Source organism: Myxocyprinus asiaticus, chromosome 26 (assembly GCF_019703515.2).
Source record: "Myxocyprinus asiaticus isolate MX2 ecotype Aquarium Trade chromosome 26, UBuf_Myxa_2, whole genome shotgun sequence".
Taxonomy (NCBI): Eukaryota; Metazoa; Chordata; class Actinopteri; order Cypriniformes; family Catostomidae; genus Myxocyprinus; species Myxocyprinus asiaticus.
In genome coordinates, this window is record NC_059369.1 from 23,546,297 (window position 1) to 23,668,192 (window position 121,896).

General features: G+C 38.9%; 6 protein-coding genes across 15 annotated transcripts; 3 read left to right on the plus strand and 3 right to left on the minus strand.

The window, feature by feature from the left end:
* Positions 1-48,464: 48,464 nt before the first annotated feature.
* Positions 48,465-73,512, minus strand: kif23 (kinesin family member 23). Of its 5 annotated transcripts, none has more exons than XM_051656181.1 (24): positions 73,425-73,512; positions 72,848-72,914; positions 72,603-72,731; positions 71,064-71,169; positions 70,841-70,977; positions 70,648-70,760; positions 70,352-70,522; positions 69,478-69,522; positions 69,089-69,201; positions 68,875-68,996; positions 68,226-68,328; positions 62,045-62,124; positions 61,832-61,951; positions 61,569-61,728; positions 60,910-61,071; positions 60,614-60,780; positions 59,408-59,581; positions 59,069-59,251; positions 58,526-58,831; positions 57,769-58,002; positions 57,562-57,650; positions 57,380-57,461; positions 49,577-49,647; positions 48,465-49,482 (listed from the first exon to the last, which is right to left on the minus strand). In XM_051656181.1, exons 1-24 carry the CDS (start codon positions 73,430-73,432, stop codon positions 49,467-49,469), a joined length of 2,958 nt encoding a protein of 985 aa, XP_051512141.1. In that variant the 5' UTR covers positions 73,433-73,512; the 3' UTR covers positions 48,465-49,466. The 5 variants fall into 5 exon arrangements, with proteins under 5 accessions (XP_051512141.1, XP_051512140.1, XP_051512142.1 ...); XM_051656180.1 differs by having other exon boundaries at positions 73,419-73,512; XM_051656182.1 differs by lacking the exon at positions 69,478-69,522 and having other exon boundaries at positions 48,467-49,482; positions 73,419-73,512.
* Positions 73,513-74,181: 669 nt separating this feature from the next.
* Positions 74,182-80,751, minus strand: paqr5a (progestin and adipoQ receptor family member Va). Of its 2 annotated transcripts, XM_051656199.1 has the most exons (9): positions 80,663-80,751; positions 77,530-77,757; positions 77,110-77,237; positions 76,071-76,276; positions 75,766-75,892; positions 75,550-75,594; positions 75,361-75,457; positions 75,058-75,202; positions 74,182-74,922 (listed from the first exon to the last, which is right to left on the minus strand). In XM_051656199.1, the coding sequence occupies exons 2-9, from the start codon at positions 77,581-77,583 to the stop codon at positions 74,699-74,701; spliced, it is 1,026 nt and encodes a 341-aa protein (XP_051512159.1). In that variant the 5' UTR covers positions 77,584-77,757; positions 80,663-80,751; the 3' UTR covers positions 74,182-74,698. The 2 variants fall into 2 exon arrangements, with proteins under 2 accessions (XP_051512159.1, XP_051512160.1); XM_051656200.1 differs by lacking the exon at positions 80,663-80,751 and having other exon boundaries at positions 77,530-78,615.
* A 492-nt stretch (positions 80,752-81,243) lies between these two features.
* Positions 81,244-98,119, plus strand: LOC127416687 (DNA damage-binding protein 2-like). Of its 3 annotated transcripts, none has more exons than XM_051656193.1 (11): positions 81,244-81,390; positions 81,494-81,638; positions 81,842-81,966; positions 84,095-84,286; positions 84,580-84,725; positions 91,617-91,716; positions 91,816-91,993; positions 96,383-96,528; positions 96,659-96,814; positions 97,724-97,769; positions 97,878-98,119. In XM_051656193.1, the coding sequence occupies exons 2-11, from the start codon at positions 81,521-81,523 to the stop codon at positions 98,117-98,119; spliced, it is 1,449 nt and encodes a 482-aa protein (XP_051512153.1). In that variant the 5' UTR covers positions 81,244-81,390; positions 81,494-81,520. The 3 variants fall into 3 exon arrangements, with proteins under 3 accessions (XP_051512153.1, XP_051512155.1, XP_051512154.1); XM_051656195.1 differs by having other exon boundaries at positions 81,267-81,390; positions 81,507-81,638; XM_051656194.1 differs by having other exon boundaries at positions 81,271-81,390; positions 81,481-81,638.
* Positions 98,120-98,405: 286 nt separating this feature from the next.
* Positions 98,406-101,236, minus strand: LOC127416691 (protein FAM180B). Of its 2 annotated transcripts, XM_051656202.1 has the most exons (4): positions 101,146-101,236; positions 100,885-101,070; positions 99,151-99,230; positions 98,406-98,732 (listed from the first exon to the last, which is right to left on the minus strand). In XM_051656202.1, exons 2-4 carry the CDS (start codon positions 100,958-100,960, stop codon positions 98,406-98,408), a joined length of 483 nt encoding a protein of 160 aa, XP_051512162.1. In that variant the 5' UTR covers positions 100,961-101,070; positions 101,146-101,236. The 2 variants fall into 2 exon arrangements, with proteins under 2 accessions (XP_051512162.1, XP_051512161.1); XM_051656201.1 differs by having other exon boundaries at positions 100,885-101,235.
* Positions 101,237-101,308: 72 nt separating this feature from the next.
* On the plus strand, positions 101,309-105,946 carry kbtbd4 (kelch repeat and BTB (POZ) domain containing 4). Of its 2 annotated transcripts, none has more exons than XM_051656186.1 (5): positions 101,309-101,370; positions 101,921-102,403; positions 102,507-102,648; positions 102,748-102,854; positions 103,986-105,946. In XM_051656186.1, the coding sequence occupies exons 2-5, from the start codon at positions 101,942-101,944 to the stop codon at positions 104,844-104,846; spliced, it is 1,572 nt and encodes a 523-aa protein (XP_051512146.1). In that variant the 5' UTR covers positions 101,309-101,370; positions 101,921-101,941; the 3' UTR covers positions 104,847-105,946. The 2 variants fall into 2 exon arrangements, with proteins under 2 accessions (XP_051512146.1, XP_051512145.1); XM_051656185.1 differs by having other exon boundaries at positions 101,319-101,370; positions 101,892-102,403.
* A 1,773-nt stretch (positions 105,947-107,719) lies between these two features.
* Positions 107,720-118,928, plus strand: rapsn (receptor-associated protein of the synapse, 43kD). Its single transcript, XM_051656196.1, has 8 exons — positions 107,720-108,950; positions 111,545-111,883; positions 113,469-113,627; positions 115,322-115,420; positions 115,658-115,780; positions 115,909-115,962; positions 116,176-116,375; positions 116,891-118,928. Exons 1-8 carry the CDS (start codon positions 108,726-108,728, stop codon positions 116,961-116,963), a joined length of 1,272 nt encoding a protein of 423 aa, XP_051512156.1. The 5' UTR covers positions 107,720-108,725; the 3' UTR covers positions 116,964-118,928.
* The last annotated feature ends 2,968 nt before the right edge of the window (positions 118,929-121,896 follow it).

The following is a 121,896-nucleotide window of genomic DNA, read 5'->3' on the forward strand; positions in this document are numbered from 1 at the left end:
ACGGTTGCCAGCAGTTGTCTAACTGTGAGCCCAAAGGAGAATAACATGGCCATCATGCTCGCTGTCAGCTCTGGCAGCTGACCAATAAACCATAGCAATGGCTCTGCGTGTGTGTGTGTGGGTGTCTGTGTGCGTAAGAGAGCAAGCGAGAGAGAAAGAGGGCACATGAAAAATAGAGTGAGTGATTGCGACAACACTAAATAGATTACCAAATATAGCTTGACCATGTGATTAGACCCCAGGGTCGCTGGCTAAGTCACTTCAAGTTCTGTGTCTGGCCTTTTAATTATTCATCAAGGTATTGCTTGGGATGTAACCTCATTTAGAGTAGGCTCCAGGGCCAGGCCATGTGTTGTTAACACTGCGCTGTGATCAGATTAACCACAGAGATGACTGCCAAGGGGAAGCGATACTTTGCAGCCTGGCTCAGGTCAGGAGACTTCAATTGGTTCACATTTAGCAGGCTTCAAGTGTACTTTAGATGTCTATTTGATGTTTAGGGGACTGCAGTTAAGGCTTCAAGGGCTTAGGGGCATATTAACTGTTCTTCACATTTCACTCCTGTCATCAGACTGAGCTAAGCACATGTATTTCAAAGAGGAAAAGTGGGCTAAAAAAGAGAAAGTGTGTATGAAATCAAAATTGATGTTTTGTGTCTTTTAGTCCATGTCTGTTTTCTTTTTTTAAGCCATCTATATGCCACTGTACTTTTAAAATTGAACAAACTACATTTTCAATTTACAATTTTTCTTCTGGAAAATGGACCAAAAATATTGATCACTTATGTTGCACTACACAGACTTTTGTCCAATTAAATGCTCTCTAGAATAAGAATGTCCCTCCCCCTAATATCACCTGCAACCGACTAGCAAGTAGCAAATCATGAATCATGGCTGTGACGGAACTAAAGCCATTTAAAAAAATAAATAGTACAAAAGGATGAACCGTTTGATATGTCCAACTCATACTTCCTGTTTCAAAAGGAATCATGTCAAAACCGGACAGAAAACTGTGCTCATCAATCAATTTCAGTGTGCAATTTCTGTGCCTCTAGTCAACCTGGTCTCATTACAAGTCATAGTAATAGCACAAGATGGCAAAAATGTTTTCCCCTTCAGAAAATAAATGACCAACAAGCAATGTTATCATGATTTTTCCTAAGTTTAACCCCAACCATAAACCTAACCATAAAGTCCAACCCTTACTCAAACACTTAACCTAACCATAATTTTAAAATTAGCGTTATTGTCGTACATCAGTCATTTGAATTGCATAAATAATATAAAATAAGTAACCATATTTGTTCACAGAGGTTTCCTTTCTTAAAATAAAGTGTTGGATAGGAGTCTAGCAAAAATGTTACGCCGGTATTTTATCAATCTGAAATTCTGTTTGTTGATCAGTTGGACTCTAATAATGTACGACTTGAACCCTGAGCTGATTTCGTCATCTTGTACAAATTATTACGAGTTTTCATCTTCTGTTTTGCTCTAGCAGCACCGAAAAATATAGTAAAAATGATTAATATTTTCAAACTGGTTGAAACAGATGCCTAAAAAAACAGATGCCTAAAGCAAATGTTTTAACAGAGCCACACTGTATACACATTTGGGGAAATCAAGATAAAAGCAGGCAAGTCTCACAAGGTCGTAATGCTTCTCTGCTTTTGTGCCAAAGTCACCTGCTGGGAGTACGCTCACCGATGGGCTAACATGTACGCAGACTAATTAAAGCTGAGTGACACTAACATGACACCAACAGACGGTGCTCTTGTCCAACATGGACTGTTGAGCTGGTACCCCTGTGAGTGGACTCCTGCGAGGTACTAGATGTTGCTATTTTATGTTAATCTAGCATCGCTCTCTTCTGCCCCATCTGCCACCTTAATCATTGCAACTGACACCAGTAAGACTGGTCTAATGTTGTGTTCAAATCATGTCTGAATTCCGGTAGCTACGAGTTTCCGACTTGTATAAACAGTTCAGAATTATTTGTTGGAAACTCAGAATTTAATGAAAGCTCCAAATTGATAGCCGTGACGTCATACAAAAACAACCACAATGGCAGTGGCCTCACCAGTTAAATGTAGTTTACACATTTCAGTTTGATAGGCCATTTTATTATAGCCATTTTAGGTTGTCTGGTGTGTTTTATTGTCTTGTGAATTACTGAATTAATGTAGTGATTTAATTACTTTTGGTGTGATCAACATAAAAGCCACAGTATGAGGATGTGAATAGAATCGCTGTGATGACATCTCATAATTACTGTAATTCTGACAAAGGATCAACCTTAAAGGACTGAGTATTCTGTCAACAAGGGTAGGTTGCTGGAGCGATTCTGTTAACACACTGTTGTGGGACATTTTGTCCTGTGATCAGTGTGAGAAGAAAACTCATTCTAACCCCAAGCACACAGACAGGACGTTTACCTTTCACTTCTTTGTCCAGCTTATTTTAACACGTTTTTATCCTTATCTCAGTGTGTGTGTGCTTTGTGTTAGTGCATTCCTGCTATACTCTGACAAAATTCTTGTTTTTACAGTCTTACAGATGGAAATTTTTCACATATGGACTACACTGTAAACCCTCATGTGCTATGTACATACAATTATGTACATTTATACAAAGTTAGGACAAGCTAGGAACTGAAAATCCCTTGCCCAATCTCAGTAATGCTACAAGAATTAGCTTTAGTTATTTTTGACTAACACAAATAAAATTACTTAGCGAAATCTACACAATTCTAATCACATATCTGTTTGTTAGCCACTAGTTAACTTTAAGTTCGCAACTCTTTTTTAGATTGCAAATGCTGAAAACGCTGTCATTATTTACTCACCCGAATCCAAATCCGTTTAAAGGAATAGTTCACCCAAAAATTTTAATTCTGTCATTATTTACTTACCCCGATGCCATCCCAGATTTTCAGAAGAAGATAGAGCTCTGTTAGGTCCTTATAATGCAAGTAAACAGGTGCCAGCACTTCGACGGTCCAAAAGTCACATTTAGGCAGCATAAAAGTAATCATGTGACTCCAGTCGATCAATGAATGTCTTCTGAAGCAAATCGATATGTTTGTGTAAAAAATAAATCGAAAATTAAAATGTTATTAACTTTTAAAAAGCACTTCCTGCCAGCAGTTGATGCATCACGTAGCTGTCGATTGACGTAAGCGTGTCGGCGAGAATTCGGAAGCGGCACTTATTTACAACAGAAGAACGAACTTTACGCTAAATAAGAGCACTGGATGGAAGCGCCGATTTAAAGTTAAAAATGCTTTAATTATTGACTTGTTTCTTACATAAACCTATCGATTAGCTTCAGAAGACATTCATTGATCGACTAGAGTGTGGATTTATGCTGACTTTTGGACCGTCAAAGTGCTGGCATCCATTTACTTGCATTATAAGGACCTGACAGAGCTAAAAATCTTCATTTGAGTTCTGCTGAAGAAAGACAGTCATACACATCTGGGATGGCATCAGGGTAAGTGAATAATGAGAGAATTTTCATTTTTGGGTGAACTATTCCTTTAACTTTCTTTCTTCTAGTGAGCATAAATGGAATTGTTGGGGAATATGTTAGTCTCTGTCACCATTTACTTTCAGTGCATTTTATTTTTTATACTGAAAAATAAATGGTCACTGAAGCTGTGATTCTGCCTAACATCTCCCCATGTGTTCCACGGAAGAAAACCGTTTGAAACTACATGAGGGAGAGTAAATGGTGACATTAAATTTTTTGGTGAACCATCCCTTTAAGACCACATTAGGACTTCCTGTTTCCCTTCCTTTAATAAGGCCTGTACAATATAAAATATGTTATTTATGTCACAGTGCTGACACAGTGCCCTCCCCTCTGTCTTTGACTGGTATGTGCTGATGATGCATGATTGTGCCCTGTTGCCTGCTCACACATCAACCCCTATCATGCATATCCAGGTAATGCTAATGAGCGATGCTGCCATGGAAATGTGTGACGAATGGCGCTTTCACGCTGCCTTAGATCTGGCCCTTTGCCGTGCCATTTCCTGTTTCCTGAGCCACTCGCAACTCAAAGCCTGACACTGATATCCACCATCTGCTCCACAACGACGGGACAAATCGCACACAGAGCCCTTCAATTTCCCTCTGCTGCCATTAAAAACTGATTCAATAGAGAATGAGAATGCAGGCATGTGGGACTAATCTGTGAGACAGGAAAGGAAAAACAACCCCTGCCCTGTAATTGACAAATGTCAGCCCCCAGCACTCCTGCACATTCATTAAAATAGTGGTTCTCAACTGGTTTTGCTTCAGGGCCCAGATTTTGTATTGGACATCTAGTGTCAACACATTGCCAAAATGTCTTAAAATTAAACATTTTATTAATATTTAATGTAATTATTAATATTTAAATAATGTATTATTAATATTCTTTAAATATTGTAATTTTAATAATATAATATTTTTTGTATTAATATATAATTTGATTATTAAGAATATTAATATTTAATTAATTATAAATAAATATTTAAATAAATATTTTTTTTTTTTACTTTGCCAAGTCTTATTTATAGTTTTTGAGAATTGGGGCTAACTTCTACCAGGTGACCAAATATTGCTGAGTTTGATTGGATGCATGGCCTCTGACAACAACAATATAGGAAGCATTTTCAGCTCCCTTTTAAAAGCAGATAAACATAATCATTTTACTACCCTAACTATGCATGGTTATATGTTTAGTTGTTTTTTATTATTTGCATTTAGCATTGTTGTCACCCTATTAGATCAAACCTGCCTGTTGAGAAGCAATGCATTAAAAAAGGTTAATGTTCTGAATCTGATCAATATTTCCTTCTCCATTATGATCTATTTCAAAGCCCACAAGAATTTTACCCTATTTCTCATTAATTAGAGCAAAACAGAACTAGAACGTCATTTTGACTATATAAATCTTTATTTACAAACCTCTTTAAGGAAAACAAATGACTGCAGCCAAGTGTTAACCTAAACACAGACAATTACAGCCACACTAACTGTGTGTTATTGAAAGCTCTCACGCAGCATATGGGGGGTGGTTAAATGACTGTCAACAGAGTCTCCACCATGTACATCTAATGAGAAAAGCAGAAGCCCCTTTGAGCTCAGGGAGAGGTTCCATATTACACCCAGAATTCCCTTACAGATGTCCCAGAGATGTGTAAGCAGATCCAGGGAGCACATCCTGAAAGAGTCTGTAGACAGGAAATATGGCCAGATGCAGCATCCTGTGTCATAAATAGTGAGTGAACTGTGAGCACAATAAAGCTGCTCATAAACCACATCAGATGATTTACAAACAAGCTGGTGGGGATTTTTGATTCATGAAAACAATGATTAGGGTGTGGGCTTCGAAAATAGCTACATCCTCCTCATGGGGTTTGGCGACGAGTTGTGTAGACAGAAATTCCTTCCTGTGAAATTTATTTTTATAAAATAGATAGTTACGACTCTAAATTCTGATGAATGAGCCGCTTTCGAAGCCATTGTAAAACAACTATAAATGCACCCCTGTGATCGCACATTCTGTTTTAATGTGCCAAGCTGTTACATTGCTTAGCAACTGCCAACAGCATACAGTTAGGATAATGAACTATTTCTTAATGGAAGATTTGTTTTTGCTGAATATTTATGGAACATTGGTGTCTTTTATTATAGTGCTGTTGCTGCCTTTTATAAAATCAATAAGTCACACATATCTGTGCATTACAGTGATTTTACCACAGGTAAAATCACTGATAGGTCAACAAATATGGTGGCTCTATACATTTTAAATGGTAATGATTTTGACCCAATTAATGTGAGAAGGCAAGGAAGCAAAGTGAATATGCAATGTAAGTATGTGCCTCCACTTTGTATATGATTTAAATTTGTGTGTGGATATCAGAATATGCTTGCGTGGAGTGTTTGCTTACTGAGTGCATTTGGTGTTCTGCTGCAGTGAAGTTTGGCTAAGCTGTGCAGTGTTCAGTGGTTGGTTCAAACATTGGCCTTTTTTCCAAAGGAAACTAATTTAGTGCAGGCAGGCTTCACAGCCAGCAGTGCTTCACTTCTAACAAGAGCAAGGTGCCTGCAGTGCTCAGATACAACCCCATTGCTGTTTTAGCAATGTGCTTTGCTAAAACAGAAATCACCATGAAAGTCTTTTAAACTGCTGCACCATTGAAAATGCATTCAGAGAATGATGTCATTATAAGAGTGAAAACAACTTTGTATGTTGTACTCAGCTTTGAGTTTTCATAAGAAGCACATACTGTAAGTGTAATTTCAGTGTTGTGGGGGTACATGCTATGCAGTGACTTTCCTGACACATGTATTTTACCTTCATAAGTATTACCAAAGCCCTTTAATGGAACTGTTCACCCAAAAATGAAAATTCTCTCATTGTTTACTCACCCACATGCCATCCCAGATGTGTATGACTTTCTTTCTTCTGCAGAACACAAACAAAGGTTTTTAGAAGAATATCACTGTACAACTTGCTGTTGCTTTCTAGAGGCACAATTATGATTCAAGCTCAATAACACTTCCTAGTGCCTGACGCATGCACATAGTTAGGTCAGGTTAAAGTCAGGTCTTTCAGTGCCAGTAGCCATGTAGGTAATGCTTCCGGGCAGTTTATTTCTGTCTCTCTATTGGATACAAGTGGGATACAAGTGCAGCTCCTATCTACTTGAATGGGGAAAGAGCAAAATCCATAAACAGTTGCTTAATACTATGATCAAATAACAATTCAAATCAGCAGTTCAAACTGACAACAGTGGTATCATAAATTGGGTTCTTTAGCTCAGATCATGCAAAGGCTGCTCTGACTAATGCGCATGCATGTTCTCAATGTAAAGTGACTTTTAACTGTAAGGTGGGACTTCCATTCCTACAACCACCATATTCAGTGTTACTCCCTTTCATAAGCATAACTGTGACCCGTCTTATCCTATACAGTCTTTGGTATTATGCACTAATGTCATTGGAATGTAAGTGGGTAATTGGCCAGAAAAGTTTGTCCTGCAGTGTGACATGGTCCATCTAAAACTATTTTAAACATTTAGCTAATTGTTTTTATAATTATTATCCATGCAGTTTTTATGACCTCAAATTACTGTAATTGAAAGCCTCTATAAAATGCACTATATATATATACACACACACACATACTGTATATGTACTGTATGTATATACATCCCCGCACAGTGGCTGTCTGTTTTTTTTTTTTATGGCCATATATTATCTCCTCCACCGCATTGCTTTTTAGGTAGACTGTAATATTCTCTTATTGAGTGCATATCACCTTTGTTCAGAAATATGAAGGAAAGCCTTGCCTTTGTCTGAGAAAGGCTATGATGAATAACTCCCAGAGCCCATTTGGGGCCTGGCTTGTTTTAACACTTAGATTTTCAGGGCAGCACCACCCTTTTCAATTGACACTCAATGCAATAAAGGAGCGAACATTATAATAACCCAGCTGAAAGAGACGTCGGGTTAGCAGTGCGACAGCACTGGCAGCTATGCGCGGGCAGAGTGCTGTGATCTGGCAGGATTATCTGTGGCAGTGCTGTGGCAGGCGCTGGGGGAGAGAGGCTTTTATTATGGAGTGTTTTATTGCTGACGGGGGTAAGACTGGCAGGGGAGGAGATGCAATAAAAGGGAGCTGTAAAATATTGCGTCCTGAGCTTCCAGTTGTACTGTTGCTTGGTAGAAGAATTACAGTGCAGTTGTGGGTGACATAGAGGGGAGGGTGTACGTGTGTCTTATCAACGAGTTTAATGTGCTTATACAAACAAGTGGGGCTATGTGTGTGTGTGTGTGTTTGTCAGGCAGAAAGGTGAGGTAGGTATTAATATTGGAGTTTATGCCTCTGGAATGAAATAACAATCCCAAAATATCTTTACCTCTGGCGTTTTGAGATATGTTGCACTGACCTAAACCTAATTTCAGTTTTACCTTAGACACAAACACATATAGGCTACACGCACACTATGCTTCACTGTATGTGTGGAAAGAAACTCGCAGGCTGGAATTTTAAAATGCCGTCACCTCTGTTTTTAGGACATTGAAAAAAGGTTTGGCTATAATTAAGTGACCCAAATATCTCACATCAATCCGCAGTGTTGGGATATTAGAGGACACATCTGTGAAATGAAAGTGCAATAAATCAGTCTTATGCTTGATATTGAGTTTATGTATTGTTGCGCTGTGACTGAGTAAATCAAAAATAATAGAGACACAATTGCTTGCTGGTTAGTTCAGGCTTGTCACAGCAAGTCACACGCTTGTGTGTGTGTGTGGGGGGGGGGTGTGTTTAAGTGGTTTACGAGGACTTTTTTTTTAGGTTATAAACTGGTAATTACAAGGGTATTATGCTACAAATGTTTCATTTGTAGCATAATAATATTTAGCACTAGACATTTCTAGTGTACCCATAATTTAAATCGCTTAAAATTATTTGAAATGTAAAAATGCAGAATGTTTTTTGTGAGGGTTAGGTTTAGGGGTAGGGGTAGGGGTAGGTTTAGGGGATAGAATCTATAGTTTGTACAGTATAAAAATCATTATGTCTATGGAGAGTCCTCATAATGATAGCTGCACCAACATGTGTGTGTGTGTGTGTGTGTGTGTGTGTGTGTGTGTGTGTGTGTGTGTGTGTGTGTGTGTGTGTGTGTGTGTGTCTACATACATAGCTATAGCTTAGGAACACATTTGTCCCAAGAAGTTTGGTAAATCTGACAAAAACTTCCTTAAGAGACATTTGAGGATGTGCTTATTTGGAAGAACGATTTATAATGTATTTATTTATTTATGTAGAAAAACAAATGCAGAAAGTGGGTTTTTACAATTGGGTTTAGCCTTTAAACCAGAGGTGCCCAAACTTTTTCCAATGGAGAGCCAAAAATCAATCTTGATTGAGGGCCCTGGGGCAAAAGAGAACATTTTCACCCCCTTACGTATGGGGGGCATTGCATAATGTGCATTGTTACTAAAAACATTTTTCTTTTTCTCATTCACATATTTCCAAATATTTTGGCTATTAAATTAATAGCCAACAAAACAAATGCACAGACACAGTAGATGTAGATGACAGCATTTCTTCGGATTTGGAATGAGGAGCTTATAAAAAAAACTTAGCAACTCCTTCAAGCCAATTTAATAAAGCAATTAACATTTCAGAGTTCAGAGTTATGAAGTGGTTAATGTTCTGTAAAATTATTATTGTATCATTAATAACATTTTATTTAACATCAAGGCTATTTAACACATCCAGATATTATTTTGGTTAATATTATTATTAACTACATTGTAGCTTTTGATAATTTTAGCACCTGAGCATGACACCGAACTGATGCAAAGCGTGAGAAGCAGGCAGAGTGCCCGTCTGTGCGCATTTATGTGACTCGGCACCATTTGCACAACGGACAGCATGAAACAAATAATAAATATATCAGATTGCAGAGGGATTTTTTAGCCCAGAGCCTCCGTTAATTTCCAACCCTGGATGGAACTAGAGATGGAGATGAGAGATGTAACAGGCATTTAAGTGACTTTCTTCATCATGCAGCTGGTACATAACACAAAGCATTTTTGCTATGTCTGTCTTTCGTGCAAATGTGCTGCATTATGAAAAATGAGGGAACGCCAAGATAGGAAAGGTGTTAGCGTCACACGCTTGCAATGTTAACAGCTTTGCTGATTATGAACAGGAACGATGTAGTTTTATCGCGTCGCTCACTAATGGAGATGTGGTATAACACCATTTGCATGTCGAATTAACAGGTTTAGAAAGGTTTATACATCTGTAACATCTTAAGCTCAGTAGCTATGTGACAAAGCGCCTCGTGCACGCTCACACTTCTGACACTGCTGACAGCTGCATGAGAGCGAGAGAGAGAGAGAGAGAGTGGATTTACTCACGCAGCTTCTGGATTTACAGTTTGATACAAAAACAAGTTTATTGATTTGATTTGTTCATCTGTATATATTGGTTTACTAATATAGTTACTAATTTGCAGCTGCACTGTAAAGTGAATAAAAGTGTGTGGGAATTTCCTACATTATGAACGTGGAAATTGCGAGAATTATTAAAATTGTGTGCAATAGCCGCAATCCCTCGCCGAATTTCAGGCTCTGCAAACTGTTTTATATTAAAATATTAAAGTTGCCCTGGTTCCCCTCCTTTATGATTTAATTATAACAAAAATACAAAATAAATAAACATTACTCTGCAATCTGCTAAATTAATGCAATTAAAAGTTGCGTCAATAGCATTTTTTTTCCCACTCTTGTCATATACTTCAAGGCGGGCCAAATCAAAGGTCATCACAGGCCAACTTTGGGCATCTTTGAGTAAGTTACTCAAAAATAGTAATCCACTACAAATTATTCTTTCAAATTGTAATCAGATTACTCTACTTATTACTTCATGTAAAAGTAATCACATTACAAATTACTTTACTTTAAGTAACTTTTTTGTTTTTCTGCTCCACGAATTCAAAATAATGTCTATATTTCCTTGTTGATTACTGCTGTCCCTTCTTCTGTCACAAAAACACAAACAGATATGAACATAATTCATGTTTAAATGTATTCTACATAAATAATAAAACACAAAATAAATAAATAAATGAAAATTATATTAAAAAAAGATACATTTTTTGGAATTTGTGTAACCAAGGTAAAGGTAATTAACATTATTTAATTTCAGTAACTGTAATCCAATTACAAGAATTTAAACTGTAATGTGTTATTCTACTTTTTGACTAAAAGTAATTAGATTACAGTGACTAATTACTTTGAAATCAGATTACACCCAACACTGTTTATTAATAGTTTAATATAAAAACAATTGAAATCTATGCTGTGCCCTCATGTTGATGTGCATGAGTGTGGATAAAAGTTCAGGGTGACTCACACACACACACAGTCCAGCACTCCTCACATCACTCTATGGCCATACACCTCTTCATTTTTTTTTTTTTTTTTCAGGACAACATTAACCTTACACTCACCACGGCTTTATATTACACTATTTCTTTTGTGATAAGAGCATAGAAATGAAAAGGTTGCTCATGGCTTGGAGTCTGTGTTTGTGTGTGGCATTATGTGTGATAGAGAGTTTGCAAGAGAGGGCATGCTTGCTGCTTCTTGCTCTCTCTCTGCGTCTCTTATTACTGCTGTTTTGGCAGCTGACTGTGGGTAATTGACGCAGAGCTGTCAGGGAAATTTGTAGCTGTCTGCTATACAGGGGCTCTCCATTCCAATCAGCAGCTGTCAGCCTAGGCCCGGGTGGATATTAATGACGGCCACTAACTGCCTTGCAAATTCTCCACACTATTTGGGAGCTGGCATGAAATAGAGTTGTGCTTTCTCAGTGCACTGTGGTAGACTAATAGAGAGGGCTCAGATATCTCACTGCACGAGAGACACAAGCCGCAAAAACTCCAGCCATCCGCAGTCTCGCTCTTTCTGAAGGATTAGCACCACCACTACTGACTAATGTGCCTCTTTAGTGGGTATTTACAGGTGAGTCCTGTTGCCCCCATAATTCTGCCCACATTAATTGTCATGTAAGACGCCATGTGTAATGGCTATGATTGGGCAATGGTCATAAATAAAGCTCAGCTGGCTGGGACGTAGGAGGTTGAGCTAATAGAAATGTTCAGACAGAGCAATAAATGTGCGCCTGCAGGAGAAAGCATGTGCAGGTTGAGTGGAGAACACAGTGCACATTTGGTTTTAAAGGCACTTTTGGTAGCAGGTGACCAATAAATCTTTCAAGCCAGAAGGGCAAGGGTGGTCAGAGACAGCAGCTCACATGATAGGCCCCATCGTGTGGGAAAAATTGCAGCTTGGTGGTGGATCGAGCATGTGATTAGACACCTGTGAATCTACTGATGGCGAGCAGGTATCTCTTGTCTGTCAGGCCTGATCACTTCCTGGTTTGGAACAAGCATGTTGCAATTGCAAAGAAATGTTGTGTTTAGCCTTGTCATTTCAGTCGTCGGTAAAGTCATGGCGAAACACGATATTATCTCTTGGAAATACAAAGGAAAATTTCATGAAACATTAACCTGTTTTATCATGTCAAAGCACCTATGTTTTGATTTTATTCAACCACTTTGCAATTGTATTTTCATAAGGGATTTATCTTTTTTCCTGACTGATCTGCTTCTTGTGTTGTTCAGTTTTATCTTTCATCTCTAGTCTATCAGTCGTCACTCATCCGAGGCCTTACAGTATAATTAAGACTAATGCCAGTGGCCATTTCACATTCCTGACCTGTGACAGGCACTTATTATACACTTACGAGGTGTAACAAGCCATTGTCTTGAGATTTATTTTCCAGTCTCGCTCTTGGGGGAATGCAAGGAGGGAAGAAATTCACTTTTCTCAGACTGAAGGCCAAATTTGTCACATTTAAAGGTGTAGTGTGTTATTTCTTCCATGTTAAAATACTTTCTCATATCCCAGCTTATAAGTAAGCCATTTGTAGGTTGATTTCACTGAAAAGTGTGGCTGTGCAGATATCGTCATGGTTACTGGTGTAACCTCCGTTCCCTGATGGAGGGAACGAGACGTTGGTGTGGATGTAGTGACACTAGGGGTCACTCTTGGGAGCCCGAGACACCTCTGGTCTTTGATAAAAGGCCATTGAAAATTGACGAGTGGTATTTGCATGCCACTCCCCCGGACATATGGGTATAAAAGGAGCTGGTATGCAACCACTTATTCAGTTTTTACGCTGAGGAGCCGATATAAGGTCCAGCCATTTCAGCGGGTAGTTCAGCGTTGTGGCAGGAGGGACCAACGTCTCGTTCCCTCCATCAGGGAACGGAGGTTACACCAGTAACCATGACGTTCCCTATCTGTCACTCACTCGACGTTGGTGTCGATGTAGTGACACTAGGGGTCCCTATACAAAATGCCACAAGGCTGAACTGTGTTACGTGAACTGGCTGTGTGTGGTGGGCATACTTGCTGTGTGCCTCATAGCCAGCACACCAGGTCGACACGTAACCTCCCCTGACACAGTTATGAGTGTTGAACGGCCCTTTTTGGGGACAAGTCGACTACCCAAAGATAGAGACAGGCTTAACCCAGTCGTGGCCTCTTTTCCCTTTCTCTTTTTCCACTCCCTAAAAAAGAAGGGGGATTATCCAACTGGGCCGCCAGGTCTAGTCAGGGGGTGTCCCTCCCAAGGGGAGGACACCGCAGAGACCACACCTCGTCCCAAGTGAGGGGGGGATATTTAAGTGGAAGAATACATCACATGGTCTTTCCAACCATGTGGAGAGCCTTCAAGGTAGATCCTGCCCAATGGGGGAGGAGTTACTACAAACATGGAGACTGGGGCAGAGGGGCTCTGCCCAAGGAAGACGCAGTTTGCCAGCAGGGAAACGAATTAGCGGAAGATATAGATCGCATGGGGTTAGCCTTACAGGGAACCGCCACATGCGGAGCACCTACCCCAGAACTGGGCTCTTAGTTAGCGCATGTACTGGGCCGGCAGCAAGTCTCTCCGAAAACTCGACTGCCACAGGGCTCGGAGGAAGTCAACCAGGGAACAAATTTTGTGAACACTACTGGGAATTAACGGCGTACATCTTCAGCTCAGGTGGAAGGCGCTATGTGCAAGCGATACACCCGGCCGGCTATCCCGGGCTTATCCGCTTGTGTTGCATGCCACTACCTTGGACAAAACCGGTTCCACCCGGAGGTTGTAGAACCTTGCAAAGGTGTTGGGTGTTGCCCAGCCCGCTGCTCTGCAAATGTCTGTTAGAGAGGCACCTCTGGCCAAGGCCCAAGAAGCCGCTACACCACGGGTAGAATGGGCTCGTAGCCCTACTGGGGGCGGCATGTTTTGGGCAAGATATGCCATAGTTATGGTGTCAACGAGCCAGTGGGTGATCCTCTGCTTGGAGACAGTGCTTCCTTTCCACTGTGCGCCAAAGCAGACAAAGAGCTGCTCAGAGACTCTAAAGCTCTGCGTGCGATCCAAATAAATGCGTAAAGCGCACACCGGACACAGCAACGACAGGGCTGGGTCTGCCTCCTCCTGGGGCAGCGCTTGCAGGTTCACCACCTGGTCCCTAAAAGGGGTGGTGGGAACCTTGGGCACATAGCCCGGTCAGGGTCTCAGGGTCACGTGAGAATAACCCAGACCGAACTCCAGGCACGTTTCGCTGACAGAGAACACTTGCAGGTCACCTACCCTCTTGATGGAAGTGAGCGCAGTCAGGAGGGCAGTCTTCAAGGAGAGTGCCTTAAGCTCGGCTGACTGCAAAGGCTCAAAGGGGGCTCTCTGTAGACCCTGAAGAAGTACGGAGAGATCCCATGAGGGAACGAGGCGTGGTCTGGAGGGATTCAGGAGGGATTCACCCACTTAAAGGCATACAGGCGCCTCGTAGAGGGGGCCCTAGCCTGAGTGATCGTGTCTACCACCGCGGGTGGTAGACCACTTAGGTCTTCCGCGTCCCATCCAGGGACCAGACATGGAGATTCCAGAGGTCTGGGCGCGGGTGCCAGAGGGTGCCCCGTCCCTGAGAAAGAAGGGTAGTAGGGTGCTACCAGGACGACCTGCTCCTCGTCCTCCCTGACCTTGCACAGTGTCTGTGCAAGCAGGCTCATGGGGGGCCAGCTGTGTGCCAGCGTGTCTATGCCGAGGGGAGCCTCGGTGAGGGCGTACCAGAGCGGGCAGTGGGAGGATTCTTGGGAGGCAAACAGGTCCACCTGTGCCCATCCGAATCGACTCCAAATCAGCTGGACCACCTGAGGGTGGAGTCTCTACTCTCCCCTGAGGGAAACCTGCCGTGAAACCTGAGTTGCTCGCAGCGACTTGAGGTGCTGCCGACTCCAGAGGAGGAGACGGCGGGCGAGTTGTGACATTCAGCGAGAGCGCAGACCGCCTTGGCGGTTGACATATGCTACCGCTGCTGTGCTGTCCGTCCGAACTAACACGTGCTTGCCCTGGATCAACGTCCGGAACCTCTGCAGGGCGAGCAGAATTGCCAGTATCTCGAGGCAGTTGATATGCCAATGCAGTCGCGGACCCGCCCAGAGGCCGGCGGCTGCGTGCCCATTGCAAACAGTGCCCCAGCCCGTTTTGGAGGTGTCTGTCGTGACCACGACGCGCCTGGAGACCAGTTCTAGGGGAACACCTGCTCGTAGAAAAGATAGGTTGGTCCAAGGGCTGAAAAGATGGTGACAGACCGACGTAATGGCCACGCGGTGTGTCCCGTGGTGCCATGCCCGTCTCGGGACTCGAGTCTGGAGCCAGTGCTGAAGCGGCCTCATACGCATCAACCCAAGCGGGGTGGCCACCGCCGAGGATGCCATATGCCCCAGGAGCCTCTGAAAAAGTTTCAGTGGAACCACTGTTCCCTGCTTGAACGCCTTCAACAGGCCAGCACCGACTGGGCACGCTCGTTCGTAAGGCGCGCTCTTTCGAGTCCAACTCCAAACCGAGAAAAGAGATGCTCTGAACCGGGATGAGCTTGCTCTTTTCCCAGTTGACCCGAAGCCCTAGTCGGCTGAGGAGTGAGAGCACCAGGTCCCTGTGTGCGCATAACACGTCTCGAGAGTGACCTAAGTTTAGCCAGTCGTCGAGATAGTTGAGAATGCGAATGCCCACCTCCCTTAACAGGGCAAGGGCAGCCTCTGTGATCTTCGTAAAGACGCGAGGAGACAGGGACAGGCCGAAAGGGAGGACTTTGTACTGATATACCTGACCCTCGAACGCAAACCACAGGAAGGGTCTGTGTCGAGGAAGGATCGAGATGTGAATGTACGCTTCCTTCAGGTCTACCGCCACGAACCAATCTTGATGCCGGTTGCTCGCTAGAATGCGTCTTTGCGTCAGCATCTTGAACAGGAGTCTGTGTAAAGCCCGGTTCAGTACTTGCAGGTCCAAGATTGGCCGCAACCCACCGCCTTTTTTCGGTACGATGAAGTAGGGGCTGTAAAACCCTTTCTTCATCTCGGCTGGAGGGATAGGTTCTATCGCCTCCTTCCGTAGGAGGGTAGCGATCTCCGCTCGCAGGGTGACAGCGTCTCTGCAACTCTCAAATGCAGAGTTTGGGTGTGGAATTATCTGTTTGCCAACCAATGGGAGATGGGAGGAGTGTTCAGGAAAGCACTTTTAAAAACAGTCATTATTTTTGCAATGGCACTAGTGGTGCAGTAACTACACATTTTAAAGTCTAAAGTCCTGAAGAAGTGACTTTTCAGTTTTCTTTCCTGTGTTGCTGAAACAGCATTATGGTTTTTTGTTTTTTTAAATAGCCTTTAATTACATCACAACCATGAAAGTGATACTGTGGAGTGCATTTTTTTGGACAACATGAGAAAGTACAGTATAAGTCATTAATATTTTTGGTCTGTACTATTGGAATTGAGAGACTACATTTTAAATGCATCAGATATCATGTCGTACACTGAGAATTAAATCAGGTTAAACCTTAAACAGTAAAGAATGTAGTTAATAAGGCTAGTAATAAGACATAAAAACAGCCCTAAGCAAATGAGTGAGATATCTGTAGATCTGTTTCCCCATACATCTAACCCAAGTAATGGAAGATGATCATGCATGTTAGTATTTGCATGACTGGAGTCAGTAATAGGAGATTGAAGGTAATGGAACAAATATAATGATGGGGAGAGATATAAACAGGTGTTTATGAGAGCTACTGAAATGTGGTAAAGCAGGTGAGATGAATAACTTGTGTTTTCACACCAGATTTAAATGAAGGGTAGAGAGGTGAAGCCAGTCAGCCTAAAGGCTTCATACGCCCTCCCACTGCAATACTTTAGTACACACACCCAACCCTGTTAGACAAGCACTTCATGTAACTGCAGACTGGCACGCACACACACACACCGATACACAGAATGTGGGCCTGAACGGATCTCTCATCAAAGACGCGTTGGTTGTTTTGGCAACAGCCAGATAAGAAGCATAAAGACAACACACTTGATAACAGACAACAGCTCACAAAGAGAGGTGTCATAATGATAAATTTTAGCATAGTGATTTGGCCTCTGCTTCCGACAGCCTCTTCTGTTTGTGTGTCTGTCTGTCTAAAACAGCTCATTAAGATCCAGCCCACATATGAGACAGTGTGGAGATGCATTCCATCACACCTGAAGAGATGGGCAGCATTGAGTTATGAGCTCGTGTGAGTATTCGGACGGTCACAATCGCAGTACCAACTGCCCTTGCCTCAGGTTCGCTCCTTGCACTGGAGCGTGACTGAGCCTGTCCCTAGCACTATATTTAGCAAACTTTGTCTATTTGTTGTGGAGCATGCATCCGTTTATAAATGCTTTGTGCATAGCAACACTGATTGTGCAACTGGAGTTAGGAGCCAAGGGTTGCTGTTCAGGTATTCATTACTCACCTGCGGTGTTAGGTGTACATGACTGCTTGAAGCCTTGTATTACTGCGGTTTGGCCAAGAAAAAAAGAAATGCTTGTAGAATGTTGTAATGTTTTGTTAAGTTTTGAATTTGGCTCTATCCCAATTATGTTTAATTAAGCAAATATCTTGGGAGCTAATTAATGCACACATACAGTGGCCCCAAAAGGAATTTTGACAACTTAATACAACATAAAGTGCTGTCAGCACTTTATCAGCCGTCTTGGTTCTGAAATTATTTTTCACAATAATTTTTCCTTAGTAATTTTATAAAATTCACAACCAGCTCCAGGGTGAATCACAGCATTACAAACTTTGATTTGAAGCAAAAATGTATTTGAAAACTGTAGAAAATGACAAAGGTATTGTAGACATGACCCATGAAGCATTGCAAATGATGTAATCAAATGAAAAACTATTAAAAAGATATAAAACTATTGATTTAAAGGTGCACTCAGTAATTATTTCCCTTTTAAAAAAGTTTTACTCCTAAAGAAATGAATTGAAATTTTGAAACATATGTATAAAATCATGACCACTCACATGAGATGAGGTCTTTAGTCATATCAGTAACCTTATAAAAGCTGTTTTATTCTACATGGGGCAAGGGTGCCTTCATGGGGGCTGCCATTTTAGAATCACATGACCAGCTGAATACTATTCGCTTAATCTCAGTAACCATCTTGTTATTAGACACTTGGATTAAATTAATCATGGCTGACTGTGAATAGTGACTTTCTACAATGGCATCTGTAACTGAAAACTATTGATTTTGAATGATGCTGCATCCACACCACTAGGTGTCATTGTAAGTCCAAGATGACACAAGCAAAAAGTTACTGAGCGCACCTTTAAAATTGTTGATTATAAGTAGAGAAACATTATATTTTAAGTTTATTCCTTAACATTGAGATATATGCAAATATTAAGTAGTTTAAAGGGATAGTTCACCCAAAAATGAAAATTCTCTTATTATTTACGCACCCTCATGATGTCCCAGGTGTGTATGACTTTCTTTCTTCACCAGAACACATCTGAAGAAAATTAGAAAAATATCTTAGCTCAGTAGGTCCTTAAAATGCAAGTGAATGGAGATTTCTCTTTTGAAGCTCCAAAACTCACAGACAGTCAGCATAAGCATCATCCATACGACACCAGCTGTTAAATGAATGTCTTCTAAAGCGACACGATCGCTTTTGTTGCGAAAAAGATAAATATTTAAGTCCTTTTTTTAACCCTAAATCATGCTTCTAGTCAGGAGTGGTACGCGCGTGTGACGTAATCCCGTTGGGATTTGAAACATGTGAGAACTAACACATGAGCTTCACAGCCGTGTGAGAGCAGTGCTGTATAAAAGTGAGAAGGAGGAACGCTGTACAGTAGCTCGGCTGGTTTTGATTTAGATCTGTTATTATTAGTGATGGGTCGTTCATGAATGATTCGTTCATTTTTAATGAATCTTTTATGTGACTCAGAAGAACGAGTAGTCTCAGAGAGTGATTCGTTCATTTTGTGTTGGCCGCGCATGCGCATTGCACAACCTCCGTTCGTTTGTTTCATGAAAACCACATAGGCGCTGTACAGGAAACAGAAATTATTAGTTCACCTTTCAACTCTTTTGGTCCAAGTCGTTTGTTCTTTTGTCACATGACAGCTGTATATGCTATGCATTGCTCACACAGGAAACAGACATGATTAGTTCACCTCTCGAGTCTTCTGGTCCGAGTCGTTCGTTCTTTTGTCAAGTGAAAGCCGTATACACTATTCATTGCTCACACAGGAAACAGAAATGATTAGTTCACCTCTCGAGTCATCTGGTCCGAGTCGTTCGTTCTTTTGTCACATGACAGCCGTATACACTATGCAATCGTATACGTCACGTGACAAAAGAACGAACGACTGGGACAAGAAGATTCCAGAGGTGAACTAATCTTTCTGTTTCTCGTAATTTGTCCTTGGCTGCATTATAATATGTTCCTTATTGGGACTATAATCAAAGTTTGCGTAAGCAGACGTGTTGGGGGGGATTTTGCTATTGAAAATTTTCATTTTTGCTGAATGAGACTCAAAGATCCAAGTCAGTAAAATGATCCGATCTTCCCATCACTAGTTATTATCTGTTTCTTTACTCACAATGGTGCGTTTTTGTGCTTATCCTGGATGTCTCAACTGACTGGAGAACGTGAGATTGACTCGGTATCATATGGCAATGCCAGAAGTGTAAAGTAACGAAGTACAAATACTGTACTTAAGTAATATATATATATATATATATATATATATATATATATATATATATATATATATATATATATATATATATATTTGTACTTTACTTGAGTATACATATTTCTTTACACTTTTACTTCACTATATTTTGAAGAGAAAACTTTATACTTTTACTCTGATACGTTTCTCTAGACCCTTTTGTTACTTTTGCGACTGAACATCGCTGGACAACGAGTGTTCCGTCTGTCTCCACTGGGGAAGACAAGAAACTGATCATGTAAGTTTAAATATCTTTTTTTATTTTTTTATTAATTTATTAATTTTATACGTTTAGGCTTAAACATTATGTAAGCTGTGAAATAATGTGCTATCAGTCTCCCGAATTCCCAGGAGACCTATTCATATGAAAGTTGATCAAATGCGTTTACCTTTTACATTTAACCAAGGTGCGATGTGTATGAATAATTACCAGAACTCATGAAAATGTCTAACAATATTTATTTTATAAACTAATGTGTTCTGTGTGGTTGCTAAAGTGTTCTCTTTGCTTTTTAGCACATTGATGTTACAATATGTGTTTACTAGTGTGTTGTAGATTGCTAGGGCTGCTATGCAGTTGTCAAGGTGATCTACTTTGTGTTTTAGAGCATTGCTTCAATATGTGGTTGCTAGGGTGTTCTAGGTGGTTGCCAGGTTCTTACTATGCTGTTGCCAAGTTGTTTTTTGTGTTTGTAGCACATTGCTATGCAGTTGCTAGGGTGCTCTGGGTGGTTGCTTATTGGCCCAAATGAAAAGAGCCCACCCACAAGTCTCTGTTCTGGTCACTAAAAATGGCTCAAGTCCCTCTTTCAATGTTCCAATATTTATGGACTTTTATTTTTTCAATCATACGCCTTATCCACATATATTTAACACATAGCCAATATAAACACTATTTCAGTTATGTTGTGTTTAAACTGCCTTCAATCCTTCTGGGATGTTTGTACTTTCAAGGTCTGAAGTTGTAATTGTGATGTAATGAGCTTTCAAGTGATAGTTTCACTTTTTTTTTTCTTCCACTTTCTGAAAAAGCAGGAAGCTTTTTTAGCACCAGTGCAATGGCATGTTAGGTGTGTCTTATTTCATCATTCTTGTACTGATGGGCAATGTTATTTTGTAGCACAAGCCTGTCACATCATATAAACTTGCTAAATGAGATTTATTTTCTGGCAAGCTTTATTCTTCATCAATAGCACGAAATACATTAAATCTAAACTGTACAGTCACTAATTTGCTTGATTTTCACATGTTGTTCATGTTGTTTACTTTGTTATTTTGCACCAGATGAGTGCATTTACTTGCTGACTGATTGGTCAGAGCAGTTCTTGAGTTAACTCCTCCTAATATAAACTCCAGTATGGCACCGCCAATCAAATAACTTGCCATGGGATTAATTAGCTGTTCCATAATTTATGTGATTAACTTGTACTTTTGATACTTAAGTAAATTTAATATCAGTTACTTTAATACTTTTACTTAAGTATTTTTCTCATGAGCTTTAACTTTTACTTGAGTCAATTTTCTATGAAAGTATCTTTAATTTTACTTAAGTATGACAACTGGATACTTTATACAACACTGAACAATGCAAATACTTCACACGAGAGACCGCTTGGACTACACCCTCTCATGAACCTTACCCTCATGTTGGATTATAGTTAAAAAGTACTTAAATATTTATCTTTTTCCACACCAAAAGTGATCGTATCGCTTTAGAAAACATTAATTTAACCACTGGAGTCATATGGATGACGTTTATGCTGACTGTCTGTGATTTTGGAGCTTCAAAAGAAAAATCTCCATTCACTTGCATTTTAAGGACCTACTGAGCTAAGATATTTTACTATTTTTCTTCAAATGTGTTCTGATAAAGAAAGTCATACACACCTGGGAAATCGTGAGTAAATGATGAGAGAATTTTCATTTTTGGGTGAACTATCCCTTTAAGGGTGTAGGGAGACCGACACGATTATGTCATTCACAGTCACTAGGCTCATTTGAGATGCCAAATGCCTCGCCTTAGATTAGAGTAGGCGGCTACAGTCAGTGGAGGAGTGAAATAAGCGCTGTCAATTCGGACAATTCTCACTTCTCGTAGTGGATTAGATACCTATGAGATCAAAGGCAGAAACTGCGTGATTCACATTCATGTGCTTTGTTGTTAATAAAGTGGATGCAATTTAAATTCTGTTGCTCTTAAATGAATATAAATATGATGAACAAGACACTTAATGTACCTGTTATTTAATTCCCTCCATAAGATGTGTCTTCCCATCCATTTTTTGTTTAATAAAGACACATATTTTAGATATTTCAGAAAAACAATACCAATCACATATCCCATATAAAGACTGCACTGTCGGAGTGTTGGGGATATTCATATATAATTTATACACATAAAAACATGATATTAGAGATTTTAAAAATAATCTAACATTTTAGAAGAGAACAAAACATCACGGTTGTTTAAGCTAATGAGCATTAAGCTGTGTCCTCAGCAAGTAATTTCCCATCGTTCTTGCTGTTCGCACAGCTCGAAAAAAGCAACTGCGCCGCCTGACTGCTACAACTGCAGCCACCTCGCTCTTGCAAGAGTATTTTTCACATACGCCGTCATGACATCACAGCAAGTCAGACAGATTTCTAACCGGCATGCACCTGCCGCTGATCACCGGTGATCAGTTCTGTGCAGAACTTGCTCATCTCAAACGAAACTACTGTCGCGGTCACTGCATAGCTCATTTGCCGCAACTCTCTGATTGGTGATTCTTTCTCTTTAGGATCATGGGTAGTGTAGTTCTTCACCAGGAATTCTGCTATTTAACATGATTTTTTAAAGATGAATTTGAATTAACCTGGACTGATGGCTTTAACAGAAGCATATACCATCAACTAACAGCCTCAGAGCTCACAATATGTCTGTCTTTAAAGATTTATGCCTTTAAAAATAATTGGAAAAAATGTATTGTATTTTTACTTCTGGAGCCAGACTGTTGCACTCTCTTCACAATTAAAATTTAATTAAATACCAAAATAGCAAGCCAAGTGGCATTTATTTGATAGAAAAATGGCAGAAACACATTTTCGGTTTTCACGTGTCAAACTTGGTGGAACATGTCCATTGTGCATGTGATAAACTACACCTGTGGTTTCTCTCCTTGGACACCTGTGTCAACTTGAAGGTAACTGTCTCCATACTCCATGTATATGCACTAACAACCTTGGGACCAGTTGGTTAAAAGAAATTGCAAAAAAAAGAAAGAAAAAAAAAAGATAGTTAGTTAGTTCTGAGAATCTTTTAATTTATTTGTAGATGCCACTTGGTTTTGTTATCTCTGCAGTGACATTCAGATATTTTTAAGTGTGTAGTAAGTGTCCAAATAATTTTTGGGTCTACTGACCTCAATAGATATTATTTAAAGAATTTTGATGGGACTGTTTAGGTCAGAAGCTCTTGAGTGTAAATCCAGTCTGTAATACAAAGATTGTGCTTTCTCTCCATAATAGGGCCAGAGGGAGTTGTAGAACAGAGCCAATAGGCGGGCATTGATCTTTTGGCCCTAAGAAACCTGCATTTAGTGACGTGTGAACAGACTGAACAGAACACTGTGACCCAGCTGTTCTACTGCATCATTAGTGAGGTATGTAATCTTAGACTTCATCAGATCACAACGCCTATCTTTCTCCAAAACCTTGTGCCTCTCACACCTGTTTTCCACACAGAGACAGACAGAGAGAGCGCAGGCTTGTAAATCACTTTCTAAAGGCTTTTATTTGTTCAAGGCTTTCAGTGTTGGTGTTTGCTTCTGGCTAAGTCATTGGCTGTCATAATGAAGTTAGTTATATATCTACAGTTATAAAGGAGAATTTTTATTAAGTGTGAGTGTGACTGTCAGTTGAGAAGGCCGCTCCTCCACCAGACATGTATTCACAATGCTGTGGGATTTCTCATGCATGAATGGAGGAACATTGATTTAATCTAATTCTCATTCCAGCGTGCAATCGGTTTATTGTTTGGAAACTATGCAGAACCATGTATGCAGAGTTCCTGTTAGTTCAGTGAAATTAATGCTCTGTGTCATCCTGCATTACGCTTTTAAGTTTATAAGTTACAACCAAAGTGGTTTGGTTTCTAGACCACAAGTACTACAATTCTTATTTGGAAGAAATAAATGTGTCACTTCCTCTTTTTTTTATTTCCATTTATCATCCATCTGTGGTAAGAATGATGATGCACGCATAAACAATGTAAACTGTTAAAAGTGTTATTTCACACACATTTTACAGAAATCATATTTTATTAGAGGAGAAATTTCACACTCATTTTTAGCCAAAAGACTTAATTTTCTAAACACCTTTTCCAAATCACATATCACTTTGCAAAGGTAAAGTGCAAAAAACATCCTATAATGTCTCTTTATTCCATAGTTATTCCATTATTCCATTTATTCCACATTATCACCTTGCACGAAGATAATATTTTTGAGATTATTTACCAGGATTGATTAAAACATGGAAGTACATATATATATATACATATATATGTTGACTTGTACCTCAAAAAACAAACAGAAAATGAGTTGTGCATATACAATGGAAGTCTTTGGGGCAAGTGTACAATTGTTTTACCTTTAGATTTTCATTTTAAGTGCATTTCACTAAACCAAGTCAAAATTATTCTGTTGTAATCTACAGAATGCCACAGATATCATTTATAGAGTTTAAATTGTATTGAAGCCAGACTATTTCTTTAAAAAGAATATAAATATGATGATGCCACTAGCATCTTTACAAAATATTTAATTCAAGAAACAGTAAGAGCAGGTGTAATTTGACTGATTAAAATGTTCATTGAAACAAGAATGTCTGCTCTCTTGTTTCTCACCCAGTCACACTTAGGATTCAGATAGCACTGTAATTATTGTATCTTGGTGAGAGGTACAGGCTTTCATGATTAAACACATCAATTTGAAACCAGCAGATATGAGAGAACAAGGCAGCAGGCATTGAAGAATGTGTCGAAGACTAGATTTAAATATCTTTAGACAGGAAGTTGGGGAGAGTCGTTTTGGCTCATGGTCATCACATGGACAAGTGCCTACAAAAATCCAACACTGTTTTTCCTACTTAGTGAAGTTCCATTGCTCTGAGGAGGGAGAGAAAGATATTATTCATAGATATGCCCAACCACACCATCTGCCAGCCCACATCCTGTATGTTTTGCCATCTCCATGGAGCAAATCAGTTTTCTTACCCCACTCAAGTCTCCTCATACTTAAATTAGTCCTTTGGACGTTATTGTACTGTCATAATTAATTGTAATAATTTGCCGAGTTGGCACGTGTGAGAACGTAGCTGAATTTGTTATTCAGATGATTTACCACCTGTTTGCGAGCCTGTGATTCTTGGTGAGCTGCCATGCAAGAAAGGCATTTTAGAACACAAAGGGACCTTTCGTCTGTCACAGAGATCTACTTATTACCATTTCAGGATGGACAGTCTGAGAGGAGGCTGAAGCTCACCAGTTTACCAGGCTGGAAAATATTGTAAATATCAGATGCCCGCAGCCAAAGCCATGGTGGCTATTATTGTGTGTGGTTGCATAATTGATCTTAAATAGTGCACATCCATAGACAAAATAAGGGGAGGTATGATATAAATCAGCCTATTTAACCTTTTTGTTTGTGCCCTCTTAGACTTACAGTGACACCTTGTGGTGTGGATGCAGCATCATTCAAAATCAATAGTTTTCAGTTACAGATGCCATTGTAGAAATTCACTATTCACAGTCAGCCATGAATAAATAATGTCCAATAACAGGGTGGTAACTGAGATTAAGTGAGTAGTTTTTGGCTGGTAATGTGATCCTAACATGACTGTCCCCATGAGGGGACCCCTTACATGTAGAATAAAACAGCTTTTATAAGGTTACTGACATGACAAGTGTCCTCATCTCATGTGAGTGCTCATGATTTTATACATATGTTTCAAAATTACAATAAAATTAAAGGAGTAAAACTTTTTAATGAGATAAAAATTACTGAGTGAACCTTTAAGGAACACAAACTGCTTGTTATTAAAATCTTCTCAATTAGGCATTAAAATATAACATTGGATAACATTTTAATGCAATGATATTTGAAATTAATGTGAATACAATTTATGTGATTTTACCACATAAAAATGTGATTATGTGATTTTAGCACATATAAACCCCCCTTACGCATGGTCTCGTGTGGCTTATTGCTTTTATAAAATAATAGAACAGCGATATAACAAAAGACACCAATTTCCAATAAATAGTAACGTATTAAAGGAGTATTCTGGATTCAATATAAGTTCGACAGTCGACAGCATTTGTGGCATAATGCTGATTACCACAAAAATGAGTTTCGACTTGTCTTTTCCTTGTCTTTAAAAAAGCACAAATCAAGGTGACAGTGAGGCACTTACAGTGGAAGTGAATGTTGCTAATTTTTGGAGGGTTTAAAGGCAGAAATGTGAAGCTTATAATTTTATAAAAGCACATACATTAATTCCTTTGTTAAAACATATGTATTATTTGAGCTGTAAAGTTGTTTAAATTGTAATTTTTAGTCATTTTAGGGTTTTAGGGGTTGTTGACATTACATCGTCATGGCAACAAAGTTGTAAAATTGGCTATAACTTTACACAGAAAAGGTTAATAAGTTATTTTATCACACTAAAATCGTATTTACATGCATGTTGTTTATGTCTTGTGTCTATACTTTTGAAACAGTGAGTATTTTAACATTCAGAAATTGGCCCCCATTCACTTCTGTTGTAAGTGCCTCACTGTAATCCAAATTTTTTGTTTATTTTAAAGAAAAGGAGAGATGAGTCAAAATGAATTTTTGTGGCAATCAGCATTATGCCACAATGCTGCTGACTGAGCTTTACATGTATTGAACCTGGAATATTCCTTTAATAATTATCACAAACAATTATTTTAATATACAATTAAGTAATATACTGTAATTCATTATTCTGACTGTTGGCTAACATGAGCAACTTCATGCAGAATGTGCACTCACCGGTTTGCGTTTATACTCACTTTACAAAGTTTTCGAATGTTGCTCATCCAATCAGAATTTAGAGTCAGAACTATCCATTTTATAAATTTAAATTAATGTCTTCAACTTCCCAGGATCAGAAACCAACCTGCCCACACAAGCCCTCTGAGTCTCCAACATGTAACCACCCATTTGGTCCCAGTATGAGACGAGTCTGAATGTCTGAGGAAGTAGAGCTGATCTATCAGTCCCATCAAAACAAAACAAAAAATGCCCCAAAGCATCCAAGCCAGGTACTGAATTCAAGTTCAACTGTAATGCCACCCACTTGCTTTACCAACGCAAAGACTTCAGAAATGCTCAGTTTTGTTGCCGAGATATTACTGGCTTTTAGAGCTGGCAGTTGTGGAGATAGATGGATTAGCTGACTTTAATAGCTGGCACAGCAGCATTAGAGCTCAGTTGAAGCGGTAGAAGAGGAACAATACGGCACATTAGAGACAGCCAGCAAACATGAAGAGGGGGGAAAAAGCTACTTCTAATTAGCATTCATTAACTGTATGGGAAAGAGCGATTATGGTCTTTAAGAAGTGCATTAGCTAATGTTGCTTTTTCATATGTCAGCACATCTCAATTGGGATGGTGTGTCACTACATCAAAAGGTATTTGCGTTGCGCTTACAGGGTTGGCCAGGGTTTGCGTTCACATGGTGATCGCAAACAATGTTCTTTCTTACATTTGTTTGTTCTTTAAACTTGTTTGGTTCTTTAAACTCAAGCTTAAGTGGAGGTTCAGGCCTGCCACTTAAATTAATGTTATGCCTGCTTCTCCATATCGAATGACGCAAACCAAACACATATGCAGGGAAATGTAAAGTGAGAATATTTGGTTTTGGACTTCTTTTCACAGAACCTGCTCTGAAATTAAACACAGTGTTCCACATGTTGTAGATTCACAAAGCCTGGCCAATTATTTGCTCAAATTAGCCCTTTCTGAGATTGGCATATCAGCACAAATTGTTCACAGTTTTCCCGCGGTAGGAAAAAATATTTTCTTTCGCCATCATATTGACAGTCTCCCAGAGCCTCAAGGAAATTGCTTTGGGTGCACGTATTGCTGACTGCAGCCCATTCCCAGACGGTCAATATTTGTCTGTTTGTTTGCCAGTGAAGCCCATAGATTAAATGGGACAGGTTAGCAAGCCTCATCTAAACATTTAGACACTGTCATTTGAGAAGTTAATCTTTTCCCCTTATTCACGTTCTCTAATGAGATGCAAGTCAAACATTAGTCAGTCTTTTGTTGTTCTTAGCGTATTCACCTGCACAATCACTTCTATGTTATATTATGATTCATGCAGAAGAGCTTTCATTGCTTTTAGGGTCACATGTCAGCCACTGTTGATTCTATTAAACCAAATGTTTGTACAGCTCTCAGGGCATAAAAGTCTGTGATTACTGAGGAGATGTGTTGATACGGCCGTAGGTGGGGTGGGCGTGGAGCGGATGATTCAGTTACTTTTGTAAAGAGAGACAAAGATCTGACCTTGGGTCTGTTGTTTCTGTCCTTTGACAAATTGACCTACCCCAGCAACCCTGAAAAGATACAGCGCTCATTATTTCCCACAGCACACTTATAATAGGTTGTATATTTGTGAGAAGGCAGAACGACAGGAATCTCTGACCAATCTTTGTTGGATCACCGGCTCCTTCAACAAGCAACAAGAGCGAAAAGAAAAAGAAGAAAGCTTTGCTAAATTCCTGTCATCTCTTTTTCCCATGCATTGTTTCCTCCATATTGAATGGTCAAAAGAGTGCACACTAGGCCCCCCTGCACACACATGCACACACACACGGTGCTCTCCCCTCCCCCAACTTCCTTCAGCCCTGTGTGCTCAGCTAATATTGACTCTCCTGGCTAACACTGCCTCTATTGAGCTGAGCCATTCACAATAATGTTTGACCAGCATTAGAACATCATTGACATAACAGGGGAAGCGAGGACCAGGCCTTGCTAAGGTTACACGGCTAATGAAATCCAGAAGGGAAGTATATGACAGGGGAACAACAGTCAAGTTGAGCTAAATGCTGCTTCTAAACCTTACCGAATTTCTAGTGTTACTTTGTTACTTAGTGTGGCTTTTTATTAAATAAAATAAGGAAGGAGGGTGTACGGTGACGCCATGCGAAGGGCAGACGTGTGAGAGACAGCTCTGCGCACTTTGCTATTTTTTTTTATTATTTTCATGATATAATCTGGTGAAATTCGATCCACCCAGTTACACATTTACTCTTTGAGGTAAACATGGCAAAGAAGTCAAAATCCTCGGGCTCTGGAGACATTAAAAGACACTTACGGGTTCAAGATGAAAGCCCAGACAGGCCTGTGGACCGGGGACTCGATTTGGATGGCGCGGCGGGAGAAGGAATCCAGCGTCAACTGTCAAACATGTCGGTGATGTTGAGGAAGGTACTTGCGGACTTGTAGGATCTTGCTGTAAAATGTTGATCGATTACGGCGATGGAAAAAAAATTCTCTGAGCTAGTCACAAGAGTGACAGATGTTGAAAAACGAATCGATTTTTTTGGAGTCATCAGAGAGGGAATTAGCCGCTAATCCGCCCATGACCAAAGTTGATTTGGAACGTGTTCTTGAAAAGCTTGAAGATCTTGAGAATAGAAGCCGCAGGAATAACATTCGAACTGTTGGAATTCCTGAGCATGAGGAGGGCAGAGATATGGTGAAATTCCTAGAGGAGCTTTTCCCGAGTCTGCTTGACATAACAGGCCACAAGCTGGAAATCGAGCGAGCTCACAGAGTCCCAGCTCACAGCTCTGCTGAGGGAGGAAGGCCCCGATCGATTCTGGCCACATTTTTTAGATCATCTGATAAAGATCTCGTGTTGCGCCAGGCGAGGAGCAAAGGAAAGCTTTCTTGGAAGATTTACAATATTTTCTTGTTCCCGGACTTTGCGAACTCGACAAGAGAGAAACACGATCAGTTTAGAGAATGCAAGAAACTCTTACATCAGCAGAAGATCACTTTTGCTCTGATGTTTCCAGCCAGACTGAGAATTAACACCAAGGACGGCAGCAAAGTATTTACATGTCCCAATCAGGCAATGTCTTTTATTGAAACAATGGGTGAGTAACCATTGGGTGTTTTTCTTGTGAGTGGATTGACTCACTGTACATACTCTGGCTTTCGGAGGAAGCTGGGCGCCATTTTTGTTTCCTTTTGCTTTGGCTCCACCGAGTGGTTGGAGTTTGTTTTGTTTTGTGGATTAACACTTTTCCTTAAAGAAACTTTTGCATTGACAGAAGATCAATTTTACAATGAACGAATGCCTACAAAATATCTACATGCCCACACAAAGGATGTCTTTTATAAAGTTGGAGGACTGTGTAAATCATGGGATATACTTTTATGTGGCCTCCGAGTGAATTGACTCTTGACCTTCCGAGGAACCGGGATGCGTGTTTCGTTTCCTTTTCTGTTGGTTCCGCCAAGCGGTTGGAGCTTGTTTTGTTAAATAACATTACTTCGGGACAGTTATGGATGAATCTGTCAGTTCCTTGTGCTTATGCCTCCTGTTGGCTGGAGTATGATTTGTGGAGAATTTTCGTGGGTCATTGGAATGATTATGTTATCTGCTGCACTCATCAGCTGGCTTACTGAAGATTCGTTTGTCTGACGAGGAAACTGAACGGCTTTATATCGGCTGGAATTTGTTTTGTGAAGGAACACACCTTTGAGACAGTTCTGTGAATGAGTCTACACATTCTTTGTGTTTATTCTGCCTATTGGCTGGGGTTTGTTTTACAAAATATTTGATGTTATGTAATTTTGCCTTACAAATTTGTGAGGCAAAATTGAGCAATCCGATGGCAAAGTTGTCACGGGGGCTCTTGTAGGCGTACATGGACTCTTGAGTTTAAAGGAATTGACGCCGGTTGGCGCCGTCGTGCCCGGAGTTAATGCGCACCTTTTTATTTTTTCTGTTTGTTTTGTTCGGGGGGAAGTTCGGGGTTTTATTGTTGCATTAATGTTGAAATGTGGTCTTCATAATTTTGTTTTTGGCACACAATTTATTTTTTATATTATATCAAAATGTCAAATGTTAATATGAGTGTACTATCTCACTCCATGTGGAATGTGAATGGGTTGGGGCACCCCATAAAAAGAAGGAAGGTTATTACTTTTCTTAAATGTAAGAAATATGATATAGTCTTTCTTCAAGAAACTCATCTTTCCCCGCAGGAAGCTGAAAAATTTGGGAAGATATGGGGTGGACATGTTTTCTTTAGTGCTGGCTCAAGTAAGAGCAAGGGAGTCATTATATTGATTAATAAATATCTACAATTCAAATGTCTCAAACAGACTAAAGATAAATTAGGGAGAGTCATTATTGTTTTAGCTGAAATTCAAGGGCAAAGGTTGATTTTGGCTAATATTTACGCACCTAACACTGATGATCAGGGCTTTTTTATAGATCTTGAAGGGATGTTGCAAACCGCTATCACCCCTCATGATATAATTTTGGGAGGAGACTTTAATCTTTTGATGGACTCAGTCCTTGATCATAGTGAAGCAAAAGTGTGCAAGCCCCCTAGAGCAACATTAACGCTTCACAGGATGTGTAAAAATCTTGGTCTTACAGATATTTGGAGACTTTTGAACCCATCTGGTAGAGACTATACATTTTTTTCATCAGTCCATATGATTTATTCTAGAATAGATTTTTTTTTTTTATATCCAAATCCCTCATTTCATCTGTTGTTGATTGCTCAATTGGAAACATTTTACTCTCGGATCCTGCCCTGATGAGTTTAGAGGTGTTGCCACATATAGATGGCGCCTTAATGTATCCATTTTGCAAAATCCTGATTTCCAACAAATGTTAAAGACTGAAATCAGTGTTTATATGGAGACCAACTGGTCCTCGGTATCTTCTGTGGACATGGCTTGGGAGGCACTTAAGGCGGTTCTTAGGGGCCGGATCATACAGTATGCCTCATTCATCAAAAAATCCAAAGCACGAGAACTCGTGGAGTTGGAAGGAAATATTAAAAGAGCAGAGGCTCTTTATGTCAGAGCGCCGTATGTCATCTGATGGCCTCAGAGAATTGACCCGATTGAAATATAGTTATAATACTATTTTGTCGCAGAAAGTGGAGTTTTGGTTATTCAGGGCACGACAGTCATACTTTGAGTCGGGGGACAAAGCAGGGAAGCTTTTGGCTTGATATATAAAGCAGAGAGAGTCTTTTTCTACCATTCCCTCAGTGAAATCTGCTGGTGGTGAAATTTTTGCCTCAGCCATTGATATTGATAATGCTTTTAAAGAATTCTATCTTGATATTTATAGTTCCACGTCTTCGTCTGCTGATGAAGATATTAGAAACTTTGTGGAACCATTAGATCTTCCTAAACTGAAGATTGAGCAAAAAAACTCTCTTGATTCTGAGATAACCTTGGAGGAGCTTGACGAGGTAATTAAGTCCCTACCTACTGGCAAGGCTCCGGGGCCAGATGGTTTTGCCACAGAATTTTTTAGATCCTATGCTACAGAACTGGCTCCGCTTTTGTTAGAAGTTTATACTGAATCATAAAAGAATGGAGAGCTTCCCCCAACCATGACACCAGCCCGGATCAGTCTGATTCTTAAAAAAGACAAAGATCCAAGTGAGTGTAAATGTTACCGTCCAATCTCCCTGATCCAACTAGATGTAAAGATTTTGTCAAAAATTTTGGCTAACCGATTAAGTAAAGTTATGACATCTCTTAGACATGTAGATCAGGCAGGGTTTATTCGGGGCCGCAGCTCTTCTGATAACATCAGGCGTCTCATCAATATCATGTGGTCAGTAGCAAATGATCAGTCTCCGGTCGCTGCCATCTCACTTGATGCCGAAAAGGCGTTTGATATGGTAGAATGGGATTATCTTTTTAAGATTTTGGAAATGTATGGGTTCGGGAGTACATTTATTGGTTGGATTAAGTTACTTTATAAACACCCTGTAGCAGCGGTACAAACAAATGGATTAATTTCAGATTATTTTACTTTGGATAGGGACACTCGGCAGGGTTGCCCTCTTTCCCCATTATTGTTCTGTCTTGCCCTGGAACCATTAGCAGCCGGGATAAGAAAGGAGGATGATTTTCCAGGGGTGATTGCGGGAGGTGTGGCACATAAGCTTCTGCTTTACGCAGATGATATTTTATTATTCGTCTCCGACCCCACTAGATCTATGCCTTGCCTCCACATAATTATTAAATCCTTTTCCAAGTTCTCAGGATACAAAGTCAATTGGTCTAAATCCGAAGCTTTGGCTTTGACAGCGTACTGTCCAGTAACGGCCTTCCAGCCGGGAGCCTTCCAATGGCCCAAACAGGGCATTAAGTATTTGGGAATTTTATTCCCAGCAAATTTGTCTGATTTAGTTAGAGTTAATTTTGATCCCTTAATAAAAATGTTTTCGAATGATGTGGACAGGGGGGCTTCATTACACTTATCAATGATTGAGAAGGTTAATGTAATTAAAATTAATTGTATTCCAAAATTCAACTACCTGTTACAATCTCTCCCTGTAGATGTCCCCCTCTCTTATTTCAAGCAATTTGTTAGCATAGCGAAGTCCTTCATTTGGAATGGTAAGCGTCCCAGGTTAAATTACAATAAGTTACATAGGCCGATTGACAAAGGTGGGCTAGGCCTACCCAAGATTTTGTTTTATTATTATGCATTCGGTCTCAGACATTTGGCTCATTTGTTGCTTCGACCTGAGAGAGCCCCTCCCTGGTTTCTTATTGAACAAGAAGTTCTTGCCCCTATTTCGCCATGGCAAAGCCTTTCGATCAAACTAACCGGAGAAGTTAAGTCACACCCCATTATTTCGCATTTGCACGTGGTTTGGACTAAAGTGTCCAAAACATTTATTTAAATGTTGCCTCAAGCATATGGCTGAACCCTAAATTAAAAGTGGAGGGACACTGCCCCACACTTTTATTTATTAAAAAAAATTGCATTTTTTTTTTCCTATATGTTGAACTTTGTCTTTTTTTATGTACATATGTATTTCTATTTGTGTGTCGGTTTTTATGTGGGTATTTAGTTATTTTATATTTGTGTGTGTGTGTGTGGGGGGGGGGGGGGGGGGTGTTATAAAGGGTTATAAGTTGATTCCTAATGCATAATTTTGTGGTTAAATTTATTTTTGTCTGTCTTGGAATCAATAAAAAATTTTAATAACAAAAAAAAGAAGAAAAAAATAAGGAAGAAGAAACCGTTTCAGAGGCCATTCACATAGGGCGCGTTCTTGAATTCAAAAACAGCCATCTAATGCATCTTTGCATGGAAATAAAAAATACAAATAAAAAAACAGCGCAAACCGACGCAAGAACACATCCTGTGTAAACAGTCCTTTAGAATGGCTTTTTCATGTCATTCATCGTATTTTCTTTTAAATTAATTTAAGTATTTCCACTCATTCCCCATTTCCCTCAGTTAACTTCCATTGCTCATCTCTTGGCCATATTTCAAAGGGTTTCATATCTCTTATCTTGGATCACCATCATGGTTTTTGCTTTGAGAATTCCTTTGAATGGTATGATTCATTTGGCTCTGCCCTTGCCTTGTAGTTTATTTCCCTGCTGGGCTCTTCCTAGCAGAACGGAAATGAGAAGAGATGGAGGAGGCTGGAGTCAGAGGGCAGTGGTGCCATCTCATGCCTGTATGTGGTACTGCTGCTGGGCCCTGGTTCATGCCTTGTTTGAATGACTTCAGGTAATATTTCCACTCAGCCATGTAAGCTAAATGAAGCATATATAATGCAAATAAGTGACTGAGTGAGGGGGGGAGAGGGAGTGAGGGGAGGTGTGGAGGAGATAGCAGCACAGCCGTCTGTAGTGTTGCCGGCTGAGGCAACAGAGGGAGATGTCAGCATATTTTTTTGAATGAAAAATCTATACTGTTGCTTAGGGGAGTTGAAACAGGCCTTTTAGGATGAAAGTATTTTCCTAATGTATTGAAAATAGATTATTAAATATGGATGATTAATATTTCATGCAGCTTTTTAGGTCATATTAATAAGATTAAAGAGGGTTTTAAAGATGAAGTGTGTTGTTTTTTAATGTTAAAATATTTTCTTATATACCAGCTTAATAAGCAGACACAACTGAGCCAGTAGTGAGTTGGTTTCCCCAACAAGTTAAACACTGTGGCTCTATGGTGTCATTACAGAAAAAAAAACAAAAAATAATAAAAAAATAATAATAATTTAGCATCCTGACAAGCCCAACACAGTAACATTGACTGGACCAGTGGCATGAGTTTGGGGCTTGACTATCTGCTTGTCCAACCAATGGTGGGTGGGGAAGTGTTTGAGAAACCTGTTTGAAAATAATAATTTGCAACTGTGCCCCCTTTTTTGCCACCCTGGTTCTGGAAGTATTTTTTCATAGGGTTTTTGGTAAATCCTTCATAATAAGTACTAAGCCATGAATCAAACCAACCAGCTCTGAGGTGAATCACAACATTACAAACTTTGATTTGAAGCAGAATAGTATTTGAAAATCTGACAAAAAGATCAGACATAAATTATTGATTTAAAGTTGTTGATTATAGAATCAATATATTTAAAGTATATTGCAAAATATTCCGATATATATATATATATATATATATATATATATATATATATATATATATATATATATAATTACATACTGTAGGGGTAGGGAGGCGACTCGATTGCATCATTCACAGTGCATCATGGGAGTGGTCATCACTACCAGACTTGTTTGGTGGGCTTTATTGGCTGTATTTCTTTGATTGGTGGATTTCTCTCTAGTGAATCATGGATAGTATAGTTCTTCACCAGGAATTCCACTTGTAAAAAATATATATATATATATATATATATATATATATATATATATATATATATATATATATATATTATTATTATTATTATTATTATTATTATTATTATTATTTAATATTTATTTTTTTTGTAAATGAAGTTGAAATAATGCCGACTGTTGCAGCATATACCTTCGAGTAACATTCTTGGTTTTCTACTTGTTTTTACTGTTTCGCTCTATTAAAATTATTGCAATTCTGTTTGGTGAAGCTAGTGGTGCAGAAATTACACTCTTTAGTTTTAAGGTTTGCATGTGTGATAGACAGTGAAACAACAGTCATCTTTTCAATCAACAGGATTTGATTCATTTTACTTTAAAGGAATGTTCCGGGTTCAATACAAGGTAAGCTCAACTGACAGCATTTGTGGCATAATATTGATTACCACAAAAAATTATTTTGACTTGTCCCTACTTTTGTTTAAAAAAAGCTATAATCTGGGTTACAATGAGGCACTTACAATGGAAGTGAATGGGGAACAATTTTTGAACATTAAAATACTCACTGTTTCAAAAGTATACCTAAAAGACATAAACAATATGTGTTAACATGATTTTAGTGTGATAATATCCAAAAAAGGATCTTGCGCTTAGTCAGACATTGTGACGTGATTGCAAATGTTTCATTCTCAATACAATCCAAATGGAAAAAATGTAACTCACTTTTATTTATCCATAAAAAGAGGGATTGTCAGCCGAGATATCCAGTGTTCTCCTTTATTTTTCCATCAATTGAAAAATGTGCAACTGAAGTGCTCAGTGCATATTAAAAAGACACAAATGTTTCGGTCCCACTGGACCTTCTTCAGCTGAATAAGACAAACACTGAAGAAGGTCCGGTGGGACCAAAACGTTTGTGTCTTTTTAATAATGCAAGTGGTTTTTGTCTTTTTAAACCCTCAAAAATTTCCCCCACTTCCATTATAACTGCCTCATTGTAACCTACATTTTTGCTTTTTTTTTAAAGTAAAAGAGGGACGAGTTGAAATTAATTTTTGTGGTAATCAGTATTATGCCACAAATGCTGCTGATTTAGCTTAACTTGTATTGAACCTGTAATATTCCTTTAATCTGAAGACAGATTCCCTGACTTTATATGGCTCAGGGAGTTTTATATCTGAATAGACAGTGTGAAAACATGGGAATAATCTAAAATGGCTGTGTGTCAGCTCAGGTGATTGTTATTTGACTTGACTTGAGTAAGGCTGCATCTGTGGTATTTAGAATTAATTATTCTAAATGTCTGTTAGATCTGAGGGCAGACCATATGCATTCACTGGACAGGTAGTATCTTGCATAACAATGCAGATTTGGCCTTTTCCACAATCTACGGTTCTTTAGTTTCTGAGATACAAACCAATTATAAACACAAAGATTCAGACACTGCCCTATCCACTAATAAAAAAACAATAATGCAAATAATTATATATTATACAGTTGAAGTCAGAAGTTTACATACACCTTAGCCAAATACATTTAAACTCAGTTTTTCACAATTCCTGACATTTAATCGTAGAAAACATTCCCTTAGGTCAGTTAGGATCACTACTTTATTTTAAGAATGTGAGATGTCAGAATAATAGTAGAGAGAATGATTTATTTCAGCTTTTATTTCTTTCATCACATTCCCAGTGGGTCAGAAGTTTACATACACTTTGTTAGTATTTGGTAGCATTGCCTTTAAATTGTTTAACTTGGGTCAAATGTTTTGGGTAGCCTTCCACAAGCTTCTCACAATAAGTTGCTGGAAATTTGGCCCACTCCTCCAGACAGAACAGGTGTAACTGAGTCAGGTTTGTAGGACTCCTTGTTTGCACACTTTTTCAATTCTGCCCACAAATTTTCTGTCGGATTGAGGTCAGGGCTTTGTGATGGCCCCAATACCTTGACTTTGTTGTCCTTAAGCCATTTTGCCACAACTTTGGAGGTATGCTTGGGGTCATTGTCCATTTGGAAGACCAATTTGCGACCGAGCTTTAACTTCCTGGCTGATGTCTTGAGATGTTGCTTCAATATATCCAAATAATTTTCCTTCCTCATGATGCCATCTATTTTGTGAAGTGCACCAGTCCCTCCTGCAGCAAAGCACCCCCACAACATGATGCTGCCACCCCCATGCTTCACAGTTGGTATGGTGTTCTTCGGCTTGCAAGCCTCACCCTTTTTCCTCCAAACATAACGATGGTCATTATTGCCAAACAGTTCAATTTGTGTTTCATCAGACCAGAGGAAATTTCTCCAAAAAGTTTGTCCCCATGTGCACTTGCAAACTGTAGTCTGGCTTTTTTATGGCGGTTTTGGAGCAGTGGCTTCTTCCTTGCTGAGCAGCCTTTCAGGTTATGCTGATATAGGACTCGTTTTATTGTTGATATAGACACTTGTCTACCTGTTTCCTCCAGCATCTTCACAAGGTCCTTTGGTGTTGTTCTGGGATTGATTTGCACTTTTTGCACCAAATTAAGTTAATCTCTAGGAGACACAATGCGTCTCCTTCATGAGCGGTATGATGGCTGCGTGATCCCATGGTATTTATACTTGCGTACTATTGTTTGTACAGATGAACATGGTACCTTCAGGCATTTGGAAATTGCTCCCAAGGATGAACCAGACTTGTGGAGGTCCAAAATATTTTTCTGAGGTCTTGGCTGATTTCTTTTGATTTTCCCATGATGTCAAGCAAAGAGGCACTGAGTTTGAAGATAGGCCTTAAAATACATCCACAGGTATACCTCCAATTCAGTACACCTCCTATCAGAAGCTAATTGGCTAATTGTCTAAAGTCTTGTCATCCTTTTCTGGAATTTTCCAAGCTGCTTAAAGGCACAGTTAACTTCAACCTAAGTGTATGTAAACTTCTGACTTCAACTGTATATAGCAATAAGTAGCAAACAGCTTGCAATATGGAATGTGTCCACTGGACACAAAAGTCTGGCAGTGGCCCTTTATTGCCTTTGGCAGAAAGGACATTTGCTGTTCTTCATTAGATTCTCTTCTGCCCATCAGCAAACAGGAGTAGCTCCGGCCAAACAAGCTCAATCAAAAGGTAGCTTTTCTGGATGATGTTAGCTCAGCAAATCCAGCTCTGTACACACGGCTTCAAAGAATAGGCCCATCTCCACTTAACCTTTGATGTATTATGTATTGATCATGAGAAGAGCTGGGAGAGAGTGATGCAATGGATGCCCTAAGAGGGATTAGCGAGGACCAGGCCAGGCTCAAATACTAATGTTCCTAAGAGCAGCTAAGGCCAGCTGCCTTACCCTGAAACCAACACTAGGAATGGTGAAGTGGACGGTCTCAAAATGCTTGATTTATAACAGCTTTTGCCTTTTAATCAAAACCAACATGCTTAGGCGGATATGGAATAATTCCTCTTAAAGGTTTAGTTCATTCAAAAATTTAAATTTTGTAACCATTTACTCACTCTCAAAATGAGGCAGCCTGAGTTATCATTCACATTCATTGTATGGATAAAAGATAAATGGTCATTCTGCCTACTATCTCCTTTTGTGTTCCACAGAAATGGACAAAAGTCAGATCATTTTGGAACCAAACAAGTGTGAGTAAATGTTGACAGAAAAGTCATTTTTGGATCAAATATCCCTTTAAGTCATGTGCTTTTAAGTAACTCAAAATCACTTGAATTATTGTAAAGCCTAAATATTACTTACAGTATATCACACTATTTTGTCAGTCTATTAAAAATGGCTTCATATTCTGAGAGACTATCATGTGTAGAAAGAACTCTTGAAATGCAGAGGCACAGTGCTGTAACAGTCACAAGGCTGTCTAGTCTGTTATTGCCATGCAGTCATGCTTGGACAGCATAGCACTCAACTCCCTACCTCAGATGTCTTTCATACCTTGTTTCCTGTCTCTCATCAACTAAACAAAGTTAGAATGACATTGTGATTTTTGTTTCTTTTGTATTCTCGCCTCCACAGACAATTGGATTGACCTGTCTCTGAACAATGTGCTCACACCTGTAGCCGACAGCAAGTGTAACAGGTCTCTTCAAAACATGTGTTTACAGAATGGCTCCACACTAAAGGAATACATGAGGGAGTGGGAGAGGTAAAAATCGTCTTTAAAGACAACAGCTGTGTATCTAAGCAGCAGCTTACAACATTTCATGGACATAATATTTATATAAAATGCTTGTCAGGTAACGACAGTGTGCATACCACAGCATGCCTCATAGGCAAATCAAGCTTTGTCTGAATTCTCAAAAAATCTATAAAAACTACAGTGGGTTATTATTATTTGATCAAAAAGATTTCAACAGACCAAAAATTCAAGGCATATGTATATGCAAAAAAGTGTTTTCATACTGATGACATTAGCTGCTCAGTTTTATGGAATGATATACCTTTTCAGAGCATTTTAAACCATAGTACATACTACATACATTATGTAGTGCTCATTACTTGGTGTACACAAAAACAATTGTAGTGCATACGAAATTTGTGCTTACTATTTTTCAGTACATGCAAGACGTAGTGCATGCTACATATACAGTACTGTGCAAAAGTCTTAGGCACATAAGATATTTAACAAAAACATTTGTCTTAAGATCGTTATTTATATCTTTAGCTGTAGTGTGTCAATAGGAAATATAAATTTTAGACTCCAAAACATTCCTTCTGCAAATAGAATAGAATAGAATTGAAAACCTGTAGCCCTGCAACAGATGGCATGGCCCCATAGAGACCCCCACTGAACATTGAGTCAGTCTGGGATTACATGAAGAGGCAGAAGCAATTGAGACAACCTAAATATACAGAAGAACTGGAAAATTCTCCAAGAAGTTTGGTACATCCTATCTGCCAACAGCCAAGAAAAACTGAGTCCAGGTGTACCTAGGAGAATTGGTGCTGTTTTGAAGGCAAAGGTGGTCACACCAAATATCGATTTAGCTTTTTTTATTTACTAGACTTTGGATGATGTTAATTGAAAAATTAAAACTAACTATGGCACTATATTTGAAGAAATCCTCACTATGCAACATTTTTCACAAGTGCCTAAAACTTTTGCACAGTACTGTATATAGCATTCCACTAAAAGTATTTCAGTCTAGTTGCAAAATGGGGGTTAATGTTTGAAAAATAAAAAAAAAATAAAAATCTATAGTGAAATAAATGTTAAATACAAATACATTTATTTATTTATTAAATAGCATGTAGCAGGGCCTTTACTAAAATCCATGAGACCCTGGACAATTTTAGAGGTCCCCTTGATTCCAGGACTAATGAATAGGCTGTTCCATATAGAGGACCTTAGTGGGCCTCCCTCATCACAGGGCCCAGGACAACATTCCCAGATGTCCAACACCCCATCCCCAATAATGGCCCTGCCTTGTAGTGTAGCAAATTACTTAAACTACTCAAACTTAAACTACTCTTTTGTTAAAGTTTAGTTGCAAAGGGTGTAAAGTAGCTTGTACACTATTTTTTCAGTGTGGCTTCCTTACTACTGCACAACAGTAACTGGATGAAACCAACAACCCGTGTAACTATGCAGCTCTGTGAAGGACTCACAGTGGTCACAGCAAAAGTGAGTCAACGGAAATCAGTTCTGGCAGACTGTCACCACTGCGAGGTCACAGCCTGTTAGAGTGTGGGTTGCACATGCACTAGGCTTCAAGAAAGAAAACAACTGACAGCTGCAGTCAGTTAAAGCACTGTCAGAAACAAAGACCCTGAGGGGAAAAGAATGAACAGTTCATTCATCCTCATATTGTGATACACATAAAAGGATATTTCTTCTGTGGAAACGACTTATTTCTTATGCTTATGCTGGAAGATATCCATGATTTTTTCATTATGTGTTTTTGGCACGTGCACTAGATTTGTTCTGTAACATTCTTCTTTTTGAACAAAGAATCTGACAAAATGGTGTACGGTAAGAGTAACATTGTCTCATTTTTACATAGATAATTACATCCCAAATGTATCTGTATACTTTGTTAAATAATAAAACATTTTTAAAACAGTTGTTCATATCACTTGTGCTTTATGTTTCTATTGAAGCATATGATAGCACTTTGTGAAAAACAGACTGAAATTTAAGTGTTAATTCCTCTTCACCCATTCGAATCTGGCATGAAGCTGCGCATGCGAGCAAATATTTTTGTTGATAAAAATGCACACCTGAAACCTCAAACTGAGAAAAAGGTGGAAGAAAACAATTTACATACATTGGATCTTCCGTGTACTGTCACCACGGGAAACTAAATATTACAAAATGAATGAGATTTAAAAACTAGGCACTCTTCCGCATCCCTCTTACAATAGCCCACACTTCGCAAACTACTGCGTTATCTAAAATTTATCAGCCTTTGTTAATCATCAGAAATAAAAGGTAGGGACAGTGTTAAATTGACACCTTTTTGGTTACATGAGAAGAAAAATCAGAGCTTCCCAAATGATCATATGCGGCAGAAGCTGTTTAGGGTGAAGACTACGTAAAACACATTTTCAGTCAGCACTCTGAACGTGCCTCAGGACAAAGCAAAATAGACTGACCCAGTGCATTAAAATGCAGCTCATATCTCTATTTACCCTGCGTATCGGTATGCGTGAAGATGAGCAGGAGCCAAAGAGGAGTGAAGCACCACACTAAAGCGAGATGAGACCCCGGGGAGGCCACGAAACGCACTGAATGACAATTGCACCTGACTGTCAACACTCATCTGCATTTTAACCTCCCCTCGGACTGACACACAGCACACGCAGGCAGCCACAGTCCTGACATATCAAGATGTGTAGCGGGAACCCTGCTCTGGGCCTTCATTAGCACTGGGCTTGTGCAGTATTTACAGAGTCATCCACTAATTGAGTTTTAATGTCAGTGACTGCTCCCCAGGACACATCTAGATAGGTATATGGGCCTTTAAAGGGCAGCCTCATCTGTGGTTTAACCGCCACGAAACACAACATGCCCTTCGAAACCTCAGAGGCCCAAAGGAGATGCTACCATCATGATATGGGAGACAAACTAGGAAAAAAGCCCCCCCTGCCCCCTCTCCACATCACCACATCTTTCAAACTAATTCAGCTAAAAGCCTAGTTGAAAAGCCTAAGCCTCAGTTGACCACAAAAACTAAAATTTGTTTAAATTATTAATAAAGTCAGCAGCATCTGAGGGAAGGTTTCCAATGCACAAAACCAAACACTACATGTTGACAATCCACTCCCTGAGTGTGTTTAATGCATAACATCAGCCAAATATGGGAAAACAGCAACAGCCCTGAACACTGGAGACTCCACCACTGACATGACCTGACAGGCTGTGAAGCTCAAGGACACCTGGTTTACACATCAGATCAAACGTGGATCAAAAATCAACAGGTGATGAACAGACCAAGACAAAGTTACTCAATTTTTCCCACATCTAAGGTGTCAGTTGAAATGGGAGAGGAATGATTCATGGTAAACTGCATATTTCAATTAAATGAATTAATGCAGGGGGGAACGTTGGGTACGCATACTGATTCTGTGAACAGTATGCATGGAATAAACATGGAGAAATTTGCATCCATAACGATTTGATGTGTTGTGGAAAAGCTGTGAAAAGCTCATTAGGGGGCTGCCTTACTCCAAATTATTTAGTGAGTCCATTTCTCCTGCGTTAATCGGTAGACTCGCGCAGGACAAAAAAGACTCTTCGTAGGAATTAATCATCCTAGTATAGCAGATGAACCATGCAATCATTTCTTTCGAAAAGCCAGGCTAATTAACAGTGTGAATTCAAGCAGGAAGTTTGTCGGTATTCTCGGACACGTTTAAATACTTTATTGTGTATTCTGCAGGTTAAAAGCTTAAAATGTCACTTTTATTTTTTTAAAGAACTGTTCTGCATTAAGCTAAAATAGGTCTGCCCTGGCTCATAGAATATTTAATTGCAAAGGGAATATTATTAGATTTCCTTCTTAAAATATATTTATTTTTTTGTCTCAAAAACAAATTTTTTAATATTACGTGAATGTGATGTTTCTGCAAAATGAAATGTATGGTTCATTACACGTATCATGGCAGTTCCATGGTGAAATGTCCACTAATGTGTGGCAGTAAAAGAGAGTTTAATTTTCTGCCTAACAAATGAAGATTTTAAGATTAATGCTCTATTGAGTTTTAAATCAACAAAACCTACCTCCCAAGCTTAAACCTAACCAATTGCGTCATAAATAAAACAAATGAGGATTTTAAGTTTAATGCTCTATTGAGTTTTAAATTAACAAAAACTTTCTCCCCATCCTAAACCTTAACCAAACTGAAAGTGTCAAAAACAATTGTGTGATTAAAAAAAGAAATTGCTGACCACATCATATTGTGGTGCTTATGACATGTGTACTCCTGTGCTCTTCAGGACTCTTACCCCAGTCCTTTGCATCGCAAGTGCAACGCTCTATCAGTTGAGCTACCAACCACACAATTTGACCCTATTTGAACAAGCTTGAAAATGTTGTTGATTATGTAATGCAAACATTGAAATGTATTGACTTACAAGTCATGTGCTGTTGTTTTTTTGAAGTCATAGGATAGCATTGCGTGGCATTGTGAAAGTTTATGAATTGATAATCTACCATTTTACTTGTGATTTGAGTTTAAATGAATAAAAGTCATTGTTTTAGCACTTCTAGTGTTTATTTCACCAGGAAACTGCCGCAGTACAAAACAAGGAAAAGGAAAAGGCTGGTATAGTAATGTGATTCCATGAGACCAAGTTGCAAAATTGTTTTACACTGGGAAATCTGTCAAACAGAAAGACTTTTAGTACGGTTAAAAGCTTTTTAAATTATAATTTAAGCATCAATCATAGCAAAAATTGATTATGGATATTTTTTTAAAGATTCCTTACGATTGCTTTTCATAAATCAATAACCTTAACGTAACAGTAAAGTTTCTTTTGAGGGTGGCTGGTGTCTTTTACTCCTGCCAGGCCCGTATAAGTGAGTGATCTGTGCCTCTTTGCAGATTACTATATTTTCAAGTGATGAGTGTCTTTCTCTTTTCTCTCTTCATTGGATCATAATCCTAATGCTGTAATCTAGTTTCATCATAACATTCAGTGTTGGATGTAATGCATTACTAAGTAATGAATTACTGTAATTAAATTACTTTTTCATTGAAAAAAGTAAATTAAGGGATTACTCTTAATTTTTCAGTAATTTAATTAGTTCTGATGTAATTGCATTAAATACTGTATAGACTAGAACAATTCTATATTGTGAATTTAAAAACTAAATTTAATATCTAATGTTAAAATATATGTTTTCTAATTTAATGCTGCCCCTTAAATTCTTTGGCCAGTTCATGAATAATTTATATGGTTTTATATGATTTATTTGAAAGAATTAAAAGAACAGTTTCATGTCTATCCTGGTATTTTTGATCTGGTTGAGGTTGATAAGGGTTTTAGAAAGTAATTAGTAATGCAGTTACTTTTCAGACAGAGTATTTAGTACAGTAATCTACTTACACTCTAGATATCATTAGTAGTTAGTAATTAATTTTTTATGTAACTTATCCAACACTGATAAAATTACATTCTCACTGGCTGCACAGCCATGGCTTATTGAGCCAAATGATTACGTTGCAGTGAGGCTCATCAGACAGTGTATGGTCAAAAAGCAGAGCACTACACAAGTGAGTTTAATGTCTGCTCATCGCTTGGAGCCCTTGACCCTCTCTTGGAGGCGCTCCATGTTAGTCACTCTCTATTGCCTCCAAATTGAAATAGAGTCAGAGGAGCAGATGAGATATCCACCATCAGGCTTTGGCTCTGGAGCCGATAGGGAGAGAAGCAGAGCCCATTCGCTGCTCTCTTTACATACTGAGACTGATTTTGTACTTGTGTGTCAGAGAGGACATTATTATACAATGAATGACATAGGGGCTGACTCAGTTATAAAAACATACCTGCATTATTTCTCTGAGCAGAAAAACATTTGCATACAACTCCCAAAACTATTTTTAGCTTGCTATGGGAACGACTGGCAGGATTCTTTCTAAATTAAATTTGGAGTTTGGGCATTGTACGCAATCATATAATCAAAAGGTAAATCCAAAAGGGAAGTTGAAATATTGAAAACATATTTTAAAAGGAAGTTTTTCTCATTTGGAATGGAATGTCTGGGTTTCAGACTCTTTTTTTGGGCATGGTCCACTTCATGTACTCTGACAGAATTGCTACTGTTCAACTTTCCATTGATCTGTTAACCTCCACACACACGCTTTTCTTCTCCTGCTCAAAGTAGCATCCGCTAACCCCAACTCAAACTTAACCCTAACCATACCAAACCAACTGAAACCCACCAAAATACAATAACACACTGGATGACACTAGTTTCAAAATTCTAATACAAAAGCAGAAAGCACTTATGCAAAGTTTATGCAAGGAGACCACTTAAAGCAGCCAAAGCTAATGAGCCACTAACCTTTATTTTTTAGAACATGTGAACACTTAATTTAATAGATATTACACAAAGCATGAAGACAGATTTTCACATTTCACCAATATAATTAAACAAACTGTCTTGCTGTGTGAAAATTAACTGTTGGAAAAAAAAAAAAAAAAAAAAAAAAAAAAAAAGTGTAAAAAACACTATGCTTAATTTGCCACAGAAATTGAGAGCATTTTCAGAGTAACTAATGTTGAATTAAAGGAATATTCCAGGTTCAATACAAGTTAAGCTCAATCGACAGCTTTTGTGGCATAAAAAAAAAAAGCAAATATCTGGGTTTTAGTGGAAAAAGTAAATGTGGCCAATTTTTGGAGGGTTTGTAGGCAGAAATGTGAAGCTTATTATTTTATAAAAGCCCTTACATTAATTCTTCTGTTAAAACTTGTGTATTATTTGAGCTGTAAAGTTGTTTAAATCTAAGTTGTTATTTCAAGCATCATGGCAAAAAAGTAGTAAAATTGGATATAACTGTGCACAGAAAAGGTTAGTAAACTTTTTAAATCACACAAAAATCATGTTAACACACACATCGTTTACATCTTGTGACTATACTTTTGAAACAATGGGTACTATTTTTATGTTTAACAATTGACCGCATTAATTTCTTTGTGCCTCACTGAAACCCAGATTTTTTTTTTTTTTTTTTAAGGAGGGACAAGTTTAAATTAATTTTTGTGGTAATCAATATTATGCCACATACAGTTGCAATCAAAATTATTCAACCCCCCTGACTAGCAATACATTCTGGTGATGTGAATGAAAACACATCAACTAAAACCTCAGTAAACAGTCAAAGCAAGTTTTTAATACATGAGTGATTTTGAGAACAGAGTTCAGTTTAGACAAATTTTAAAATAATAAGTAACTAATTCTCTCCACAAATGTCATGTCAAAAATATTCAACCCCCAAAGTCAGTCATTTGTGGAGCATCCTTTACCCTTAATAATATCAAATAAATGTTTCAGGTAAGTGTTCTCAGTCTTCGGACACCTCTCTATTGGAATCTTTACACATTTTTCATGAGCAAAAGCTTCCAGCTCATTGACATTCTTTGGTTTCTGTGCTGCCACTGCTTCCTTGAAATCCCAACAAAGATTTTCAATGGGATTTTAATGATGGACTGAAAGGGCCATTTAAGGACATTCCACAACCCATCCCTGAACCAGATTTTGGACAACTTGAATGTATCCTTGGTGTTATTGTCTTGCTGGAAAGTCCAGTGATCACAGAGCTTCAATTTACACACTGAAAAAATGGCCTGATACCTGGAAGAATCCATGGTGTCAGTCACATAGTCAGGATAGCCATTTCCTGCAGCCGCAAAACACCCCATAACAGGACTGACCCACCTCCATGCTTGACTGTGGGGATGGTGTCGTTCTTGTCATCACCTTGTCATCTTACTCCAGACGTACTGCTGACCCATGGGTCTAAAACTCATTTTCAGTTTAGTGTCATACATCTATAAAACCTTCTTCCAGGACTCCACAGGTCTTTCCTAATTAATTCTTGAATATTCAAGTCAACATTTCCCTTGAAGTTTTGCTATCTTCCACACCCCAAGAAGGTTGCTGTTGTACCATATAAAAAAAAAAAAAAAAAAGGTATGAATGGTGCTGCCAACTTTGTCTATTGGAAATTGAAGTGCCTTGGAAATGTACTTTTAGCCATGACCTTTCTTGTGTAATGAAATAATCTCTATTAGCTTTTGAGACAGTTTATTTTTAATTGCATTTTTTGCATAGAAATACATTTTTGCTTACAACACTAAACTTAAATTTTTAATTTTAAAACTTAAATAAGTGCCATTGCAGACTGATTACTTAATTTTGTTTTAAAACAATTACTTGTGTAGCCTTACATATTTAAGAAACAGCTACATGCAATAGGGTTGAATAATTATGACATGGCTGTATTTTTAAAAAATCCTGCCATTTAGAAATAATAGGTTATATATTCACACTATGACTTTGAATGTGTCACTCAACTGATATAGATGTAAAGTTTAAAAATTATGGGTCATCAGAAAAGCTTACCTTTTTAAATCCTTACTGTCTTGGGGGGGTTGAATAATTTCGATTGCAACTGTATGCTGTTGATCGCGCCTGTCTCGAACTAGAAAATTCATTTAATGCGGATAATAAAAAATAATAATAATAATAATAAAAATGTATAAATGTTTGTGCCCACACCATGTGGGAGCACAAAGGGCTTCCAAAACAAAGAGCTAAATTCCAACAAAAAGAGCACAGTTAAATAGATATCTAATGTTATTCTCTTTCAATGCCAAATTGGGACAAAAGCAATGACGGACCACATCAAATCTTTCAACACAGCTAAGCTTTTGGAATCTGTGGTACTTTGCAGTCTTCTGTCATGCTCGTCACTTGTGGTCATGTACATCACAAACACTCAAGCTGCAGGACAATGATTTCAGTAACACTTCAGGCCTGTGTGAGCAGAGGCTTTGACCGCATTTCAGTGACACTAAGCCGGATTTGATGCGTTATTTATTTGGCAAATACGGTTTCATAATCCAAACATTCTTTTCCACTGGATTTCAGACATGATTTTGACATGGCGTGGAAGATGTGTTCATAAGGAATGAGGTGACTTAAATAGGCCTATTGACTATATGAGACAACAGCAAAGTTTTCATGCCAAGTTTAGTGCAGGGCTAAAACATATGGATAAGGTCATCAGCTTACCTTACTATGGTGTATCTCTGCATAACCTCAATATTTTAAAGTTAAACACTGCTGCCATCTACTGCTCTCATATAAAATTGCATTTAATATTCTGAGAAGAACTATGCTACTACAATGAGTGTGCATTTAAGAAACACAATAGAACTCACAATACAAGCCCAAACAAGTATAGCATCTAATGCTGTTTATTAACAGTTTGTCTTCAGCAATGTCATACAGGTGAGAAAACTAAATGGAAAGTGCTTTTCCGAGGTGCTGCTACCTACTTGTAGGAGTCATAAAAATGACTATAAGAATATTATGAAATGCCAGCAAATGCTTAGATTGCCCTAACTGCCAAATAATATACAAGATATCAGAAAATAATATGCCTAAGGGGCAGCAAGGAAATACTACATTTACAAAACTTTAAACCCACCCAGACCCATGTTTACACAAAACCTGAATTTTTCATGGCAACACCAAGGTAGAAAATGCAGTATAAAAACAGCTTTGGTGAATTTGTGTTATCTATAAAAAAAATAAAAATAAAAAGCATTAAAAAAAAAAAAGTTAAATATTATAAAGTGAATTTGCTATTGCACACAGTGATGAGGTTTCAAGAGGAAAGGACTCGTCTGTGATCGCAATGAGAGGACAGTCTTAAGGCTTTTTGCGTCTGCAAAAGAAAAATGGACAAAACCATGACTGACTACACATTCCTTATCCAGAAGACATGTGAAACTATTTCATATGTAAATAAAAGAGCTTACTTTGGAAATCCATGGTGCTGGTATCCGGGTCCCAGATTTGAGCCAGTTCTCATTTCAACGGCAACAGAACACTAGAGAATAAAGACATGGTCAGGAAATTAAGCTTGCATTAAAAAAGCTCCCCAGAGTTCAGAATGAGCCATTTTGTCAGCTTAGCTTCAATACTCTTTTTGGATCGGGAAAGTTTTGAGGTCTAAAATCACAGCATGTTTCATACGCTTCTTTTTGAGTAACACTGACTCAAAACTAGATCACTCCCATTGTAATTGCTGAAGCCATTTACACTTTAAAAACCAAAGGCAGCAATGTAGAATTCATTCAGTTGTTGGATATCCCATTCCTACATACAGTATTTTGCTTTGTACAGTAGCTGCAGCCACTTTATAAGCCTCATCTAAAATATTTACAAACATGGATAGCTAGCTTTGAATTTTATTCATTCATATATATATATATATATATATATATATATATATATATATATATATATATAGACACACACAAGTCAGAAGTTCACATACACTTAGGTTGAAGTCATTAAAACTTATTTTTAACCACTCCACAGATTTAATATTAGCAAACTGTAGTTTAGGTCATTTAGGATATCTACTTCGTGCATGACAAGTAATTTTTCCAACAACTGTTTACAGACAGATTGTTTCACTTTTGACTATCACAATTCCAGTGGGTCAGAAGTTTACATACATCAAGTTTACTGTGCCTTTAAGCAGCTTGGAAAATTCCAGAAAATGATGTCAAGACTTCAGACAATTAACTGACAGGAGGTGTACTGAATTGGAGGTGTACCTGTGAACGTATTTTAAGGCCTACCTTCAAACTCAGTGTCTCTTTGTTAGACATCATGAGAAAAAAAATAAAATAAAAAAAAAAAATAAAAACATTGTGGGCCTCCACAAGTCTGGTTCATCCTTGGGAGCAATTTCCAAATGCCTGAAGGTACCATGTTCATCTGAACAAACAATAGTATGCAAGTATAAACACCATGGGACCATGCAGTCATAATAATGCTCAGGAAGGAGACGCATTCTGTCTCCAAGAGATGAACGTTGTTTGGGGCGTAAAGTGCAAATCAATCCCAGAACAACAGCAAAGGACCTTGTGAATATGCTGGAGGAAACAGGTAGGCAAGTATCTATATGCACAGTAAAACGAGTCTTATAGCAACATAACCTGAAAGGCTGCTGAGCAAGGAAGAAGCCACTGCTCCAAAACTGCCATAAAAAAGCCAGACTACAGTTTGCTAGTGTACATGGGGACAAAGATCTTACCATTTGGAGAAATGTCCTCTGGTCTAATGAAACAAAAATGTAACTGTTTGGCCATAATGACCATCCTTATGTTTGGAGGGAAAAGGGTGAGGCTTGCAAGCTGAAGAACACTATCCCAACAGTGAAGCATGGGGGTGGCAGCATCATGTTGTGGGGGTGCTTTGCTGGAGGAGGGGGACTGGTGCACTTCACAAAATAGACGGCATCATGAAGGAAAATTATGTGGATATATTGAAGATATCAGCCAGGAAGTTAAAGCTCGGTCGTAAATGGGTCTTCCAAATGGACAATGACCAAGCATTACCTCCAAAGTTGTGGCAAAATGGTTTAAGGACAACAAAGTCAAGGTATTGGGGCCATCACAAAGCCCTGACCTCAATCTGACAGAAAATTTGTGTGCAGAACTGAAAAAGTATGTGCGAGCAAGGAGGCCTACAAACCTGACTCAGTTACACCAGTTCTGTCTGGAGGAATGGGCCAAAATTCCAGCAACTTACTGTGAGAAGCTTGTGGAAGGCTACCCGTTTTGCTTGACCCAAGTCAAACAATTTAAAGGCAATGCTACCAAATACTAACAAAGTGTATGTAAACTTCTGACCCACTGGGAATGTGATGAAAGAAATAAAAGCTGAAATAAATCACTCACTACTATTATTCTGACATTTCACTTTCTTAAAATAGTGATCCTAACTGACCTAAGACAGGGAATGTTTTCTACGATTAAATGTAAGCGATTGTGAAAAACTGAGTTTAAAATGTATTTGGCGTACAGATAAGACATATATACACACACACACACAGAGTAGGTGGCGTAGCTGTAAATACTTATAAAACTGAGATCTGGGAATGCCAAAATGTTGAACCAAATTTTCAAAAGGTCTCAATACTCCACTCTCATATAGGTCACCAAGTGTATTAACCCCCCTCACAATCCAATCTGATCAACAGAAAGGGGAATTATTAATACACAGTTTAGGGTCCAGCCATATGCTCGAGGCTACGTTTAAACAAATACCAGAATTAAACACTCGGGACACTTTTGTCCATGTCGAGTGCAAATGCAACTTAACCTCTCCAGATAGTTTAATCGAAAGGCTTTGCAGTGGCGAGATAGGGGCAAGAACTTCCTTTTCAATAGAAAACCAGGGAGGGGCTCTCTCAGGTGGAAGCGATCAATGAGCCAAATGTCTAAGACCGAATGCATAATAAAACAAAATCTTGGTTAGGCCTAACCCACCTTTGTCAATCGGCCTATGTATCTTATTGAAATTTAACCTGGGACACTTACCATTCCAAATGAAGGACTTAGCTATGCTATCAAATTGCTTGAAATAAGAGAGGGGGACATCTACAGGGAGAGACTGTAGCAGGTAGCTGAATTTTGGAATACAATTCATTTTAATAACATTAACCTTCATCGATAAATGTAACGAAGCCCACCTGTCCACATCATTCGAATACCTTTTTATTAAGGGATCAAAATTAACTCTGACTAAATCAGACAAATTTGTGGGAATAAAATTCCCAAATACTTAATTCCCCGTTTGTGCCACTGGAAGGCACCTGGCTGGAAGGCCATTACTGGACAGTACGCTGTCAAAGCCAAAGCTTCGGATTTAGACCAATTTACTTTGTATCCTGAGAACTTGGAAAAGGTGTTAATAATTCTGTGGAGGCAAGGCATAGATCCAGTAGGGTCGGAGATGAAAAATAAAACATCTGCGTAAAGCAGAAGCTCATGCGCCACACCTCCCGCAATCACCACTGGAAAATCCTCCCTCCTTTATCGCGGCTGCTAATGGTTCCAGAGCAAGACAGAACAATAATGGGGAAAGAGGGCAACCCTGCCGGGTGCCCCTATCCAGAGTAAAATAATCTGAAATGAATCCATTTGTTTGCACCGCTGCTACAGGGCATCTACCAAGAAACTCAATCCAACCAATAAATGCACTCCTGAACCCATACACCTCCAAAATCTTAAAAAGATAATCCCATTCCACCATATCAAACACCCCCCCCCCGGGTCAAGTGTGATGGCAGCGACCGGAGACCGACCAATCGCCACTTACCACATGATATTGATGAGACGCCTGATATTATCAGAAGAGCTACGGCCTCGAATAAACCCCAGCCGATCTCTATGCATAAGTGATGTCATAACTTAATCGATTAGCCAGAATTTGACAATATTTTTACATCTAACTAGATCAGGGAAATTGGGCGGCAACTTTCACACTCGCTTGGATCTTTGTCCTTTCTAAGAATCAGACTGATCCAGGCCTGCGTCATGGTTGGCAGAAGCCCTCCATTCTTCAATGATTCCGTATAAACGTCCAACAAAAGCAGAGCCAGTCCTGTAGCACAAGATTTGAAAAAGCCGTCAGGCCCCGGAGCCCTGCCTGTAGGCAAGGCCTTAACCACCTCATCAAGCTCCTCCAAAGCTATCTCAGAATCAAGAGAACTCCCTTGCTCAGTCGTCAGTCCAGGAAGATCCAATGGTTCCACAAAGTTCCCAATACCCTCATCAGTAGATGAAGACGTGGAACTATAGAGATCAAAGTAGAATTCTTCAAAAGCATTACCAATATCAATGGCCGAGGCAAATATTTCACCACCTGCAGATTTCACAGAGGGAACGGCAGAAAAAGACCCCCTCTGCTCTATACATCCAGCCAAAAGTTGTTCTGCTTTGTCCCCCGACTCAAAGTAGGACTGTCTTGCCCTGAATAACCTAAACTCCACTTTCCACGACAAAATAGTATTATATCTATATTTCCATCAGATGACATACGGAGCTTTAGCTCTGCCTCAGCACTTTTAATATTTCCTTCCAGCTCCACAAGTTCTTGTGCTTTGGATTTTTTGGTGAATGAGGCATACTGTATGATCCGACCCCTAAGAACCACCTTAAGTGCCTCCCAAGCCACACCCACAGAGGATACTGAGGACCAGTTGGTCTCCATATAAACATTGATTTCAGTCTTTAACATTTGTTGGAAATCAGGATTTTGCAAAAGGGACACATTAAGGCGCCAACTATATGATTTATTTTTCTCTGTATATGACAACACCTCTAAACTCACCAGGGCGTGATCTGAGACTAAGATATTTCCAATTAAACAATCAACAACAGATGAAATAAGGGATCTGGATATAAAAATATAAAATAAAAAATAATCTATTCTTGAATAAATCTTATGGACTGATGAAAGAAAATGTATAGTCCCTACCAGATGGGTTCAAAAGTCTCCAAATATCTGTAAGACCAAGATTTTTTACACATCCTGTGAAGCGTCAATGTTGCTCAAAGGGGTTTACATACTTTTGCTTCACTATGATCAAGGACTGAGTCCATCAAAAGATTAAAGTCTCCTCCCAATATTATATCATGAGGGGTGCCAGCAGTTTGCAGCATCCCTTCAAGATCTATAAAAAAGCCCTGATCATCAACGTTAGGTGCGTAAATATTAGCCAAAATCAACCTTTGCCCTTGAATTTCAGCTAAAACAATAATGACTCTCCCTAATTTATCTTTAGTCTGTTTGAGACATTTGAATTGTAGATGTTTATTAATCAATATAATGACTCCCTTGCTCTTACTTGAGCCAGCACTAAAGAAAACATGTCCACCCCATATCTTCCCAAATTTTTCAGCTTCCTGCAGGGAAAGATGAGTTTCTTGAAGAAACACTATATCATATTTCTTACGTTTAAGAAAAGTAATAACCTTCCTTCTTTTTATGGGGTGCCCCAACCCATTTACATTCCAGGTTGAGAGACAATCCACTCATATTAACATTTGACATTTTGATATAGTATAAAAAATAAATTGTGTCAAAAACAAAATTATAACAGACCACATTCCCCATTAGTGAAACAATCAAACCCCGAACAAAACAAACAGAAAAAAAGAAAAACATGCGCATTAACCCCGCGCATGAAAGCGCCTACCGGCGACAATCCCTCTATACTCAAAAGGTCCATGAACACCCACGAGCCCCCACAACAACTTTGCCATCGGATTGCTCAATTTTGCCTCACAAATTTGTGAGGCAAAATTACATAACGGAAAATACTTTGTAAAATAAACCCCAGCCAATAGGAAGAATGAACACAAAGAACATGTAGATTCATTCACAGAACTGTCTCATAGGTGTGATCATCCACAAAACAAATTCCAGCTGATATAAAACCGTTCAGATTCCTCGGACAGACAAACGAATGTTCAGTGAGCCAGCTGTTGAGTTCAGCGGATGACGTAATCATTCCAATGTCCCATAAAAATACTCAACAAAAGAAACTCCAGCCAGCAGGAGGAATAACATGAAGAACGAACAGATTAATCCACAGCTGTTCCAAAGGAGTGTTATTCAATAGAACAAGCTCCAGCCGCTAGGCGGAACCAATACAAAAAGAAACAAAACCGGCATCCCAGTTCCCCGGATGGTCGAGTCAATTCACTCGGAGGCCGCATAAAAGTATATACCATGACTTACACAATCCGTCAACTTTGTAAAAGACATCCTTTGTGTGAGCATGTAGATATTTTCCGGTCATCCATAGTGTCCACTCTCAAACTGGCCGGGAACTTCAATGCAAAAGTAATTTGTCAATGCAAAAGTTTCTTTTAGGAAAAGTGTTATTCACAAAACAAACTCCAGCCGCTCAGCGGAGCCAACGCAAAAAGAAACCAAAATGACACCCAGCTTCCTCAAAAGCCAGAGTAAGTACAGCGAGTCGACCCACTCACATGAGAAACACCCAAATGGTTACTCACCCATTGATTCTATAAAATACATTGCCTGATTGGGACAATCCTTCGTTTCTATTCTCAGTTTGGCCGGAAACATCAGAGCAAAAGATCTTTTTCTGATGTAAGAGTTTCTTACGTTCCTTGAACCGATCGCGTTTCTCTCGTCAAACTCGCAAAGTCCGGGAACAAGAAAATATTATGGTTCTTCCAAGAAAGCTTCCCTTTGCTCCTCGCCTGGCGCAACAAGATCTTTATCGGATGACCTCAGAAATTTGGCCAGGATTGATCGGGGCCTTTCTCCCTCAGCAAATCTGTGAGCTCGCTCGATTTCCAGTTTATGGCGTGTTATGTCGAGCAGACTCAGGAAAAGCTTGTCAAGGAATTTCACCATATCTCTGCCCTCCTCATGCTCAGGAATTCCAACGGCTTCTATTCTCAAGATCTTCAAGCTTTTCAAGGAGATGTTCCAAATCAACTTTGGTCGCGGGCGGATTAGCGGTTAATTCCCTCTCCGAAGACTCCAGACAATCGATTAGTCTCTCAACATCAATCACTCTTGCAACTAACTCAGAGAATTTTATTTCCATCGCCGTAATCGATCGACGTATTACAGCGAGATCCTCCAAGTCAGCAAGAACCTTCGTCAACATCACCTCTCCCGCCGCACCATCCAAATCGAGTCCCCGGTCTGTAGGCCTGTCGGGGCTTTCATCCTGAACACATAAGTGTCTTTTAATGTCTCCAGAGCCTGAGGATTTTGACTTCTTTGCCATGTTTTGCAACAAAGGAGCAAATGTGTAACTGGGTGTATCACATTTCACCAGATTATAACATGAAAATAATTAAATTTAGCAAAGTGCGCAGAGCTCATCGCTCGCACATCTGCTTCTTGCATGGCGTCACATGACCCCTTCGTCTTAAGATGGTTATTTATATCTTCAGTTTTAGTGTGTCAATGGGAAATATACATTTTAGACAAACATTCCTTTTGCAAATAGATTAGAATAGAAGAACAGGGAGCCCTGCAACAGATGGCATGGCCCCCGCAGTGCCCACCACCTTCTTCTTGAAACTTCGAGTCAGTCTGGGATTACATGAGATAGAATTGAGACAGTCTAAATAGATAGAACTGTGGCATATTGTCCAAGAAGCTTGGAACATACTATCTGCCAAAAAACAAGAAAATGAATGCAAAGGTTTTTTTTTATGTTTACTGGACTTTGTAATGCATTAATTGATCAATGAAAACTATTTATTGCATTATTTTTGAAGAAATCCTCACTCTGCAACATTTTGTGCCTTAAAAGTGCCTAAAACTTTGCACAGTACTTTGTGTGTGTGTATATATGTACATATGTACACTTGTTGGCTGTTTTTCTTTATTTGGTCCAAGTCATCAATTTCAAAAACTTTTTTAATTACATCTTAGTTTTATAATGAAATAAATTAATATGGTGGCACAATTATATTTTTGTCTACAAAACTAATTTAAAACATTTAAGCATAAGCTTTCAGATCAAGATTTTTAAGATCATGAGATACATTTCAGTCAAGTGTTTCAAAAGTTTTGACTGGTAGTATAATTATATATAACATATATGTTATTATCTATGTTATATAAAGAACTTTACGATCAATGCCCCAAAAGCACCAGGTTATGTAGTCAGTTACATGACAGTGGTTTCCACTGACTGGTTTGTTCTTTACACACCATATAATTATCCAGTCTTATTGTGGCTTCACTGGACAACAGTAACTTACCCTTGTCTCCACATCAGTCCAGTCCCCCTCCATTGGCTCACCCTGCGGGGCTGGGCCAGTCTCTGCTGATCGCCTCTTTCGGCTAAAATTAACACAACAGTACAAATAGCAGTTCATAAGACCATCAACAATATCCACATCACTACCACTAAAAAGAACTTGCTTAGTAACAAATAAATCACCTAGTAGCAACAGGGGTTTCTTGCTTGAGTGTTTCAATATCCGTGAACTGAACAGCCTGTCCTCCACCTCTAGTCTTGAACACTTCACCCTGTCCAAAAAAAAAAAAAAAAAAAAAAAGATTTACATTACAGCTGACAACCAAACACAATATTAATTAGATTGAGCAAGCCCATTCAAAAAAAAAAAAAAAAAAAAAAAAAAGCTACCTTGATTAACTTGGTCTGAATCTCCCCGTCTGAAGCCACCTCCTGGTGTGTCAGAACATACTTGTCACACTTGGACAGAGCTTTCTCACTGGGAGCTGTCACTTTGATGGCGTTGGGGATGTTTGGCTGCATTACTGTATCCAGGTCTACATTGGTAGCGGGTGTGTGATCTACCCACCTCTCCCCACCTGCAGAGTGCGAGCGTCTGTGCAGAGGCCGAACCGGCGGCCCAGTCTATTCAATTAAAACACAAGCAAAGTAAGACAAATAGAAAACAGGGCTCATGCAGTAGCGTTAGTGGGTTAGTGAATCTAAACTTTTTAGAAGCACAAACTAGACATGCCAAGCTGCTAAAAAAAAAAAAAAAAAAAAAAAAAAAAAAAGATACTGAAACTAACAAAACTAAAAAGTCCTTAGACATTATAATAAATCTATTCTCCAAGTATTTATGCTTTAAAATAAACAAAATCACAACTTTTACACAACCTATTACATTGTTTAGTTGCCTTTTATACACTGGACAAAAAAAAAAAGTTTTGACAGGCGTAACAGATAACATTGAGATAATAAAAAACAATTTATTTGTCTAAAAGTGCAGAACAGAAAGCATGAACACTTTCATTTTACAGGTCATTGTACACACAGATCTTCCACGTAATATTTGGGTCAACACAGATCAACGGTTTATAATAGGCAATGGCTATATTACTGTCTTGTTGCAGCTCTACCTACAACTACAGCAAGATACTCCACTGACCCTGTGACCAGTTGCCTCTAGGTCTACATCTGCTGGTGGGACAAGCACCTCACAGTCTTTGACCCAGCACCTGCCTCTCCTCCTCTCAAGACTGCTGGGAAGGCCCTGAGCTCTCTTTCTACTGTCTGGGGGCGAGTGGCTACCCTGCCTGCGAGACTGTGGGACTCCCTGCTCCCACCCAGAGATGCAGGAGGCCACACACACACTGCCTGGTCTGGGGAAAGGAGGATCTGGCCTGTCTGTCTGAGGGAAGTTATACATGGGCTCCATGGAGGAGATGGATGGCTGGGAGCCATTGAAGGGAGTCTGCAAGCGATATCAGATTAGTACACATGCAACACACACACACACACACACACACACACACACACACTAAAAACAGCATTAAAACAGATGTGATATTTGTGAAGGATTAAGTGCGCAGATTAATTATAAACACTACATAGCACACCATGCAAAGACAAACAAGCTGTGGCTCGTGGAGTTGGTTGGACACAAATCACAGGATCAAGCAGTCTAAAAACGCATGTCAGTTAAACGTACAGGAACAGGTGACGGGGAGGCAGATCTCTTTGGGGGAACTTTGTCCTTTTCTCTGGATGGCCGCTGTGGTTGCCGGTTCTCTGTCTTTCCCTCTGTCACAATGGCTTTAAGCTGCTTCAGTTTCTCATCCTTCACCCACAGCTTATTTTGCATCTCCAATTGCTTGGCATTTACCCGTCTCTCCTGCAAAGACGAACAAAACAAATCTTAAAAAACTGCATGCCATTACACAATCCACAATTAAATCAAACAGAAATCTGACTGAACAAAGATACAGTCATGTCCCAAAAGCAGCTTGCTATATCAAAAATATGGTCTATGGAAAGCATTGACACTCACACACTCCTTCTCCCACTTGAGCTTGGCATCAGTGACAATGCCCTGCATGCGTGCTTCCATTCGTCTCTTTTCAGACATTTCCCTTTGCAGCCGCTGTTCTCTGCTCTCCAGTTCCTGCTGAAGAGATCGCTTATCCTCCTCATAGATGTTGGTGGTTTTCTGCAGGATGTCAATCTGCACACATTGTAGATGCAGAGGTGCGTTAACAGGGCCATAATCTACACTAAGCATTTTATTGTTTTAGTTTTTTCCTGAAGTCCATTTAAAGGGATAGTTCACCCAAAAATGAAAAATTGTTTCATTTACTCACCCTCATGCCATCCCAAATGTGTTTGACTCTCTTCAGCAGAACAAAGATTTTAAGAAAATCTCAACTCTGTATGTCCTCACAATGCAAGTGAATGGTGATCAGACCTTTGTAGCTCCAAAAATCACAAAGAAAAAAGTAATCCATATGACTTGTTAAATCCATATCCTTAGAAGCTATATAATAAGTGTGGGTGAGAAACAGATCAAAATTTAAGTCTCCACTTTCACTTTCACATCTGAAAGTGAAAGTGGAGATTTAGAGTAAAAAAAGGACTTAAATATTGATCTGTTTCTCACCCACACCTATTATATTGCATCTGAAGATATGGATTTAACCACTGGAGTCATATGGATTACTTTTTCTTTGTGATTTTTGGAGCTACAAAAGGTCTGACCACCATTCATTTGCATTGTATGGACCTACAGAGCGGAGATATTTTTCCAAAAAATTTTGTTTGTGTTCTGCAGAATAAAAAAAGTAAGTAAATGATGATAATTTTCATCTTTGGGTGAACTATCCCTTTAAATCAAGGTTAACACCAAGTCAATTTAGATTCAATCCTCTCTCTGAACCTTGGAATTAAACAGGATGTTTTTGCTAATGTAACAGGGTCTTCTATATGTAAATGGCTGTTATGACTGGCTCATCTCTTCACATGTGAAATGATTAACAACATCCCAGCCAAGTTGCTAAATGCCAAGTAGGTGCTTATATGTAAATGCGGGCAGGCATATTTTAATGTGCTGATGACCAATGAGACACAATACTCGCCATAATTATGACACATTCTAAATGGCTGGTTTCTGCAGCATAGTTTGCATTGTGAGAGTTTAATCTGCTGAGACACTCCATTATTTCAACAATTTTAGACCCTGAATGAATGATGGTGCAAGTACCTTGTACTCCAGCATCTTGGATTTCTTTTCCAGACGATCAATCTCATTCTTGTGGTTCTGGATCATCTTGTCCTTTTCACAAAGCTTTCCACGCTGTTCTTGGATAAAGTTTTCTTTGGAGAGAATGTTGCTGTCCTGCTCTTGAAGAACAGATTTCAGCATGTTGGCTGAAACAGAAACATGGCAAGAAAATATGAAAAAAGGTAACACAAAGACCATTTAGAAGCATCTAATATGTCCGTTCTTCTCAATAAGGCTGCAGAAACAGACAACTCTGAATGAATTGTTGATTTTACCAGTTTTATTGTACTCCCCAATCATCATCTGGCGAATCTTGTGTCTCTTCTCCAGGGCGTCTATGAGCCTTGGTAGAGTAACATCGTCATTAGGGCCAGAAATCTCACAGGGAGGCATGGGTGGAAAGGACTGCAACAGCTGGCTTAATATGGTCGGTGTCTCTGTAAAGCACACATCACATTATACAGATTAATAGTAAATAGACACAGCTGCCTGAAATAAGATAAACAGATCAACACATTACCACCTCAGACAGTAGAGTTTTATCAAACAAAACTGACATTTAATGACATCATCTTAAGGTCCATTCACTTAGGGTACGTTCTTTCGTTCTAACTGTGCTATAGTCACCGTTTTAACAGCATGTGAGGGTACTAACGGCACGTCTTTTTAGACACCTTGTCAGGTTAAAAATAGAATTTCTGACACAGTGCAGCAGTTAAATGTCAGTTTTTGAACAATGGACCAATCAGATTAATCTCTGAGCAGGAGAAGCATATGGACAAGCATATTTACTGTTTAAATTTGCAGGGTGTATGGGAGAAGCTAAACTTTCATACAATTCTGTTGTGCTCTGTGTAGCTGTTGACTCATGAATGCATCCTGTGTGAAAAAGTTCTCAAAATTGATGAGGCGCTAAAGACAAAACAGGCAATACCTCCATCTACAGGACCACCACGTTCCTCCAGTCTGCGAGTCAGCTCCTCTTTAAAGGCCTGGTTCCTCTGTCGGCGGCCAGCAGCAAAACCACAGATGGGTCTGTCCACAGGCCGGGCCACCTCCACCTCCTGAGTCATCTCAGCAAAGCGCATCACCAGCTACACACACACACGAAGAGAAACCCAAAGGTATCGGTGTAACTACTATAAATCTGAACAGGATTTATTGTTTGAAATCTTTTGACATGTTAACATTGCTTACCAAGGTCTCCTCATAATCATCAGCTTTTGGATTTACACAAACAACCATTCTCACTTTGCCTTCCCCATCAAAGTAGTTTTTGAATAGATGGGTCACTTTGGAATCTCTGTATGGAACCATCTGAGGAGAGAATGTAAATAAAGTGCTTTTGTTGATGTTGAACTAAAACAATAAATAAAAAAGATTAACATGGTCTGTAGAAATCACACACACCTTGTTCATACCACACATCTGGTTCTCTCTCAGAACCTCAATACATGTGCGTAGCGTCATTAAAGACTGATTGATGTTGCCTACGAAAGATGAAATAACAATAACAGAATAACTGTTCACTTTACACTTTTTTTTCCAACTTGTTTCTGGACTTGTTAATGGTTTCAGATCTCTTTTTTGTTCACTTTATTGCTATAGAATCATCAAATTGGAATATCGGTTCACATTTTAAGCACACAGTATTTTTTTTATATTTCTCCCAATTTGGAATGCCCAAGTCCCACTAATAAGTTGGTTCTTGTGGTGGCGTGGTTACTCACCTCAATCTCAGTGGCGGAGGACAAGCCTGAGTTGCCTTCACCTCCGCTTCTGAGACAGTCAATCTGCGCATCTTATCATGTGGCTCATTGTGCATGACACCGTGGAGACTCGCAGCATGTGGAGGCCCATGCCTCTCTCCGCGATCCACGTACAACTTATCACGTGCCCCACTGAGAGCGAGAACCACTAATCGCGACCACAAGGTGGTTACCCTAGGTGAATCTACCCTCCCTAGCAACCAGGCCAATTTGGTTGCTTAGGAGACCTGGCTGGAGTCACTCAGCATGTTAAGTTATGTTTTGTTTACTGCGCATGTGCTTAGAGCACCTTTTCTGGGTTAGCGCGTTTTTCTGGGAGCTGATAGAGTCTGGCATCGATGGAAAGAGGATCTGCAGTGTTGAATGTTATGGAGCAATAAAGAGTTTTATTGTCAAGAACCATTGCAGTTATTGAGTTAACATTGGTAGCAGAGGATGGTTGCTGCTGGGAATTACAAAAATCCCCCACCGTTTGACGAGAGGACGGCTTAAGAAAGTTGGAAAAATGAGATTGAAATTTGGAGACGTGTTACTGACCTGGAAAAGAAAAAACAAGCCTTGGCGGTTACTTTGTCACTGATGGGCAGAGCAAGGGACAGTGCTCTGGAAATTTCCGCTGAAGATTTGAATGCTGACACTGGAATGCGAACACTTATAGCGAAATTGGACTCTGTGTTTTTAAAAGAAGAAAAAGATAGACAGTACACGGAGTTTGACCGGATCACTAGAGAGAACGGTGTTTCTATGGTGGAATACATCGTCGAGTTCGAACGCCGATACAACAGGCTACGTAAGTTCAAAATGTAGCTCCCTGGTGCCGTACTAGCCTTTAAGCTACTCGATACTGCCAGACTTACTGTTAAAGATAAACAGTTAGCACTTACAGCTTGCTCTAGCATTTATTTCACTGATATGAAATCAGCATTGAAAAGAATTTTGAGACAAAGTTACTTCACCACGAGAGGGCAGCAGTGCACTGCAGAACACAAATAGTGACACTGCCTATTACACGAGATACTCAGGCAAACGGGGACATACTGTAAGTCAAACACTCAAACCATAGCTCAAGGCACAACCCCCTTGATAAATATGGAAGGACAAAATGTGCAATTTACCAAAGCACGTATCACTGGGTAAAGGACTGTCCAAATAAAAAGGAACATGTAAGAATGACAAAAGATGAAGAACTAAAAGATGACATTGAAGAATGTAACATCACTTTGTTTTCAAATGAATCTTTGTCTAACACAGAAATTTTCATGGTGGAGGCTTTAGGGTCAGCTGTGATTGACACAGCCTGTACAAGAACTGTGTGTGGAGAAAAATGGCTTGAGGATTACACAAGTGGGCTACCACAGAGTGAATTACTGAAAATAGATGACAAACAAAGTGCAAGAACTTTCAGATTTGGTGATGGCAAAGTTGTTTATTCCACAAGGAACGTTACCATTCCAGCAAGGATAGGACATACCAGATGCAAAATAGAGACAGAAGTTTTTCCTGCAGAAATACCAATGCTTTTAAGCAAGACGTCATTGAAAAGAGCAAGTGCAGTTCTGGACATTGCACATGACAAAGCAACAATGTTTAAACAACCTGTTAAACTTGAACTAACATCTTCAGGACATTATTGTGTGAACTTGAGAGATGACAGTCATCTAGATGAAAACGAGACAAGTGAGAACAAGACACAAAATGAAAATGAAATTCTTGCTGTGACAGAAAACATGACAACAAAAGAAAAGGAGACAGTCCTATTGAAACTACACAGACAATTTGGACATGCTTCAGCTGAAAGACTGCAAAAATGACTGGCCTGCTCAGGTAATCATGATGATGAATGCAACACAATTCTCAAGAACATTGTTAAAAACTGTGAAACATGTATCAGATACAGCAAGCCAAACATAAGCCTGTAGTGGGTTTGCCTATGGCATCAGCCTATAATGAGACTGTGGCTGTGGACTTACATGAGCTTGAGCTGGGAGTATGGTATTTGCATGCTATTGACCACTTCACACGTTTCAGTGCAGGGAGTATCGTCACCACAAAGAACCCAAAAGAGATAGTGAAGCACTTTATTCACTGCTGGATAAGTGTTCATGATCCTCCATGCAGACTGTTTAGTGATAATAGAGGTGAATTTAATAATGAAATGAGGGACATGGCTGAAAAGTTTAATACTGAAGTTAAAACAACTGCAGCATACAGTCCATGGAGTAATGGCCTTGTAGAAAGGCACAATCTGACCCTAACTGAAATTTTGCTGAAGCTGAAGGAGGACAACAACTGTGACTGAAAGACAGCTCTAGACTGGGCACTGATGGCAAAGAACTCTATGCACAATGTGCATGGTTATAGTCCCTACCAGTTAGTGTTTGGGCAGAACCCAAATCTGCCCTCAGTCCTCACTAATAAGCCTCCAGCTCTGGAAACAAGTATGAGTACTTGGATAGCTAAACAAATCACCACATTACATGCAATGAGAAAAGCATTCACAGAAGCCGAATGCTCGGAGAGAATTAGAAGAGCCCTTCGTAAGCAATTGTGGCCCATTCATGACAGATATGAAACAGGGGACAAAGTGTATTATAAGCGAGTAGATTGTAATGAGTGGAAAGGTCCAGGTGTAGTCATAGGCCAAGATAATGTGGTTGTATTTGTCAGGCATGGTGGAACCTATGTTCGAGTGCATCAGTCTAGACTAAGAAAGGTGGATGACCCACAAACAAAACTGGAGGAGACAGAAAGGGAACAAATGAAAATCCCACAGTAACACCAGCAGCAGATCTCAGTGACACTGAAAGTGAAAATGAGGAAATAACACCAGCTAATGATGAATGTCTTAATGCTGAAGATGACAGTGAACCTTCTGCATCAGTGCTACCTGAAGGGGATAATCTTGATCAATCCCACACGCCACAAACCCGCTCATCCATGAGCTGTGAAGGTCTAAGACTGAAAACAGACCAAATATTTAAATACACAGATAATCAAAGTGGACGAATCCATACTGGGAAAATCCTCAGCTGAGCAGGAAAGGCAACCGGTAAACACAAAAACTGGTACAATTTGCAGTACAGTGAGCCTGAGGAAATTGCTGGCACAACTACAGTCAATCAATCTAGGACAAATGGACAATGTTCAGGTGATTCCATCCGAACATGCTAAGTTGAGCACTGACTCCAATGAAGATGATATATTGATAGTACATGATGATCTCTTTATGCCGGCAAAAAATACAGAACTCAGCACCTGGAAGAGAAATAACGTCTATGAAGAAGTGAAAGATGAAGGCCAGAAGTGCATCTCCACGAGGTGGGTGTGCACACTTAAAGAAACAGCTGCTGGAGTTGTACGTAAGGCTAGACTAGTTGCGAGAGGCTTTGAAGAAATAAACACTCAAGACCTTCCCAAAGACTCACCTACATGTGCCTCAGAGTCTCTAAAAATGATCATGGCAGTCATATGTCAAAATAAATGGCAGCTAAACTCCATGGACATTAAAGCAGCCTTTTTACAAGGTGAAGAGTTAACCAGAGATATTTTCATTCGCCCACCACAAGAAGTGCAGAACAAAGGAAGCATATGGAAGTTGAAAAAATGTGTTTATGGCCTAACAGATGCTTCTTTATTCTGGTATAATAGGGTGAAAGACACCATGCAACAGTTGGGAGCTACAGTGTCAAAGGTAGATCCAGCAGTATTTTACTGGCTGGATGATTCCTGCAAGGTGATGGGAATTCTTGCATCACATGTGGATGACTTTATTTGGGGTGGTACAGATGCATTCACCATAAACATCATTCCTCAATTGAAAGCTGCCTTTCAAGTTGGACGGGAAGAACATGACAGTTTCAGCTACGTTGGAATAGAAGTACATTCTAAGGAGGATGAAATACAAATACAACAAGGAACGTACATAAAAAATCTGCAACCTATCCCAGTGGACTTCACCAGAGCAACACAGAGCGTGAAGCTTCACTGACAGACGTTGAGATGGACATGCTAAAATCAAAGATTGGACAAATATTGTGGGTTGCCAGGCAAAGCAGACCTGACATAATATATGACATATCCATCTTGGCATCTAACACAAAGCATGCTACTGTTCAGACCCTGCATTGTGCAAATAAACTTATCAGAAAACTGAAATCAGAAGAGGTCATCTTGAGGTTTCAGTACTTAGGAAAAAACAGTTCTGTTAAATTGGTGGTGTACTGCGATCATGCTTATGGGAGAAAATGGAAGATTTTCACCTATATCTTGGCAGTCAAAACGAATTAGGAGAGTTGCACAGAGTACCTTAGCAGGAGAGACTTTGGCACTTGCAGATGGAGTTGACAGTGCAGTTTTCCTTGCTACACTATACTCTGAGATTACCACTGGTGACTGCTCATGTATCAATGTGCCTATTGTGTGTGTAACAGACAATCATTCCCTTCTCGATGCTCTCAAATCTACAAAATCTGTCACCGAAAAGAGACTGCGCCTAGAAATCAGCAGTATGAAGGAGCTTATACACTCTGGAACCATTCAGCAGATCTTGTGGTCAACCACCAAAGAGCAGCTAGCTAACTGCTTGACAAAAAAGGGGGCATCTGGACTTGGCCTTCTGAAAGCTCTCAGCACAGGTGTTTGCTATCTTAAGGGCTGAATGGATTTGACAATGATTAGCTTATGTTTTGTCAATGTCTAGTCATTTAAACTAAAACTCTAAAGTTAACCTGTTATTCTGTTAACCTGTTAAATGCTTATGTTCTAAACTTAAACAGTTTTCTTAAAAGAAAAAAAGGGAGATTGTTAAGTTATGTTTTGTTTACTGCGCATGTGCGAAGAGCACCTTTTTTGGGTTAGCGCGTTTTTCTGGGAGCTGATAGAGTCTGGCATCCTGTGGAAAGAGGATCTGCCGTGTTGAATGTCATAGAGCAATAAAGAGTTTTATTGTCAAGAACCATTGCAGTTATTGAGTTAACACAGCATACCCTGGATTCGAATTCACGACTCCAGGGGTGGTAGTCAGCGTCAATACTCGCTGAGCTACCCAGGCCACCCACACAGTATTTTTTTAAATTAGTTAAAAAAAATGTAATTTGTTATTTTAATTTGTATACAATAATAATAAATGTTTGAATTTTATTTTACAATAGTGATACATTTCAGTTGTAATGTCTAAGGACTTTCATTTTGAAGGACTGCACCAGGAGGACTCCAGAAGAGTGTTTGTTTTGTAGGCTACTTCACAGTAGTTTAATTGAATTTTTATTCAACATCTGGTGTAATGCTCCTCCGGTGCCATTCTCAATGCTTGTTATAAGTGAACCGGACTACTGAGCATCTACATCTGAGATGGAATGTGTGTAAAGCGCTCACAAATTGCGAGCTCTGAGAGCTAAATACATCAGCGCATCACGAGCCAATGCGTGTTCTCATGTATGTGTGTCAGAGCAGCCCTCGTTTAGTAAAGCACGCTGTGAGTACATACTGTATATGTATTTAATAAACAGACTTTTGCGATTCACAAAGCTATTGTATGTATTCAAGAGTCTTCAAATAAAATGCATAAGGACTACTTTATTGGTGCTTTAAAGGTTCTTTTATGTCATTCATTGAGCTTTACAATAACGGCAATGACAATCACGTGGTATCGGATTTGGATTGGGCTCATCAGGCCGATACCCGATCCAAGTAAAAACGTCAGTATCGGAGCCAATACCGATCCAGATTTCGGATCGGTGCATCTCTAATAACATATGGTCTTCATATAAAACAGTTTAAATGGTGAAGGTATTATTCTTTTGTTCTTTTTGTCCGTGCCTTACCTGCTTCACGAAGACGGCTGCCCTCTGCTCTGGTTCTGCTAGTACGCTCACTGCCAGCCAGATCCACCAGACACAGCTGACTCACGTTCACCTGATTCTTATCCTGTAACAGGTGACAAAAGTGCTAGGTCTGTATTACAACTGTCACAATTCACAGGCTAACAACATTGTCATATTCACATCTCCACATGTATGGCCACAGTAGCAGCATTAAAATACTCATGTTTCATTAAAGAGAGTAATTAAATGCCTTTTAGTTTTGACAAATAACCATAAAGGACTTCTTTGAGGCTTGAGTCAAAGACAGGCTGTCTGTTATCAGTGTCAAGATAAAATCGTTGAATCATAGTGGTTCACTAGGGGGTGCTAAAATCCATACAAATGTTACATTCAAACCAGCATTAAAAAAAAAAAGCTAAAGCCATTTAGAAATGCCAAGAGAGCTTGCATCTGTTTATAACAAAGGAAAAAAAAAACAATTCTAGGATATCTAAAAGACACCATTAGGTACTTTGTAACACCAAAGTAATATCCAGTATTTTACTGCTGCATTCTACCTCTGCCATTCCGTTATACATTGTTAGCCCAGAGTTCAATTCTTGACTCCTCCCAAGGGTAGAAGTTTGATGGTATTAGAAGAGGTACTGACCTGAAGCACATTGTCTCCATCTGCATCCAGAGGTGCTTGCGCCAACTTAATAATGAACACACTATGAGAGCGGCTTGACTCGCGGTTCAACTGTGTGTTTGCGATCCTGCGCTTCTTCTGACCTGCGTTCAGAATTTTAAAAAACGTCAATGTTAACTCTGCATGTTAACCACAATCAGAAAGCCAGATTAAAATAAAAGCTACATCAGCTTACCTCTCCAAAAGACTTCAAAAGCTTCCTCAGTCGACTTGACCTCAACCTCAGTGCACCCAGCTACATACATGTTGTGATTTTGATCTTCACGCAAGATTTTGGACTGAGGTGGTCTGAGATATGTAAAAAAAAAAAAAAGAAAAACATAACATTTCTGTAACCACAGAGCAGAACAAAAAAGAAATAGTTCTGCCATGACGCAAGAAACCATAGTTACTGTATGGGCACCTACCAGCAAACAAAGCAAAAGCACAAGACAGATAGAAAAGCAGACACAGATTTCCTAGAAGTGCTTGAAAGCACAAGACAGGATACTCACAACAGCTAAACAAAAGGTAAAGAATTGAATTAAGAGACAAGTCTCTGAATGGATTCCACTGGCCACGTACATGAACTCAGTGTTGTGTCGCAGAGGTGTGCCTGCACCATTCCACCTAACATAGAAACAAAATACATTCATCTCTAAACTAAGCTTATATTACTAAATAGAAATCATCATCAAATAAAAACTTTGAGACTGAGCTTTGTCTATCGATACTACTGATCATTCAACAAATTACAGTAGAACAGATATAAAAGAAACAAGAAATAGCAACAGCTCCACCTTTCACCAAGATAGATGTCAATAGCATAAAGATGCAACGTAAACGCTGCAAAACGAACATGAACGATAAAGCCCAAAGTATACTTCGGTTTTGACACAAACGCTTAGTGTCTGCATCCAGCTGAATGCTCACCTTTCAAAGTACTTCAGTTGACTCTGCATGCATACACAGCCGGCTGGCGCATGCACGCTACGACTGCTATGAGATACTGGACTATTTCTCTTCAGGAGTTTAGACCTATAAAGATGTCTTTATAGTCCATCAGACTCCAGAGATACAAACGCAGGTATCTCCTGACCTCCTCACAGATGCGCTCATCTTGTCCACATCCACTGTTTTTATTTCCACTTTTGTCTCCTGTTGTTTAGCAGCGATTACATCTTCTAGCATTTCTTCGTGACAGCAGTGGCTCAATAGTGAGTATTGCCACCTTGTAGACACTTTAGTGCAAATAATTCCAGGTGCATGCACATTCTGCACATTGGAGAACATGCGGTTAGAAAAAAAAAAAGTGCTGTGCGCGTTCAGTGCTCGAGCACTCTGCTGATGACTAAATTTGGCCACGTGTCCTGTAGGCAGACACTCAGACCAAAGTATACTTTGGGCTTAATCGTTCCAATGTAGAGTCAACACTAAATACAAAAAAAAGCAAGCTTACTTGGGCTTTATTGGGTCAAAGGGGGTCTCCTCCAGGAGATCATAGATGTAGTTGTTGTAAATCTCAATGTAAGAGACAAAGACACTGTAGCTACTATCCTCATCCACCCCATCTGCCCTACAAGCCTCCTCTGGGCTGATCATGTCAGCAAACTCTGGGTCTATTATTCGCCTACGGAAACAAGAAAAACATTGACACATATATATATATATATCATTATCTGATTCAATATAGTTGATGTTATCTCATTAGGAAGACGTTTCTCTTTACTGACTCAAAAATACAATGGAAAAAACCTTGTTGTCGGGGTCTTCGGTATGGTTGTCTGACTGTCTTGCTTCTGTCGGTCCAAGAGTGCATCCACCTGATTCTGCACCTCCATGCCATTTTTATCATCAGGCTTGAAAACCTGTTGAGGGAAAGATGAAACCGTGTCACAAAGGCTAATTGTACTTTTCACAATAAAATAATTTTGACAAACTTGCTCACAAATCTCTTGGCCTGGTAGGGACCGATGCTGTTGAAGATCATGTCAAGTGAACGTGGAAGCAGCCCACCTTGGCCTGGTGAACCAGTCATTGTGTGAGTTTTACCACTGCCAGTGACACCATAGGTGAACAACAGACCTTGTTAAAAAAGAGGAAAAGAGCTGTCAATCTATGAGTGTTTTCAAATTAAGAGCAAATAGTATACAAGAGTGAATTTCTATTACCATTTTTACAGTGAATGAGGTCTTCCACAAGAGGTTTGGCAACATCTTCAAATAACTCTCTCTGTGTTGTTTTGATACCAAACACTTTTTTAAAAGAGTATTGTGTCTGAAATAGATATTATGTTGAGTTAATTTCACCATCTGACCTATCCCATTTACCAGTACCCACATAACCAACTATTTAAGCAGGTTTAAGGATTAAGGACAATATTATTTCATTATGAAGTTTCATATAAACATCACATGAACGTTTTGGACCTCATAGCCCTTTTCCAGTGCAAAGCCTGTGCTCCGCTGGTTCATCGTAAACCGGCCGCGCTTTTCCACTGACCTGAGAGCCGAACGGTGACGTAACGGGTTACTGTCTACAACGTGGTAGTCTCACGTGACTACCTCAAACATAAACAAACATGGCGTGCCACGGTGTGTTTGTATACAGCTTTTACGCTTGTTTTTGAGGACATATTTAAACATACGGATTAATGCAATCCATTGTTATTACATTGCTCAACAAGATTGTCAGAGATGACATCTACGCTAAAGACGACAGGTAATGTAACTACATTATATTGTATGAACTATGGCTTAACTTGTTAAGTTTACTTAACAGATAGCCACGATCTTCCAAACTTAGGGAGTAACTGGTCAAAAATCCCCTTACAGAACAAAATGCACAAAATAAGATGACAACAGTGTAAGAAAAGCTAACAAAGTTGGCAAATATAACAACTTACTGAGATCAGCTGCAGAGGACACTGGCAATTCACTGTTTATCACAAGCGTTATTGACTGAATTCAATGCCCCGTTAGTTAGCAGGCAGGTCGTGTCAGAGTCCAAAACATTGTTGCTTTGTCCACTGTCGCTTTTGCTTATGTCATTCTTATGGTCCCCGTACTCCCTTAAATGTTTTTCAATTTGTTTATGATTTGGTCAATTGTCCGATTGATGGCGGCGTGCATCATTTCCTGCTGTATCTTCATTCTCGTAGAGTATTTTTTTCCTTTGCAATCTCTCTAATTTATCTCGGATCTTCGTAAATAACATATTGCAAGTTTCGTCGTGTTACCTGAATGCTTTTGATGCCAGATAACTGTTTTTTTTGTTTTTGTGTGTATGTATATCTCTCTCTCTCTCTCTATAGAGAGAGAGAGAGAGAGAGAGAGAGAGAGAGAGAGAGAGAGAGAGAGAGCGAGCGAAGAAGTACTCCTTGCTGCAGAAGGTAGTTACTGTTATTGTTTTGGAAAACTTCACCATGGTATTATCCCACCCTCCGTCCCCTGACGTAATCGGTTCCTGTGTAGAGACCAGCAAGCTTTTGGGGCCTGTGCAGAACCAGGTTTTCGACCCAGAACTGCCTTTTGTGCGGTGGGAATGCGCAGAACGGTTCGAGAATTCGCACCGGCCCAGGAACCCGCACCATGTCGGAAAGGGCTATCAGTTACAATGTGGGAGTGTATCAAGAAACAATACCCACTGTGAATGATTACAATGCAAATACACAACATTAAATACTTCTGTCTAACAGTATAGGCACTCACCTCTTTGAATTCTCCATTTCTGTTGGCTTTGAGGCCATCCGGGGCATGCAACTGAATGGTGGTGTTGCTTATAACCTCAATACAGCATTCCTCGTCTTCTGCACCAAGTGGCCGCACACGACAATACACCTGCCATCACAGACTTGATTAAGGAATTATTTTATAGCTTTGAGCACAATACAAAACAAATTAATGTATGTTGACGATCCTGTGTCTGTTAATTTGAACAAGAAATCACAACATACCCCAACAGGGTCTTTCTGGGTGTTGGATGGCTTCTTTGGGGGAGGGCGGCGGGGGGTCTTGCCCTTCCTGTTACAAAGATAAACATGCAGACTATTCAGAGAGCAAATGTGTGTGCTTATCATTAATCGATCTGCATTGAGTCTCGTTGTCGTTTGAAACAGCATTCATGCACACAGACAGAATAACAGCTTAGTAAATGTGTGTGTCAGAATTATTTGTTTTAATTATTAATCGGGTCAAGCGGAACCTCTAAATTTACCAATATGGTTGTGCTTAAACGAGTAATATAAATGACACTACAAAATACAAACGCTGTTAGATAACAAATCAACACACATTAATAGAAATTTTGAAAAATAAAGTAGAATTATTATTAAATGGGATTAAGTATTTATGACAGTAAATAAATGAGCGGTGAATGAGGTACTCTAGTTAGCAACTGACGTTAAAGAACAGTCAACGGCTTTAGAAAGAGACAACAAATTCACTTGTAAATCAATAACCACGCCTTCAACCAACAATGCATTATGGTTTTATTTGGCGTATAAACAATAAGTATAAAACACTTACGCTTGCCTTATCATGTTGATGGGTTTTTGTTTAATTCCGCGACGCCGTAGCCTCGCTCTTGTCCGGGCAGAAAATTCAACGTTCAATCGTTCCCTCTCTGCCTCAAGAGAAACTGATTTTTCAAATGTGGCCAATCAGTGAGCTCAGCCACGGTTCCAACAAACGGATGTCCCGCCCTTAGCCTTGCCTTCTATGTATTAACAATTTCCGGTCAGTTAAGCTACACTACCAATTTAAAGTTATACCTTGGGCCAAAACATAGAAAATTTATATAAATGTAATTAAAATTTGCATCAATTACAAAGCCAAACAAATATCATACAGATATGTATTGGAAAGATTTAAATGTAATATTACGATGGGTAATATAAATAAATAATTATTTGTTTGCCATTGTCTTTATTCAAGATCGTTTTGGATGGATTGGAAAATTATATCGGGAGAAAACTGGGATGTGTTAAGGAATTGCAATGTATGTAGAATTATTTTCTCTGGCAATATTAATTATTATATTAATATGACTTGTACAAACACATCTCTTCTGTGTTCTTGTGGCATTGAATAAAACTGTATGTTGCCTACTCTGCAGAACAACTAATTTCTGCATCTTTGATGTGTAGTTTTTACAATGAAATATATTTTACATTGCATAGTTTCATTTAGGAACAAATAGCAATAACAACTTTTTATTTACAAACAACAAAAACTGTATTTATTTATAAGTTAAATTTTACACATACAGAGACAAGAAAAAAATGCTGATTATAAAGCCATTGATGTAAAAAATTAAATTTGATTCATGTGCATCAAATCATGGAAATGTTTCACAATTGTGTAAATATTAAAGATACTGATGTAGAAAAAAAAAATCTAATTTTTTACAAAAAACATTTTTCAAACAGACAATCATTAATTTATAAGCAAGACTTTACACAGTGTTCAAAATGATTGATTATAAAAAGGCACTGATGTAAAAAACAATAATATATATATGTATATATCAAATCTGATTCATGTACCAAAGTTGACGAACAACATTCAAAACAAATTAATCAAACAGACAATCTATTTATACATTTTACAGTCTTCAACAGGTTCCCTTATTTGTGTCTTCCAGATTAAATAAAATCTCATGCGGTTCATGAGCAAGTGCTTCCATTAGACACATACAGTATGGCTACAATATAAACAGTACATTTTCAGTCAGTTTTTGGGGAAACTAATTTGGTTGCCATGAGTTAAAAATCGAATTAATTTGTCACTTTTATTACTTAACTAATTTATTTCATGCCTCTGGTGGAGTAAAGTGCCATACTGAAGACATAGAGTACACAAAGACTGCTGGCCGCACAAAGGAATGCAGCTCCTACAGTGTTTGAAAGGGTGATTGGTGGCAAATGAGCATGAAGCCACTGCCTCCGTGCAGCCATGTCCAGTTCAATAGCAGTCATCTGGAAATATGTGCCAAAAATAGCAAACACGTGGAACAGCTGATGACTGTGACCTGTGAAGGATGCATAAAAATACCATAATTTAGAATTAATACAGTTTACAGTAGTTTACAATTTTAGCCACTGGCATTGTATTTTCACTTCATGATGCTTTAGTTTCAGGTGTATCCATTGGTCTGTACTTGTACCTATGTAGTCAAAACTGCCAGGAGCCAACCGTTCAGGCAGGTGTGTGGCAAAAAGAAAGCTTGTGAGAGCGGCCAGTGCTGTGTGCTGGTAGTGAACCGTATTGGCCTCATTTACAGTACAACCCTCACCAGCGCACACAAAAATCTGAAAAGGAAGTTAGGAAAGCCATTTATAAGTACCTCAAATTTGCACTATCCAAGCTATATGAACTGAACAGTGGTGGAAATTCAATTATCTCAATTTCAAAATCAATAATAGTCTGTACAAAATGTATGATTTTTAAACTCAGCCAAAACACTTACTCTATAAAAGAGAGGGATATTGTCAAAGAGATAAGGATAGACAAAGGCCATTATCCGCAGACATTTGCAGAATTTCTCATCTAATTTCCCTGAAGACCTAAAAGAGCATACATTTGTTTTTTCATCAGAAAATTGACAATTCATTTTTTAATTCAAATATATCTGGATTAAAATACAAAGGGAAATCACCTTTTAATGCTGTGATAATTATACTGAAAGAATGGCAAACCAAGTCTAAAAAATAAAGACAAATATTTAGTCTTGACTTTTGGTCAATGGGCTACCATTTTAGGACGATATCAATTCTAATACATATTTTTAACTTCAATTCAATTTCGGTTCAGGTGAAAATATTGCTACCTCTTGCTAGAATTACAGGGTGTATTCATTTAATACATATCCTACCTTGAGTAGCAGGCCATTGCAGTGGAGACAACAGAGTTGACAACAGCTATAGGAACATAGTATTTATGGAAAGTGCTATTAATCCATTTATCTGGAAATGTGTATGAGGAGTAGGTAATGGCAGAACCTTTTGATGAACAAACACAAATAAACAGAAACACAAGAAGCAAAAAAACTTTCAAAGCACAGAATGATCTTGACTTGGGCTGTTTTTATCTAAACCTAGGTATTTGCAAGGATGCATTGCATAATGTGGAAACAATTATCTAAAGATCTGTCCTGAATAGTTCTATAATAAACTCTACCAAGGCTGTAAAAGCTGAGTGCTCCATAATCAAAGAAGAAGCAGATGTGCCTGGCCTGTTCCGACATAGTGCTGAAGGTGTGAGCACAGCTGGACGCGAGTGGGTACACACAGCATGACAGCAGGAACACCAGTAGGGGCCAGGTGAACGGATCCTGCCAGTAACCCTGCACCAGCACTACCATCAGCAGTTTCCATAAGAAAAACCTTGCAAAACAAGACCATGCATTATCTTACAACTGAAAAATGCAACAACGTGTCAAAGCCATAACGTCCCCCAAAAATGCAACAATATAAACTGAATTTTAAAATTAAGTGATATAACAGTGGAAGTATAACTGCTTGCTCATTCTTATTAACATATACTTGGTGAAATTCCACCTAAAAGATATTTTTAAAATATTAAATGTTTTCAAGTTTTCAGTAACAACTCTCATGTTATTATGTTATCTCATCACAAAGATGAATGTATATTTTACTCAATTTACTCATTGTTTCCCTATGTACAAATACATCGCTTAATTGATAACAATAATGCAAGAAATTTGAAGGATACATTAATGTGAATTATTGAATGCCCAATTCCCAATGTGCTAAGTTCTCGTGGTGGCGTAGTGACTCGCCTCAATCTGGGTGGCGGAGGATGAATCTCAGTTGCCTCCGCATCTGAGACCGTCGATCTGCGCATTTTATCACGTGGCTTGTTGAGCGCATTACCGTGGAGACATAGCACGTGGAGGCTTCACGCTAACTCACCACGCATCCCACCGAGAATGAACCACATTATAGCGACCACATGGAGGTTACCCCCATGTAACTCTACCCTCCCTAGCAACTGGGCCAATTTGGTTGCTTAGGAGACCTGGCTGGAGTCACTCAGCACGCCCTGGATTCGAACTCCAGGGGTGGTAGTCAGAGTCAATACTTGCTGAGCTTCCCAGGCCCTCCCATTAATGTGAATTATTTAAATAAATATAATTAAGCTTGACTCAAGTTTCTTGTGAATTCTTTATCTTTTAAAACAAGAAAATGTAATTTACCAGGTAGGCAGAAAATGAGTCCAGATATTAAGGGTCTCATTTGTTAGCTGGAAAAGACTAAGTACACAGTCTTTGGCAGAGCTGCACGGGTGGCGGTACCCAGACATGATGCCATCCTCATGGAAGACCTATGAAGAGACAAATTAAAGTAATCAAGTAAAAAAAAATGTGTAACAACTTCATCACTATGCATTGACATTCCTTCCCAGTGCCGGTCCTCTCTATAGGCAAACTAAGCAAGATGCTTAGGGCTCCCAATCCACCAGGGGTAGCCTGGCCCCACACTGTCAAAGACATTATAATTAGTGTTATAAACATACTGACAGGGGCCCCAACACAAGTTTTTGCTTAGGGTCCCCAAAAGGCTTGGACCGGCTCTGTTCCTTCCGATTTAACATCAGCATTGAAAAACATGCCTACCTTTGGAACTTGGTTGATGGTGAACACTTGAGGTAGCTTGATGAGATTGAGCATGGTAAAGTAAGACACCAGCAGTCACAAGGTGAAGAGACCGTCTGCCATCTACAGAGGTCCTTGGTTCCTTGTGATTAATTTGGAAGTTTTCTTTACTGTTCCACTGAGTGCCTCACTGTCCAGTCATTAACTCAACTTTTAGTACACTTATGTTAGACCCCTCTCTAAGTGCACCTACAAAAAGTAATTTCAATAGTACATTTTTGAGTCCATAAATTACATCTTGTACACAAAGTTAGTGTAACACAAATCATGAAAATGTGAATACACGGCAAATCTGTTAATATGAATAAAAAATAAGTAAATGAAAGTTATTAGTTACATAAGAACAACCAAAGTGAAGTGTTAAGCCAAACAAGCTGTCTGTGTCTCAGGATATTGCCTATGGAATGATTAAATGTCTCCAATGGCCTTTTACAAAGCTGTTATGAACAGCAGTGCAATAAATAGCATTATCTAAGCCTAGTTATAAACACTGTGGCAGCAAAAGTACCTGCTTGAATAAACACAAATGTAATGATTAAACCCCTATTATTCTTAAATTTATTCTCACAGATAAACAGCAAAGTGAAAATTACCATCTCAACCTCAAGTTAAAAAATGTCAGTAGATTATTAACTCACACACCTTAGGGGTGGGAGCTGAGGAGAACAGATCTATTGAAAAATCTTGGACACATCTGTCTGTTCTTTAAAAAAAAAAAAAAAAATTATATATATATATATATTTATATATACACACACACTTGTGGCGAATTCTCAAAGAAGCTTGGAACATCCTATCTGCCAACTACCAAGAAAAACTGTGTCCAGGTGTACTGGTGCTATTTTAAAGGCAAAGGTGGTCACACCGAATATTGATAGCTTTTTTTATGTTTATTGGACTTTGTATGACATTAAGTGATACATTAAAACTATTTATGTCATTATTTTTGAAGACATCCTCACTATGCAACATTTTAGTGCTTAAAACTTCTGCACAGTACTGTATGTGTGTGTGTGTATATATATAATATATATATATTTAGAGTTGGGAGGGTTACTTTTGAAATGTATTCCACTACAGATTACAGAATACATGAAATAAAATGTAATTTGTAACGTATTCCATTAGATTACTCAAGGTCAGTAACGTATTCTAAATACTTTGGATTACTTCTTCAGCACTGGTAGATTTTTTCACTTGTTTTGAATATAAAAACTCAGTTTACCAGTACAGTAAGACAAAATACACATGTTAAAAATATATTCTCTGAAAAACCTAAATATCTTATGCAGTGTTGTTTCTAAAACAAGATCAATCAAACTGATCTTGTTTTAAGGATTTTTAGATATTTTTTACAGGAAAACAGTACAAAAATTATTATTAAGAATATGATTTTTGCCCTAATATCAAAGGTCTTACTAGAAAAAAAGAAATTATGATCCAACATGAATTTTCTTGATAAACAAATATGATCGTGCCTGGTAACGTGCATGTAAAATGGCTAGAAATAGCATTTTAGCTTAGCGTAAAGCTGAAATTTACACAAGGTTTATTTCTATTTCTTCTGCTCCAAACTTACTTCAAACGTACTTCTCTGTCTGCTCGTATGAATGTAACACTTCATAAGAAAGTGTTTCACCGCTGTTCAAATGCACTTTGGATCGCATCATTTATATGTATAAATGCTTTTCCATCTGAAAGGACTAAATATCAAATGAAACAAATGACAATTAAATAAAAAGTAATCTCTTCAGTAATCAAAATACTGTATTCTAAATACCAATGATTTAAATTGTAACTGTAGTGGAATACAGTTACTTATATTTTGTATTTTAAATACATAATCCCGTTACATGTATTCCGTTACTCCCCAACCCTGTAGATATATATATAAGACATTTACTGTTAGGTAGTAAAACCTTCAACTGATTAATCATTGTTCAACAGACATGAAAGGGAGGAGCTAAACTCTAACAGTAATATATGACTGGTGTACACACAAGCTCATATGGGAAAAAACAGCAGAGAATATGCTCACCATATATCTGGTCCAAAACTGTTGTGAATGTAACTTACCCACATTGTGCAATATCATTAATTGGTGAACAATGTGCTCAACAGAGGAACATGCCTGTTACAGTTGTGGCAGCTACTTTATGCTAGAAAAACCTAAACTCTGAACTTGACACTAAAACCATTCGAGGCACAAGTACTTTAATTTAACTGGTCAATCAAAATAGTCACAATCTTAAGCAAAATACACTGCTAATTGTTGCAGTTGGACCAGCATGACCAAGTCCTATATGAATAAAGACAGAACCTGTGAATTCCAATCCAAGTGTATGGGCATTCTCAAACACCATAGTTCTTTGGGAACGTCTAAGTATTTAATGCTTGCGGTCATTTTTTGCTTTTTTTGTTGTTGTTGTTTTTTTTTACATAAAATTATCTCTCTCTTTTTTTATTTTTTTATTTCAAGTAAGGTCCGAGGGAGCATCAATTTGCATTATTTCTTGTTTTTTATATTATTACCGAAGCAATTAAGATTTTTTTTTTTTAACCAAGCACACTTTCCCAAAACCAAAGACCTCAAATATAGTTTTTATTTTGCTTTACCATCTACTGATTCCAAATATAGATTTAGAGTTTAATCAGTGTACAAAAGGAAATGTGTGTGGATACTTCCAAATCGTCATACCAAATCTGATGTATAACAAGTAGGGTAATATGGGGTAAGACGCCCCCCTTAAGAACAATGTTCATTCACTTTTAAATTGTAAAATATATAGATACACATCATCCGTCCCCATCTTCCCCTACTTTCTAAACTGACAACCGTGCAGTTTAAAGTGACACTCATCACTCATAATCAAGTACACGTGGGACAACTTAAGTTCAAACTGCAAATGCCTTGAGAAATTCACATCTTCTTGAATTATTTGTTATATCCACAGCGGTAGAGAGGCGTGACACAGCTATGAAGGAACACGCTCGAAAACAATCCTAAGAAATATCTTAAGTTATTGTTGCTATACTGCGTTTTATCTCGCAAAACACAACAGTTTTCAATATAAACATTATTTTGCATGCTTACCGTCAGGTGTAGGTGTGCTTTCAGTGTGTGTACTGAACAAACAACATACAGTGAATGTTTGATTTTCGGTCCTGGCAGTGAGTGGCGACACCACTGAGAGAAAAACATGCCTTTCTTTGTTTTCGTTGTCAGCTGTAGGTCCCTGCGCTTCTGTGATTGGTCAACCTGCACATCCCGCACGCACCGTATCCAAGATGCCGTATCCCAGGCGTTTACACTACACGCGTGCAACGCGACGCGTGGGCCAAAAAAGAACGCTTTTTAGCTTAGCTCTGTAGATAGATGGGGATTAAGGATCTATATAAATCATTTATTTAGGGGACAATTGTTGTCCGCAGGCTTATCTGCAGCATACTGAAGGGATAATTAAACATTCAATGCAACCTTAACATTTTTATGCATATTCTTACAGTAGTTCGTTTTCTGTTTATATTCAGAGAATATGAAAATGCGTTGTAGGACTTACAAAATCTATCTATTTATTTACTTTGTGCAGCTTTTAAATCTAAATGGAACGTTAAGACTTGCCGAGATCTAGCGCCATCTAGTGGTTAAACTCTATATCGCGCTCAACAGTTACAAAACAATCGGTTCCATAAGTCAGTGATTCGGAGCCAAAATGCGTGTCCGTGCACGTGTAGCTGTGTTGATCTACGGGGTTCTGCGAATGTAACGAATGACTGCATGCAATGGTGAATGTAGTTTAGATAGCTAGACACTATTTGCAGGTAAGAAAGTAGCCTCATGGTTCCAGTCGATCGTATGTACAATTTGTCTTTATGTGTTACCCGGTAGCGATGCAATTTTGACATTTAAAGTCCCGTTGTTGAGTTTCTTCATACAGAAAGTAAACTTCACATGGCGAGAGGAAGAAGGGCTCAGACAGACTCGTCTGCTTCGTGGCAGACCACGAAGAAAAGACTGAATGATGAGTCTGCTCAAACTCTCTCCAAGAAGCCGAAAGCTCATAGAGAAGGCAAGGCACCATCAAAAACGGGCGAACAAAGCTATTATTAATCATATATGCGTTATGATGAAGCATATCTAATATATCCTCCAATGTTGCAATTTGTTATACCAATGATTGCGTAATGAGCACAGGATGATCATATATAATGGCAAGCTCTCTTTGTTTGTGTTATGTGTTTTGTTTGTCTAATTATTTTTCTTATGTAACAGAAACCTTCATACAGGCAAGTGTGAAATTGATTGGAGGTCATAAGAAATTGGGCCAAACAAGTATACTTCACTACATCTACAAAAGCTCCTTGGGACAGAGCATCCATTCTCATCATCTGCGCCAGGTAAATGCAAACATGTAGTGCTGCTAAATTATATATCGAGGAGCTAGTTGTCAAATTGTTTACTTCAGTCTTCAGCGAATATTTATCAGGATAGGTTTATTTTTGAAAGTCTACCTTTGCATAGCCACATACCTTGAAATCTTGGTTACAAAAAAGCTAGTGAACATTTTCATCAATATTGCCCAGGATTGAACACACGTTGACCTTTTGTGACAACTTGCCCCAATAGCTGGGCTTGTTGCCACACTATGGGGGGTAAGTTGTCACTGGGTCGTTGACAAGTAAGGTTGTCCGAGATGGTAACAGAGAGAAATGTTTTAAAAATATAGTTTATAAACGTGTCTGGTTCGTAGAAATGTAATCTTTGTGTCCAATTTGGTTACATATAGCATTATACAGGATATTAGATATAGCATTTTCTACAACAAAAAAATAAATAAATAAATAGATTTTATGACTTTAAAAATGTCATGTGGTTTAACCATCAAGTAAAAGGTATTAAACTCTTTTCCTTGCACTTTGAATACACACAAGTGCACGCAACGTAATCTTTAATTTTAAAAGTTTTCAAACACATTTTTCAAGGTTCAAATATCATGCATTTTTAAGTCAAGAATATATATTTAGCATGGTTTCTCCATATGACTTGAACAAAAATGTGCCTTTTCGCAAAAAAAATTTTTTTTTGAGGGTCTAAAGGAGTCGTCTTTGTTTTATGTGGAGGCTTTTGTCACAAGACAACAAAATTGCAACCTACCATGTTGGTTACACCTGACTTTTATTTGGTTGACAAAGGTTATTCAAATATTAATATATGTTAATATAAATATTTCAAAACCAAATTGTTTCACTGCTTTTTTTATTTTTTTTGGGAGAAATAGTTATAAAAGATTGTGACAGGTTCTTTAACTCTCTTTGTGAAGGAGGAAGCGGGAGCCGGATAAACAATCCACGTCAGCTTTTATTTTCCATGCTTTTCAGTCTACACACAAAGGGTTTTGTTTTTCAGCAACAATGCACACACAATCACTCTGCTGCATGTGTCTCTCTCTCCCCCTCTGGCGGTCTGGACTGCCCTCTTATCCCTCTCCAGCTGTCACTGTAACACAGAACAGCTGTTAGAGATAATTTCCCACAGGTGTCAATCCTTACCGCTCTTCCTTTCCCGGCCTCGCTCTCCACAGACGTCGCTTGGCCACGGCCACATCACCAGAGAGATCATTCTGCACTACTCATGCCAGCATTTCTTTTTCCAAGAATTTCAGCTTTTAATGAGACATTGATTGTATTTTTTTAACTCTTAATCTTAAAACACGTGACTTTTTATTTTAAATCCCAGAAAAAAATATCAAAATGAATTTTGAACTCCGTAATTGACAACATGTTCATCATAGAAGAGTTGTATTCAAGTAATTGTTTTGTGTTTTAGGCTAAATTTTAAAAAGTACGACTATTATCAAACACAAAATTATTAATGGAACATCAAAAATGAATAAGGTAATGTACAAAAATATCAAAAAAATAGTTTAGGCTATCAAAATTTGTTTCGGCTAACAAATGTATAATTAATCAATTATATAAATGTATAACATTTTAAGACATATGACAAAATACCCCTAGATAAAAATTTGACAACGTGCTCTGACCTGAACTTCATGAAAAATACCATTGTTCTAAGAACATATTTGAACCTTTTGGTAAAATCTGCCTTCATAATAAAGTTGACCCTTGCCTGTAAGTATACCAGCAAGGTTTGATTATGTTCGCTTGTATACTCAAGAGCTGTAACAAAAATATAGTGAAATAGTGAAAAGTTTGTTTAGAGGGTAGATTTTACAAAAAATATTCTAATTTAATAGGCTTTTAAATTTGGAGTTTCAAACCAACATACAAATCCACTGCTAGAGAAAACGGACATTTGGGCAATTGGACTTTTGATTCCAAATCTTAAAGTTATTGAGATATCGCTCTTTTGACAACTTCCCCATGTGACAACTAGCCCTGGTCTCCCCTATATACTTTATATCTACAGCACATTTACAATCTGTGTGCATTAAGTAATTATTAGTTACCTTATTTGTTTGTTTGTCTTTTATATACAAAGTGATTACTCCCTCCTGTGTTACAGTGTCTGCAGGAGCCTTTCAAACGCTCGCTAAGAGGCTACAAACTGCACCGCACAGCCAGCCCCTTTGACCGGAGGGTCACATGTCTAGATTGGCACCCCACCCATTCCACCACTGTTGCTGTGGGCTCCAAGGGTGGAGACATCATCCTTTGGGATTGTGATGCGCTGAATAAGACAACATTCATACAGGGGGTAAGCTGGATCAAAGTGAGTGATCTCTAGTGCTTTATAGTGAAATCACTGTATTGTGAAATTTCTGTGTGCTTTTGCAGTTTAGTATACTCATATCAGTGATTTGTTAATTCACTTACAATTCACTACATTTACCATAAATATTAATGTGCAAATAGCTTGTCTATTGCAGTGTATTATGTACATCTGTAAATAAGTGTAGAGTAAAAGTAAAGTTTTCAGATTTCCACTATTTACAATAAAGGATGCTGTTTTGGCAACCGCTCAGATTTTCCCCTCTGTTCTCTGTCTAGATGGGTGCTGGAGACTCGATAACAGGCATGAAGTTTAACCAATTCAATACCAATCAGCTGTTCACCTCATCTATTTGTGGTGCCACCACCCTGCGGGATTTCAGTGGATCGGTTATACAAGTCTTTGCCCAAACAAATTCATGGGAGTAAGCAAGTTCTTTTGTTAGCAGCTATGGCTGCTCTGCTCTCCCTATTGCTTTAAAAAACAAAACAAAAACACACACAGAAAATTCCAGATATCTAATACCTCTGTCTTGTTGATTGACACTTGCATTCTGTGCTAAATTATACCACAAAGTTTGCAACATTAGCTATCAGTATTTGTTTAAGTTGGTTCTTGAGAATGAAAGAACTTGACTGTATATTCTTACTAATTACACTGGAGTGTTTGAAGTTTAGCATAGTTTTCTGTGACTTTTTCAGCTCTAGTGCGGACTAGAAAGAGAGAGACAGTGTGATGTTTTGATCACTGAGATCCAGCACAGAAGTATAGGACAATAATATCTTTGAGAAGGTGTAATTTTGATATAGGTGAAACACCTCATTTTGAAGCTTACTCCTTTAATACTTGGGGTGGGGGGAAAAAATCGTATCACACTCTTGTCTTACAATCAAGGCATGAAACTTAATTCCATGTCATAGATGGAGTGGGCATTGAATGAAGTGTATAATTTTACTTTGTGCTCCTGAGGTCTCCTGATTGGTATGAAGCTGAATAACAAACCCTGTGATAGACTGGAAGATACAGTCTATCTTATTTTTGTATATGTAGCATTAATTTGACATGTTTTTTAATGAGTTGTGCTACGTTCATTGTCTCCTTTTATTGAGCATTGATTAAGTAGCTTTCATATTAAATGTAATGTTAAAGTGATCTAAAATAAGGATGTTAATTCCACATTCGTCTTGTACATTTTTTTTTTTTTTTTTATAAATAAGGTGGTCATGGTGTAATGTGGTGTGTAATATGAAGGTACAGTATTGTGCATGTTAGTGTGTGTTTTATGGTTGTCATTTACATATATTTTGTACTTTGAATGACTGCATGTTTGGTTGCGGTCAATGTTGTGTTGGTTTAGTTGCTGTATGTGGCAGCGGGGGCATGGTCAAGCGTCCGTCCGGAGAGAGAGAAAGCGGTAAGGGCACTTGCACCTGAGCTAGATTATGTGTAACACCTGTCTCTAATTCCAGTGAGCATGGGGAGAGCGGCATATAAGCAGCCACGCCACCAGCAGAGGGAGAGAGAGAGTCTGGCGCAAGGAAGGCCACGGTGCTCCTGAAGCTGTTACGTTCGTTCTGTTGTATTTGTGAAGCTGATGTGTTTAAGTAACTACGTGCCTGTGAAGCTGATGAGTTTGTGAAGTTGTAAAGTACTGAAGTGGCCGATTAAAAGTCTTACCTGAGCCTGGAAAACCCGCTTCCCTGTGTTCTCCTTCCCTTCTGCTGTGAAGTTGTTACACTGGTGCCGAAACCTGGGAGATCTGAAGTACGCCCCATGGAATCCTCGCAGTTGGCCGAGATCCTCAATCCCTCGCAAGCCTACACCAGTCGCACCAACAATCCCTGCTTGAGCTGCGTCAAGACCAAGACCGCCAGTTTTTTGAGATCCTGCGAGCTCAAGCAGAGCCCCGGCCGCAACCCCGGACAACCACAGCCCCCTGCCCCCACCCACACTTCTAAAGATGGGGACGGAAGACGACCCGGAAGCCTTCCTCGACTTGTTCGAGAGGACCGCAGAGATCTGGCCGCGAGATCAGTGGGCGGCCCGGCTCCTCCCGTTGCTGTCCGGGGAAGCCCAGCTTGCGGCACAACAACTGCCGGCGGCTAACCTCCTGGCCTACGAAGACCTGAAGAAGTCCATCCTGCAGCGGGTTGGTTGTAGCCCAGAGCAGTGTCGGCAGCTCTTCCGATCCATGAAGCTGGAGAAGACCGCCCGCCCGTTTGCTTTTACCCAACGGCTCTGAGACGCCTGCCTGAAATGGCTGCTGGCGGGGGATCATGATGTCACAGGAGTTGTCGACCAGGTGGTACTGGAGCAGTTAATCCATCGACTGCCAAGAGGAACGGCGGAGTGGGACCAGTGCCACCGCCCGGTGTCGCTTGAGGAAGCCGTTCGACTGGCGGAGGACCATTTGGCGGCGTACCAGAGGGCGGAAGAGCCCTCCCACTCTCTCTCCCCCTCCCCTATGTTTTCCCCGATCTCTTCACCCTCCCCTCTCTCTCTCACTCTGCTCTCTCACCAGAGCCCGTTCCTGCCCCGCGGAGGCGAGGAGTCCTGCCTCCAAAGCCAGTTCCCCGTGCGTGGGGTTTCCCATCGCCAACAACAGCTTCAGGAGCACCGTGGCCTTCCTTGTGCCAAACTCTCTCTCTCTCCTCTGCTGGTGGTGTGGCTGCTTATATGCCGCTCTCCCCATGCTCACTGGAATTAGAGACAGGTGTTACACATAATCTAGCTCAGGTGCAAGCACCCATACCACTTTCTCCCTCTCCAGACGGACGCTTGACCACACCCCTGCTGCCACACTGTATAAATGTATGCTTACGTTTTAGACCAGTCGTCCTGCCTCACCACTGACTGTTGTGGCTGCACTTTATTCAGCTTAGTATCTAAAAAGCTTATGTTTGTCTATTTGTGTGCACGCAGAAGGGGGCTGGTGACTTTATTGGGGAGATGAAGTTTTGCCTTACAGATGTGTCCAAAATCTTTGTTGCATCTGGTGATGGCACACTCACCATGCAGAGTTTTGAGGGCCTCCCAGGTAGGGCTGAAACGATTAGTAGACGTTATCGACAACGTTAACAATAAAAAAAATTGAAGACAAAAATTTCCATTGACGAATAGTCGTTTGATCTTGTGAGATCATATGAAACTCTAATGATGACGCGTGAGAGCAGCACTGCAGCTCGTGCCTGACTGAGGAGAGGAAGAAAAATGCTCACAGTTCAGATGCACTCCAAACTTTCCAAACACCTTCAGGTGATGTAGGTCACAAAGTATGAGGGAATAATACAAAATAAATAAATACAGAAGCACTCTCGTTTGTGAAATAGGTGGAGCTGGAGCTGCCGCTCTGCTGAAGCAAAACTTGCGTGTCGAGGGTCTTTAATGGAAACACCCCGGCGTTACATCTTTAATATAGTTCTATTTAATGCGTTATAGCTTTGTTAAAGTTCAAATAATAAGGAAGCAGGTCATGTAAATAACTAAAAACTCCGAAACTGGCACTTTGGTTTGATTTAAAATGGGGGGGACATGTCCCCCGCATCCCCCGCGTATTCTACACCCATGCGGTCGGCGCCTCTTCTATGAGTTGTGCGAATGTCCTGATCTAAGGGGGAAGAGATTGAAACTGCACCCGGCTGATGCACACTCTGTCGCGGGGACGCTCGTCCCGAGCGCTCGTGCTTGCTGCAACTAGATTATAACGTGATGGCTCACGATTTATTGAATCATAATATGTCACTGTGCATTTCATCGTGAAGAAAATTGGTAATACGCAGCTTTATTAATACGAAAGAGTTTTTTTTTTTTTTTTTTTGTGAGTTAAAGATGGATAGAAGTGAACCAAAAGATGAGAGTTTTCGCCACATTATACACTGCAACAAAATACGTTTTTGATTTGTTTTTGCTTTGGCTTGTTTCCAAAAATAATATCTAAAACTCCTTTAAAACAACGTACATTTTCTTTAGCAGCTATACTGCAGAATAAAAAATTGTTATCTGAGAATGTTGTATATAACATTTAAAAATACAAATATTTTAAAATGTCTAAAAATCCTTTAGAAAAAGATGCATTCACCTGAGAAGCATATAAGATATTTAGACTTGCTTTTAGAGAATAGATCTTGAATAAGTATATTTTGTCTTTACTGCTCTTGCAAAAGTATAACAAAGTGGGAAAAAATACACTTGTATACAAAATACACTTATATTTAAGATACATTCTCAAAGCAAGTCTAAATATCTTATGTTCCTCTCAAGTAAATGTATCTTGTTTAAGGATTTTTAGACTATTTAAAATGGAAAACAAGACAAAAACACTTGATAAAAAAATGATTTTTTGCAGTGAATTTTTTTACTGAAATAAACTTAATAAAAATTATTTTTTTTCCCCCTTTAATTCAGTGAATGTCATTTAGAGGTATTTTTAAAAGATGAATTTGTCCTCTGTATTGTTAGCAAGCACATTTAATACAACATTTTAAGTCGGGGCACAAGTTGAATATTCGGTTAGGAGCTAATGATTAATTGTTGCAACAATCGCTGAATAATCGTTCTAATAATCGTTAGATTAGTCGATTATCAAAATAAATGTTAGTTGCAGCCCTACTCCCAAGTCAGATACTTTCTCGTACCCCAGTCTGTGGCCATGACCACCATGATCTTTGGTGAGGACACTGCTTGTGTGCTTTGAAGAACTGTTGTGAATTGCTCAGCAGTATTGGGAAATTACATTATTTTTATGGGGTGATGTTTATGCTAATGTTAATTGCAAATTGCTGTTCTGCCGAGTGGCTTTATCCATGCTATATAGATTGATTGATTGATGGTTTGTCTTAGATTTCTTGCCACACTTAATCACTGTCTCAACAATTATATTGAAACTTCACTACTGCTTTTTTTAGTATTGAATTACTACATAATACTGAAATGCTAAAGGAATAGTTCACCCAAAAATTATAATTCTCTCATTTACTCACCTTTATGTCATCTCAAACTCGCATGACCTTCTTTCTTCCATGGAACACAAACAAAGGTATTTTAAAGGCGATGTGATGTTAATGTATCCATACAATGTAAGTGAATAGGGAGCAAACTTTCAAGCTTCGAAATGGACATAAAGGTAATTGTGACAAGGAGGAGGGCGTGGCCGGATGAGATGAGAGAATTATAATTTTTGGGTGAACTGTTCCTTGTAATATACAGTACTGTGCAAAAGTCTTTGGCACATAAGATGATTCACAAAAACATTTGTCTTAAGATGGTTATATTTACAATATATCTTCAGCTTAAGTGTCAATAGGAAATATACATTAGACTCCTAAACATTCCTTTTTTGAATAGAATAGAATAGAACAGGGAGCCCTGTTCTATTATTAGTCTGTCTTAGTAGACTGAAGTGAAGTCTGGCTGGCACATGCTGCAGTTGGTCATCATTACGCTGCGACACAGTGGGAGTCAGGCAGGACCGGAGATGGATCTGGCAGACTCTGCCAAACTCTGGATAAAATCCCAAGGAAAAAAATTAGCGTAGATGCCATTCACTTTAAAGCAGGGTTAAAGAATAAGAGAAGTGTTTCGGTTCAGGCAGACCTAACTAAAGCAGCATAGCTATGAATTGAGGGATAAATTAGTTGTATGCCTGGCTGAATGGATAAGTCTGTAGTCTAGACTTAAACTGAGATTGTGGGTCTGAGTTCCGAAAATGTTTTGCTATAGAAGTTGACGTTACAGTATATCCATCAAGAGTCATATTATATTTTAGCGTCTTATTTTTTTTTTAGGTTTTTGTTCCAATAATTAGTACTTCTGTTTTATCGGAATTTAGTAGAATGAAATTTCAAGCCATCCACTCTTTGAAATAATTTATACACTCTGTTAATTTGGAGAACTGTGAAATTTCTACGGGTTTCGAAGAAATATAAAGTTGGGTATCAGTCAGATGGATGCGTAATTCCAATTTTGTTTCTGATGATTTTGATTATATCATTTAGATCAGCAGTTACAGAAATACTCAGTCCAGCCCAACTGGCACCAACAATCATGCCACTGTCCAAATAATTGAGATCACATTTTTTCCCCATTCTGTCAAGCTCCTGACCCGTATCTTCATGATTGTATGCACTGCATTGCTGCCACATGATTGGCTTATTAGATAATTGCATGGATGATTGTTGGTGCCAGATGAGCTGGATTTAATATTTCTGTAACTGCTGATCTCCTGGGATTTTCACACACAACAGTCTCTAGAATTTTCTCAGAATGGTGCCAAAAACAAAAAAACATCCAGTGAGCGGCAGTTCTGCAGATGGAAATGCCTTGTTGATGAGAGAGGTCAACAGAGAATGGCCAGACTGGTTCTAACTTTAAAAAGTCTACAGTAACACAGATAACCGCTCTATACAATTGTGGTGAGAAGAAAAGCAGCTCGGAGAATGCTATTCTGAGATGCAGGTTGGCGCTGTTTTGGCAGCAGGAGGGGGACTTGCACAATGTTAGGCAGGTGGTTTTAATGTTGTGGCTGATCGGTGGATATCCAGACCTTTGATTAACTAAAAATATCACTGTAAATTGTAGCAACACCTCCTCCTCGACCTTTCAGACAAGGCTCATGTTTATAACAATAACATGAGGGAGTAGTCTCATTTAGACTCAGTTTTAATCCAGGTTTCAGTCAAACAGAGCGAATCCAAACCATGATCTGTAATAATTTCATTTATAATTAGTGATTTGGATAATAAAAAAAATCTAATGTTTAGTAGCCCTACCTTTTATATGTTGTTTATCTTTTTTTTGTTTTGTTATTTTCAAGTTTGACATCAATCAGATTTTTTCTAAATGACTTAATGAGGGTTTTGTGTTTGATAGTTTGGGGAACATACACAGACTCTATATGATATATAAGTCATTCATTCTCTATGTGTTGTAGTTTATGTGACCTGTGTGATGTCTCAAGGCAGCTAACAGACGTTCGGATTAGCCAGTTTGTCTGCTTCCTGACCTGGGCCCTAGTTAGTCAAATACTATCACTATTAAGACTATGAGCCATATTACTAGAGAGGAGAGCGTCACCTTCCCTGTAGGGATGGAGTCCGTCTCTCTTTAGCAGGTCAGGTCTTCCCCAAAAACTCTTCCAATTGTCTATGAATCCTATGCTATTCTATTAATTGATAAATTAAAAGTATTTATGACATTATTTTTGAAGACATCCTCACTATGCAACATTTTTCACAAGTGACTAAAACTTTTGCACAGTTCTGTACATTCAAAATGTGTATATGGTTTCAATACCTCATATGTCACACTCCTGCTGCAGTTACTGGTACTGCTGTGTGGACGTGTCTGTGAGCCGTCAGATGCTTGTGACTGGGGACAATAATGGAAGACTTCTCCTGCTCGGCCTGGATGGACATGCGGTTAGTTTGGAAAATAATTAAAACCCATTTTCTTTGCCAGAAATTAAGTACAATGCTGTCTGACATTCTCTAGAACATCTATTTTTGCCACATATTTAGATTTTCAATGAGAAGCTTCACAAAGGAAAAGTGACCCATGCAGAATTCAACCCTCGTTGTGATTGGCTGATGGCAACATCCTCTGTTGATGCTACGGTCAAACTGTGGGACCTCAGAAATATTAAAGACAAAAGTAGTTATCTTACTGAAATGCCTCATGAGAAACCAGTCAATTCTGGTAAGAGACTGTATGAACTGATATGTTAGGAGGGGGAAAAGTAACAAAACTGTATCAAGTTGTTGATATCAATCCAATTTCATGTTTATGCCTCTCAGTTGTACAATAGGCTTAAAAGTAAACAAATTTAACTTGATGTTAAAAGAATAGAATATAGAAATTCTCTCATCATTTATTCACCCTAATGCCATAACAAACGTTCTTTCTTAGATATACATCTAAGATGCCGCCGCGGATGGCTGCCTCGGTATGGAGCTCTCCAGTTCTTTTGCTGTTTTTGTTTGTTTGTCCTGTGTTTAGTAATTTATTTCCGATCAGTTTTACCAGAGACGAGCTGCTAAATATTTGGCAGCACACGGCAGACAATCTTTTACCAGTTTTTTATCATTCGGACGTTCTGTTGGACATTTAAGTCGGAGGAGCTGCGTTGCTGTACAAGCACGCTAAGACACAAACGTGGGAAGCGCGCTGGTCAAGCTCCAACAGTGCAGCTTTTGAACCGCGCTGCCAAGCATCCATCTAGCGAATCTCAACTCTCTTCCTAACAAAACAGACGAATTCCCCTCACCCGGAAAAATAAGGACTTTGCAAATTCTGCTGCATAGTGCTTCACAGAAACCTGGCTGAGTGAAGCCATTCCGGTCAGCGCCTCTTCTATGAGTTGTGCGAATGTCCTGATCTGCTGGGCTTCCAGCTGTTCAAAGCGGATCGCACCACTGAGTTAACGGGGAAAACGAGAGGCGATGGAACGTGTTTTTACATCAGTGAATGTTGGTGTACAGATGTAACAACGCTGAAGAAGATGTGCTGTCCTAATTTAGAGGCGCTCTTCATAAACTGTAAGCCTTTCTGCGTGCCGCGGGAGTTTTCCTTGTGTGCTCTTGTGTCTATATACCTCCACACACGTGTGTGAACGCAGCGCTGCAACAGCTGGCTGATCAGATCACAGACACGGAGCTACAACACCCAGACTCGCTTATTATTATTCTTGGAGATTTTAACAAGGCAAATCTCACATGTGAACTGTCCAAATACAGACAGCACAGAACATGCCCCACCAGAGACAGAAATACACTGGATCATTGCTACACAACAATAAAGTATGCATATCGCTCAGCCCCACATGCAGCTTTAGGACTCTCTGATCACTGTCTGGTTCATCTTCTTCCGACCTACAGGCAGAAACTAAAATCAGCTAAACCTGTAGTAAAGACTGTAAAAAGATGGACCAATGAAGCAGAGCTGGAACTACAAGCCTGCTTTGACTGCATTGATTGGAGTGTTTTTGTAGCTGCAGCCACAGACCTGGACGAGCTCAAAGATACTGTGACATCATATAGCAGTTTCTGTGAGGACATGTGCATTCCTACTAGGACTTATTTAACATACAACATACAACAAACCGTGGTTTACAGAAAAACTCAGACAGCTTCGTCAGGCCAAAGAGGATGCTTATAGAAGTGGGGATAAAATCTTGTACAATCAGGCAAAATACAGACTGACAAAGGAGATTAGAGTGGCTAAAAGAAGCTATTCTGAAAAGCTGAAAAAACAGTTTTCAGCTAACGAACCTGCATCATTGTGGAGAGCCCTGAAAGACTTTACCAACTACAAGACAGCATCCCATAACACTGTAGGTGTCATGAATCCTGCCTTTGTTGTTCCTCATGCTCACCACCAGAGGGCTCCACCTGGGGATTGACTTTAACTCTCTGGACTCCATTTCCCATAATCCCCATACCTGTCAATGATTACCTGTTCACCTGTTTCCAATCCACTCAGCTATTTAAGACTCGCACTCACTCTCTCTCATTGCGAAGTCTTGTCTTGTCCTGGCTGACATTTCTGAGCGTTATCTGAGTTTATTGTATTTCCTGTGTATGATCCTGGACTGTTTACCCTGTTTTGACCTGTTGCTTCCTGCCTACTATTACTGCCTTGTTTACCTGGATATAACCTGTGATTGTCTGCTTCCTGTCCTGACCTCTTGCCTGTTTATTGACAACCTCTCTGGATTACCTTGGATATTACTGTTGCTGGTGATTGACCCCTGCCTATCTGTATTACTACGTTTATTGTTATTAAAGCTGCACATGGATCTCAGCTCCGTTGACTCATCATTACAGTAGGGATTCAACAACTGGCTAATGACTTGAATGTGTTTTTACTGTAGATTTGAAAAGCCCAGTTACACAACCCACACCTGCTCCGACCTTCACAGTACACAAATATTTACTCTCCTGCTACTCAACATGCACTTAAGATCTGTGAAGATGATGTGTGCCTGGTCTTCCGGAAACAGAAGACAAGAAAAGCACAGGGCCTAGATGGTGTTTCACCCACTTGTCTAAAATCCTGTGCTGGCCAGCTTGCCCCCATCTTCACACAAATCTTCAACAGATCACTGGAGCAGTGTGAAGTTCCCTGCTGCTTCAAACGTTCCACAATCATCCCTGTCCCAAAGAAACCCAAGATCCAAGGACTTAATGACTACAGACCTGTCGCTCTAATGTCTGTGGTCATGAAGTCATTTGAGAGACTGGTGTTGGCCCACCTTAGGGACATAACTGAACCCTTTCTGGATCCTCTTCAATTTGCTTATAGAGCAAACAGGTCTGTGGATGATGCAGTTAATATGGGACTGCATTACATACTTCAACAGACAGATTCTAGACAGAGCAGGGACTTATGCAAGGATACTATTTGTTGACTTCAGTTCGGCTTTTAACACCATCAACCCCGCTCTCCTATGGACTTAATTAATCCAGCTCTCTGTTCCCGGCTCTATCTGTCAGTGGATCACCAGCTTTCTGACAGACAGGCAGCAGCTAGTGAGAATGGGGAAATTCACTTAAAGCACTGGTTTCCCCAAGGGATGTGTGCTCTCCCCACTACTCATTTCCCTCTACACAAATGACTGCACCGCCAAGGACCCCTCTGTCAAGCTCCTGAAGTTCACAGATGACACTACAGTCATCGGCCTCATCCAAGATGACGATGAGTCTGCATACAGAAGGGAGGTTGAACAGCTGGCCGTCTGGTGCAATCAAAACAACCTGGAGCTGAACAGGCTTAAAACAGTGGAGATGACAGTGGACTTTAGGAGGAACACCCTAACATTAACCCTGCTCACCATTCTGAAAAGCACTGTGGCAGCAGTTGAGTCATTCAGGTTCCTGGGCACTACCATCTCACAGGACCTGAAGTGGGAGAACCACATAGACTCAATTTTGAAAAAGGCCCAGCAGAGGTTGTACTTCCATCACCAGCTGAGGAAGTTCAGCCTGCCACAGGCGCTGCTGATACAGTTCTACTCCGCAGTCATTGAGTCTGTCCTCTGCACTTCTATAACTGTCTGGTTTGGTTCAGCTTCCAAGTCAGACATCAGAAGACAAAAGATAGTTTGGACTGCTGAGAGGATTATTGGCACTCCCCTACCCACCCTGCTAGAACTGTACACATCCAGAGTAACAAAAAGGGCTGGTAAATCACTCTTGACCCCATTCACCCAGCACACTTCCTTTTCAAACTGTTGCCCTCTGGCCGGAACTACAGAGCACTGAGCACCAGAACAGCCAGGCACAGGAACAGTTTTTTCCCTCAGGCCATCCACCTCATGAACAGTTAAAACTGCCCCCAGATACTTTCCTTTGGTCAATATTGAATCCATCCATTCCTACTTATAACCATATTTCATTTATATTCTTTAACATATCATACCTCTTTTTCAATACATTACATCACCTGCACATAACTGTATATCTGTATATAAAACATTTTACTATTGTATTTTTTTTTTTTTTTTTGTCACTATATGTGTATATGTTTAAATGTATATGTTTGTATATACATTGCATTCTCTTGCATTGGAAGCTTCTGTCACCGTGTCAAATATGTTTTTGTCCATAAAATGTCAGTGGGGTCCAAAACTTTCAAGCTCCAAAAAGGACATAAAAGGAGCATGAAGGTAATCTATAAGTTTCAAGTGGTTTAATCCATGTCTTCTGCATGTACAGTGCTCTGCGCAAGCGTAATGTTCTAGGAAGTGTGAACCAGTTTATCTGAACGCACCAAGGAGACGGCAAATGTCAAGATTTATAGTGAAAAGTGTTACATTTTGGCCTTTTTCTCACCCATAACCGATCATATCGCCTCAGAAGACGTATTAAACCACTCAAGTTGTATGGATTAGAGCTCGAAAGTTTCAGACCACATTGACTTGCATTGTATGGACAAAAACACGTCATATATCCTTCAAAAAATCTTTGTGTTCCACAGAACAAAAACTGGTTTCAGATGGCATAACGATAAGTAAATGATGGGAGAATTATCTTTTTTGGGTGAACTATACCTTTAAATGGCTTGACGTAATTCTTTCTATACTTTCAGCGTATTTCAATCCCACTGACAGCACCAAGCTCCTTACTACAGACCAAATGAACCAGATCAGAGTGTACTGCTCATATGACTGGTCTAAACCTGATCAAATTATTCTTCATCCTCATAGGCAGTTCCAGCACCTAACATCCATCAAGGTCTGAAATCCTTTTTTGCTGGTCTTTTTCCAGTAAGCTTCTGTTGTAAGCTTCAAGTTGATAGTCATTTTTAAGTGATCCAAGACTAATACATTTATAGATTTTAGTTGTCATTTATTTTTTATTTCAGGCAACCTGGCATCCCATGTATGACCTCATTGTGGCTGGCCGGTACCCTGACGATCGTGTCCTGGTCAATGACAAGAGAACTATTGACATTTATGATGCAAACACTGGTGGGCTTGTGCATCAGCTGAGAGACCCCAATGCAGCGGGTATCATATCTGTAAGAATCTTATATTCTTTTCCATTTCAATAATTTTAAAATACTACAATGCTCTTCCGGTGTGCTGTAATGATTTGGTGAACTAGTAATAAATCATTTTAAGTAGACTTAGACCAGAGACATACGCTAATACGAGTTTGGCTAACGCATTGCCAGCATGCAGTCCAGTTGAACATGCTTAACGTGTGTTCTTGCGGTAGGGTAGCGGTAACAAACCTCAGCACTCAAGGGAGCGATAGAGTGTCATTCAAAAGTCTGTGCCATTAAACTATTATTATTCAGGTATGTTGCTATAAATATGTTGACCTTAACCTATTTACTCAGCAATATTCTCTTTAAATTGTTGCTTCGTCATCATGACAGTAGATGGCTTGAAACAGAAAACTCACAATAGGAGTGGATAGTGGACAGCCCTGATGTTTGCTATAGCGCCTCTTGTGGCAACGTTGAGAATGCAATGTTTATTTGTATGGTGTTATGACTTGTGGTCGGACACATTTTGGAATGCAACAATGCACAAAATGGAGCTTGCTTAGCTAGAAGCACCTGCATTCAGGTACTTTCATAGCGTATGTTTTGGCCTTAAACATATATTGTTTCCATCAGAAAAAAATCTGTTCTCACTTTGCTGAATTTATTTCTTTTGCTGTAGCTTCTTTACTACTCTAGCTACTCCTGAAACTTGGTAGTGCGGTACTGCAGGTATTGTTTACTCTTGTAGGACAAATTCCTTACGATGTTCCCCATTTTTAAGTGACTTTGTATGAATGTAAATGATAACATTGCAGACACTGCTCCCTGGATTATTTTCAAGAAACTTCATTGACGATATTTATTGCTGATATACTACATTTCTAAAATATACTATACATACTAAAAATAATAGCAAGTTAATTTACTTTATTTCAGCTCAACAAATTCAGTCCAACAGGGGATGTACTTGCATCTGGAATGGGTAAGTTTTTATTGTAATTTATTGATTATAAACAGTGGTTGCCAAATTGAAAGGCAGGAGTGCTACATGATTTATTTATAAAACTTTGAAACTTGTACACAATTACAGGCTTTAACATTTTGATCTGGAACCGAGAAGACACACTGAACATTGTTAACCAAAAGCATTCAACAGAGAGAGTGGATGAAGGTAGAAGCCTAGTTGGAACCTCCAGATCCTCCAGAAGAAACAGAAGAACATCTGCTGAAGATGCCAAGCTCAAGAAAAAGCTCTCATCACTGTCATCAACAGAGACCAAGTCAAAGACCAAGAGCAAAACAGAATGCAAGACATCAAAAGGAAAGAAGTGAAAGAGTACATACTGAGTTTTAAGACTAGATACTTGTTGGATCAGGTTTTGTTAGTTCTAAGAAGATAGCTGTTCCAGTATATCAGTCCTGGAAGAACAAAAACTAAAATTCTGACTTCTCTTTTGTTACCTCTTTATAGGGCCTAAAATACATCTTAAGTATTCAAAATAAACTTTTTTTTACATTGAAAGCTTCCATTACATCTCGTTTGTATTAACATAAGAGTGTAATAAAACAATGTAATACATATGACAAAAATATGTAAATCACAATTAAGTATCCATAATTAAGACTTGCGCAGCTGAACGAGCGTAACATTTGCCAGACGACCAAGAATATTAGTCCAGGCCTGCTGCTCTGCCTCCAGCCTCTGGTTTTGGACCTGGTAGGCTGAATAGATAGTCCCGAGGATGAGGATCTCAAAACGGGCCTGGGTGAAAGAGTTTTCTTTTTCTTCCAGCTCTTCCAGTAACTTCTCCATTGCAGACACAGTCTTGGGGATATCGTCATTTATAATTGATAGAAAGGCTCGTCCCTGTTGCATAGATGCAATTTCTTGATCTCGCATGACAACATTGTTGTCTGCATCAATCTCCAGACCTCTCCATAAGAACTAGGATTTAAAGAGGGAATGATAAAAACACCATTTGTGAGCTGTTTCCTTTTAGCCCTATGACAGCATTTGTCTATACTTACAACTATACAACTAACATACAATTTGAAAAGCATTATTTAAAATAGAATTAGGTTAAGTATAGCATGTCACACTGCTGTCACTGCTTGACATGTCAACTAGTATATATTTTATATTGATAATTGTCAGAAACATGTATGTCAAATAGAGTTTAAAATAAATTTGATCATTTCAGTGACAATTAATAGTATTGATTTATTGATGTTTGTAATTAATGTTTTAGGGGGAAAATATTAAATTCAGTTTATATATTTTAATATCCTATGGTGAAAAGAAATGGGAAGTACCTTGAAGCAAGATGTTAGTGTTTGTGGAATGTATGGAAATGTTGTCTTACCTCAAACATCAGGTTAGCATCACTTACAGATCTGATAAACCCGTGACGAGAGAATCTTCCATGCAGAATTGCTGAAACATCTGCATGAGACAGCAGGAACAGACTTATATGGTTACTTGAAAAGCATAATGCCCGAGTTGTAGACTAATCATTCTGGGCTGTGCAAGAATCTTAATGAATCAGCATAATGAACAGTGTTCTGGTCAACTGAATATAAATAATGAAATGAATATTTGAAATTATGATAATAATGGATAATAAACGGATCTAGTGCTTTTATAATAATACAATGTATAAACAATAAAATATATATTTCTGCAATAGTTTGCTTTCAAACAATTCCCGCAAAATTTAAATGGTAAAAATGAAGTAATTCTGGATCTGGACGTCATGATTGGCAGAAATTCCGTCCAACATGTCACAGCAGTGCCATGGTCTGAATACATTGGCATTTGAAACAGCTAACAAAGTGAAGTCCTATTTCTATAGTTATTTCCCTGTTTGCAACAGTGCACAAAATAAGGGAGACCATTGTGCATATGAGAAATATTTGTGGGTCATTCAATGAAAATTCCATTGATTTTTAAAGTACATTTCTGCAGGATTTTCAACATTCTATGAGACAAAGAATGTATTAAAGAGTTAATTACACTGTGCCATCTCGAGCTAATTTTTTTTTCTTTTTATTTTTGTATTTTTTTTTTTTTTCCCCTAAGATTAAGTATGTAATTCCTGCGACACTAACGGCACCAAACGGAATTGCAAAAATACACTTCGTTTTCAAAACAGCTTTCTGAATACGCCACCGTCTAACAAAGAGACAGTCCCACTCCCAACTCACCACTGTTTCAGTAACGTTGTTGTGGTGGGTCAAAGCAGGTCGCACAAAACAAACACAGACATTTTCATAGCGCCACAGTGACAAAGTGCTTACAGTTTTCAAGAAAATCAACCTATGAATGGCTTACTTATAGTTGTATCTGCATATGAAGCTTGGATAGGAGAAAGTATTTTAACAGAAAAAGTTACATCAGCTTTAACTATATGTTGGGATATAGCTATGCCTTTAAAAAAGTGACAAGGTTGACAGTTTTACGGTTCATTAAGCCATTACTAGATTTATGCTCAAGGAAGGTCATAAAAGGTGTTTATTAGAAAGAGAATTAAATGCACAGGGTTGACACATTACTTGGAGATACAACTTTAAGTTTTTACAAAATATAGGCCTATTATGTCCACTAATACATAAATATATAGAGAGAGAATAAATGCTAAATACTTGCTTTTCTTTCCTTTTTTTAATAAAAAAAAAATAAAAAAAATGTGCATATTTTGCTAATACCCTAGAAGTTGGAAACACAAGTTGGCTGAGGACAGGCCAAAAGGCAAAAGAAGAAACGAAAAAAACAAAAAAACAAAACACACACACACTTAAAAAAATAAATTACTGGATTATTGTTGTTATGTGTTAAGAATTTCCCTTTAATAACACGTAGTCAAAGTTGCCATCAGCTATTCATTAAAGTCATTGTTTACACATCTGTCAATGACATATGTATGATTGCAATATTACATATAACAGTGTTTAACAAACAAGTTGTACATAGTTGAGAAATAGTCTCGCTGCCAACATCAGGAATCCTGTAAAGCAGATCTGCTGTGTTTGTTGGCATATTGGCATAAAAGTCGTGAACTGCAACAGCGAGTAATGTCGTTAGGATCAAAAGTCTTTACCTGAGCTATTCCAGGGCTCCTTGAAGCCAATAAGACACAGGACAACGCAAGCCAATTTGGTCTGAGTTAACAACATTGCCACGAAATCCACTTGTCTGATTCGAGAAGCTCTGAATCTTCATCCGTTTTATCCCTCACAAAAACACAGTGCCCGAGTTTGATACTTAATACGTCGCATTTTTCCACCTGTGGAAAAACACAGTTTGAGCCAAATCTATCCAACAAGGAGAAGAACTGGTGTATTATAAGTTTATTGCTTACATATATTTAACTGTGTATCATATAGTATAATAATAATATTATTAATGTTACAGTGCAAAAGTTAGCCGATACTCTTTATATGAAATCTATTTTCCGTTACTTGATGCAATGACAGGCCTCCAACACTCGGGGGCAGCAGGGAGTCACATAAACACGCAATGACGTTAGTGTGAAGAAGAGGTGCTGTTTACTTCCTGGGGCTCACTTTCACAAGCAGTCTTGCTGGTATGGCAAAGATTTAACACATGTTACCATTTATAATCTGAACACGCACGTGCTGTTTACAGTTTTACAGCTGGCAGATTATTTTTGCTGCGTCTGATTGTGGAGTCATTGAGGTTGTTAAAGCTAACTACACTGTTAATTAGCTTGCTTATCTTAGCATTAGCTGCAAAGCTCACCAGTTTACCATACATGGAAATTATTTGTTCAGGGAAATATTAAGTCAAAGTAAATGTTGCTGATTTAAACACCTAGTTGGCCTAGCAAATCAAGTGTTGAGCTTGTCCGCTAGCTGCCGTTATTGAACAGGTGAAATAGGTGGTATACTGGCAGTATCACAGATGAATAAATTATTATTGTATGTAGTTGTTAGGTAGTTGTCATAGCAAAGAATGCTAGGTATTGCTTCAAATCAATCTGTCAGCTATTTTAGAGCACACTGAGTGTTATATCCCAAGGCAAATCCCAGTCTGTAGTCTGACTGCCTCAGTCACTAATTAAAACTATATGAATTTTTTGCCCAGTAAATCATACATCTAGTATTCTGGTGAAGCTGCTTTAGATTAAAGGTGCCATGGAGTCCGGCGAGGATGGGGGTGTCAGTGTTGGAGGTCCATCAGGGGAAGAGAACTACTTCCAGGGCTACACCTTCACCGATCGCTCCCATTCCAGTCGTGTTGTAAAGAGCATCATGGACTTGTGTCTGGAGGATGGTCTGTTTGCAGACGTCACCATCACTGTGGACAGCAAAGAGTTCCAGCTTCACCGCCTGGTGCTCTCGGCTCAGAGCAGTTTCTTCAGGTCTATGTTCACTTCTAATCTTAGAGAAGCTTTTGATCGCAATATTGAGCTGAAGGATATCAGTGCGCCTGTCTTCCAGTCGCTGGTGGACTACATCTATCATGGTACGATCAAACTAAGGGTTGATGATCTTCAGGACACCTATGAGATGGCTGATATGTATCAGCTTACTGCCCTATTTGAGGAGTGCTCTCGCTTCCTGTCACGCACTGTGGATGTAAAGAACTGCCTGCAGGTGAATCCTTAAGTTTTCATTAACTGAATTAGTAGTAAACACATAGATAGGTCTGAAGAGTTTTGAAAACTGTGCTCTTGAGGAATGACTGTCTTTATTGCAGGTAATGTGGTTGGCGGACAGACACAGTGACCAGGAGTTGTACACGGCTGCCAAGCACTGTGCAAAGATTCACCTTGTTCAGCTGCACCAGACAGATGAGTTCCTGAACTTGCCATTGTGTCTTCTTTTGGACATCATTAAAGGTGAATGAATCACATTGTCAGCAAATTCATTTCACTTTGTATGAGACGTTGTGATTGGAAAGAATCAAAGATAACTTTAATGTGCATCTGTCTTATTAGACGGTGTGCCAAGCTCTCAAAATCCAACTGGAGCAATTCAGTCTTGGATAAATCACAACAAAGTTGAGCGAGAGGAGTATTCTGATATGCTCCTAGACAGCTTAAAGGTGAGTAATGATTAAAACATATTAAATAGGAAGCAAAAATCAAAGTTGTATTTTTTTGAATATTGCTAAAGCCAAAGTATCATGTTTTTGATGTTAAAATACTTTCTCCTATCCCAGTTTTAAAGATATATTCCAGGTTCAATACGTTAAAAAATTGAGCTGAATTAACGGCATTTGTGGTATAATGTTGATTACCACAAAAATAAATTTTTGCTTGTCCCTATTTTATTTTTTTAAAGTAATAATCTGGGTTAAAGTTGTGAATAGGGCCAATCTATAAACGTTAAAATATTCACTGTTACACTTTTATAAGTATAGCCACAAGACGTAAACAATATGTGTTAACATGATTTTAGTGTGATTAAATCGCTTATTGACCTTTTCTGTGTGAAGTTAAAGGCCTTTCCAATTTTACAAATCCGTTGCCATGACGATGTAAAGCTATAAACCCTAAAACGACCATAAATATGACAATTTAAACAACTTTACAGCTCAAATAATACACAAGTTTTAACAGAAGAATGAATGTAAGTACTTTTATAAAATTATAAGCTTCACATTTCTGCCTTTAAACCCTCCAAAAAGTGGCCCCATTCACTTCCTTTGTAAAAGCCTCACTGTCACCTTAATTTTTGCTTTTTTAAAGACAAGGAAAAGACAAGTCGAAATTTTTTTTGTGGTAATCAACATTATGCCACAATTGCTGTTGACTGAGCTTAACTTGTATTACTTCTATAAACTGGAATATTCCTTGAATATGCAGATACAACTATTAGTAAATCACCCGTTAGTTGATTTCCCCAAAAAGTGTAAACACTATGTCTCTGAGGCAGTTTTAGTATTCCTCTGTTTGTTTGAGCATCCTGACCAGCCCGACGTAGCAATATTGGCTCATCCAGTAGCATGTGTTTGGGGCAGGACTATCTATGTGACCAGTGGAAGACACGGGGAGTATTCAGGAAACCATTTGAAAATAATAATTATTATTATTTTTGCAATTCCTTTTGGTGACACTAGTCAGGCAGAAATTACACAGTTCAGCTTCAGTGTAAAATGTTGTTTTGTTAGCTTTGTTTAAGTAGTATTGTATTTATTGTTCACATGCTTGTTGACTTTTTATTTGTGTTTTAGGAGATTGGTGAAAAGGTGCACATTTACCTAATTGGGAAGGAAGATACGCGCACACACTCACTGGCAGTGTCTCTTCATTGTGATGAGGACGATGCCATCAGCGTGAGTGGCCAGAACAGCCTGTGTCACCAGATCACAGCTGCATGCAAGCACGGGGGTGACCTGTACGTTGTTGGGGGCTCCATACCACGTCGCATGTGGAAATGCAACATGCACACTATGGACTGGGAGCGCTGCGCCCCTCTTCCCCGGGACCGTCTCCACCACACATTAGTGTCTGTGTCCTCAGAGGATGCCATATACTCCTTGGGAGGCAAGACCCTCCAGGACAGTCTCTCCAATGCTGTCATTTATTACACAGTACAGGACAACATATGGACAGAGACCTCTCAATTAGACACAGCTGTCTCGGGTGCAGCAGGAGTCAATTTGGAAGGCACAATTTACCTTTTGGGTGGGGAGGAAAATGATATGGACTTCTTTACCAAACCGTCTCGCCTTATCCAGTGCTTTGACACAGCCACTCAGAGATGCCAAACCAAGCCCTATATGTTGCCTTTTGCTGGATGCATGCATGCCACTGCCCATAAGGACCTTATCTTTGTGGTGGCAGAGGGCGACTCTTTGGTATGCTATAACCCACTGCTGGACAGCTTCACCCGTTTGCGGTTCCCTGAAGTGTGGAGTTGCGTGCCGTCTCTATGGAAAGTAGCCAGCTGCAATGGGTGCATTTATGTTTTTAGAGACAAGTGCAAGAAAGGTGATGCAAACACTCTAAAGTTGAACCCTGTCACATCAGTTGTTTCAGTGATCAAGGGAATCAAAATCCTCCTCACAAACTGGCAGTTTGTTTTGGCCTGATTGCAATGTTCTGTCTATGTAATGCATGGGACCATGAAACATCTATTATGCCACAGTTTATGGTGATCCACTCAATACCAGTCATGGTGTGTTATGTTGATCTAATAGACACCAGTTGTTATTGTCTATGCTACAGTGCTACAAGCTGTCATGTGAAGTGTTACGCAGTAAGATACTGTAGAACATTAATGAAGGACAAATGTAATTTACAGAAAGTGATACTCTTGCACATTTACAATTTAATATCAGTTTATTCCTAAAGTAATGTGTTTGTGCCCAGTTCATTTCATCAGAATTTGAATATTAGTTGATTTCCATCTATTAACATTCCACAGCAGATATTTTTCTACAATCTACAGCCTCAATAACTTCCTCAATTTCCTGCAATGTATACAGCTATGAATATGAAGAGTGATTAGGTTATATATGTGTAATATAGTAGATGGTTTCAAACATCTACCAACATGCACAGCGAGTAAGGAAGAATACTCAAATGATTAACAGAATCCCAAGTATCCACATAAAAGTCAACTGCACCAATTTTAGTAGAACTATCAAAGACCCTTAAATAAAGCTTGCAATAAAAGTGTAGGAGAAGCATGCCTATATAGTTGCACCAATTGCCACTTACCTCACTCATACTGACAGTTCCTCCTGGGTCCCCTCTCAACTGCCCTTTTCCAGTTGTTTATGACCGAGTAGGGGAGTCTTTGAATTGGGTTCCACCTCAAACGAATTTGCAGATTTCATGCTACAATTGTTGACCATTTCTTGATCCTCCACATGCATTATATGGACATGCAGACCATTTAATGTCTGTCAGAGACATGATCTATGTTAAAGGGATAGTTTACTCAAAAATGAAAAGTCTTTTTAAGCAAATTATTATTATTATTTTTCATTTTCATTTTTGGTTGAACTATCCCTTTAACAGTGATAGCATATTGTTGTTGACCTTATGGGCTGGTGCAGAATATTGTTACTGAAAATGGTTGATTTGATGAAAGGTATTCAAAGTTCTAGACTTTTTCATAAATGTCTGTGTTGTACTTCTGTGCACTCCTGGCCAATATTTCTCTTGAATTAAAAGATAAAATTCAGTTATGTGTTTCGTGTTTCATGTTTTCCCCCTTTGTCGAATGTTATGTGCAACAGGAACACTGAAAAAGTTAAGGAATATCATGATGTAGCCTATTAAATGTAAGACAGTACAAAATGCCAATTTAAAGGCACAGTTCACCCCAAAATGAAAATTCTGTCGTTGTTTACACATTTTAGTGTTTTTCCAAGCTCATTTGACTATTTTTTTCTTCCACAGAACACAAAAGGACATCTTGGGGACGATGTAATTCTCAGTCACTATTCACTTTCACTGCAAACATTTTCTTTCTTTCACTTCCTTCCAATGAAAGCAAAAGGATACTGAGGATAACATTCTGCTGTAAATAATGACAGAATTTTCATTTTTGGTCAAACTAATACTAAAGGAATAGTTCACCAAAAAATGAAAATTCTCTCATCATTTACTCACCCTTACGTCATCCCACACACTGCATGAAAAGACTGATTTCCGGGCTGAATATGCCTGCACACGTTGCCAAAAATGCACAATTTCTGAATGTTTATGGGAAAGTGTGCCACAGTGAGTACCTCCGGGAACGGACCACTTTTGTTTACGGGATGTGCACTCAACCTGAACAAAGATGTGTTTGATTTTCTTTCATCTGCTGAACTGAAATGAAGATTTTTAGAAGAATATCTCAGCTCTGTTGAATTCAAGTGAATGGGTGCCAAAAATCACATAATTCAGCATAAAAGTAATCCATACAATTGGTTTAATCCATGTCTTCAGAAGTGATATGATAGGTGTGAGTGAAAAATAGATCAATATTTAAGTCCCTTTTTTTTTTTTTTTTTTATCATAAATTATCCTCCCTGCTCAGTCAATCTCCACTTTAACTTTCACATTCTTCTTCTTGTGTTTTTGGTGATTCACATTCTTCATGTATATCACCCCCTACTGGGCAGGGAGAAGAATTTCTAGCAAAAGAAAAGAAAAAAAAGACTTAAATATTGATCTGTTTCTCACCCACACCTATCATATCACTTCTGAAGATATGGATTAAAACACTGGAGTCATATGGATTACTTTTATTATGCCTTTATGTGCTTTTTGGAGTGTCAAAAGTTTGGCACCCATTCACTTGTATTGTATGGACCTACAGAGCTGAAATATTCTTCTAAAAATCATCATTTGTGTTCTGCAGAAGAAAAAAAGTTGTTGTTTTTTTGGGTGAACTATCCCTTTAAGGCCACACTAACTAAAAAATAAAAAGATAAAGGGCAAAATAGTTTCCCCCTCTTTTAATGCAAACTTATGAAGTCATGTATGCATTAGTTGGGTGTGCTATCTTTTTTTATTATTTTATTTCTTTTTTACTTTGCCTTATTTTTTTAATATTAGAAAAACAGTTTTTATAAAGTCCCAAAATGTTTTTATAATTTTTTATAGTGGAGTAAACTCTGTTTTGCTAAATCTGATATCTGAAATCACTGGCCAAATAATCAGATCCTAATATTTTAATATAATATCTTATAGCGTAAATGACACAAAAATTCTTTCTATTATATATGTATACAAAGAGAAGATAGATAGATTACATGTAATTGCTAAATTGGCTACTATTTGTTACAAGGACCACAGTCAAAAAACAAAGTGCTGAGGCAGTGTGTTAGCATTTCAGGAATTGTGTTATAGCAAAGATGTGACTTACAACTATCAGATGTTTATCTTTGGACAGATGAACTACCTTGTGAATGGCAAGGCGGTAAATACTCTTGTTTGTATCTACGAAGCTGGGTGTGAGGGGAGAAGGGAGGGAGAACGCCAGGTTCAGTTGAGAACCTGACAATTTGATACCATTGATGTGTTTCAAGAAGCAGTGGTACTGTAACTCAAGACAAATACCGTGTCAGACTTTGTGAACTATTTCAAGCATCAGTTGCTGACACCAAGGCTGGGGGGCTGGGAGGTGGCACACCAAGCGGCTTAACAAGACCCACCCACAGGAACCACCAGCCACTATGAAGACTGCTTCACTTGCTCCGATTCACCATTGTGAAATATCTGGCTGTTTTTAGACTTGCTGATATGATGCCCAAACCTCTGCAGTAGCTCAGATTGAATATTTCCTGATGTTTTCTTTTCTTAAGGGTAGTTTATTGTTGTGTAGCTTAAGCCTCTTGACAGAGTGTGGATGTGGAGGTGAAAAGCAGTTCTTTTGGTATGAAGATCGGCGGATAAGCTTCTTTTGTGACCTTGGATCTTTTCAGAGGCTGAAGCTGGATTCCAGCAGGGACACATGGTCCAGAGTGACAAGGCCATCTGCTGTAGCGCCAGCACTGCAGTGGGAGGGAGGAGAGAGATGAAGGGGTGGTTTGTAGGGGTGTAAGGGTACAGAGAATTCCTCCCTCTCGGGTGTGGAAGGATATTCTGGGAGATCATTGCCAGCACCTTGGATAGGGACATATTTCTTTAGTGTAGCATTTTTCCTTGAACTTTTTTTTACCAGCTTTCTTAAGGGATTGCGGTTGGTTTTTTAAGAGATCATGATTTTGTGATTCTCATGATCTTTTTAAAGTTCTCTCAATGTGAGGAGCAATGGGGATCTTGACTCTGAAGCCCCCGCATGCTGTGGATCCAGTTTCTTCTACATCTCTTTGCACCCCAAAACTAAGAGTTGTGGATTAGAGAAGGAAGCAAGTGGGTGCCCAGCTCTGGGGTGGATTGTCGTTAACACGTCTTCTTTTTTGGTGTGTTAATGTACAAGTAGAAATTTGTACACTTGCACTTCCCCAGAGGGCCGAAGAGACAGACGGATGATTATTTTTATGAGGGACTTTGTCGTAGAAATGGGTCAGGACCAAACCAAACAGCAGATTGAGAAGGGATTGAGGCTGTACCAGTCTAATGATACAGAAAAGGCATTATATGTCTGGATGAAAGTGTTAAGGAAGACATCTGATCCTGGGGGGAAGTTTCGAGTCTTAGGGTGTCTGATCACAGCACATTCAGAAATGGGGAAATATAAAGAGATGCTACAGGTAAGAGACACTTATATCTGTTCATTATATCATGCAACTCAGATCAACTAAACCGCCCTCCCTGCCCTCTCTTACATTGGTAAGATCTTGATATTTTCAAAGTAGTCTAATTTAATTATTTTAATTAGTTGATTTGCGACCCATTGCGTGTGATGTGGAGTAAATTCTGTTTTTCGAAATATGATATCTGGTCAATTTGATCTGATGAACTAGATATATATACACATAATGAGACAAGAGATGACTGATCAATAACTGCACTGATTTACATATAACCTTGTTGTTCTAAATTGCTTCAACATATACGTACCAATGTTAATACTTGCAGGACATGTTAATAATATGTAACTTCCATAGTTAGGGGTAAGCAGAGCCACATGCAATATGATCCTCAGCACGGAGCATCTTGTTTACAAAAACCTCCTTGCAAAGAACATGCTTTCATCTGCAGATTTCAGCAAAAACTAAATTTCCAAGATGTTATGTTTAAAGTACTGTCGGTATCATATAATAATAATAATAATAAATATAATAATTATAACATATGCCCACCTCTTCTCTGGATATCTGTTGTGGAATGAAGACAATTTCAACAGTAGTACTACTTTACACTCCATAAAAATCTTTATTGTATATACTCATATACAGTTGTGCTCAAAAGTTTGCATAGCCTTGGAGAATTGGTAATATATGTACCATTTTTAAAGAAAACATGAGTGAGCAGGCAAAACACATTTATTTTATTTCTTATGGGATTCATATTCAACTGTAGGTTATAACAGAATGGCACAATCATAAAACAAAACATGGCAACAAATAAAAAAATGAAATGACCCCTGTTCAAAAGTCTGCATACCCTTAGTTCTTAATACTGTGTATTGCCTCCTTTAGCATCAATGACAGCGTGCAGTCTTTTGTAATAGTTGTCTATGAGGCCCCAAATTCTTGCAGGTTGTATAGCTGCCCATTCGTCTTGGCAAAATGCCTCCAGGTCATGCAAAGTCTTTGGTCGTCTTGCATGAACCGCACGTTTGAGATCTCCCCAGAGTGGCTCGATGATATTAAGGTCAGGAGACTGTGATGGCCACTCCAGAACCTTCACCTTTTTCTGCTGTAACCACTGGAGGGTCAACTTGGCCTTGTGCTTAGGGTCAATGTCGTGCTGGAAAGTCCAAGAGCGTCCCATGCACAGCTTTCGTGCAGAAGAATGCAAATTGTCTGCCAGTATTTTCTGATAACATGCTGCATTCATCTTGCCATAAATTTTCACAAGATTCCTTGTGCCTTTAGAGCTCACACACCCCCAAAACATCAGTGAGCCACCACCATGCTTCACAGTGGGAATGGTATTCTTTTCACTATAGGCCTTGTTGACCCCTCTCCAAACATAGCGCTTATGGTTGTAACCATAAAGCTCTATTTTGGTCTCGTCACTCCAAATTACAGTGTGCCAGAAGCTGTGAGGCGTGTCAAGGTGTTGTCATTTGTGGCATTGGCGCAGTAAAGGCTTCTTTCTGGCAACTCAATCATGCAGCTCATTTTTGTTCAAGTATCGTCGTATTGTGCTCCTTGAAACAACCACACCGTCTTTTCCAGAGCAGCCTGTATTTCTCCTGAGGTTACCTGTGGGTTTTTCTTTGTATCCTGAACAATTCTTCTGGCAGTTGTGGCTGAAATCTTTCTTGGTCTACCTGACCTTGGCTTGGTATCAAAAGATCCCAGAATTTTCCACTTCTTAATAAGTGACTGAACAGTACTAACTGGCATTTTCAAGGCTTTGGATATCTTTTTATATCCTTTTCCATCTTTATAAAGTTCCATTACCTTGTTACGCAGGTCTTTTGACAGTTCTTTTCTGCTCCCCATGGCTCAGAATCTAGCCTGCTCAGTGCATCCACGTGAGAGCTAACAAACTCATCGACTATTTATACACAGACACTAATTGCAATTTAAAAAGCCACATGTGTGGGAAATTAACCTTTAATTGCCATTTAAACCTGTGTGTGTCACCTTGTGTGTCTGTAACAAGGCCAAACATTCAAGGGTATATAAACTTTTGATCAGGGCCATTTGGGTGATTTCTGTTATCATTACGATTTAAAAAGGAGCCAAACAACTATGAGATGGTAAATGGCTTCATATGATAACTATCCTTAAATAAAAGACACATTTTGTTTGCATGATCAGTCATATTTTCAAAATCAATGACGAAATGTCACAATTTCTGCCAGGGTATGCAAACTTTTGAGCACAACTGTATATATATATATATATATATATATATATATATATATATATATATATATATATATATATATATATATATATATATATACATATTGCTATTTGCACTTCTGGTTAGACGCTAACTGCATTTCATTGGCTCTGCACAATGACAATAAAGTTGAATCTGAATCTAATCTAATATACTGTAGCATTGTGTCAGGTTACATCAAGATTAATTCTGCCTTTTGGTAAATATTTGAACGTTGGAGCTTTTTGTTTACTAGTTGCCTGTAATTTTATTGTTTTCTGCAGAGTGAATAATTAACAAATTTCCATTGTTTTCTGTCCCCTTAAACTAAAATATCCAGTACTCCCTAGCTCAGATAAGCACGGCCAGAGAGATGGAAGACCCGGATTACTTGACAGAAGGCTACCTAAACTTGGCACGCAGCAATGAGAAGCTTTGTGAATTCCAGAAAACTGTCTCATATTGCGAGACCTGCTTAAATATGCAGGGAACCACTGTTAGCCTACAGCTCAATGGGCAAGTGTGTCTGAGCATGGGCAATGCCTATCTGGGCCTTAGCATCTTCCAAAAGGCTTTGGTCAGCTACGAGAAGGCCCTGCGATATGCTCACAACAATGACGACAAGATGCTGGAGTGCAGGGTTTGTTGCAGTTTGGGCAACTTCTACATCCAGCTTAAGGTACCACCACTAAAATTATATTATGTACACAACTACATATTATCTGAAAGCAAAATAATTTGTGTTTGGATCCTCATTACTCTATGAATTCATGAATGTTTTCCATGTTCATCTAAATTTTTTTTCCATGACCACATCGAATGTCAGTACATTATTGATCGCTTGGTTTCAAAGTGAATTAGTCTCTAGAAGGTCGAAAGTTCTGCTGCTGATATCGGTCTTGCTTACCGAAATATGAACCACTGCCCTCAGTGGCCATAGCTGGAAGTGTTGTTGCAGTGAAATGATCACAGGGTGGTGCCAAAAGTGATTTGTATTTTTAGTTTTAAATGATGTAATACAGTAAACAGTAATGCATATTTTATAAACCCTACTACCTAACCCAGACCCCAAACCTAAACCTAACTGTCAATGAGGTAAAAACTTACATATAGACCAGAAACACAACCTCTGAATCGCACTCACCATTGTTTATGTGAGTGTAATTACTTCCTGGTTTCCATGGGACCAGAACCCATGTCGCAAAGATTGCCCGCAATGCTCTATCAGTATCGCCACAAGGAAAAGTGAGCATGTTTGAATTTATGTAAAAATGTATTATGGGGATGGTGTTTGTCAGTAGTTTGGCAGAACAGAGTCGAATTCAGGGTACATGAACATTCAAAAGCAGCATGTCCATTTCACGTGTGATCATGTTGATTTCTGCTGTGTCGTATTGGGTAGCTGCACCCTAATTGAAATCTCATTAGTCTAAAATCCCACTCCACATAACTGTAAATTAGGCTTCAAATATGTTTTGATTGGCTGTGAGTCTCGTCTCACTGCAATTTTGTGTTCAGTGTGGACAGACAAATTGTTTGTCATTAGAAACTTGTCACATTTGGCATAGTGAGGACATGGTGTAAGCCTGGTTCCCCTTTGGCCTACAGTCGGTTATGTTCTAATTCACTGACAGAGTAGAAAGCACTCTTTGCATTGCAAACAAACTGCCTACATGTTACGTACAGTGTATCCAATTGCAAGTCAGACAAAGTAGGTTTGGCTAGATATAGGCCTTTGTACTCACCTTGACACCAGAGATTTAAAGAGAGCAAATCCCTTGGATTCCCAGGAAGGACTGCTGTAATAAGTATGTGATGGAAAGTCATACAGAGAATGTAGCAGAGCTACTAAGAGCAATAATAAGATGGCATCTTTTAGCTGTCACATAGTTATATCTCCCTGCCATAGGGAAATGAGCTAATGATGACCAACTGATTTTGTGTGTGTGTGTGTGTGTGTGTGTGTGTGTGTGTGTATATATATATATATATATATATATATATATATATATATATATATATATATATATATATACAGTATATATTTGTAAGTGTATCAGACAAAGTCTTATTTATATGTGGTAATTTTGGGATAATTTTTTATTTTTTATTTGCTAATATTTGGTTGTCGTTTTGTTATGTACCATCATTCCATAAAAGACTATACATGTGAGATGGCTTTCCTATGTTGTTATATGTATGTTATGTTGTTATAATTTATGCTGCTAAGAAGTGTCCATATCTGTATGTTTGTGCTATTGCAGGATTATGAAAAAGCACTCTTCTTTCCTTGCAAAGCAGCTGAACTTGTAAATGACTATGGTAAGGGGTGGAGTCTAAAGTACCGTGCAATGAGCCAGTACCACATGTCGGTGGCCTACAGGAAACTAATGCGCTTGCCAGATGCAATGGAATGCTGTGAGGTACAAACATCTTGTTCATGATGATACAGCTAAATGTTGACTATTATTTTTGTTGAATGCTGGTGTCATTTTTTGTTTTTTTTTGTTTTTTCAGTGTTAAAATACTTTCTCCTATCCCAGCTTAAAGGAACAGTTCACCCACAAATGGAAATTCTGTCATCATTTACTCACCCTCATGTCTTTCCAAACCCGTATGACTTTCTTTCTTCTTTGGAACACAAAAGGAGATGTTAGCCTCAGTCACCATTCTCTTTTTATTGCATCTTTTTTCCATACAATGAAAATGAATGGTGAATGAGGCTGTCATTCTGCCTAACATCTTCCTTATCTGTTCGATGGTGAAAGAAAGTTGGGTTGGTACTATCTGTTTGGTCGACCAATGGCAGATGGGGGAGCGTTCAGGAGAACAGTTTGAAAACAATCAGTATTTTTGCAATTCTGTTTGGTGACACTAGTGCCACACTTTATTTGCATTGCAGATATGAAACCAGTTCTTGAGAGTTTGTTAAATAAAAAAAAAATGTAATGTCTACCAAACCATTATAAAAAATATATATATAACTGTCTTCTCTTGAACTACATGAACATTCTGAATCAGGGATAGTTTAAATTTAAGTTTAGCTCTGCATCCTAAATCTACAAATATTGGAAACTTAATTTGAAAACACAGCCATACCACAGTCTATGTGAGTATTCACCTAAACAAATTTTAGGTAGCATCACCTTAATCCTCAGGATGCCACATGTCGATCATATTTACCAATCCCCTTGGCATAACCCTGGCCTCTGACTCTCTGCTGCTCCTCATAGTTATGTGATAGAGGGGGCATGGCAAACTGACAGGTGCAGCTATTTGAAGGCCTTGTTGTGCCAGACCCCTCGACCAGCCCCCTTTACTATAGCTGATAAAAATATGCCAGTCGAGAGTCCATCCTGCTTAAGTGCTGTATGGGAGGAGTGTTAATGAAGAACAGAGCTTACCCTTAGCCCCTCGCTAATGATCAGGAGAGAAATATAACAGACAGTCATTGCTGTGGACTGTGATTTCTGCTAAAGTGATTTACAGATGCCTTAGAGTGGGGATTAACCCAGGGCACATTCCAGCTGTCGTGCAGGTTTTAGACCTCGCTGTACAAGTGGGGACTTCAGGATCATTTGTAGCCCCTGCCTGAAATATACTTCTTATTACATAATTTCTGCAAAAATGTGAAGTCAAAGAGCATCTGAAGGTTGGAGATTGGGCATCTGATTTGAGTGTGGTATTGAAGGTGATTTGACTCACATTCAATAACTGTGGGAATATCTGAGGCTATAGAGATATATAGAGAAAATATAAAAATATGTGCAATGTGGGGCTGTTTAAACACTTGATGTACTGTTGTTCCTATAAGGAAGTATATTCAAATGATATTGTAAGAGAAGTAAAAACAAGCAACAAGGTTAAAAAAATCATATTAAAAATGGAGTTAAGTAATTTTATTAATTCATAATAAAATACATAATTTTTTTACATTGTTTAATAATTAATTATATAATTTATATTAATTATTTAAATTATTATTAATAAAATAATGATAAATACTATTGTAAGTAATAATAATATGCTGTAGGTCTATGGGATGTAGGTCTAAGTTCCCTTGTGGGGGAAAAACATGCACGTTTCCTTAATATTTGCAATATTCTTAATCTATCAGGAATCAATGAAGATTGCATTGCAGCATGGAGATCGGCCTCTTCAGGCATTGTGTCTGTTTAACTTTGCTGATATCCATCGCTGTCAAAAAGATGTTGATGTAAGTTAAGGTCATTTTTTTCTTATGGTAGGGTTCTTTCCAGTATTTGGTTGCATTCATGTTTTTATTTGTCTCTGCTTTCATGTAGGTAATATTTCTTGGGAGCCCTAGTGAAAATATTTGCAATTAATGTTACTGCAAGCCCACCTACATATTTTTTGCAGAATACTTAGTAAAAATGTGATATGTGTTGCTTATGTTAGTAATGTTTTAATTGTGCCCTCATATGCCATCCAGAAAGCATTCCCTCGGTATGAGTCCTCCATGTGTATAATGTCAGAAATTGGCAACCGACTTGGACAAGCTTACATCTATGTAGGAGTGGGGAAGTGCTGGGTTCTGCAGAAGGAATATGATAAGGTTGAGAAGCTGATTTGATAGTGCACTTTTCATGCAACCTCATGACTGAACATTTGTGATTAACACATCTGAAATATCTTAGATGGTGTTTGTTTATAATGTATGTATTGTTTGTATCACTCCTACAGGCTCTGGACTCATTGCAACGAGCACATGATCTGGCTGAGGCAATTGGAAATAAGGTGCATGTTGGTGCTACTGTTTTAGAATAAGACAAATATAAGCATCTAATTGCCAATACTGCATCAAAGGGGTTGGAGCTTTGATGACAATTTTAAACCCATTCAGAAGATAAAGCCAAGCTCAGTCGAATGCACAGTCAAATTAGTAGGTTTGCATTCTACTGTGCAGCCAGTCCTTTCTTCCCACTGATCCTCTGTGCTCTTCTTGTCCAGCTGTGTATTCTGAAGGTGCACAGCCTGTGTGAAAGCATCTACCGCTGTAAGGAGAAGCAGGACGAGTTGAGAGAGCAGGTGGTGAAGTTCCTGCAGTGTGTGGAAGAACTGGAGCTCTACTGTGGCATGTGTGGGGAGTCTATCGGAGAGAAGAACCAGCAGCTTCAGGCCTTGCCCTGTTCTCACATTTTTCACCTCAAGTATGTATTCATGTGTTTAAAGCTGTTCAGTTTGCAGTCCTAAAACCCAGAAGGGAACTGGCATCTTTGAGCCATGGGTTCCCTCAAGGATATATTTTCAATATTTTGGTTCATGAGGAAATTATGGTTTGTGGTTAATATTACTTGAAGAGACTTTCCTGTTTTGTTCTACCTTATTTTAAAACTATCGTGTGCTTTAAAAACATTAGTTGCTACATAAGGACTACAACTACCACAAGGATGTTTATGTCTTGACAAATTGGACAATGGTTGTAGTCCTTATACAGCAACTTGATAGAGACTTGAGTTTTAAAACCACACGATGGTTTCAAAAATTCACACTTGAGGTATGACTGTGTGTAATTTTTGCTGAAGAAAATTTGAAAGTCCATTCCAGTAATGTTAACCACAGACCTTTTTTTTTTTTTTTTAAATTTTTTTTACTCAAATTCAAATCCTCTATTCTAAACCTCTATTCCTCTATGCAGCTCACTATGTTTTGTTCTTTTATCTAGGTGTCTGCAGACAAATGGCACAAAGGGCTGCCCGAAATGTCATCGCTCATCTGTGAAGCTGGGTTTTGTATGAGGTTTACAGCCCTGACTTGGACAAACCGGCTGAATCCCATCACAGTGACTCATCTGGGAGAAAAAGATCCAGAACCTTCTTCCAGGAAGCTTTTGAACTGGACATAGGGAGGTTTTCCAGTGTTTCCATCCTGTCCTTATGGCAACTGGAAATAATGTGGAAACGACAGGATATGGACTAATAGTCCAACACAGAGAAGTCACTATAGAGAGCAGCTATTTCTCGGAGAAATCGATCACTTCTTGATATGAATATTGAATTGACCTCACAATGCTCACACATCACTGCATCTGTGTAGGACATGAACTTCAAAACAGCTTCTCACTGGAAAATACAGTATTGCTGTGGATATTTGCCAAAGAGGTGAGAGCTTTACATAGCATGTGGTTGTCTCATTGGACATTTGCCTGAATGCAGAATGCAGATCTTCAACAAACATGTCTTGTGTTAATATTGTGTATTTATAATTTTCTAAGCAATTACTTCTGCAACAAACCCAATGTTATTTCTTCAGATTGTGTATATAATTTGTTAATGCCATTATTTATGTAATTTTAAAAGGAGAACAGTTTTTTGTCAGCAATATCAGACATGCTGGTTCTATTTAATTTTGTTTGAAGTTTTTTTTGTGTTTGTAGAAAGCTCAGATGTCTCTAACTGCCCTCCTGTTTTGACAGTTAGTGAACAGTAATTTTCTGAACGGGGCATGTGTTCAACTTATTAACTTGACCAATTATACATTTTGTTAACTATTTATATGACAATTATTTATTGTATTATTTTCTTTTATTTACAATCTTATACTGTACTCAGTATTACACTGTTTCTGATAATAGTAATTTTGAATAATTTAGAAGAAAATTTCAATACTGTTTTTTTATACTCTATATCAAAATCAACAGAATGTGAAACTTAGTTTATTTTTTCAAAAATTCAAATACGGGATGTGCAGTTATAGTTTGCAGAAATATAGTTTGCAGACATCACATTTAAAATGTATTTCCCTTGTTTTCTAAAACCTTAGACTTTTCAGTTAACAACTGAGACATGATTCACATACGGTAAGAGGATGTGATCTATAAGTAACTGACAAATGGTTTTATACCTTTTCCCAAGATGGAAAGTACTGAGGTAAATTACAGTGGCCCAAATTTAGTTTTTATCTTTATTTCTTTGTGGGTACATTCTTTCCATTTTTAATCAAAAATAAATGTAAGCAAATCCTTGTACAGTATGTCTGATAAATTATTTAACTATGATAATAATACAACAATGTTTAGATATTTCCTTAATAATGAGATATATGATGGATTATATTTCATTTATTATCCATTATACTCTTTTATAACTTTGTATCTGTTGGATGTTCATAGTCTTTTGTTAATGACTAATGAACAACTCACTAACGTTTTAATAACTGCTAAAAGTATTTCCTTTGGCTCATACTTCTAACAGTGGATTCTGTTTCTGTGCCACTGTAATTATTTAATTAGAAATAAATAAATAAATAATACAAAAGCAAACCCACTCCTCCTAAGCCATATATTTTATAAAATGAAACTGTTATTTGCAATGTAACATTTTAAATATGTTAGTGCTGGTTGTGATCAGATGGATAGTCATAAATACATATAAACTTCATAAGGCAATTTATAAAGGTTGAACTTTTTCATGGGAGCAAAATGAAAATATGCTGCTTATTTGTTTCTCTTAGCTTAGTTATAACCTTTATCCACTTACTATTTTTATGCATTATATAGATTGTTGTTTGTAATTTTTTCCTTAAATACTAAGCTAATCACCTTCTTTACTAACAATCTGCATGCTGTGTATAACAGCTGTCTCACATCTTGGTGAATCACAGATCATCACTACCTCTCCACATTTTATCCTCACAAAATTAGCATTTATATGTTTAAGAATCTTCTAAAAATGAGACTGAACACTGGTTTATTTAAGAGAAGTCCTGTGTATGCATTCAATGGACTTTTTCTAGTAAATCTGCAATAAAAGTTTTTAATCAGTTTCTTTCCTAAAGTATGCTTCTTTAATCAGACCATGGCAAAAATCAATGTGTTTAACAGAACTTTAGAACGAACGTCCAAGACAGATATTTAGCCATGAAAACAAAAAACAAAAAAACATGGCATCACAGTATCAAAGTCACATTTCAAGATTTCTGACAAGGTTTAGAGGAAACACTACCTGAAGGTTCAAAAAAGCAGGTCAAACCAGTCTGTCGTAGTATAAAGAAAATGTTTGAGAGAGAATTGGGATTTACAAATTCAGTCACTGATGGCAGCGGAATGTCTATACACTGATGAGGATCTAGTGTGTCCTGTGTGCTGAGGTCTTTGATGTCCCCGTCACCCTACATTGCAAACATAGTTTCTGTAAAAGCTGCGTTCAGACACACTGGGAATGTAAGGGATTGCGAAATATCCTAAGTGCCACTGTACAGCGGGCTCATCCAATCCTCCAGTCAATCTGGATCTAAAGATATCGTCAGATGTCTTTAAAAAGAGGGCAGAGCAGATCATGGTCAAATCTGCGGACCTCTGCTCAATACACAATGAGGAGTTGAAGCTCTTTTGTCGGAAAGATGCAGAGCTTATCTGTGCTGTTTGCACTTCATCAAGGAGCCATGCAAATCATGAATACTGCCAGATAACCAAGGCAGCATCAGTAATAAAGGTAAGTAAACCTGTAAACAGATAGTCAATACGATCTGTGGATAACAGCTTTTTTAGTTATATAAAATAGAGTGAATGTGTATTTTTTTTATTTTTATTTATTATCCCCTTTTCTCCTCAATTTTGGAATGCCCAATTCCCACTACTTACTAGGTCCTCGTGGTGGCGCAGGTACTCACCTCAATCCAGGTGGCGGAGGACAAGTCTCAGTTGCCTCCGCTTCTGAGACAGTCAATCCGCACATCTTATCACATGGTTCGCTGTGCATGACACCGCGGAGACTCACAGCATGTGGAGTCTCTCTGCAATCCACGCACAACTTACTACGTGCCACACTGAGAGCGAGAACTACTTAATCACGACCACGATGAGGTTACCCCATGTGACTCTACCCTCCCTAACAACCAGGCCAATTTGGTTGCTTAGGAAACCTGGCTGGAGTCACTCAGCACACCCTGGATTTGAACTCACGACTCCAGAGGTGGTAGTCAGCGTCAATACTCGCTGAGCTACCCAGGCCCCAACGTGACTGTGTATTTGTGATACATCATACATGTCACTTATTTCTAATATCTCTAATATAACTAATATCTAAATCAGCAATTTATAATTGGTTCTCTGATATTTTTAAAGTTTACAAATGGCCTTTTTATACTTTCCTCCACAGAAAGAGCTCACAACTAGGTACAATTCCTTGAAAAAGCATCTAAACAGCTTTGAAAAATTAAAGGAGACATTGGAAGAAGTGGAGGCATGCATAGAGGTACTTAGCATAATTAAGCAATTTTACATGAATAAGAGTGAAAGTGGAGGCATACATAGAGGTACTTAGCATAATTAAGCAATTTTACATGAATAAGAATGCTGTTGCCCAGCAATTACCTGTAGCATCCTGATGATACTTGGCACAACCGCGTGATTGTAATATTGCTTTTATATAACATTTCTTCAAGACAAAATAGTTTTGCCTGAATTACATTATAGACACAATATGGCTAGCTATTTTTTTTTCTCCCATTTTCTCTCCAATTTGGAATGCCCAGTTCCCAATGCGTTCTAAGTCCTCGTGGTGGCGTAGTAACTCACCTCAATCCGGGTCGCAGAGGACGACTCTCAGTTGCCTCCGTGACTGAGACCGTCAATCAACGCATCTTATCACGTGGCTTGTTGAGCGCGTTACCACAGAGACGTAGTGCGTGTGGAGGCCCATACTATTCTCCGCGGCATCCACGCACAACTCACCACGTGCCCCACCGAAAGCGAGAACCACACATTATAGCGACCATGAGGAGGTTACCCTATGTGACTACCCTCCCTAGCAACCGGGCCAATTTGGTTGCTTAGGAGACCTGGCTGGATTCACTCAGCATGCCCTGGATTCGAACTCACGACTCCAGGGGTTGTAGTCAGTGTCAATACTCGCTGAGCTACCCAGGCTGGCTATTTTGTTGATTTTTGCTTTGCTAGTGTAACGGGAGCCAGCTGGTACATGATAGCTGTGAGGTAAGTGTAAAACTCACTCCCCTGGCCTCAAGAGGCGCACTAGTGACTGACGCTAGAGGCTGCATCTGCTTCCCGTGCCGGCTGACGCCGGTTCGAATCCCACTCGAAGCGGGTCAAGCAGGACCGGTTACAGTGGTGCCATGACCAGAATGGGAATGAGGTTTGGGGGGGGTGAGTGTAACGGGAGCCAGTTGGGACGTGATAGCTTTGCAGTGTGTAAACCTCACTCCCTTGGCCTCGAGAGGTGCACTAATGACTGACGCTAGAGGCTGTAGCCTTTAGCCTCCTCGTTAGCTCGTCCGCCTCCCATGACGGCTGACGCTAGTTCGAATCCCGTTAAGAGTGGGTTGAGCAGGGCCAGTAACACTACTAAGAATAGTTACATGAAAAGCCAAAACAGAATCAACCGTTGTGTGTATCACAGAGCAATGCACAGAATGACAGCCAGTCTGGAATGCAGTGAACACCGACCAGAGTTATACATTCAGTGAAGCATCACAGTGCTGTTATACTAAATCTCAACACTCTTGGAATGCGGCTTGTCCAATCAGATTAGTGGACCAGAAATAACTAACTCACAAAAAAATAAAAAAATAACAATAATAATTTTACAGAAACAAGCCACTGAGAAATACAGAGTTTGTAATTAAAATGTTTTAATGATTCAAAAAGGAAGCACAACAGAGAAAAACGCAACATATACACATCGAATCAACATATAACTTTTAACACTCATT

Coding starts and splice junctions, on each gene's coding strand:
- kbtbd4 (XM_051656186.1), top strand. CDS start 101,942: ATGGAGTCCGGCGAGGATGGGGGTGTCAGTGTTGGAGGTCCATCAGGG. Junction 102,404..102,506: donor ATGTAAAGAACTGCCTGCAG/GTGAATCCTTAA, acceptor TCTTTATTGCAG/GTAATGTGGTTGGCGGACAG. Junction 102,855..103,985: donor TGCTCCTAGACAGCTTAAAG/GTGAGTAATGAT, acceptor TTTGTGTTTTAG/GAGATTGGTGAAAAGGTGCA.
- paqr5a (XM_051656199.1), bottom strand. CDS start 77,583: ATGCTCAATCTCATCAAGCTACCTCAAGTGTTCACCATCAACCAAGTT. Junction 76,277..77,109: donor ACTCATTTTCTGCCTACCTG/GTAAATTACATT, acceptor TTGTTTTGCAAG/GTTTTTCTTATGGAAACTGC. Junction 74,923..75,057: donor TGGCAGTTTTGACTACATAG/GTACAAGTACAG, acceptor CATCCTTCACAG/GTCACAGTCATCAGCTGTTC.
- kif23 (XM_051656180.1), bottom strand. Junction 59,252..59,407: donor TCAAGTGGGAGAAGGAGTGT/GTGAGTGTCAAT, acceptor TCGTCTTTGCAG/GAGAGACGGGTAAATGCCAA. Junction 58,832..59,068: donor CCTCCCCGTCACCTGTTCCT/GTACGTTTAACT, acceptor TATCGCTTGCAG/ACTCCCTTCAATGGCTCCCA.
- LOC127416691 (XM_051656202.1), bottom strand. CDS start 100,960: ATGTTGTTAACTCAGACCAAATTGGCTTGCGTTGTCCTGTGTCTTATT. Junction 99,231..100,884: donor GGAGCCCTGGAATAGCTCAG/GTAAAGACTTTT, acceptor TGTCTCATGCAG/ATGTTTCAGCAATTCTGCAT. Junction 98,733..99,150: donor ATGCTAACCTGATGTTTGAG/GTAAGACAACAT, acceptor TTTAAATCCTAG/TTCTTATGGAGAGGTCTGGA.
- LOC127416687 (XM_051656193.1), top strand. CDS start 81,521: ATGGCGAGAGGAAGAAGGGCTCAGACAGACTCGTCTGCTTCGTGGCAG. Junction 91,717..91,815: donor TCGGCCTGGATGGACATGCG/GTTAGTTTGGAA, acceptor CCACATATTTAG/ATTTTCAATGAGAAGCTTCA. Junction 96,815..97,723: donor ATGCAGCGGGTATCATATCT/GTAAGAATCTTA, acceptor ACTTTATTTCAG/CTCAACAAATTCAGTCCAAC.
- rapsn (XM_051656196.1), top strand. CDS start 108,726: ATGATTATTTTTATGAGGGACTTTGTCGTAGAAATGGGTCAGGACCAA. Junction 108,951..111,544: donor AATATAAAGAGATGCTACAG/GTAAGAGACACT, acceptor TAAAATATCCAG/TACTCCCTAGCTCAGATAAG. Junction 116,376..116,890: donor TCTCACATTTTTCACCTCAA/GTATGTATTCAT, acceptor TCTTTTATCTAG/GTGTCTGCAGACAAATGGCA.